This window comes from Notolepis coatsorum (assembly GCF_963971535.1).
Source record: "Notolepis coatsorum genome assembly, chromosome: 2".
In the NCBI taxonomy this organism is placed as follows: domain Eukaryota; kingdom Metazoa; phylum Chordata; class Actinopteri; order Aulopiformes; family Paralepididae; genus Notolepis; species Notolepis coatsorum.
Genome location: NC_140166.1, coordinates 216,315,217 through 216,459,395, shown reverse-complemented (window position 1 = coordinate 216,459,395; position 144,179 = coordinate 216,315,217). Strand labels below are relative to the sequence as shown.

At 42.3% G+C, this 144,179-nt stretch overlaps 1 protein-coding gene across 2 annotated transcripts; it reads left to right on the top strand.

The window, feature by feature from the left end:
• Nucleotides 1-42,328: 42,328 nt before the first annotated feature.
• Nucleotides 42,329-104,218, top strand: LOC311248963 (uncharacterized protein). 2 transcript variants are annotated; one of them, XM_084338210.1, is made up of 4 exons: nt 42,329-42,961; nt 77,676-77,817; nt 99,934-100,036; nt 100,649-100,735. In XM_084338210.1, the coding sequence occupies exons 1-4, from the start codon at nt 42,581-42,583 to the stop codon at nt 100,650-100,652; spliced, it is 630 nt and encodes a 209-aa protein (XP_084194336.1). In that variant the 5' UTR covers nt 42,329-42,580; the 3' UTR covers nt 100,653-100,735. The 2 variants fall into 2 exon arrangements, with proteins under 2 accessions (XP_084194336.1, XP_084194335.1); XM_084338209.1 differs by lacking the exon at nt 99,934-100,036 and having other exon boundaries at nt 100,649-104,218.
• The last annotated feature ends 39,961 nt before the right edge of the window (nt 104,219-144,179 follow it).

Sequence of the window (144,179 nt, the reverse complement as noted above, 5' to 3'; positions counted from 1 at the left end):
CCCCCCCCCCCCCCCACATGCTGCTTTGACACCCGGATCAATAAAGGATCATCTTATCTTAGTAGTACAGTACGTACAGTACACATCTTAGCGTAACATCTCCACAGAGTCGGGCGTGAGCGGACCAGACAGCATGTCCGCAATCGCACCACATTTCCTACATTTCTCACGGCAGTTTACTAGATTTAATGCAGGTCGATGTCAACCAACAAGCAGCCTTTTGTGGGACACCGGTGCAACACTGTGGAGTCTGGTCCACTCAGGCCTGACTCTGTGGAGACGGCTTTGGCTCAGGGGTAGAGCGGGTCGTCCAATGATCGAAGGGTTGGTGGTTCGAATCCCGCTCAAGCCCATGTCCATCCCATTGCCGTTGTGTCCTTGGGCAAGACACTTAACCTACTTGCCTCGTATGAATGTGTATGCATGTGAATGAATGTTGGTGGTGGTCGGAGGGGCCGTAGGCGATGATTATTCGCCACGCTTCCGTGAGTCTGTTGAGATATATGTTCTCATATGTTGAAAATGGGATCATATGTTATGGTTGTTATGTTTTGTAGTGAGTAGCCTAGACATTCATATGCATGTGTTGTATTGGAAATGTGGTGCAACTCTATTCTAAGTATTGTGTTTTGTTCTTGTACTTGCAGTACGTAAAGACATGACGGTATGACGCAGTGGCGGGAAGCCGAGCACGTATATCTAGCTGTCAGCTGTCATCAGTCAGCTGTCAGTGCGCACAGGGGTGAAAATGGTGTGTCACAGCTGGGAGTGTTTGTGGTGTTTGTAATGGAGGAGAAGTTTGGTTCACTTATTGTAAATAAACTATTCACATAAAAGAAACAAAACGGATCAGGCGTTCTTTGTGTGGATAAATACATATGATAAGATAAGAGTCATGATGACAAAGAAACAGAACCCTCTACATTGAACAACACTGATGACGAAGAAACGGAACCCTCTACATTGAACATGGAGAGCGAAGGAACAGGAAACTCTACAGGTTATGGGCCCAGGCGTGGTGGTACCGCAGAAGGACGATGGCAGAGATTCGTTTTCGACGGAGATGAAAACAATTACGAGCTTTGGGAAGTGAAGTTTCTCGGCCACATGAGAATGATGGGACTAAAAGACACGATACTCTGCACCAGTGAGGACGGTCCAGATGACAACAAGAACGAAGAATGCTACGCAGAGCTAATACAATTCCTGGATGACAAAAGTCTATCGTTGGTTATGAGAGAGGCGACAGATGACGGTAACAAAGCACTCTAAATACGTTTATAGCAGCGGAAAACGTTTATTTTGTACATTATCTAACGTTAACACGAACCTAAACTAACGTTACAACTAACCTAAAGTTAGTTTAGGTTCGTGTTAACGTTAGATAATGTACAAAATAAACGTTTTCCGCTGCTATAAACGTCGCACTTTTATTTTGAAAACCCCAGAAAGGAAGTCATTATATTTGCTTTACACATCCTGTTCTGCGTTAGCTCCGGTTAGCTCCGAGCGTCCAGTAGGTAGTAGTATATTATCAATACCAGCCATTGGATTACTGTTTTCTAAATTGGGGAGGCTTTTAATCGTCAAGGTAAGAGGATTTTAAGTCATGGTATCCATAAACTTCAATCGGTTCAGATCCTTTGAAGGAATGAGAATATCAACAAACCTGTCGGGAACGTCAGGGTACTGTCCCGCCTCACTTCCAGTGATGAAGCTAAGCTATGCTAACGGAGCGTCTGTTCCCTAAGCTAAATGCACGCACAGAGACAAAAAAGGTATGTTGTGAGGTTTTGTCCGCTGCTCATGTGTATCTTCTTGTCTAACTCCAGGGAAGATGTTAAATAAGCTAATTTCCCAAAATGTTGGCGTTATCCTTTAATAGAGCTCGTGAATGGATAAACAACGTTATTTAACATTGCAGAATGGGTACAATTACAATGCGGCTCAATACAAACAATTGTTAAGGGGCCCAGGGGGTGTAGACTGTTGTAGTTTGAGCTAATTTACACCATGCTCCAAAAAAAAAATCTGCCGAGCGATGTGGAGTGGGGAGCGCTCGATTCAAGGTGAGCGGTGAGCGCGCGGAGAGCGACTTGGGGGCGGGGTCAACATGAGCGATTAGCGGAGCGGAACAAGCAGTCTAGAGCGAAGAGCGGATTTCATGCCCGCGCCGATCTGCTCACGTGGCCTGTCCCCTATACAGCACTTGGTACAGATTTAACATTTTGTCAGTGTTGGTACAACCCCACATTGTACCAACACTGACGAAATGTTAAACCTGTACCAAGTGCCATTTCTGCAGTTCAGCTGAGACAATAACGCCCCCCACGGAAACAAGACTTACAGATGTGTTCCATAGACACACAGGAATTGTGTAAAATTGCCCAAATAGTGAAAAATTGTGGACCTTTAAACACTTTTTAACACTACACCATAATTTACCTATTTTATTATATTTAATATTCCTAAAAGATTTGCACTACCTCATTTTTGCATCTTGTACATTTTAGTTTTGCATATTGTATATTTTGTATAGTGTTTGGTCTTTATTCTTTTTACTTGTTTTACTGTATGAAGCACATTCGCAGGAGGCTCATACATAACCAATCATTTCACGGTAATGTACATGTACCTTATATGTGACAAATGAAACAAATCTTGAAACTTGAACTTGAGAATTACAAGATTTTAGTCATCATGATGATGGCAAGGTGATAGAAAATGAGAGATTAGGTCAAAAACCACTGGAATCAGCCCTCTGGTTGATTTGGGTAATAATACCCACTTGGTCTGACACGCTGCACGGCCGTACCTGTGTGTCCACGGGTCTGTCTGTGGTCAGGATGTCTGTGGGTCTGTCTGTGGTCAGGATGTCTGTGGGTCTGTCTGTGGTCAGGATGTCTGTGGGTCTGTCTGTGGTCAGGATGTCTGTGGGTCTGTCTGTGCTGCTCCGCTTGGTGCTGCTGCTCTCCTCTACCTCTGCCTCTGCCTCGTCAGAGTCGGAGTCAGAGTCCTTGAGCCTCTTCACCAGAGCTCGGTCCAACATCTCCCTGGAAGAGTGTAGAGGAATATAACACGAGTAAGGAAGTATTCAGACTAAATGTAGACGTAGTTAACAAGGTTTATTTAGCTTACAACCCATGAGCATTGGCTTGAGAGACCCGGTGAAACCCCTGGCCGTGGGGTCTCATAAACGGGCTCTCAGAGACGAGGGAAGCGCTGATCTATAGTCAGAGAAGATGGGCTGTTCCCAGGTGAAGGAGGGGGGGGGGGGGGGGGGTTAGGCTGGAGGGGGTTGAAGGTGAGAGACAAAAGGTGAATGGATGAGGATGGGAATGGGAGGGGCGTTTGAACATGACTGGGAGATTGTTTGAGGGGGGGAGAGGATCATTATTCCACAAGAGGAACAGGCTCACCGTTATAATGCACTGTTTTCTCACAAGCAAAGATTCAAGATTTAGTTTACTGTAATTTCTTGTGTATTTCCATACATAAAAAAACAAAACACTGTTCCTCCAGCCCAGAGCAGTGCAACAAGGTTAAAATAGAAACTAAAATGTGTATGCATGTATAATATTCAATCTAAAATATCCTAAATGAACTTGTCTCAAACCCCGCCGTCTTTTCTTCATCCTTCCAATCACCACCACCGCTTTCCTCTGACAAAGGGAAGCAACAGTTGTGATTAGAGGATGGGGGGGGGGGGGGGGGGGGTCACAAAGACAAGTGCTTCTTTCCAGCAGGGGAGGGGGAGAGAGAGTGCAGGCGAGTCAAAACTCAACTTATTGTTGATTGGTTATAGTTTATTATAGTTTATTATTATTGATTGGTTATTGTTTATTATTGTTAATTGGTTATTTTGATCTGAATGTTTCTTCCATTTCATTGGTTGTTTTATTCATTTAATTTTTAAAATCTGTATCTCCTTTCATGTAGCACTTTGAGATTGTTACAAATATAAAGTGCGTTACAAATAGAATGTATTATTATTATAGTTGATTATTGTTGATTGGTTATTGTTTATTATAGTTGATTGGTCATTGTTTAGTATTGTTGATTGGTTATCGTTTATTATTAATAATAATAATAATAATACACTTTATTCGTATAGCTCTTTTCATACAATAATTGCAGTCTGCTTCACAGCAGTAAAATAGTTTTTATTATTTTTATTATTGTTGATTGGTTATTGTGATTAGGGTCGTTGCCTGTGATTGGTTATTGTGATTATGGTCGTTGCCTGTGCTTAGCGCCACTTAAACGGGAACTATCTTATAAATGGCCTTTCCCGGTGTTTAACATTGTTTTCTAGCTATGTGGGTTTATATTAATGGGGTCTATGTCTCTAATTCTCATTTTGGCGCATGCTTCCAATTCACATCTCACTTATATCTATATCTATTATAGAATATAGATATAGCTCTGCAAACATCGTGACGCACAGTGAAAATGCCTATCTTTTAAAGCGTGGCCCATTGACTACAGGGATAGGGATAATAGCTGGCGCTGAATGAGTTAACACTTTAATCGCCGATGACGTGTTTAGACGTCATTCCTCGCCATGCTCATTCTGCCGAAGACGCCGTAACTCGTCTTTGATATCAATAATTCAAAAATCTGTGATCGAAATCATATTTCTCCTCCGGAGACATGAGATGTACTGGTGAGCTCCACTCAACTGTCTAACGGTTCAAGAGCGCCATCTGGTGGCCAATCGGCAGATCGGCCAAGAGGGAGGGGCGCGCCAAACAGGAAGTGCTCATCCATATTTCGTCCGGGCACTCGCGATCGGTAGCCGGACTCCATCTCAACACACTGGATAATCAATCGCTCGCCCTAACTCAATAAACAACGTTATTTGGACGTATATAGTATTATACAACCTGGAAATGGTTCATCTATATCAACATCCCATAATCGAAAACTGTCTACTCCAAGCTGATCGTCCAACGGCGCGAGGAACATACGGTAAGATTCAGCGTTATTTTCTAACGTGTTCCATATAAACTGCTCCGATGACCATATGACCCACACTAGACGAATGATATAACGTTGCCCACGGAATTATAAACGACCCCCCGCCCATCCGGTCAATATCAGATGATACGTAGTAACTTCTAGAAGTACCTCCAGTTGAAATTTTTCATCTGGCACCGATCGCTACCAAACTGTATTTGATCATCAATATAGTGCATTTGGGGCTATAAATCAAGTTCTGGAGAAAGCTGCAGAAAACGATAAAAACATACTTATACTTTAGACCGTATTTTAGTATGAATATGTGAATGAAAAAGTATAACATTGATACACCCTGAACAATACATATAGGACATTGAATGGGCCATAATAATGTCAATTTAGCAATATAATTTAAAAAGTTATAGCCCTGCAAAGAAGGGGAACTTCTCCATAGACAAATAGAGCTGGCTAGGGATGGTAAATTATGAATTTAACCATGGCGATCAAAGTGTTAATGTTGTGTTGTCGTTTGTTGAAGTTGAAAATAAATAAAAATATTGATAAAAAAAAGAAAGATAGATAGATACCAGTTTCCTCTCCGTGCGTTCAGTAGAACGCTATCTGGCTGAAAGATAGCCTAGCTTAGCACAATGACTGGAAGCGGACAGTGCGGACATGTGACCTCCTCCAGCTCGGGTTCATCCGTCTCAACCTGGTTGTCAAAGCAGTAGTTCAGCATCTGCTCCAAGGCACTGGTCAGCAGGATGTCCATGTCCGGGTTCAGCTCCAGCTCCTGGCTGTAGTTCTTCACCGGCAGGATGCAGGACAAGCGGAGGCCCAGAGAAACACTAAGCTCCCGGGCCTGAAAGACAACGGGCACCTTTACCAACTCCTCCATTCTACATTTAATATGTATATATACACTTTAAACACTCACTTTAAACACTACACCATATTTTATCTACTTGGCAATAAAGACCTTTCTGATTCTGACACAACACCCTCACGCTCACTTTAAACACTCACTTTAAACACTCACCCATTTTTTATGCAGAATGCACGACAAGGGGAGGCCCAGAGAAACACTCAGCTCCTGGGCCTGAAAGACAACGGCCGCAACCCTTTATTAACTCATCCATTCCAACCCACTGTATCGTTATTTTTATTCTAATTAGTGTATATACACGACCACATTGTGCACAATTGTACAGCCCTGGCCTATTTTATAATTCTATTCTATCCGTTTTAATTTAGTTTATATTCCATTTAATTTTATTCTACCTTTTTTTATTCTACCGTAATTGTCTGTCCATTAATGTCGCACAAAATTCCTTGTATGCGTAAACTACTTCAATAAAGACCTTTCTGATTCTGACACAACACCCTCACGCAAACGCTCACTTTAAACACTCACCTTTAACATTCACTTTAGACACTTTTTTAAAAACACCATATTTTATCTATTTATTCCTAAAATATTTGCACTACCTCTTCTATCTCATTTTTGCATTTTGTTTCTTTGCATTTTGTATATTTTGTATTTTATTTAACCAGGCAGGTCAATTAAGAACAAATTCTTATTTTCAATGATGGCCTGGCAAGAGGACAAAAGGTCCACTCGAAGGGTAACAGGCAAAGGGGACAAATAAAATAAATAGAAGAGAGACAGATGGTACATACATCACAGAGGGGAAATAATTAAAACACAACCACATACAATTACAAGGTATGTAATACATGAAATTAGTTTAAAAAAAAACTGGGTGACAGTTGCAGGTGTGTGTAAGCAACTCTGCAATAGAGTCCTTAAAAGTAGTGAGGGGGATCAATGTATATTTATAAGACCAATGTATAGTGTTTGGTCTTTACTCTTTTTTACTGTATGAAGCACAATCTTAGGAGGCTCATACAGAAGCAAGCATTTCACTATAATGTACATTATACAGCTGCCAGGGTTCTCACCCGCACCAAACCCTGGCAGCACATCACCCCCACCCTCATCCACCTGCACTGGCTCCCCATCAAATCCCACATCACCTACCTCCTGCTCACTTACAAGTCCCTCCATGCTCTGGCACCTCAGTACCTCATTGACCTCCTCCACCCCCTCACTCAGTCACGGCCCCTGCGATCCTCAGACACTGGTCAGTTCTCCATTCCCCGAACCAGACTGCAGACCTTTGGGGACAGAGCTTTCAGCGTGGCAGCTCCCATCCTCTGGAACTCCCTCCCCGCAGGACTCCACAACGCCCCAACTCTGGCCTCATTAAAAAAGAATCCTCAAAACCCACCTCTTGAACTTGGCCTTTAACCCCTAATTTCCCACTTTGAATGTTGTGTCTGTCCACCATGTTTGTTATTTGTAAAGAGACCTTGGGTCTTATGAAAGGTGCTATATAAAACGAAGTTATTATTATTATGTACCCTATGTGACAAATAAAACAAAAGTTGAAACTTAAACCTTGTGGTTTTTAGTCTGTTGATATGGCCTATGTAAATTAAAGTATCATTCTGTTTACAATGTGGGTTAAAGGACCAGTCTAACTGTGACCTCTCACCAGTACCCGTCTCCAACTACTCCTGTGTGTAAAGGTGTATAAACTATGAAGTGTAGGTTCTGGCAGATCTCAGCCTACCTTTAACCCGTTAAGCCCAATTTCCTGAAAATCCGCCTAAAAAATACATACGTAAATGGAAGATTGCTCCACTTCTACAAGGTCCATTTGCATGTTCTTGGTATCTAGGGACATTTATGGACCTGGAGGAATGTATTCCCAGTGTCAGAAATATTGTGTCCGTTACTAGGCTTGAGTAAATTGTGATGAAACAAAGGAGAATATAAATTATGATATTTATTTGCATCTTTGACAGTGCTAAAAATGGCCAGACATGAAAACTGCCACTGAGCTCATTCAGCACCTTCTTGAGATCACGTGTACAAAAGATCTAAGGAAATTAATAAAGGGAATATGATTAAACAGAAGGTTTTGTAGACCGAACAGAACAATGCAAAACAGAATGCAGAACATAACAATGCAGAACAGAAAAATGTAGAACAGAACAGAACAATGCAGAACAGAACAATGCAAAACAGAACAAAACAGGTGAATTTCAGGCTTCCATCCTGTTTGAATTCTCTGGTGTGATTTCAGATTACTCAGATGACTAAAGCTCTTCCCACACTAGTCACAGGAATAGGCCTTCTCTCCTGTGTGAATTATCTGGTGTCTTTGCAGACTCCTCCATTGACTAAAGCATTTTCCACACTGGTCACAGGAGTAGGGCTTCCATCCTGTGTGAGTTCTCTGGTGTGATTGCAGTCGCTGTTGCGCAGTAAAGCTCTTTCCACACTGGTCACAGGAGTAGGGCTTCTCTCCCGTGTGAGTTCTCTGGTGTGATTGCAGACTCTGTTGCTGAGTAAAGCCCTGTCCACACTGGTCACAGGAGTAGGGCTTCTCTCCTGTGTGAATTCTCTGGTGTGTTTTCAGATTCTCTTGTCGACTAAAGCCCTGTCCACACTGGTCACAGGAGTAGGGCTTCTCTCTTGTGTGAATTCTCTGGTGTGTTTTCAGATTGTGTTGATGACTAAAGCCCTGTCCACACTGATCACAGGAGTAGGGCTTCTCTCTTGTGTGAATTCTCTGGTGTGATTGCAGATGAACTAGCTGCCTAAAGCTCTTCCCACACTGGCCACAGGAGTAGGGCTTCTCTCCTGTGTGAATTCTCTGGTGTGATTGCAGCTTTTCTAGCCGACTAAATCTTGTTCCACACTGGTCACAGGAGTAGGGCTTCTCTCCTGTGTGAATTCTCTGGTGTGTTTTCAGACTATCTTGTCGACTAAAGCCCTGTCCACACTGGTCACAGGAGTAGGGCTTCTCTCCTGTGTGAATTCTCTGGTGTGTTTTCAGACTATCTTGTCGACTAAAGCCCTGTCCACACTGGTCACAGGAGTAGGGCTTCTCTCCTGTGTGAATTCTCTGGTGTGTTTTGAGATTCGTCTTTGAACTGAAGCTTTTTCCACACTGGTCACAGCAGAGACCTTTTCTTCCATCCAAGCCTCTTGGTTTCCTCCCAGGCCTGACAGGACAGCTATCTGGATGGAGATAGTGATGGAGAAGAGTGTCAGAGGAAGGAGAGAAAGATAATTGGTGATTTTATTCAGCTTTAGTTTCTATGTAAGAGGTTTATAATTGGTTTTATAGTTTAAGAACAGTGTAAGTAAGTAAAGTTTATTTATATGTTTCTATGTAAGAGGTTTATAATTGGTTTTATAGTTTAAGAACAGTGTAAGTAAGTAAGTAAGTAAGTAAGTAAGTAAGTAACGTTTATTTATATAGCACTTTTCACAGAGACAACCCACAAAGTGCTTTACATACAGCAGACATTAAATTAAATATAAAATATAAAAATAAAAAGCAAGAACCATTCAAGAGATAAGAGACAGAACAAAAACACAATGCATTACAGAGAAAGAAAACAAAAACAAGACATATTTTATACCTGGAGGAGAAGCTCAAACATTACCCAAAGGCCTGTTTAAACAGTAATGTTTTTAGCTGATTTTTTAAAATGTCAACAGACGCTGCAGCTCTTGCAGGCCACGAGGAAGGGCATTCCAGAGTCTAGGCGCTACAGATTGAAAGGCTCTGTCACCTATGGTGATCAACCTGGTGCGCGGAATGACCAACAGATCCTGGTCAACTGTCCTCAGGGTCCTGCTGGGCACATATGGTTCCAGCAGGTCGCTTAAATATTCTGGTGCCTGGCCGCGTTTTCCTTAATGCCAAGCATGCAGTGCAAAAATGCTTCCGCATTCGTCACCGCACGCCAGTGCGGTAAAGCGCCCTTCTTTTCAGACAAATGCTACCGTGCGTGCACCGGCGGCGGCGTGCTCGCTCAGGTGCGTGCGTGCGCCGGCGTGCTCGCGCGAGGTGCCCGCGCATGAGATCCCGCCTTGGTTCGACACGAGCGGAGCTCAATATATATAAGTCACCGCCCCTTATTCAGTATCTAGCAATAGCTCAATTGGCAAGGCCACATGGCTGTGGATCCTATGGCTCGTTTGCTGGCGAGTTCGAATCCCATCGAAAATATTTTTTAACGTGATTTTTTTTTAACGTGTATTCTTTCGCCGGTTAAGGTTAGGCATGGTTAAGGTTAAGGTTAAGGTTAGGCATTGTTTCGGAGTTGGTTAAGGTTAGAACGGTTAAGTTTAGGCGCTGTTAAGGAGCTGGTTAAGGTTAGAGTTTGTCAAAGAGAATGGCAATATAATTTCTATGGTTAAGGTTAGGCATGGTTAAGGTTAAGGTTAAGGTTAGGCATTGTTTCGGAGTTGGTTAAGGTTAGAACGGTTAAGTTTAGGCGTTGTTAAGGAGCTGGTTAAGGTTAGAGTTTGTCAAAGAGAATGGCAATAGACAGCCTATTTCCGCGCGACCTGGGCGCTGGGCGGCGGAAAATGAAAGGCGCATTACTGCACGCCACTACGGTAAATTTTTGCACTGCTTGCTTGGCATAAAGCTACACGCTGCCTGGCCATGCAAAGCTCTAAAAGTGAGCACCAGGACCTTGAAATTAATTCTAAGATGTATAGGAAGCCAGTGCAAGGAGGCTAGAATTGGAGTGATGTGACACCTTCTGCTTGATCTGGTTAGCAGTCTTGCAGCAGTATTTTGGATGAACTGGAGGCGGTCTATGGATGATTTATTGAGGCAGGTGAGAACCGAATTGCAGTAGTCTAGACGAGAAGAAACGAAGGCATGGATGATCAACTCTAGGTCAGAATGGGAAACAATCGACCTGAGCTTAGCAATATTCCTGAGATGGAAAAAACAGGTGTGGGTCACCGACTTGATATGAGTGTCGAGGTGCATGGCCTGATCAAAGTTTACCCCAAGGTTCCTGTAACTGAGGGGTACAATTCCCTGACTGTATTGATAAGTATGGTATCATTAAACCACTACCGCTTTATGTACTTTAATTACTGGCCATACAGTACATGATATATAAATATGATGAACACTTCCCACAATGAATCGGTTCCACACAAAGTGGTAATTAAGTATTTATTGCAGCAAAAGGTACATAATATACTTCTCTATTTTACTTTGGATGCGCTTATAAGGCAAAGGAATGTGCGTAGGCAAATCAATAATGAATGTCCATTCTCTGGTTACGCAGGAGGTAATTATACAACCTGAATCTTAGGGAATTATATCTATGGTACACTAGTAATATATAGCGGGAGATACTGGAAGGGTCCCCCCGGTTGTAAGCCAGCAGGGGTAGAGGATCTGTCGGTAGTAGAGAGTCTGGTCAACGATGACTAAGGAGACTCCAAGTACAGGAGACGGTGCAATAGTCTCTTGATCCACAGACGAATACAGCTGTTCTCCGTAGACTGTAGCTCCACAGTGAAGAAAGCTAGCCGGCCTCAGGCTCTCTGAGGCGCAGACTCGACGTGGCTCCTCACAGGGTAAATCCCACACGTGTAGGCGTCGGCGATTCTCCGCTCCATAAATCACAGGACCAAAACAAATATAATCCAGCCGCAAAGGGCTATGTAGTCGTCGGGTAGATTAATCCAGTGCACATGTCCACACGGTTCTCATCTAGGTCTCCTCGGGTGAAAGCGCCATGAAAGCAGCCCAGCCTGGATAAGCACTCTAGCTGGTACGAGGAAGCGTTGGTGATGCTGGTCACTGTAGAACTTTAGCTGCACGATACACTATACACAAATAGACTATTACTGACTTAATAGAAATATGTCGCACTCGACGGTATAGCGCCAAACTCTGACAATTCAGTTATTAATTCGCACGCGGTCTCAATGCTCTTATTTGGGGCCAAACAGGCCATACTTCACCGCACGGAGTATCGTGGGTGAGGCTTCAACTTATTGGGTAACTCTACTTCTGTATTCACCTGCGACATATTTATATGCACAGCGAACAATCTAGTGCCAACCTCATTTCGGTCTCGTATTCCTGGGCAAGGCCGGGCATGTACAGACATGTCCTGACGGTGGCCTTGAACCTGACTCCGGAGGCATGGCCCCGGCGCCTGTGGACCGCTGTCCAATAGGAGAACGAAATACCATGGTCTGTACTAGGCTAAAGGGATATTCCGTGTATATGTACAAGGAATATACAAGGGATATCAAACGATATACAAATACTATGCAATATATATCAATCAATAAATATATATTCGGTTTAATCTGATCCTTTGTAACAGTTCCTTTGGCCTCATTTAGCTGGAGGAAGTTGCTAGCTAACCAGACCTTAAAACAATAAAAGTAGAATTAAAATCATCAGGGCAATCAGGGTTAAAAGAGCAATAAAGCTGGATATCATCCGCATAAAGGTGGTAGGAGATGCCTTTAAAAGCGTTAATAATGTGTCCTAATGGGAGCAAATACAGTGAAAATACAATCGGACCAAGTACCGAGCCCTGGGGGACCCCACAGGAAAGGGTAACAGATAGGGGTGTAACGGTACACAAAATCCACGGTTCGGTACATACCTATTTTTTTTCGGTACAGTGGGGGGGGGGGGGGGGGGGGGATACCAGTGCATACATTAAATTCTTTTTTATTTAATTATATAATTATATAAATTATACTTTTTTTTATTTATTTTTTATACAGCTACTGTTTTATATATACTGTTTTTTAGTAATAACTAGAAAGTAATGGTATTTATTCAACAACAGGTGATTGATTAATGATACTAATACAAATCTATACAATGAGTATGGGGCTGCAGCGCTGCAGATATACCCTACTCCAATGATCCACACGGACAATATTCGTTGCTGCACTCAGTGCACTTGCTTCCAGAAGGCTCCGTTGAAGTAGCACAGAGGATCTGTTGTGATTTTTGCACAATAAATATTCAACATTCTCTTTTGAGACTCCGCCTCAGACTCTTATCATTTGGCACTAAAAGCTAAACATTGTCACCGATATGGCTGTCCGCAACATGTCATTAATTGTGTATCACTAGTGACGACGACGTGAGCTAGGTTAGCTAGCATGAGCTACTGGGAGATGGAAAGACTAACTTTACTGGTGAAAATGTGATTTACGTTGGAATACTCCTTTGCCAACTTGCTGTACTTTGCTTGCAGGTCTGCAGCCATTATTGCTGGATTATGAATAGCCCCAACTTTAGCCAAGGTAACGTTATGGCTAAACCTTTAACATTAGTTAACGCTAGCTTTCGGTTAGCTGTTCAATGCTAATAACACCACCAAGCGAACCCATCAGAGCTCCCCGTCAACAGCGCTCTGTCGGGAGGATGGCATTTAAGAAAGTATCTGCTGTTAAAATGACAAACAGCATTGACACTTTAATTCACGGTCGGTTAAACACACGTTTGTTTTATAATGCTCACAGCAGACCGCAGTGTTGTTGATAAATTACGTGGGGCCGGGGGGATTTAAGTTCCGCAAAAAAAAGGTTCCGCACCGTTGCAATCGTACGGTGCACAGCCCGTACTGTACCGGAGGACCACATTGATGCGGTACAGTACGTATCCGCGTACCGTTACACCCCTAGTAACAGACTCAGACACATGGGGGCCTACTCCGACTGAGAAACATCTACCTGAGAGATAGGACTTAAACCACTCATGTGCACTCCCTGTGACACCCACCCAATCTCCGAGCCTATTTAGCAGAATGTTGTGATCCGCAACACTAAGATCCAGTAGCACTAAAATGGAGCATCTACCAGAGTCGGCGGACATCATTAGATCATTGGATACTTTTAAAAGTGCAGTCTCCGTGGAGTGTTGCTTACGAAAACCCGACTGGAATTTGTCAAGAATGTGGTGTTCATTTAAAATGGATATAAGCTGGTTGGCAAATTTTCTAAAATCTAACTGATAATTTGGAGATGGGCCGATAGTTACTTAGTAACGAGGCGTCCAGACTTGGCTTTTTTAAAAGCGGCTGAACGATTGCCTGTTTGAAGTAGGCGGGGACCTGGCCAGAGACCAAAGAGAAATGTATGATGGAAAGCAGACCGGAACCAATAGTGCTGAAAACATCCTTTAACAGAGAGGTTGGGATGGTGTCTAATGGGCTAGAGGAGGTTTTTGTGCTTCTCACTAGCTCTGTTAGGTCGTGGAGGGAAATGGGTGAGAAGGAATTCAGAGTAGACTGACTGTTAGGGGATAACGGTTGGATTGAGGTGGAGGGTGTAATACCTGCCCTGACATTGGCAACCTTATTTACAAAAAATAGGAGAAAATCATGACAGTCCTCAGCAGATAAAACAGGTGTGACAGGGGTTTGTGGACTGACAATGATATTAATAGGTGTCGAATAGGACTTTGGGGTTTAGTTTGCTAGATGAAATTAAGTTTGTGAAATAGGCAGCTCTTGCATCCATAATCATACTGTTAAAATAAATTAAAAGTTGCTTAAAATGAAGACGGTGTACATTAAGCTGAGTGGACTTCCACTTTCGCTCAATACACCGGCAATTTCGTCTAAGACGATGAATATCCTCATTGAGCCAGGGAGAGGAATTTAAAGTGCGAACAGAGCAGGATTTCAGAGGAGCAACTACATCTAAAATGTCTGAGCAGTGCCGGTTAAAAGCATGAACTAAAGTATCAATGTTGCCATTAACATTCAGAGATGGCACCGCACTGCTCTCAAAGGCTGTGGAAAATGTATCTGCCGAGAGGTCATTTAGCATGCGCAAGCGTTTAACTCGCTTAGTGGAAATAGTGTCCGTTTTAAAAACTAAATTAAAAAGTATGCATTTGTGATCACTTAAAATAATTTCCTCATAAACAATGTTATCTATGTCTAATCCAAGAGTAAAAACAAGATCAAGTGTGTTACCTTTGTTGTGTGTGGGGCCTGAGACATGTTGGACAAAATTGAAGGATTCAGTGATACAAATAAAATTGGTGGCAAAATTGTCATTACAGTTATTAATATGGAAATTAAAATCCCCTAATAAAACGATTTTTTCCAGTTTGATGATGGAGGTTAAAAAATCGCTAAAATCGGTCAAAAAATAACTGTTAAAGCCAGGGGGTCGATACATTTAAATACAATAAAATGGGTTGGTGTGCCCAACATTGGTGATTAAAAGTTCAAAGGAGCTGTGTGTAGTACTGGAGTGCACAACCCTGGAGGAGACACAGTTCTTGTGCACCAGTGCTACGCCGCCTCCTACACGACTGGTGGTGGCATTTGACCGGGGGGGTCTGGGGGCACAGGTAAAAGAGAAGTTTGGCGAACACAGTTCATTTAAAAAGACATATTCCTCTGACCTTTGCCATGTTTCTGAGAGACAGAAAATGTCCAAATCTTTGGCCGTAATGAAATCATTTAGGATGAAAGATTTGTTAGGTATAGAACGGGAATTTAACGAGGCCATTTTGATAGCCTTAGGTCCTAGTTTACAGGGTGGTTGTGACAGTGGGCACAGATGACAGGCATTCGCGCCCCGGCGAAACATGCCACCAGACTCCCGTGGACTATGCTGTGACCAGTGATTTATGATGACTGGGATGGGGAAGAGCTGTCAAGAGGGTTCACAAAAAACATAATACCATGGTCGGATGGGAGTGTTGGGACGGTTATTAGCTACTTTGAGAGTGTTGGATGAGCAGTGATCAGCAGGACCCACAGTGGGATGCTCAACATAATGACCAAGTAAGGATTCTAGTGCAGGGTCATGCTGAGGTAAGTATCTATCCAGAGTCATCTACAGTTAGACTTAAACCACTTTGTTTCAAGCACCAGTTAGTCAACAGTTTCTGGAGCAGGAGTGGTTATCATGGCTATGGTTAAGGTCAGTTTAATTTAGTACAGGATAGGATTTGAACGATTCCGGTTCCGATTCCGATTCTCCATATCGATTCCTGTTCTGAACGATTCTCGATTCCGATTCTTTGAGGTGCAGGTCACCGCTTATTTCGCAGGAGATTAAAAAAAAATTAAATACAAAAAAAATTTCATACTATTCACATTTTCAGTTGACTTGATACAGTTTAATTTGGTTGCTGTACTGTAACTAGGGTATTAATTAACAAAGTTTTTTTATTTTTATTTTTTAAGAATCGAAATGCAGATATGTTACTTCCGGTTCCAGAACCGGAAGTTAGGAACCGGTTCCTAATTAGAACCGGTTTTCGGTGCCCAACCCTAGTCCAGGACTAAAGCCCCTTTAGTCTCAGGTTATGACGGATTTAAGTGTCACCTTATGGATAAAATCTTACATCACGCTATGGGAAAATTGCATATATCTGTAACAATATATATCACGATATAGTATGTTTTCTGTAAATTGGATGAAACATTTGTCTACAAAATAACCACATAATCCATGACTACTTTTCAGGGGGGGGATCGATACGTAGTAGTATCGCGATAATTTGCGTGGCGATGCTGTATCGATACAGGGAGCCAAGTATCGATATTTAATTATTTATAATTAAAAAAAATATTATTTTTTTAAGGAAGTTGCATTGTTCATTTCAATACCTGTAATAGTACAGTAGTCCACACACATGTGTGCATTCAGTTCAGTTGGGATATGACTGTAATACAAACAGTTCAGTTTGTCAGGTACATGCAACACAGATTACAGTGTTTACATCTGTCTGCTTGAGAAAATACCATGTTCTGCAATAAAAATGATTGAAGTGAGATGAACAGACTGAACTTTTATTTTATTAGATAAAACATGTTGACAGTTTTACTTTGCAGTTGAAAAAAGGTAATAAATCGCAATATATCGCAATATTAATATCGCAATACGCAGCATATCGCGATATATTTAGTATCGTAACACGCTGTAGCGTCCCCGATCATGTTCGAGTTGCACCAAACGTTCCATATTCTCCCGAACACGGAATTTCAGTCCAGATTAGGGCAAATTCTGCAATATTCCACGTTTTACAGTTGATTCCATTTTTATTGGTCAATTCCGTCCGAGATTCCATGAACGCGGATTTCATATGGCTCTAACAGAGTGACAGTTACCATCTTCCTGGACTCTTAGTTTGAAACAGCCCTGTGCAATATTACACCTACTGTAGACCTCAGTATATTTTTACTGTATTTATTTACTGTATATTTTATTCCACTTTTATTCTATTTTATTCTACTCTTATCTTAGGCAATTTGATTCGATTTGTTTTGTTTTTCGTGACCTGTTCTGTCTAAATGTTTAAATGTTTAGCGATTTGCAGTGTCAAATTTCCCTCGGGATAATAAAAGTATTTCTATTCTATTCTATTCTATAGAACTGGCTTGCCGAGTATTTAAACCCCACCCGCCCGGCTCAGATCGGCTCCTAAAACACACCAGCTAATTTCCAATGAGATGCAATAGCTTCGGATGGCAGTAGAGGGCGGTGTTGACCGTCTGCCAGCTCAGACAGGCTCTGAATTGTATACCAGAGGCTGCAGCTATGAATTATGAATAGATATAGCGAATAAACTAAATAACGATCCCAAAAACAAGTAAACTCATTTCTGGCGCTGACCACATTGGCGGGGAATAACGAGTATACTCGTTTCCGGCGCAGATTGTGTTAACACATTGGACGCCAAAAACTAGTATACTCGTTATTGCCCGCCATGCGTTGTGCGCCAGAAACTCGTTTTTGGGATCAATATTTCATTTTTTCGCCATGGCATTCATAATTCATCCAGCCTCCCTCCGGGACTGCAGCTGGACCCTGTCTGATATTGCAACGCCTCAATACCGCCGCATGGTGGATGTCGGGCGAGTTACACTCCAAGCCAAACCGGAAGTGGCACTCGGTGCATTGAGGAAATTCCTCCGGCAGTAATATCTTGTAACGTGGGTCTAGATACACACTCCAGTGCATGGGATCGCTTTCTAAACGCAATAATCAATATGCCGTTTATCGAGTCATACAAAGGGGAAATGGATCTAGCAGATCGACGTCAAATAATTTGAATATTTTTCCTCCAGTCTCATCGGCGAACAGTAAGAGGAATATAACGTTATTTTCAGCCCGATTGTTTATTCATTTCACCAACATATCAACCCATACTAAATAAAGCCATTACTGACGATCAAGGAATTATAAACGACCCCCCCCCCTTTCCTTCATGCATGATGAAGCATAATGTATACCGATCATATACATTTGAATTTTTTAATATAGCGTGTATAGGAAAGAAACGCCAATCAATAATCTATCATATGCGTCAGGGCCTATAACTCACGTTTTAGGAATTACTGCAGAAAACCTTAAAAACATACTTATATTCTCGACGGTATTAACACAACAATGTATGAATGAAAGAATATAAGGTTCCCACATCCGGAACGATAGATACCCGATATTGAATGGGCCATAGTAATGTCAATATAGCTATAATATTAAAAAAGTTATAGCCCTGCAAAGAAGGTAAACATCTCCATAGGGTTACAGCACTGGCAGACTGGGCATAAGGATGGGCATACTGCGTGGCAGACAATGTGTTAACATGGCACTACATGGCACTACATGGCACTACAGGGTACTACATGGTACCACAGGGCACTACAGGGTACTACAGGGTACTACGGGGTACTACATGGCACTACGGGGTACTATAGGGTACTACATGGCACTACAGGGTACTACATGGTACTACATGGCACTACAGGGTACTACATGTCTGCTCCTTTGCAGCACCACAAACATGGGAACTCTCTAACTCTTCCCCCCCCCCCCCCCTCTTTGCATTCATCTAAAAATGTTTGGACCTTATGGTGTTCTTGTTCTGTTCTTGACTTATTGTTATGTTTTCTTCTTGACTTGTTTAAAGAAGACGTGTACGGCCCATGGGGACATTAACGTGTGTTGTCGGGCCCTATAAATAAATTTGATTTGATTTGATTTAAGAGGTTAACCCAAATTAGCCCAAATTAAAAAGACATTAGCAACTTCAGAGGCCAGAGGGTGGGACATATAAACACATTTACTATCAAATAGCATTGTGAGGCGGAACAACAGGACCTTGTGCTTAACATTTTTTAAATAAACATTTACAGGCTTTTTCTTTTTTAAATGGCTAAAAGTGATTTTGTAATTTTGCAACCGTGGGTCTCACAGGGTACTTTTAACCCTGTGAGGCCCAAATAAAAAAGACATTAGCAACTTCAGAGGCCAGAGGGTGAGGCCTATAAACGCATGAAGGGTGCCATGACTGAAAAGAAAAGGTTGAGAAACACTGGTATATGGTGTGGCTCTTTGTGGTACTAGGGGTGGGACAATACATCGATCCAGATCGATATATCGATCTATTATCAATAATCAAATAGGATCGACGCAACGTAAAAAGATCGATTCATATTGCGATACTCTTATTTTGAAAATCCCCGCGAGTCATATCCGCCGGCGCCCAGTATTGTGAAACTCCGTGTAGACATTACAGCAGTGTTTGCGTCTGCTGTAAAGCACTCAGAGTGTCTATTTTGCGAGCCGATATAAGTCTGTGCAGTTTTTTCCCCGCAATGGGTCAAATGCATATAACAGGCGTTGCATCGTCGCCATTCCTTTATGCCAACGTCGCGTTAAATATCTAAATGAACGTCGCGTTGGCTGCTTAAAAGCTAAGCAGCTAACCGTGAGAGAGAACAGGAGAGGAGAGAGGGGACTTGGAAGGAGGAGGGGTGGGGGCTGTGGGGGACTGTGTGTGTGTGTGTGTCTGTGTGTGTCTGTGTGTGTGTTAAAGCTCAATATATAAAAACAAAAGTGAACAGGAGGTCTATTTGTATTAAAAACAATAGATTGTTTTTCATTTAAATGTCTGGAAGAGCTCAAAAATAAATACATCAATTGATATTTCCGTAGCCTTTTTTTAGTTGATCTAAATGTGACTGATTGTGTTAAATGGGCACATAATATCGCCTCATATCGATCGCAGGCACCTGAATTGAATCGTATCGTATCGTATCGTGGCAGACTTTGTGATATCGGCAAATATCGTATCGTTGTCCAAAGAATCGATATCGTATCGTATCGTGATGAAACTGGTGATTCCCACCCCTATGTGGTACCACAGTAATTTTTGTGGCTCTTAGTCTCTGACTGGTTGGCCACCCCTGCCCTATGGTAACACCGAGGTCCCCGGATGAATAATGAATAAAAATATTTAAAAAAAAGGAAAAACAATCAAATAACGTATATATATATACACATGGTTGGCGTTCAAAGGATGGCGCCCAATAACGTATATAAACGTTGTTGGCGGGGAATGAGTTAATGGTGACAGATATAGGGATGGGTACCGAATTCGGTACTTTTGAGGTACCGAACCGAAACACGTCGGTACTACCGAGTATCGAATCAAGTGAGAAACCAAAAAAATAAATAAAAAAAATATATAAATTTTTTTTTTTTACTTTTTTCTTTTCATGTCAACGTTCACACGCACAATATATGCTTACCTAGGATTTGACTTGATTCAACAACAAAGCAGTCGGAGCAATGACAAGCCGAAAACTGTCGAAATTGTAGTTATTTGAAGTTTGGATTTTTTTTTACGACTGAGGTAGGTAAATTAAATTTCTTGAGACTAAAGTACCGAAAAAAGGTACCGTTGGGTACCGGTATCGATTCACAGGTACCGGTACCGGTATCGGTTCAAATGTGAAAGGTACCCATCCCTAGACAGATATGATACTCACCATTGTGTCCTGTATGATAGGGTGGGTTGGCCTTCTCTTGCAGAAAGGTGCAAAAAACACTGGTATTTATTTAGATTTTTTTTTATTCTTTTAGATTTTTTATAATTTTTTTTATTATTATTACTCTTTTGTGTTTCATTTTCTGTGAATATTGCTTTTATTATGTACTGTTTACATTTGTACAATCGTCATTTCTGTAAATGAGGGAAACTTCATAAGCTTAAGATTTTTAAATAAAGGTTGAAATTAAATATCTGCAACCCTGTTAAATGTGCTGTTGCCTGTCTTGGCTAGGGCGCTCTTGTAAAAAAAAATATATATATATATAGCTCAATGTGAATTATTTTTTTAAATAAAGAGAGAATTTAGAGCCTTACCTCCTTCTTCATTCCTGGTGTCAAGTCCTGGTGTTTTAATGTAGTCCACCAAGTAGACAGATAGTTTCTTTAGTCCAAACAGAGAGAGGTGACTGCAAGACACCATCTCCTCCACTGTACTGGATATCAGTCGGACTGTGCCCTAAAAATACCAGATAAAAAACAGTAACAATAAGAGTCTTGCAAAGTACAACATTCACTCTCCCCAGAGTAATTGTAGATTGACAGGTTTGGCTGAGCATTGTTTTTTTATGTTAGACATGTCTTGTCACTGGTACTTGATGATGAGTGTCACCTTAAAGGGATAGTTCAGAGTTTTGGACATCAAGTGGTATGAAATACTATAGTAGTATAGTTGATGCAGTGCCCTTAGTTTACACACCGAGTCTCGTGGTCGGAGTTCTGACCTGGCAGAAGTTTTAATCACCCACAGCAGAAAACGGCATGCCTCAAGAGTGACCCAGCATTTAGTGACTACGTCACACTGAGACTAGGGGGGCTTTCTCATTAGGAGCGGGTGCTCCGCTCCGTCCTCGCTCCATCTTTGAGTGCAAACTCCCCCCCCTCCCTCTCCCCCCTCTGGTTTGCGTACACACTGCAGTCTTGGTTCGCTCCCAGCCAGGCACAATTGAGGAGAGCAACTCTCTATAAGTCTATAGTCTATATATTTCTGAATTAACCAAAACAGTTACACGGGACATTTTCGCTGTACCTCGGGAAGTAATGTACCAGCTAAACCTACACGATGGGATACAGGCGGGGATTTGGATACTTTTCCTACACTAAAAACATTATGGCCATGCCGCGCGCTAACCACATAGATTACAGACAGATAGACAAAACATTAGGGCTGCAACTAACGATTATTTTGGTAATCGACTAATCTGTCGATAATTTTTTCGATTAGTCGACTAATCTAACGATTCTTTTTGTCATTCGATTAGTCGACTAATCTAACGATTATTTTGGTCACACCCTCAATCTCTGCTTCCTGTGGGCATGGCTCCTTCTCCAATGCATGTTTTACCTCACATGCTGCTAGCGTAGCTTAGTCAACTAGCCTGTTTCCCACTGCTAGGACTGCCCCTTCAGCTAGCAAGGAGCCGCCCTGTCGGCTAACCTCTTGGCTTCTACAGCTAGTACAGCCCCGTCTGATAGCGTAGCCTAGCTGCAGCTAACCAGGCTTCCACAGCTAGTCCAGCCCTATTTGCTAGCCTAGCCCCTGCTAGCTTACTCCAGATCGCCCATGTAGCCTCTGTAGCTGGTGCCTTGGCTCTTCCTGCTAGTATACCCTCTACGGCTAGCACATCCCCCACTGCTAGCAGACCCTCTGCAGCTGGTACTGCTCTTGGACTTAGCTTAGCCCCTGCTAGCTTACTCCAGATTGCCTATGTAGCCTCTACCACCAGCATGTCTCCCACTGCTAGGACTGCCCCTTCAGCTAGCAAGGTCAGTCTCCCCGCTGCTAGGACTGCCCCTTCAGCTAGCAAGGTCAGTCTCCCCGCTGCTAGGACTGCCCCTTCAGCTAGCAAGGTCAGTCTCCCCGCTGCTAGGACTGCCTCTTCAGCTAGCAAGGTTAGTCTCCCCACTGCTAGGACTGCCCCTTCAGCTAGCAAGGTCAGTCTCCCCACTGCTAGGACTGCCCCTTCAGCTAGCAAGGTCAGTCTCCCCGCTGCTAGGACTGCCCCTTCAGCTAGCAAGGTCAGTCTCCCCACTGCTAGGACTGCCCCTTCAGCTAGCAAGGTCAGTCTCCCCACTGCTAGGACTGCCCCTTCAGCTAGCAAGGTCAGTCTCCCCGCTGCTAGAACTGCCCCTTCAGCTAGCAAGGTCAGTCTCCCCGCTGCTAGGACTGCCCCTTCAGCTAGCAAGGTCAGTTTCCCTGGAGCCGCCCCGTCGGCTAACCCCACAGTCTCGTCCGCTAGAGCCCCTGCTGCTAGCCTCTTAGTCCTGTCCGCTAGAGCTCCCGCTGCTAGCGTTTCGGTCCCGTCTGCTAGGGTTCCTACGCCTAGTCCCTCAGTTCTGCACGCTAGAGTTCCTACTGCTAGCGCTTTAGCCCCACCGGCTGGTGTAGCCCTAGCAGCCAGCACAGGTCCTGCAGCTAGCATTACCCAGGTAGCTAACTGAAGGTGCTTTCTCACTCACCATCGGGGTCGAATCAGCTCCGTACCATCTCATACCGTCTTTGGGTGCGAACTCCCCCCCCCCCCCCTCTCCCCCCTCTAGTTTGTGTACACACTTCAGTCTTGGTTCACTCCGGGTTCTGTTTAGGGTTTGCGTTTTGAGCGTGTACGCTTGCCGTAGGGGGCGATGATGTCATGCTCGAAAATGTAAACACAGGAAGTGTTAACACGGCGGTGGAGACTGGATGCTGATATAAAATAAACAAATAACCAATAAATATGAAGTTATATTTGAACCTCTGTTGTCAAGCCTCGTCAATATAACCCACCCCCTTTTCTCACGAATGGATGGTGTTGTAGAGTCCGCTTTTGAGCGTTTCCCAGGGCTAACGCTAAGCTAACGACTAACGCTAGTTAGCTTAGCCTATTACTAGTAACATTGCTCGCATCAATTATATTGAATGTCATTGATCTACCGGTCGATCACGGCCGACTGGTTGGGCACCACTGGTCTATAGAAATAAATGCATTCGAACAAGAAAGTATAGTAGACGCAAGTTAGCTTAGCCTGTTCGGAAGCTAACATTATCCCATCGCTCGTGGCAATTATATTGCATGTCATTGATCTACTGGTCGACCACAGCCGACTGGTTGGGCACCACTCGTCTAATAGAAATAAATGCATTCGAACAAGAAACCAATGTATAGACATAGCAATGGCAAACAAAATTGCCAGGCCTAATGCGAGCCAGGGAAGTGCTTTGTAACGTGGCTTCATGTTTTCATCCACTGAGCTGTGACCAGATGCTTGTTTGGTTGAGGTCTGAACTCGCAAATTGCCCATAAATATCGTTTTTGTGGGTATTGTCCAGTTGTTGCCGTGTGGTTTTATCTGCCCAAAATTCAAGCAAGCATGAAAGCATTACAGTAACGACGTTGTGTGTGTCACGCCCCCCGCTCCCACTAGCGCGCACCCGAGACCACCTATTTCACCGGTCCAGGTTCAGCGCCCCCGGGGACGAATCAGCGGGGGACGGGGGGGAGCATTCTCACTCAGACGGACACACCCTTTTCTGGTGCGACCCGACGCTGATTTGACCCCGAATGGTGAGTGAGAAAGGGCCCTGAGTCTCTACTGCCAGTTTAGCCCCTGCTAGTGTGGCTCTAGCTGCTCCTGTTCCTCCGGCTCCCGGGGAGACCCCGACGTCTGGTCCGGGTCGCGCCCCTGCTCCTGTCCCCGGGGAGTCTCCTGCCTCCGGCTCGTCGTCTGGTCCTGGCTCGTCGTCTGGTCCCGGCTCCTCGTCTGCCTCCGGCTCGTCGTCTGGTCCAGCCCTGCGCCGTGGTCTACGCCGTGGTCGACGCCGAGGTCTGCACCGAGGTCGATCTGCACCTGGAGGGTCGTCTGGTCCAGCCCTGCGCCGTGGTCTACGCCAGGAGGGGCTCCCGTCCGGGGTCCTGCGCCCGGTCCCAGGACCTGCGCCTGGAGTGTCCCCCATCCGGGGTCCTGCTCCGGGGTCGTCGCCTCCGCCCCTCTTCTCCGGGCCCCCTGGTTTGGTCCCGAGGTCTCCACCTGGAGTGGGCCCCGTCCGGGGTCCTGCTCTGGGGTCGTCGCCTCCACCCTTCATCTCCGGGCCCCCTGGTTCGGTCCCGGGGTCTGCACCTGGAGGGGTCCCCGTCTGGGGTCCTGCTCTGGAGTTGTCGCCCGCGCCCCTTTGTTCCGGGCCTCCTCACCGGGCCCCTGTCCCAGTGCCCGGGCCTCCGCCGTTGGGCTCCTGTCCCCGTCTCCAGCCCCCCTCTCCGGGCCTCTGTCCCTGTCTCCGGGTCCCTGCCCCCGTCTCCAGCCCCCCTCACCGGGTCCCTGTCCCCGTCCCCAGCCCCTGTCTCTAGCCCGCCTCTCCGGGCCTCTGTCTCTGTCCCCCTCTCCGGTGCCCCTGGTTCCGTGCCCTGTGCACCCTTCTCCGGGCTCCCCTCTGGTCCTGTTCCCCGGTCCCCCTGCTGCTGGGCCCCTCCTGGGTTCTTTTTTCCGCCCCCCCCCCCCCCCGGCTCCTGTTTCCCGTGTCCTCGTCCCCAGTTTTTTCCGGGGTTTCGGCCCTTCGCCCTGCCTGTTCCGGGTCGATGTTGTGAGTCGTCTGGGAGGGGGGGGGGTCCTGTCAGGATCTGAACTTTTTGGACATTTATTCCCTGGCACCATCGTGTGCTCATCGGCGGTACTACGCCGTTCTGGAGAATCTGTTGTTGTCCTCATGTATTTTCATTCTGTCACAATGTTTAATCCCTGCCTGGCTCAAGACCTGGCTGCCTATTATTAGTTATCACTAATGCACTGCCTATGTTCTTGTTCCCTGTGTGTATTCATATGTTTATTCCTGTCTAGTCTCCTTCCCTTGTATTCATGTGTCTAGCCTGTTCACCGGTTGAAAAAACCCTCAGCTCGGAACTAGGCAAAATCTGCATATGGCTCGCTGATAACAAACTATCATTACACATGGGCAAAACAGAGTCCATTCTCTTCGGTTCAAATAACAAACTCAGCAAGACAGACGGCTTCTCAGTTACAGTGGGTGACAATATTGTCACAAGGAAAGAAGAAATTACCTACCTGGGCCCTCATTTATCAACGTTGCGTACGCACAGATATGTGCGTAAGCCGTGCGTACGATCATTTCTAAGCAAAGTGTGGGACTTATCAAATTGAACTTGTGCTTGACTTTGTGCGTATATATACACGCACAGCTCGGAGCATGCGTAGCTGGCGCCCGGTGGTAGAATATTGAATATTACAACGCGGATATAAGCTTCCGCATTAGTTTCAATACTGGCGTGTTCGTTATGGCCAGTAATTCATTATAGTTCATTGTAAAATAGCAACAGTAGTGTAATTATGGTCAAAACCCTATAAATAGCATTTGGAATAATAGGTATTTCTCCGAATTAATGCAGCATGGTTTATGACTGACCGCACTGACTGCGCTCCGCTTAACTCAACTCGAATTATTTTGCGCACAGACCGCAGAAACACGGGAACGTTTTGATTATATTTAAAAGGCTTTGCCATAACGTTAAACGAAACAAGTGGAATTTCGAAGCTGTAAGCAGAATACAAGTCATATGAACACCCACGATAGTGTTCTTCCCCCTTCCTACTGTATAAGAAAGAATAAAAAACACATTGCAATGAGAACAGAGGTTATTTGTTGAGTGTATGTGTATTACAAAACCCTTGCAATAAATGTGTCGAAAAGCATACATGCTCTGGATACAGAGCATATCGTGTGGGTGATATGACTTGTATTCTGCTTACAGAATTTCACTTATTTAGTTTTACAATGTCAAAGCCTTTTAAATATAAATCAAAACTTTCCCGTATTTCTGCAATCTATGCGCAAAATAATAACGAGTTGAGTTCTAACAAAGAACGTATTACATGCTGGGTGGGCTGATAGAGTAAACTATGATATGCATATGATATGATATAAGGTAGGGCTGGGCGATATGGCCTAAATATGATATCACGATATTTTCTGACCTTTCGGCGATACACGATACACATCACAATGTTTTTCTTTTTTCCCCCAAACAATTCATTAGTAGGCTTACCAAGACAGTATTTGAGTTTGCAAGCTAACATTAAAGACAAAATAAAATACCCATGCATTTAGCATTTTTATATTATATATTAGATTTAGATTATTGGATTATTAGATTTAAGATAACCGTATGATTTCTGTGCAAAATGTGATGATATATGATTTAATGCAAATGTATGCATATTTAAGTAGATAATGCATAATTTGCATATTTAAACATACCATTTCAAAAAGCTTGTAATACAAAAGTCTCGTCTTAATATAAGTAATCAACTGGGGAAGTGTCATCATAGTGATATCTATTAGTTAATTGTATTTACCCTAGTAAAAAAAACTGTAGTGGCGTCTGTTTCATTATGTTCTCAAGTCTGTTACATAGCTGTCCACGTTTTCATCCAATCCTTGGTTCCTGATAAAGAATCTGTATCTTTCCACTGTTTCATTACCTTTGGATCGCAGGCCTCGTCAAACTGCTTGATCATTGAAGCCACTGTTGTCTTCGCCGACGGACTCGGCAGAGTTGCCCACAGTTCTCTGCCCTTTCCTCCGAGGAGATCTTTAAACAGCTTGACTTTTGTCGTCTCTTCGGCGTCGGGCATGGTAAGGTCTACATACAATGTGAACTCCTCCTTCCAACTTCTCCATGACTTCGCCAAGTTGTTGGAGTCCAGAACCAGGTGTCCAGGGGGTTTTAGTTCTTCTTCCATCACCAAGTTGTTGGAGTCCAGAACCAGATGTCCAGGGGGTTTTAGTTCTTCTTCCATCACCAAGTTGTTGGAGTCCAGAACCAGATGTCCAGAGGGTTCTAGTTCTTCTTCCATCACCAAGTTGTTGGAGTCCAGAACCAGATGTCCAGGGGGTTCTAGTTCTTCTTCAATCGCCGACAGCTAGCAGGAGTTTTGTCCCCGAGGTACGTGTTAGCCTGCTAGCAACACATCGCCAGCTAAACTCTTTACTTCTCTAGCTACCGCGTCAATTACTTTCCCAACCTGTACCCAGCTGTCACCATGTTTCATTGTGTTCTGTCTGTATCCCGACTGTACACAATGGACGGTTAAAGCAGTGTTGCTTACTTGTACAGTTTCTTTCTTCACAGTGAACGTTGTTCTGCATCAAGTCTCTACTGTTGCTTCCACCAGCAGTGAGTTCCGGTGTTACCTCCAAAACAGTCCTACGTGCAACAACGGTACTTAAATACAGCGATCCTATTGTTACAGCGTCACTGCGCCAATATGGTTGATTGATTGATTGATTGAAAACGTTATTAACAGATTGCAGAATGGGTACCATACAGTACAGCTCAATACACACAATTGTTAAGGGGATGCAGACCAGAAAAATACTTTCGTCTTGTTTACATCAGGGTCCAATATTCCAATGTACAGTGTACCCCACTCCTACCCAACCTCCCCCCACCCACCCAACCACCTCCAATGTACATTTCCCCCCCCCCCCACCTACCCAATCCAATGTACAGTTTCTACGTCAAATGTATATACTTTTTATTTCTGGACTCTTTTTGTATCACAAACAGTACTGTATTTGCAAATCTGGTATGTCATAAATGTATAGATGTAGCAGTACTGTCTATCTGTATGTCATGTATGTCATATATGTTACGATGAATTGAAAATGGGGGACCCTGATGTAAACAAGACGAAAGTCTTTCTCTGGTCTGCATCCCCTTAACAATTGTATGTATTGAGCTGTACTGTACTGTACCCATTCTGCAATCTGTTAATAAAGTTTTCAATCAATCAATCAAGTCCCCCATTTTCAATTCATCAGGACATATATGTCATACATGACATACAGATAGACAGTACTGCTACATCTATACATTTATGACATACCAGATTTGCAAATACAGTACTGTTTGTGATACAAAAATAGTCCAGAAAAAACAGTATATACATTTGACGAAAAAACTGTGCATAGGAGGAGGTTGTGTGGGGGGGGGGGGGTTGGGTAGGGAGGGGTTGTGTGGGGGGGAACACAACCTCCTCCTATGCACAGTTTTTTCGTCAAATGTATATACTCCTTTTTGGGGACTATTTTTGTATCACAAACAGTACTGTATTTGCAAATCTGGTATGTCATAAATGTATAGATGTAGCAGTACTGTCTATCTGTATGTCATGTATGACATATATGTCCTGATGAATTGAAAATGGGGGACTTGATTGATTGATTGAAAACTTTATTAACAGATTGCAGAACTGTACAAGAAAAACTGTACATTGGGATATTGACAACCATACTAGGTAATTTACATTGGAGGGGGTTGGGGGGGGGGGGGGGGGAAACACTGTACAAACAAGCAAACTGTACATTGGAATATTGACAACCATACTAGGTACATTTCTGTACATTGGAGGGGGTTGGGTTAGGACATTTACATGAGCCAGTTTCGAATGTTGTACTCATATTTCATAATAACACATACAACCATTGAATGAATGAATTATTTTATTTCGAATGTTTACAAATACAAATAAATAAACATAAACAAATAATTTTTCGAAATGTTTCACAAATAAACAAACGAAAAGGATAGGTTTGAAGCCGAAGACTTATAGAGCAACCTACCACCTAATTCAAAAACAAATTAAAAAAAGTTTAAGTTTGCAAGATAAAACAAACAAACAAACAAAAAATCAACAATCAACAAAAACCATTCCCGAAAAGAACATAAGCCAACATAGGAAAATCAAAACTTGGTAAACAAAGGTAGTCCTGCAAATATACACTTTGACTACTGCTTTGATAGGGTTAACTTATGGCATTTACTCTTGGCTACATAATAATAATAATATTAAAAAAAATAAACCAGTGTGACCCAAGCTAGCAAGCATGCTACACACGAACCAACACACAACGTTTGACTAACTAAATTAATTCGCTAAAATTACTTTTCAGCAGTGTTGGGCAAGTTACTTTTAAAAAGTAACTAGTTACAGTTACTAGTTACGTCTTCCAAAAAGTAACTAAATTACTTACTCAGTTACACATTATAAAAGTAACTAGTTACTTCAGAAAGTAACTATTGCGTTACTTTCAAGATTTTTTTCTTTTTACATAAACAACATACACAAATCTAAACTATTTTAATGTTGCTGTGGGACAAAGTGAGACTAGCCTCCAATCAAATGCCAGGTATGTAGATATTATAATTACTATGTTTATATAGTGGATCATACAAATACAAACACAATAGATGTTTTGGAACTTTTGATATGTATTGCCCCTCAACAGGCCACAACTGGGCAACATTAAATTATGCTTGTTAAGCACTATACCAAAAATAAATAACAAATATATACTGATCGATTGAACATTTTAATTAACAGATTGCAGAATGGGTACAGTACAGTACGGCTCAATACACACAATTGTTAAGGGGATGCAGACCAGAGAAACACTTTCGTCTTGTTTACATCAGGGTCCCCCATTTTCAATTCATGACATTTATAATAATAATAATAATAATTTAGGACCTGCTCCGAGGTCATCAATTGGCACACATGCGATGCATGCATGCAATTCGTATCTGCGATTAACCCATCCCGTCGTCCTTCCCCCCCAAGGGCAGCCGGGAGCAGACAGGCGTCAACGTGAGCCGCGCCAGGGGACCAATCCAAGTGCTCCTGTCCGTCTTCGTCAAGGACGCCACAGCGTTAGCGATCTTGTTGTTGTGCATGTTTTTCCATTGGGTTTATCTTATCGGGGGGGAAACCCTTGCGAGCACGGGGAGAACATGCAAACTCCACACAGAAAGGCCTGGGAGATACCCCACCTGGGTAACTGGCATTATGGAAACCTCGTCCCCAAGCGGGAATGGAACCCTGGACCTTCTTGCTGTGAGGCGACAGTGTTAACCACTACACATACACAACATACAGATATAAGAATCTAATCTAATCATCTAAACTAATCTAATCATGACATTTAAGACATGCATGACATGCAGATATATATATATCTCTCTGAGCACCAGACTGTGCTATTAAACCAGGAAGTGCAGCACTATGTTGATAAGGCTGTCAGCAGTAGAGCCACTACTGCAGTGCCCTGCGCTGCAACACAACAAGAGTGAACAAAAAACGCTCTTGGACTCATGGAAGTCTGTCGTTGACTGCTCGCTTGTGTTGTTCGTTGGATTCGTTTTGGATTATTTGGGCTCGCCAAACAAACTATCAAAACGTACACTACACGGACCCGCGGTCTCATGCTGACTGAGTCGCTTGTGTTGTCGCACTGTGTGTCAGACTCTGGATGCTTTAGACACCCGCCCACCTCTACCTCTGATTGGCTTACCATGACATTTTACTCAACCTCAGCCAATCGTGCACTGCCCACTAACCAGGAAGAACAGTATGCCTCTCGGCGCAGAGATCTGTCTGATGAAAGAAACAGGTTCAATCATAGTAACGCGCCGCATTTTTTGGCAGTAACGGTAACGGCGTTATTAAGATTGGAAGAGTAATCCGTTAGATTACTCGTTACTGAAAAAACTAACGCCGTTAGTAACGCCGTTACTTATAACGCCGTTATTCCCATCACTGCTTTTCAGATATATTTAAAGGAAAACGCCAACATTTTGGGAAATTAGCTTATTTGCCATCTTCTCTGGAGTTAGACAAGAAGATACATACCCTTTTCTTCTCTGTGCGTGCAGTAGGCTTAGGGAACAGCCGCTAACGTTACAACTAACCTAACGTTACTTTAGGTTCGTGTTAACGTTAGATAATGTACAAAATAAACGTATTTCCGGTGGTTTAGACGTCGCTCTTTTATTTTGAAACCCCCCGACCGGAAGTATAGTAGATACTTCGTTATCTGCTTTAGTGTCACTGACTGAGCCCAGAGAGGAGTGGTTCGGCAAAAAATAGTGCTTAGAAAACGTAATTGTCTAATTCAATTATTTTTTATTTCTCCACGTGGTAAATACACAGGTCACAACATGTTTACAGGAACGTTTTGGAGTTGTATTTGGAGTGTATTTCGTGACTGTAGGGAACTTCAGGGTAAAGGACTGCCCCACTTCCAGTGACTGATGCTAAGCTAAGCTAACGGAGCGGCTGTTCCCTAAGCCTACTGCACGCACAGAGAAGAAAAGGGTATGTATCTTCTTGTCTAACTCCAGGGAAGATGGAATTTCCCAAAATGTTGGCGTTTTCCTTTAACATTAGCATGTTCATTTTAGCATATAAATCAGATCAGGTGCATAACCATATCATCCTCATTGTTACCTGTAAAGGGGCGATATGAATGAAGCGTTGTTGGAGTCCAAGTTCGTAGGGATGAGCGATGAGCAATGCGCAACACGCTCCCCTACAGGTTGTATGACGGAAGTGACGTCACCAAATAAACTATGTAGGGTAGTGTAGGCAGGGTATGTAGTCTAGGCCCTACGGTAGATGTAGGGTAGTGTAGGCACTAGGCAGGGTATGTAGTCTAGGCCAGTGGCGGCCGGTATGAACTACACTTGGGTGTTCGCAATCATCTGACCAAGCTGGCCAAGCGAATACTGACTCATAACGTTACCAACATTAAGTCGAGTTAATTGATTCATACTACATTAGTACACGTATGATCATCAAATCAATAATGAACACATATATAGGCCTATCTTGTCATTTTAAACAAGTTACCATTCATTCATTCAGCCATTATGCAATACCCGGCCACAGCGAAATTAACACGCTGTGTTGAGAGAGCGAGAGAGAGAGAGAGAGAGAGAGAGAGAGAGAGAGAGAGAGACAGAGAGAGAGAGAGAGAGAGAGAGAGAGAGAGAGAGAGAGAGAGAGAGAGAGAGAGAGCGAGAGAGAGCGAGAGCGACAGACCGCATTAACTGATTAACTCACTGTAGTTAGTTGAAACGTGGTCCGGAGGGCTTGATAAAGTGTATAATGTCCACTGTCCCACAGTCCCAGTCTCCCAGACTGTTGTTGTCGATGTATATCCCCACTGTCCAGAGTGACTGCATCACAACACAACAGCCTCGAGTAACTAACTTACTAACTTCCTAACCAGAAACTGCCGTCGGCCAATCAGAGAGAGCGTCTCCGAGAAATGCGGCTACGGAAAAATACTGGCGTCGGCCAATCAGAGAGCGTCTCCGAGAAATGCGGCTATGGAAATTATAGACGCTGCTTGCTTAGACCGCTTCAAAACGCGCCCGGCTTCCATCATAATACATCATATTTCAACGCACATCGCGTTACGCACTGATTGGCTGCGACGGATACAGCGATGAAACCAGTGCACGGCGTGCACGCCCACTGTAAGCGCTATTGCGTCTAGCCCGAGAGAAATGCGGCTAGGAGAAATGCGGCTACGGTAACGGAACGTATTCTCTATCAGACAGAGTCACTTCCTGTTCATGAAAACGATTATTTATATTTGATATATTAACGTTATATTGTGCATTGGAAACACAAACATACTTAAAATGAGTAAATATTATTCATTTTAAACATGTTTATATTATTTATAGGGCTATAAAAAAAATGTCTTCTTCTTCTCTCTTTTAACCAGGGTTAACCAGGGGGGGCGGCACCCCAGCGCCCCTAGTGGCGAGCCGCCACTGGTCTAGGCCCTAGGGTAGATGTAGGGTAGTGTGTAGCAGGGTATGTAGTCTAGGCCCTAGGGTAGATGTAGGGTAGTGTGTAGCAGGGTATGTAGTCTAGGCCCTAGGGTAGATGTAGGGTAGTGTGTAGCAGGGTATGTAGTCTAGGCCCTAGGGTAGATGTAGGGTAGTGTGTAGCAGGGTATGTAGTCTAGGCCCTAGGGTAGATGTAGGGTAGTGTGTAGCAGGGTATGTAGTCTAGGCCCTAGGGTAGATGTAGGGTAGTGTGTAGCAGGGTATGTAGTCTAGGCCCTAGGGTAGATGTAGGGTAGTGTCATCCGTCTAGTAATATAAAAACCTTGATGTGTGTGTCAACAGTCATATTGAGTCACGTGAGTCTGTAGTCCAGGGGTCGGCAATAGGCGGCCCGCGGGCCGACATTGGCCCGCCAGCAATAATTTCTGGCCCGTCAGTTTAGTTTGAGAATATGATATTTATTTTACGCACGGGAAATATTCACTTGTGACGCCAGAGTGTCTTTGTGAAGCTGTATCTATCTATTCATCATATCTATGTCTGTCACTATAGCCAATTGAAATGCTAGAAATGGTCACGTGGACTGGGAGAACCAATGGAATGGTCCCACCAGGCCGCGTGTATATTTTCCCAAACGCACTTTCACTTCCGTGTTCGGGATGCGAGCGATTAACGTTAGCAAAAATCTGTTAAAAAAAAAATACGTCTTTGGATAGCTTCTTTGCAACGGGGAAATACCAACTGAGGAGCCAGAAGATGAGCCTACGACCTCCAAGACACATAACGCTTTTTTTTTTTTTTTTTTTTTTTTCTCTCCTTTTTCCTCCGATTTTCTCCCATCCGAATGTTAGTCGTTATGCCAATTCCCAATCCCCTTCCTGGTCGCTGCGCACTTACCCCCCACAGTCGGTCTGGGAGAGTGGAGGCTATCACGTGCTTCCTCCGACACACGTCTAGCCAATCAACCGCTTCTTTTCACCTGGCAGCGCGGACTCTCACTGAGAGCGTGTAACGTGTGGAAGGATCACACTACCGCCCTTAGATCCTATCTGCGCTTAGCAGGCGCCCCGGCCGAACTGTAGGAGTCGCTGTTTACAACGACCCAGACCCACCCCGCCAGCTTCTCCCACCCTCTAATACAGCCAATTGTATTAGTGTGAACGGCCAGCCAAGCTGGTGACAACCCCGGAGCTGTGAGCTGGATTCGAACAGGCGAATCCAGCGTCTCCGGGGTTGGTGACGAACGCAATCTCTGACATAAAGCTTCTTTTAATAAACAGGAGTCATACTTAAAATACGGGTTTATCGCAACAGGTCGGTGATTCTTGCGTGCCGAGGTCCTCTCTGCATAATATGTGGCGACAAGATAGCAAACGAGGCAATGATGACAACTGTGTTCAAGTTGGCAGATAAAGTAGCTGCATTCAACGCCAATCTGGAATTGGAGGTCCGGCGAGTGGATATTTGACATGTTTCAAACATTAGCAGGGATTTTGGAGGACTGAAACAAGCCCAGGCAGTTATGGTGAGTCGTGTTTTCATGCATTCTGATCTGCTGTTCATCACTCGCCGCGGTGATCTGCAACAGCTGATCTGCTGTTCATGAATGAATGAATGAATGAAAACTGTATTAACAGATTGCAAAATGGGTACAATACAGTACGGCTCAATACACACAATTGTTAAGGGGATGGAGACCAGAGAAAGACGTTTGTCTTGTTTACATCAGGGTCCCCCATTTGCGAGTGCATCATGCTCGCTTATGCCTGTATTTTTTTACTGTTGTGAAGCACTTTGAACTGCAACCTCTGTATGAAAAGTGCTATACAAATAAAGTTATTATTATAATTATTATTATTATTATTATTATTATTATTATTATTATTATTATTATTATTATTATTATTATTATTATTATTATTATTATTATGTGTATGCACCCGCCGCGGTGCTGTATTTTTCACTATCATTATATTAAATTAGCCATTGTTTTTGGTCCTGGCCCGCCATTCAATGGCTTGGGGAAAATCTGGCCTGTGGCCAGACCTAATTGCCGACCCCTGCTGTAGTCTGTCTACTGGTGGCGTCTCCCTTGTCCAGCGGGTCTGTGGTGACACACTAGTCACAAAGAATAGATAGATAGATAACCTACATGAACTTATCAAATATAATACCCATATAGATAACCTACATGAACTTATAAAAGATAATAATCATGCAGATAACCTACATGAACTTATAATAATGTAGATAACCTACATGAACTTAGAATAAAATATAATAATCATTCAGATAACCTACATTAACTTATAATCATGCAGATAACCTTCAAGGCCTACCTGCTGGCCTCCTCGTCCATGATCAACGTCGGTCCCCTCTATGATGGATGTTATCTCTCTGCAGCCCAACGCTCTTTGCTCCCCAGAGACCGCTGGCTCTGTGCTGTTCCCCCCGAGCCCCTGCTGCCACTTTCGGGACCGGGACTGTCTGCCGTCGCCCCCTCGCCTGGCCCTGCTCCCCTTGGGCCGACGCGGGACCCCCCGCATCATCGCTGTATTCCACGGGCCCGCAGGCCGAGCGGTGGTGTGTGTTTTGATGTCCTTCGGCGGCTGGAGCGTGCCCTACCGCCGGCTAGCCCAGAGCTAAACTTCCACTTAGCCCTGTTGAATGCTAGGTCGATAGCCAACAAAACGTTCATTATAAACGACTTCTTCACCTCCCGTGGCCTGGATTTTGATTGATTGATTGATTGATTGATTGATTGATTGATTGAAAACTTTATTAACAGATTGCAGAATGGGTACATTTACATTTACATGTAGTCATTTAGCTGACGCTTTTATCCAAAGCGACTTACAAGTTCTGTACGACAAGCCATCAGGAAGGGCACAACTCTATCAGCTGAGTAACAATGTTCATCAAAGTGTTGAGTGCTACAGTGTAGGTTAGTTTATTAGGACAAGTGCATGACAGTAAGGTTAGTTAGGGTTAGATAATTTTATTTTTTTTATTTATTTTTTTTATTTAGATAATGGTTGAAGAAGTGCGTCTTTAGTCGACAGCGAAAGATTGGACGTGTTTCGGTACAGTACAGTACAGCTCAATACATACAATTGTTAAGGGGATGCAGACCAGAGAAATACTTTCGTCTTGTTTACATCAGGGTCCCCCATTTTCAATTCATCATAACATATATGACATACAGATAGACAGTACTGCTACATCTATACATTTATGACATACCAGATTTGCAAATACAGTACTGTTTGTGATACGAAAAGAGTCCAGAAAAAAAGTATATACATTTGACGTAGAAACTGTACATTGGAGGAGGTTGGGTAGGTGGGGGTGGGGGGGGGGGGGGGGGGGGTACTGTACATTGGAGGTGGTTGGGGGGAGGTTGGGTAGGAGTGGGGGGGGGGGGGGGGGGGGGTTGGTTAGGAGGGGTGGGTGGGGGACACTGTACAACTGTACAAGCAAAACTGTACATTGGAATATTGACAAGACCATACTTGGTAATTTTTACTGTACATTGGAGGGGGTTGTGTTAGGACATTTACAGGGGCCAGTTTCGAATTGCAGTCTCCCGTAGGTGTTTTTTGAGAGTGTTTTTGAAAGTGGGTAGTGATTCACATTCCTTTACAGCTTTGGGTAGGGCGTTCCACATTGATGTGGCATAATTGCGAAACGTGTTTAGTCCCTTGTTTGAGCCGAATCTGGGTTTAACATGATTTGTGGAGCTCCCTCTGGTGTTGTGATCGTGGTATTCACTGACCTTTGGGAAGTATTTTGACATGTACTTGGGTACCTTGGTCGTGTAGTGTATCTTGTAGACCAGGCCCATTGCAAGTTGCTGTACTCTGTCGTCTACTCTAAGCCATCCTAGGTTGTCAAAGTGGGCAGGGGTGAGGTGGGTTCTAGGAGTCAGGTCAAGCAGTAGTCTGACCAGTTTGTTTTGAGATGTTTGTAATTTTGTTTTTAGCGCCTTTGAGGTGCTTTGGTACCATGATGTGCAGGCATAGTCGTAGTACCCTTGAATGAGTGCTCCTGCCAGAGTCTTCAGGGTATTCTTGTTTACCAGTGAGGAGATCCGGTACAAGAATCGAGTTCGTTGGTTGACTTTTTTTATTACATTGGATGCCATTTAGTCACAGGAAAGATTTGCCTCTAGGATGGAACCCAGGTATATCTTCTTTCCTTGTGACAATATTGTCACCCACTGTAACTGAGAAGCCGTCGGTCTTGCTGAGTTTGTTATTTGAACCGAAGAGAATGGACTCTGTTTTGCCCATGTGTAATGATAGTTTGTTATCAGCGAGCCATATGCAGATTTTGCCTAGTTCTGAGCTGAGGGTTTTTTCAACCTGTAACTTGTAAATTAACTTTCATGTTCATTACCGAGACGTGGCTCCAAGTTGGCGAGCTACTGCCGTTCTCCGAACTTCTCCCCCCCGACTGCACTTTCTTCAACACCCCTCGCTCCTCGGGCAGAGGGGGTGGAATAGGCTCGGTGTTCAAATCCACTCTCCACTGCCGCCTCTCACAGCCGGCAGCGAAGTACGCTAGTTTCGAAGTTCAATCTTTTGAACTAAACTTGTTATCCGTCTGACACTGCTGCCCACTTTTCTGATGCCTTCTCCAGCTCCCCAATATGTGTCTTAAATGCAAACAGTGTCCCAAATATCGATGACTATCTCTCCATGTTCAACGAGTCATGCACCGATATTTTAAATACTGTAGCACCTTTTAAAACTAAACGCATAAAACCCCTCCTCCCCACACCCTGGCTAAATGAATCCACGCATACTCTTAGATGTGCATGTAGACGTGCCGAGAGGAAGTGGAGGAAGGACAGGTTGCATGTCTCCCTCCAAATCCTACACAGCACTCTGTCCATCTACCAAACGGCTGTCAAAATAGCTAAAACAACTTACATTTCTAACCTAGTCACAACAAATTCAAATAAACCCCAGGCCTTGTTCAAAGTCCTAAACTCCCTCATCAACCCCTGTGCCACTCCCTCTGTCGTACCTTCATTAGCTCTATGTGAAGGCTTCCAACACTTCTTCATCAGCAAAGTCTCTGCCCTTAGATCTCTCTCCCCCTTGCCCCCCCCCCAAAAAAAACATGAACACATCAGCCCAGTTTTGGCCTCGCTCCACTGGCTGCCTGTTCGCCTTAGGATCGATTTTAAATTATCCCTAAATGTTTTTAAATCACTAAATGGCACGGCTCCTCCCTATCTGTCCGAGCTCCTGCACCGCCACACCCCCCACGATCCCTCAGATCAGCTGACCAGCTGCTATTGGTGGTGCCTAGAACTAGGCTCAAGACTAGGGGAGACAGAGCTTTCTCCACCGCAGTGCCTAGATTGTGGAACAGCCTACCCCTCAGCGTACGGACCGCCCAGACCGTGCAGGCTTTTAAATCACTTTTAAAAACCTACCTGTTCTCCTTGGCCTTCCCCCCCACTTAATCACCACTAGACCCCTGGCCCTTCTATCCTCTTTGTTTTACTGTGTCCTACCTGTTTTTATTACTTTCATTGCTTTACTATGTTTTTAATCTTATATCTTGCATCATATTATTTCGTTTTTATTACCTTCATTGCTTTACTATGTTTTTAATCTTATATCTTGCATCACATTATTTTATTTTTATCAACCTGCCTGTGAAGCACTTTGGTGCCAGCTGCCGCTGCCTGGAAATGTGCTATATAAATAAAATTTACTTGACTTGACATTAACTTATAATCATGTAGATAACCTACATGAACTTATAATAATCATGGGATACACAGGTGTGAGACAACATGGGATTTATAGGGGATTATTATAAATGTACAGGTAATTAGAGATACTCTGCCTATACATAATTTGATAATTTTTCTCCAAACTCCTGAGAACTGAATAGCGACATCCACATTTATACACATTTAAGTCTACATAACACAATTCAAGAAGAGAAGGAATAAAACAGACTTTAATGGAACAAAAAAAATACTTAATTGATACATTTTCTTTTACAAATCTTATTTGCACGCCAAAGATGCAGGCGTTATCGTTTCTCTCGACTATAAACCCACAACGTTATAGGATGTGGGACTTAACACGTTGGTCTGTGAGACTCTGCGTTGGTCTCGTTTCAACGAGTGTTGTACCTGCTCACCACCACACAGGCAAAACACAGAGTTCGCTTGGATACCTTGCCACCTTGCCACCTTGCCATCATACCAAAATGACGCCCCTGCGCCCTACCCTCTCCTTCCTAGACGTGGCTACTCTACCCTCCCTTCCCATGGTGCACTTTGTGGCTGCTACACTCCTCTACATTGGGAATAAGTCGAAGCGCCGCTGCTAGACTGGTAAGTTGCTTGGGTCATGCTTTGTGGACAGTTTTATTAAGGTTTGATTTGTCTTGGATTATTACCCAGCAAGACATCAAACTTTTGTAGATTGTTTCGCTTTAGAGCTCTACTAACCTAGATGGATCCCTTCTTCACAGAGGTGAAAAATAAGCTCAAAGAAAATAAATAACGTCTAACAAAAATTATTATCTTGTATTACAAGTTCATGTAGGTTATCTACATGATTACTATATTTTATTATAAGTTCATGTAGGTTATCTATATGATAATTATCTTTTATTATAAGTTCATGTAGGTTATCTCTACATGATTACTATCTTTTATTATAAGTTCATGTAGGTTATCTACATGATCATTATCTTGTATTATAAGTTCATGTAGGTTATCTACATGATTACTATATTTTATTATACGTTCATGTAGGTTATCTACATGATCATTCTCTTTTATTATAAGTTCATGTATCTACACACAACTGCCAGGAGCCAATGAGGCGATTGAATGTTATCATTTCAGAGTAGTGAACGTGTCACCTGAGCTGCTGGCAGCAGGGGGCGCCACTGGACCAGGTTTGCTTACAGCCACCGCTGGTTTCCTCCTCACCACCAGTGATGCCAGAGCCCCTCCGCTGCCCAGCGTCCCCACACTCCTCTCTCAGCTCTCTAGCTTGGCCTTCTTCACGGGTCCAGCCGCGGGCCCCTGTGGACAGAAGAGACGCCTCGTCAAGCTATTTAGATATTTAGCTTGGGGTGGTGAATGGGGGGGGGGGTGATGCGTTTTGGGGTGGTTGGACAGGAGAGGTGAGGGTGTGGGGTCTTTGGATACAATGGAGGGTGGGGGCGTCTTTTGTCTTCTTGTTGGTGGTAGGAGATGATGAGTTTCATTTTCTCACACAGACCAGAGAAGGAATTTCGTCTTGTTTACATCAGGGTCCCCCATTTTCAATTCATCATAACATATATGACACACACGACACAGATAGACAGTACTGCTACATCTATACATTTATGGGTGGGGTTGGGTGGGTGGGGGGGACTGTACATTGGAGGTGGTTGGGTGGGGGGGGGGGGGGGGGGCACTGTACACTGTACAAGCAAAACTGTTCATTGGAATATTGACAAAGCCATACTTGGTCATTTACTGTACATTGGAGGGGGTTGGGACATTTGCAGGGGCCAGTTTCGAATTGCAGTCTCCCGTAGGTGTTCTTTGAGAGTGGTTTTGAAAGTGGGTAGTGATTCACATTCCTTTACAGCTTTGGGTAGGGGATTCCACATTGATGTGGCATAATTGCGAAACGTGTTTAGTCCCTTGTTTGAGCCGAATCTGGGTTTCACATGATTTGTGGAGCTCCCTCTGGTGTTGTGATCGTGGTATTCACTGACCTTTGGGAAGTATTTTGACATGTACATGGGTACCGTACCTTGGTCGTGTAGTGTATCTTGTAGACCAGGCCCATTGCAAGTTGCTGTACTCTGTCGTCTACTCTAAGCCATCCTAGGTTGTCAAAGTGGGCAGGGGTGAGGTGGGTTCTAGGAGTCAGGTCAAGCAGTAGTCTGACCAGTTTGTTTTGAGATGTTTGTAATTTTGTTTTTAGCGCCTTTGAGGTGCTTTGGTACCATGAAGTGCAAGCATAGTCGTAGTACCCTTGAATGAGTGCTCCTGCCAGAGTCTTCAGGGTATTCTTGTTTACCAGAGAGGAGATCCGGTACAAGAATCGAGTTCGTTGGTTGACTTTTTTTTATTACCTTGGATGCCATTTTGTCACAGGAAAGATTTGCCACTAGGATGGAACCTAGGTATGTAATTTCGTCTTTCCTTTTGTGACAATATTGTCACCCACTGTAACTGAGAAGCCGTCGGTCTTGCTGAGTTTGTTATTCAGGTCTGGCCAGTCAGACCAAGACACCACACACACACACACACACACACACACACACACACACACACACACACACACACACACACACACACACACACACACACACACACACACACACACACACACACACACACACACACACACACACACACACACACACACAGTACTATATACCTGTATGCCATGTATGTCATGATGTCATGTATGTTGTGTATGTCATCATAAATGTCACTATGAATTGAAAATGGGGGACCCTGATGTAAACAAGACAAAGGTCTTTCTCTGGTCTGCATCCCCTTAACAATTGTGTGTATTGAGCCCGCCGTACTGTACATCTCATAAACACATACAGTACAAGGAATGTGTATTCGCACACATGTATATGCTTACACATGGCTATTGAAACATTTGCATGTTCACATTATATTAGAGAATATAGAATATCAGGCTATATATAAATGACCTTATTATAGCCATGTTGCATATCTGTGGATCGGGACAAATCTAATCTTTCCACTGGATTTAGTATCACAAAAACCGCGAATGAAATCTGTAAATAGACCGCGCAGGCAAACTGATCGCTGATTATAGGCTGATAGAGTGTATGCGCGTTCACGAGGTGGATGCGCGTCCACGCCAGGTGTATGCGCGTTCACCCGAGGGGGGTAGGTCCATAGGTCAGAATGTGGCGAGACCTATTGAGATAGGTAGGCAGTGGCACAAATACCGGAACTCACTGCTGGTGGAAGCAACAGTAGAGACTTGATGCAGAACAACGTTCACTGTGAAGAAAGAAACTGTACAAGTAAGCAACACTGCTTTAACCCTCCATTGTGTACAGTCGGGATACAGACAGAACACAATGAAACATGGTGACAGCTGGGTACAGGTCGGGAAAGTAATTGACGCGGTAGCTAGAGAAGTAAAGAGTTTAGCTGGCTAGTTGTTGCTAGCAGGCTAACACGTACCTCGTGGAGAAAACTCCTGCTAGCTGTCGGCGATGGAAGAAGAACTAGAACCCCCTGGACATCTGGTTCTGGACTCCAACAACTTGGTGATGGAAGAAGAACTAAAACCCCCTGGACATCTGGTTCTGGACTCCAACAACTTGGTGATGGAAGAAGAACTAAAACCCCCTGGACATCTGGTTCTGAACTCCAACAACTTGGCGAAGTCATGGAGAAGTTGGAAGGAGGAGTTCACATTGTATGTAGACCTTACCATGCCCGACGCCGAAGAGACGACAAAAGTCAAGCTGTTTAAAGATCTCCTCGGAGGAAAGGGCAGAGAACTGTGGGCAATTCTGCCGAGTCCGTCGGCGAAGACAACAGTGGCTTCAATGATCAAGCAGTTTGACGAGGCCTGCGATCCAAAGGTTAAGGTAATGAAACAGTGGAAAGATACAGATTCTTTATCAGGAACCAAGGATTGGATGAAAACGTGGACAGCTATGTAACAGACCCTGATCAGGGGGACCCTGATGTAAACAAGACGAAAGTCTTTCTCTGGTCTGCATCCCCTTAACAATTGTGTGTATTGAGCTGTACTGTATTGTACCCATTCTGCAATCTGTTAATAAAGTTTTCAATCAATCAATCAAAGAACATAATGAAACAGACGCCACTATAGTTTTTTTTTACTAGGGTAAATAAAATTAACTAATAGATATCACTATGACACTTCCCCAGTTGATTACTTATATTAAGACAATACTTTTGTATTACAAGTTTTCTGAAATGGTATGTTTAAATAAGCAAATTATGCATTATCTACTTAAATATGCGCACATTTGCATTAAATCATATCATCACATTTTGCACAGAAATCATACGGTTATATCCTATAACCATAGTTATATGAGTATAGCGAGCGCTCTGCACTCTAGTGCAGGGGTGGCCAACCCGCGGCTCGCGAGCCGCATGCGGCTCTTTTCCCGTCAATGTGCGGCTCTTCCATCCATAAAAAAAATAAAATAAAAAAATAAAATTTTTTAATTTTTTTTTTGTCTTTTTTTTTTTTTTTTTTACTTTTTTTTTTTATGTCACTCATTCCATAAGGACGTAGAATAAACATTTACAATTTTTTTTTAAATGGTCCATTTGCATGTTCTTGGTATCTGAATCTAGGGACATATATGGATCAGTGTCAGAAATAGTGTGTCTGTTACTAGGCTTGAGTAAATTGTAATGAACCAAAGGAGAATATCAATTCTATTTAAATTTTTTTTTATCTTTGACTGTAAATAACACCATGCTAAAATTGACCAGACCTGAAAAATCTAAGCAAATGAATAAAGGGAAGATGATTAAACAGAAGGTTTTGTAGATACAGTACTGAATTCTGCCATCTTTTTTATAATGTAAATTTCTCCACCATTTTTCATCATATTGCAACACCGTTTTTTGCAAGACGTTCACAGAAAGGTAGAGAAACTAACTGCGTTCTGTTTTATGGCAATAACGTTCAGGTTTGTGGGAGATAATCCCAAAAAATAAGAGAAATTAAAAAGTAAATCCAGAAGTCAGATGATTGACAGGGGCTGGTGTGAGCTGGGTAGGGTAGTTTTTCGAAATTTGAAAGCCCTGAGTCTCTTCCTTCAAAAGACTACACTCACTTTTGGCTGTGCCACTTCCTCCTGTCAATATGCGCCGGTTTCCGACTCAATGCCCTGAGATTTCTATAATCTTATATTTCACTAATAACAGTTAAAATAATTGGTAAACAAACATAATGCTGAAAATATACACTTTTACTGTATATCTCGGGCTTAAGAGGTTAACCCTGTGAGGCCCAAATTAAAAAGAAATTAGCAACTTCAGAGGCCAGAGGGTGGGACATATAAACACATTTACTATCAAATAGCATTGTGAGGCTGAACAACAGGACCAATTGACTATACATGTGCTTAAAGGGGAACTATCTTATAAATGGCTTTTTTCAGTGTTTACCATTGTTTCTTAGCTATGTGGACTTATATTAATAGGATATATGTCTCTAATTCTCATATTGGCGAATTCTTCCAATTCTCCTCTCACAATATTCACCCTCACTGAACTGAGTCATCTGAAAATGTGCATATCTGTGATGTCAGAGATTTCTCAGCTCCATAATAATGTGGCAGTTGATGTGGCAGTTGGCACCAGGGCCCTGTTTCTTGTACCTGGATAACGGAGTTAGCCGGATAACTTTAGCTGGATAACTGGGTTAGCCGGACTTTCCGATTTCATGTACCTGGATTTTCCAAATCACCATGACAACATATCCAAAAGTTTGAGCCTGGTCGAAAGCAGAGTTCAAGTTCAAGTTAGCCTGAACTATCGCCACGCCCCCGCAAAGAAGTGACAGCCCGTTTCCTGAAACTATTCCCACAGTCTACGATCTGCATTATACCATTCTGAATTACGTTTTTGTGCTCCATTCTTCCAGAGGGGGCTTTTGAAATGTAAAATAGACCCAAAATGCTGATATTAAATTCACTTTGTCCTAAATAATGCACGTTATATATACCGTGGCGACGGTGGCGCTCGCTCGTGCGATGTACACATGATGTGGTTATTTTAATTGTAACTGGGATTAAGATGTCTGATGAGATGCGCTGTTTGACGGATTTGAGAAATTGAATGAGCCGTTGACGTCACATTAATGAATGAGGATAAAGAGATAAACTTCATTCAAAACAAAGGATATTCTAAACACGGGTGTCTCGTTCATTAATGTATAAACAATGAATTTATCCCATCTGGCCCAGTGGCCCAGCGGTAGTGCTCAAGCCTGCCAATTCAGCGACCGGGGTTCAAATCCCCGTGTTTCCAATATGATTTTTTTGAATATAATATTAATGATTATACGCCAAAGTAGCCTGGTTTTAAGTTAAAATATTATAAATCTACATGCATTGAGGATGTCATTCTTTATATAGCTCTCAACGTGCACCAAATTGAATTATTCCTATATTGCAAAAAGAAGGACCCCGGTCTTGAACCCGGGTCGTCCGTGTGGAAGTCAAAAGAACAACCCGTTGGACCACATTGGAGATAAGTTAAACATTGACTATACATCAATCAATGGGCAAGAAAGCCGTCTCGTAATTCTGTATAACAGTTAACTAGTTATTTTCGCTAGCAAGATCTCATTTGATTATTCAATCCAGCAGGCAAGTTTAAAGAAATATAATCTGATTGATTGAGGTAATGAGGGACTTAGAATTAGCCTATAGATAACGCATTTAACTTGTCGGCGAGGCGATTGAGCCTATTGCAATCTGTCAATAAAGTCTTAAATCAATTAATCAATCAATGCCGTTGAGAATCAGGGTCTCTGCCATCGATACGTGCTGGCTTTCCACCTAAAACGGGAGCGCGCATCTAGCCTGACTTGAGCCTGACTCTCAAGTCTGGCTTGAGTTAACGAGACTGAATCCTCCTTTGTGAAACAGGAAAATCCCGGCTTTGAACATCGGGTTAACTGAAGCTGGATAATGGACATGTTGATCGACTTAGTTGAACCACGTACATGAAACAGGGCCCAGGCCACACAGTGGTTGGAGCCCAGCCTCAAAACGGCTTAAGATCTTGAGGTAGAAAAATGCGGTTTTTAGTACTTGATTAGAAATACAAAACAATGAATTTTTTTTGAAAAAAACCTAGGTGTTCCATAGACTCACAGGAATTGTGTAAAAGTGCCCAAATAGTGAAAGAAATAGTAAAATAGTTCCCCTTTAACATTTTTTAAATAAACATTATTTTTTTAAATGGCTAAAAGTGATTTTGTAATTTTGCAACGTGGGTCTCACAGGGTACTTTTAACCCTGTGAGGCCCAAATAAAAAAGACATTAGCAACTTCAGAGGCCAGAGGGTGAGACCTATAAACACATGAAGGGTGCCGTGACTGAAAAAAAAGGTTGAGAAACGCTGGTATATGGTGTGGCTCTTTGTGGTACCACAGTAATTTTTTTGTGGCTCTTAGTCTCTGACTGGTTGGCCACCCCTGCTCTAGTGGAACATAGCTGTCAACATTGGCATTGGAAAAAACAGGACATTTCGCCCCGCCCCCTCCCAATGTAGTCTCTTCCCCCTCGTTAAATTAAATTAATCAGATACCTGGTTGAAAGTGAAATGCTGTGAATATCCCTGCATTAAATGAATGGAAGTGTAAGACAAATTCAGTATAAATTGACTTTATGTAGTAGTATAGCATTAACTTGTTCATATTTATTGAAATCTTACAATGCATACATAAATGTTATGATGAATTGAAAATGGGGGAAGAAGTCCTTCTATGGTCTGCATCCCCTTAACAATTGTGTATTGCGCCAGAATGTATTGTACCCATTCTGCAATCTGTTAACACTTTGCATGCCACGCCCGAGATTTCTCGGGTTTACCCACCGCGGGTTGAATGCAAGGACGCGAGAAGTGGCGGTGCGACGGGTGCTCCAGCACCCCCTGCTGGCGGGGAGGGTAACTGCAACTGCAAGGTGGTTTTGGCCTTTATTCCATTGGAATACCGACGCTACTCAATGTCATAGAGCGGAACGGCACTGCAGATTTACCCTATTCTTGGAATTCATTGCCAGATCCATAGGGGCGCTGTCTCGATAATGCAGTGTTATTAAAACAGCGTGTAGCCACGCATGAACCGGTTGGGATTCGAATAGACGCGGCCTGGAAGCGTCAACGCGGAACTGGAAATCCGTTGGTAAAATAAATAGCGGCCTGGAATAGTTTTTGTTTTGGGACAATTCGCAGTAAAGGAATATATCTGTCGGCGATGTTGTATGCGGGAACGAATTGCAGAGAGGGAGGACTGTCTGAAGTGGAGAGTGTGTTTACTTGTGTCTCAGAAAAGAAATGTCTCATCTGATTTCTTTAATAATAATAACCTGGACTTGCTGCAGCATATGCATCCGGATATTCTGGACTCACTGGACATTCATGTTGTCATGAAGGCGTTTATTTCCACCACTCCTGAACGCAAGACCACCTTCTGTGTTTTACCGTCTTCGGAATAGGTAATGTGTGTGTTATTATTATTATCGCTCCTGCAGCTATTGTTGTTGCGACAGTGACACAGAGGGCGCAACAGCCAGATGGGGTAAGCTGGGCTGTGATGTGTGCATCAGAACGCTCAGAGCGTGGAGTTGGGCAGCTGTTTTGATTGAAAAGTTTGATTGAAAAGTTTATTAACAGATTGCAGAATGGGTACAGTACAGCTCAATACATACAATTGTTAAGGGGATGCAGACCAGAGAAAGACTTTCGTCTTGTTTACATCAGGGTCCCCCATTTTCAATTCATCATAGTATCCTAGTGAACGAGAGTGTTGGTTATGACTGACAGACATGTGGAGCTGTTTGCAGATAGCGAGCATTTTGACGTGTTGCGTGGTGGCGATGTCTCGCAGACAATACAACTACAAGTATAATTATATAATATATATATTTTATATAAAAAAAAAATTAATCAAAAACGATCGATATCTCAGCACCCCCACTCCCCACGGACTTCTCGCGCCCCTGGTTGAATGCCCACGCCCGAGAATATTCGTTTTATTCGTTTTTTATTTTTTATTAGCAATCTGAAATTATATTGCATCAAGCGAGTCTGCCGTTAGACATTCAGCTGCCTCAGCCGCTCAGATGTGAAAAAGCGCCCCCTATCGTCTCCCAGATGGTAATTCACCCTTTGTTTTGGATTGAACTCAATGCAAATTAATGAGAAAAAAAAAACGGAATCCACGTTTTACTTCTCACTCAAGCAAACGCCATCTACCAGCTTCATGTTGGACTCTCGGAGCAGCGGGGAATAATGGTTTTACAGTATACACTAGGCTTGGGCGGTATCATTTTCTTCATACCGTCATACCTTGATGACCTAATACCCCGGTATACGGTATATGACGGTATGACTTTCATCTTCATCAGCGGGGGGGGGGGGGTGCGGCGGAGCTAACAATATACTCGTTATTATCACCGTACATAACGCTTGCTTATATTGAAACACGTTGAGATTAGGGCCGTTCTTTCAACCTGAAAACAAATCACAGAAGGTAGCCCACTGCCGCCTACCGGCACCATCCAGGTATCGACGTGAGCTAACGGTAGCTAGTTAGCCGGCAGCCCGGCACCATCGTATCAACGTGAGCCAGTTGCATTATGATAAAAAAAAATTCAACACTCACTCACCCCGTCTCGTTGTGCTGGATGAAGTCACTGGGCGACTCGTGGCGGCGAGGGTATTGCTTAAATCCGAACAGACTCCAGTCCTTTAATTGTCCAAATGCGACAAGTGTGTGCAAGTTTAGCTCTTGTTTGACAAAACGTTAGCCATCTGTGGTCAGGGAGCTCATCGTGGGCTGGAGTGACGGTGGTTAACTTCGACGCTTCATCGTTCAATGGTAACGTATTATTATTGCTTTAGCAGTCTGCTCAGAGATAGAGGAAATGCATACAGGTTAGTGTGACGCACCTCTGTGTTCTTTTCACGTGACTCACAATAGCCAATGCTGCCGCCATCTTGCTCAGCTCAGCTCTGTGCGGGAAATACGGACCGCCTCCCCTGCCCTCTGCTGGCCGTGCTGTATGTGTGTGTGCACTACAAACAATGCAGTCCCCGTCGAAACTCTGTTTCAGTGTAAATAGAAACTGAACCCCAACTGTGATTTTGACGGTATTGATTTTCAATACCGTCGGTATCTCTAAATACCCCGGTATACCGTCATACCGCCCAAGCCTAGTATACACGGTTGATCAATAAACATATCGATTTTTTCGAATGGCGATCGGGAATTGGAATAAACCATTTGGATACCATCTGATCTCAGGTAAGGAATCTATGTTATCAGTATTAGGATAATCAGACTTGTTTTCACAGAGATAAAAGCTTTTATGTGATTGTGTGTTATTGCTGTTTGACTGTGCTCGCCGTCAGGAAATAGGAGACTCGATTTTCGGCTCGCCGCAAGAGCGTGCATGGTTACACATATACTATTGATAATCTAGCGTTTATTTGAAAACGATTCATGACATGGCCGAACAATGACAACGTTCTAGAATATTCCAGTAAAAGGCGATTATCATGGAATGTGTTGTTTTTTTCCGTGAAATCGAGTGATTTTCAAAATGCTAGAAAACGGAAATGAAGGGATAAAAAAACTATCTGCCATGCCAATGTTGACTGGAAAATGAGTCTTTGATAAACGACGGGCAGATTAGACACATAGCCATAATTTAAAACATAGATTAGGCGATATTAACGTTAACATTGGAGTGGATGTGGGCATTCAAGGGACTAATAAGAAATTACACTTGGGCAGTGAAAGTGTTAAAGTTAGCAATCAATCAATGTATTACCATAGTGTCTTTATACCTTCATCACTGTACATATTAATACTACAACTCAAGAAGAATCAAGAGGTTTATTTGTCACATACATAGGGCTGTCTTAAATACTTCGAAGCTTCGTTCGATGGCACAAGCTTCGAACATTAAAAAAATAATTGAAGTTAAAAAAAAAAAAAAAAAAAAAAAAAAGAGGGAGTTCCACAAATCACGTTCAACACAGATTCGGCTCAAACAAGGGACTAAACACGTTTCGCAATTATGCCACAATAATGTGGAACGCCCTACCCACAACAGGAATGTGAATCCCTGCCCTCCTTCAAAACCACTCTCTCAATGTGGACTCTAATGCAACACTAACCCATCCAGTCTGCATTCATTGAGCACCTACTCAAAGAGCACCTGCAGAGGCTGCAATTAGAAACTGGCCGCAGTAAATGTCAAAATCCCCAACACCCTCCAATGTACAGTTTCTTCCCCTTCGGATGTATATTTTTTATGATCTCTTTTCTTACACAGTACCGTATTATTTGTATGTGTAGTGTATTTTTGAGGGTTATTAGATAAATAACACCAATTATTATAGCATACCTTTATTACTATGTGTAAGGCCAAACAGACCCAGAACAATTTGTTTATTGAGAACACACGGCCCCCAGCTGTCTCACCCAGAACAACCACTCAAACAGGTTAAACTGGTCATCCCTGCACCTCGAGTGAGCCAAATGCAAACGATTTAATCAGACATGCAGACACCAAGCACACACACGCACACATTGCCCCACACTGATTTGATCACACACACAGACATCAGAGACACAGACAGACAGAGACACAGACAGACAGAGACACAGACAGACACACAGAAACTCTAGACCAGGGGTAGGCAACCCTAGGCACGCGTGCCTGCATAGGCATGCAGGGGCATTTGCATAGGCACAGGGGGCAGCACAAAAAAAAATAAAAAAAAAAATGTAATTTTTTTTTTTTTGCTTTGAAATATTATAGTGAACTATTTTGCACTGTTGTCGCATTTATCTTGTTGAAATCCTCCCACAGGTTCTTTTTACTTCCACATATTTAATTGAGACCCTTTATTTGTTTATTATTTCAATTTAGCTGGAAATACATTGCTACATCATTCAGTAACATTTGCAGAGCCTTATAACAAAAACATTATTACGGTCACCATTGTGACCAGTGGGATTAATCAACAAATTATATTATTTATTTTTCTATTTCATTGAACATTGCACATGTTAAAAGCCATTTTTTTACTCAAAATGTGAGTATTACCAAGTCAACTTGTGTTCTTAAAACAATGACAATAAACATAGTTTTATTAGGTTGAAATAATGTGGTTGTGTACTTATTTTTCTGTTAACTTATTATGGATTGAAAACTGAAAACCTTAATGCACAGTAACTGAACTCAATATTTTTAAGTTCTGGTAACTAATAATTTTTTTTTTACAGTGTAGTCTTGCGATCAATCAAAACTTATTTACACGATATACCTCACATTCACCCTCCATTCACATCCTGGTATTCTCCTGGTGTTCTCCATTAGGTCTGTAGGTGGAGCTATGACAGCACACGTACAGTACACACACCGATGGTGTGTGATGTGTCCAAAAATGAATGGGCAAATGTGAGTGAAATGGTCGCACTGTATGCAGCTGTTTGTCTGCATTGCATTCCCCCCCCCCCCAACTCAGATTTAGGGTTGATACAACCATCATAATAATATTGTTAATAATAACAATAACAATACTGATGTAATAATGTAAAAATTATCATTAAAAATACCTGATTATGAGAAAAAAAAATTACGATGCATGGAATATTGTTGAGGCACACTAGTTACAACTATATTTCAAACAGGCACTCCATGTCAAAAAGGTTGCTGACCCCTGCTCTAGACTAAAGCCAATTACCATTTGAGGTGGATCCCTGATTCGCCCCAGTCAAATGACCATTGTTATCTGAACCTGTTTATCAAAGGAACCTTTGTAATATGTGTGACTTGGACCAGCTGATGAAAATAGGAGTCAACATTTTAGATATAACAACCATGATTGACCATTATTATTATTATTTTATTTGTTGCCATGCAACTGTTTGTTTCAACTTCTGGTAGCCTTTTGCTGTAAAATGAATTGTTTTAATAATAATAAAAAAATGTTATCTTACATTTGTTGTTGATTATAAAGTCTAATTCAGACACATTTAAAACATTGCTGCTGTTGCTGCTGAAGAAATCATATTTATTTATATTTATATAAAGTTATTTAAAATAATAATAAAGCAATGTCGATTCTGTTAATTAATTGTATTTTTTTTCTTGCAAAAAAAAAAAAACCAATAAGAGTATCGATAAAGTACCGAACCGTTAAGCAGTATCGATAAGAGTAGTAGTATCGATAAAATCCTAACGATACCCATCCCTATAGTGAAAAGTACAGAAATACAAACTGGCATTTTCTGTGGCAGCGTAGTCATTTTGGGTGATCACAAGTGCGTCACACTAGGTCCGGAAGTCAAGAAAAACACAGTTGTACGCTGGACTCCGATGCATTAGCATTAAGCGACATGTAAATGAACAGCCAATAAATGTGAAGTTAAATTTGAACCTCGGTTGTTGAGCTTCGTCAATATAACATACACCTAGTTAACATGGGGCGGGCTGCTTTGAGCGAACAATACACACTCGCAATCAAATCAACTGCTCAACTGTTAGCTATTACTACTGTGTAGTAGGGCTGCACGATTTTGCGAAATAATCTAATTGCGATTTTTCTGACATATATTGCGATTGCGATTTAAATGTGCGATTATAATAATAATTATTTTTAAGCAGCCCCACAGAGGTTTATTGTAAAATGCGGCTTGCATCTGGCCTACGCGGTGGGTCTGTTCGGGACACCGAGCTTGAAAATTGTTCTTTTTACCTGGGAATCGATACCGGTACCCAACGGTACCTTTTTTTCTGTACTTTACTCTCCCTCTCTGAAGTCTAAACTTCACAACACAAAATATAAAACCCCTTACCTCCCTCTCCCAAACGGTTCCTACAACAATAACAACAACTTGCAAAGGAGATCTTGTATCTCAATGGGACTTCCTGGTAAAAAAAATATATATATATATTCTAATAATTTGAATTTTTTTTTTCTTTTTTTTTGGCGAATTACATCATTTCAAATCGCGATTTCGATTCAAAATCGATTAATCGTTCAGCCCTACTGTGTAGTTCTTTCACATACAGGGCTAACGTTAGCTAGCAAGGAGCCTGCTATCAAGCTAGAACGCTAACTAGCAGCTGACTACTGTATACAGTTCCAATAGACTAACATTACACCTCTGTGATTTTAATGTGTCCTTACCTTAGACTCGAGGGTTGTACTAGGGTTGGATACAGTTCCCTGTTGGTCAGTCTGTGTCTGTTCTCAATCTTCTTCTGCTTTTTTTAACGTTATCCTCTTCAAATATCGCAGTATATTTGCAAGTGCTCCCTTGACTGAGAGAATGGCCAGTATCGCAGGAACTTTTATTAAACATTCTGATATTTTTGTGGGTCTCTTGCCACTGTCAACTACTAAGCGAGCACTCGGAAGACCGAAGACGCTCACCGTTTGTCCGGGACAAGTAATATTGACGTACAGAGATTGAGAGTTTCCAGTGTGACACTGTGAGACAGGCACTTGCAGGGGAGGAAACTAACTTTTTGGCTTACCAGCCAACTGGCGAGTATATGATTTTTTTTACCCGTCAAACAGATTTTTTACCAGCCATAAATAAATCGCTAATTGTGATAATTACTTCTTTGTATGTCTTCGTCTAAATTGATTTTCAATCATAGTAATAATCACACCGTGTCTCTACTCTTTAAAATATTTATTACCATAAAACATTAATAAGTGTCTCTACTCTTCATAGGGCTGTCTTAAATACTTCGAAGCTTCGTTCGATGGGCATGGGATTCGAATATGAAAATAAAATTCGATTATTAAAAAAAATATATATGATTTAAATTTTTTTTTGCAAAATCAACTCTGCCTCTATTTGTTAACTACAACAAGCAATTCTGTTTGTTATTTAAGATGAGGTCGGACTCGGCACTGACAGATTTGTGTTCATTGTGCTGCTTTTATAAAGCCTCAAATGACGGCTTACAATATTTCATGAAAGCAAAGTGTTTTGTTTGTCTAAGATTTATAAAGGTTTAAACTTTACAGCACTGACAAAGTTGAACAAAGCGTTGTACAAGTCCCACAACAACAACAAAAAAGTAAAATAAAAATAAATTTGAAAAACATATTTAAATCTTTTTTTTCTCGAAGCTTCGAATTAAAATCGAATCTCGGCCCCGAAGCTTCAAATTCCAAAAAAAAAAAAAACAAAGGTCAGCCCTAGTTAGGGTTATATTTTTTTATATATTTTTTAATTTCAGATAATGGTTGAAGCCATACATACAGTGAAATGCTGATTGATTGTGCAAAATACAATAAAAATAGGCATAGAAAAAAGAATAGGTAACACAAGATATGCATGATAAAAAAAAAGACATGCCAAGTTCCTGAAAAACTGGTTCCTATGTACACTACAATACAATTGTAACTCTTAATGTATCTAAACTATACAATACCTCCTTCCTTTAAAGTGACATTTTGTTTAAAGTGATCTGTACTGCACATACATCTGATTAGTATTGTATATTACTATTGCACTTTACTGTTACATTTGCACTCTGGTTGGATGCCAAATGTCTTCGTTGTACTGTATAATGACAATACATTTTAATCTAATCTAATTAGACTGTTTTATCACTCTGGAATGGATGGGGGATACCACTTCATTCCCTGTGGGGGTCTCTTGCATCGGCCAGGGACCTGTTGTAGGTATAGGTTACAGACCTCGCATTTCTCAACACCTTCTGAGAAGGAGTGTATTTGTGAACATTTTTCATAGCCTCTATGCCTCGCCGATTGGTCATGCTGACTGACGTCGCTTTTTCCTCCGTGTGCGACATTGAAATCAGCGCGGCATAATTTACAAAAAGCATAGTGTTGAAACGTTGCTTTTCGTGAGGTACGGGAACGTCTCCTCCCACTTTAGGCCGTATGGTGAAGGCTGTATCGTTTCATCCCGTTCGAATTACACAATTTTCACTCTGGGTGAAAGTTCGATTGGTGTAGATTTAGGAACAAAAAGTTCTCCATTGACAAAATAGCACATTTTGCGCAATCATTTTCCTCGGGACTAGATCTTTCCTCGCAAATGGATATTTGGTCACCGCAGAGTTTTATCTGACGCAATTGGTGCGAGTTCGGTCACGTAACTTGCACTAGACCAATAGCAGCTCTCCTTGTTGCCAAGTTACAGACAACAAGAGATTTGTGTAAACAGTAGTAAAGTAGAGCGGTGGCTTAAGTTGCCAGGAGAGAATCGTATCCTTGCAGATGCATACAAACATTGTTTAGAGATCGAGTTTGCCAATGTTCCCGGGGATTCTGGTTTTCACGCTACTTGCTATAGGCGTTTTATCGACAAAAAACGCTTGGATGCAGCTGCGAAACGGGCTAACAGGTGGACGCGGGCAAATACTGCGGCATGGTCATGCTGGACCTACAAAAGGCCTTCGACACTGTCAATCACACCATTCTGATTGACAAGCTAAAAGCAATAGGTTTTGATAGTTTATCAGTGAGCTGGATGCAATCCTACCTGGAGGGGAGAGAACAGATGGTGCAGGTAACCGGTACCCTATCCCCCCCCCCCCCCTCACAGTGAGCTGTGGTGTTCCACAAGGAAGCATACTAGGACCGCTACTGTTCCTAATTTATGCAAATGACATGTCGTCAGCTTGTGACTGCATCTTGTTCCTGTTTGCGGACGACTCAGCCCTGCTGGTCTCTGACAAGAACAAGTTACAGGTTGAAAAAACCCTCAGCTCAGAACTAGGCAAAATCTGCATATGTCTTGCTGATAACAAACTATCATTACACATGGGCAAAACAGAGTCCATTCTCTTCGGTTCAAATAACAAACTCAGCAAGACCGACGGCTTCTCAGTTACAGTGGGTGACAATATTGTCACAAGGAAAGAAGAAATTACCTACCTGGGTTCCATCCTAGAGGCAAATCTTTCCTGTGACAAAATGGCATCCAATGTAATAAAAAGAGTCAACCAACGAACTCTATTCTTGTACCGGATCTCCTCACTGGTAAACAAGAATACCCTGAAGACTCTGGCAGGAGCACTCATTCAAGGGTACTACGACTATGCTTGCACCTCATGGTACCAAAGCACCTCAAAGGCGCTAAAAACAAAATTATAAACATCTCAAAACAAACTGGTCAGACTACTGCTTGACCTTACTCCTAGAACCCACCTCACCCCTGCCCACTTTGACAACCTAGGATGGCTTAGAGTAGACGACAGAGAATTACGCAACTTGCAATGGGCCTGGTCTACAAGATACACTACACGACCAAGGTACCCATGTACATGTCAAAATACTTCCCAAAGGTCAGTGAATACCACAATCACAACACCAGAGCGAGCTCCACAAATCATGTTAAACCCAGATTCGGCTCAAACAAGGGACTAAACACGTTTCGCAATTATGCCACATCAATGTGGAACGCCCTACCCACAGCTGTAAAGGAATGTGAATCACTACCCACTTTCAAAACCACTCAAGAAACACCTACGGAAGTCTGCAATTCGAAACTGGCCCCTGTAAATGTCCTAACACAACCCCCTCCAATGTACAGTAAATGACCAAGTATGGTTTTGTCAATATTCCAATGTACAGTTTTGCTTGTACAGTTGTACAGTGTGTCCCCCACCCACCCACCCCTCCTACCCAACCCAACCCCCCACCCCACCAACCACCTCCAATGTACATCCAATGAAAGTCCTCTGAACAAACTTCGATCCAGGACAGGCTTATGTAATGGGAAATATTTAAAGGACAAACGATGAGCTGTTTACATTAATGATTCTGAGTCATTATTAATAATAGGAAAGTTTATTTCACCGTGGCCACAATGAAAGGACAGTTTACAGACAGAGACACATGTTAATACAGTAGCCTCTGGCCATAAATGACCAAGAGTGCTGTTCACACGTATATTAAATACACAATTGAAATGACGTCCCCTAGACACCCAGATAGGTAAACAAAGTCTTGTCCAAAGGAGAACCAGCCTTGGCTAGGCGGTGTTGTTCGTTATGTGGAATGCTAAACAATCCTTGCTAGGAGAGAAGAAGATTTAAAGGGACAGTAGTGTCTGCCCCATCTGAGCACATTATATAGCTGGTCAGAGTGCACCAGTCAAGCTGTGTAATGACATGATAATATATTCCACGACACTTACCAGCTTTTGTTGGACCTGTACTACCAGGCATTTGCAAGACAAGGGACAAATATGTGACTGTGAAGGGCAACGCAAGAGGGTGTACTCCCTGTAACAGGTTGTGTGATATCGCACCTCAATTGCCACACAGTCTTTGTCTTGGATATGCAAAAGCAGGCTGGTGTCTTGCTTCACCTGGGCAGCTCTCAGCAACAGGCATTTAAATAAAATTGGGAAATGACATGAGTGTGTGTTGGGACTGAGAATTTCTTTGATTGTATTTTGATAATGTGAGGAAAATGTTATCTATGTCAATCTGTGTTAAATCTCTGCAGACCTTGTGGAGACTGTGGCTTCACCCCCCCCCCCCCACACACACACACAAGGATACAGGACACAGGCATGCACCCCTCCCCCAGTATTATGTGTGTGTGTGGGGCGGGGGTTAACAGAAGCTAACATACTTTAAACATCACTATGAGATTTAGTAGTAAAACTACATACAGTATCTGAAGAAAACTAGAATGCTAGTTATGTCAACTATAAAAACTAGGGATGTCCCGATCACGTTTTTTGCTCCCGATCCGATCCCGATCATGTGATTTTGAGTATCTACCGATACCGATATTTCCAGATCCGATCAAAAAATAAAATAAAAAATAAAATAATTTTTTATTTATTTATTTTTTTTATTCAACAAACATGACCATGTTCACGTCTTAAACTCATACTGAGGCCTTAGTTTTGGTTTTAAATTGCATATCATCATTCATTTATTTATTGTCACACAGAGCAGAAGAATTTTGCCAAAACAAACCAATAGTATCCAGCTGCAGAACGGCAGATCAGCCACTCTCTCAGACCCAAACGCATTTAAGTTGATTTAATTATACATCAAATGATTTATGAAGTTAACTTTTCACCTGGATAATGTCAACATTCAGGGTGAATGTAATGTGAGAAAATTGGGGGAAAAAAAGAAAAAATTATTTGCGTCTGAGAATGTGGCCGGTCTGCCGTTCTGCAGCTGGATACTATTGGTTTGTTTTGGCAAAATTCTTTTGCTCTGTGTGACAATAAATAAATGAATGATGATATGCAATTTAAAACCAAAACTAAGGCCTCAGTATGAGTTTAAGACGTGAACATGGTCATGTTTGTTGAAGTAAAAAAAACAAAATTGCTGATATTTTTTTTATTGCCGATCCCGATCTTCAGAAAATCACGTGATCGGATCGGGACATCCCTAATAAAAACACAGCTAAACTGTATCTCAGCACAGCATCAAATAGTGTATTTTTCACATTAGTGTAGCTAGGCTTTTTTTCATACCTGCAGACAATGTTTCAGCCATAGATAGATGGTCCCTCTTGCGTTTGCCCTTCACAGTCACATATTTGTCCCTTGTCTTGCAAATGATGCACAAGACTGGAAGTACAGGTCCGACAAAAGCTGGTAAGCCTGTCCTGGTTTGAAGTTTCTTCAGAGGACTTTCACTTGTAGAGCCATAAGTTCTGGCTCTGCTTTCACATCTTGAGCTGCAGAACACATAGCCCGTTTCGAAGCTGCATCCAAGCGTTTTTTGTCCATAAAACGCCTATAGCAAGTAGCGTGAAAACCAGCATCCCCGGGAACATTGGCAAACTCTATCTCTAAACAATGTTTGTATGCATCATTCTGCAATGATACGATTCTCTCCTGGCAACTTAAGCCACCGCTCGACGGAGTTTCTATCTATCCCACCGTGTCTGTGTAAAATTGTACACTTTCTTTCTGAACGGATGTGAGGTGCATATAACATTGTTTTGAAACCTTTTTGCGAACTTTAGAAGGTGTTTTTTCTCTATTTTCGTCGTCTTCTGTACTCGTCGATGAGTACTGCCTTTCAGTTGCTTCCATTACTACTGTTTACACAAATCTCTTGTTGTCTGTAACTTGGCAACAAGGAGAGCTGCTATTGGTCTAGTGCAAGATACGTGACCGAACTCGCACCAATTGCGTCAGATAAAACTCTGCAGTGACCAAATATCCGTTTGCGAGGAAAGATCTAGTCCCGACTTTACGAAAATGATTGCGCAAAATGTGCTATTTTGTCAATGGAGACCTTTTTGTTCCTAAATCTACACCAATCGAACTTTCACCCAAAGTGAAAATTGTGTAATTCGCCGAGGTGGGAACGAGAATCGCTTTCTAGCCACTTCTCAGCTTTCACCATACGGCCTACTTGGCGAGATATTTGCAGCTCTTCTTGGCTTTCTTAGCTGGTGGAACCGCACAATCCTCTCTCAAGACCATCATAGAATGTAATACATTTCTATCCGGATTCCGGTTGCTGTTTTTCTTCTTCTTCGGGTCGCAACCGTCTTCTGGTCTGACTTCCTGTGCTAACGTTCTAATCTACACTGCTGCCACCTGTCGTCACGGAGGGGAATTGAAGCCATTTTGTAAAAATATATATATTTTTTTAACAGGAAAAATACGGGAACGGGATGACGGCGGGAAGGAAGGTTGAAATACCATACAATCCCGGGAAAAACAGGATGGTTGACAGCTATGTAGTGGAACCCTATCCCTTATCAATCTAATACCGAATAAATTTCTTCACATGTACACACCCATCCTCCTGGCCACACCCACATCCGCTCCTCTACATAAGCGGGGACGTGGCCATACTAACAGCTCCTTCCCAAGTCTTTCACCACGGTAGCGAGTAACACCCCTGCACAAAAAGGGCAGTAAATTAGACCCAGGCAACTACCGCACTGTTTCTATCCTTACCTCCATCTCGAAAGTCATGGAAACAATTGCATACGAACAGGTCGAAAAGTACCTAAAATCTAATCTACGAATTCCAATCTGGCTTCAGATCATCCCACTCCACTGACGCATGCCTTCTCTATTTAAACGACCACATCAAACAAGAGGTGGACGCGGGCAAATACTGCGGCATGGTCAAAAACCTACAAAAGGCCTTCAACACTGTCAATCACACCATTCTGATTGACAAGCTAAAAGCAATTGGTTTTGATAGTCTATCAGTGAGCTGGATGCAATCCTACCTGGAGGGGAGAGAACAGATGGTGGAGGTAAACGGTACCCTATCCCCCCCCCCTCACAGTGAGCTGTGGTGTTCCACAAGGAAGCATACTAGGACCGCTACTGTTCCTAATTTATGCAAATGACATGTCGTCAGCTTGTGACTGCAACTTGTTCCTCTTTGCGGACGACTCAGCCCTGCTGGTCTCTGACAAGAACAAGTTACAGGTTGAAAAAACCCTCAGCTTGGAACTAGGCAAAATCTGCATATGGCTCGCTGATAACAAACTATCATTACACATGGGCAAAACAGAGTCCATTCTCTTCGGTTCAAATAACAAACTCAGCAAGACAGACGGCTTCTCAGTTACAGTGGGTGACAATATTGTCACAAGGAAAGAAGAAATTACCTACCTGGGTTCCATCCTAGAGGCAAATCTTTCCTGTGACAAAATGGCATCCAATGTAATAAAAAAAGTCAACCAACGAACTCGATTCTTGTACCGGATCTCCTCACTGGTAAACAAGAATACCCTGAAGACTCTGGCAGGAGCACTCATTCAAGGGTACTACGACTATGCTTGCACCTCATGGTACCAAAGCACCTCAAAGGGTTGACCTTACTCCTAGAACCCACCTCACCCCTGCCCACTTTGACAACCTAGGATGGCTTAGAGTAGACAACAGAGTACAGCAACTTGCAATGGGCCTGGTCTACAAGATACACTACACGACCAAGGTACCCATGTACATGTCAAAATACTTCCCAAAGGTCAGTGAATACCACGATCACAACACCAGAGGGAGCTCCACAAATCATGTTAAACCCAGATTCTGCTCAAACAAGGGACTAAACACGTTTCACAATTATGCCACATCAATGTGGAACGCCCTACCCAAAGCTGTAAAGGAATGTGAATCACTACCCACTTTCAAAAACACTCTCAAAGAACACCTACGGGAGACTGCAATTCGAAACTGGCCCCTATAAATGTCCTAACCCAACCCCCTCCAATGTACAGTAAATGACCAAGTATGGTTTTGTCAATATTCCAATGTGCAGTTTTGCTTGTACAGTTGTACAGTGTCCCCCAACCACCCACCCCTCCTACCCAACCCCCCCCCCCCCCACCCCACCCACCCAACCACCTCCAATGTACAGTCCCCCCCCCAACCCCACCCCACCTACCCAACCTCCTCCAATGTACAGTTGCTACGTCAAATGTGATCTGATATCTGCTTGGAGAATGGCATTCTGTCTTAAACTCGAAAGCGCGTTCCCGTTCAGGTCATTTGCATACAAAACAACGCCTCCAGCGCTCCTTATAAGGCAACTAGTGACGCAGGTGTGTGCAAATGGAATGGCGGAAGTGCTTTGCGAGTCTTGCGAGCCGCGTGATTACGAAACCTAGCATCAGTCAGTGCCAATCAGAGAGCGTCTCCGAGAAATGCAGCTAGGTTTCGTAATCACTTTTGCGCGGCATCAAAACTAGATTAGATTAATGTATTGGCATCATATACAGCTGGCGGTACACCTGCCGCAGCGCGCGCGCACACACACACACACGCGCGCGCAGTACTGTATATGAATGAATTAATGAAATATAATATATATAGCCTACGGCAGGCGTAATGAATGAACGCAGTATGGCTTATTATTCCATAATTAAGCCTATAGGCTACTGTTCATTCGTAGGCGCACACAAGACTTGTTATGAAATATTAATGCAGTCTATTTCCACCGATTAGCTTTAGTTCTTATTTATTTATCCACTGTCATTTCAGTGTTGGTGTATAGGCTATATAGTGTATTTCAATATAAGTTTAATTTATTAATGATATATTCGAAGGAATGCAGGTTTATAGCTATATCAACCCCCTCCAATGTACAGTAAATGACCAAGTATGGTTTTGTCAATATTTAAATGTACAGTTTTGCTTGTACAGTGTAAGTCTATCCCCCACCCACCCATCCTACCCAACCTCCTCCAACAGTTTCTATGTCAAATATACTCTCTTTTCTGGACTCTTTTTGTATCACAAACAGTACTGTATTTGCAAATCTGGTACGTCATAAATGTATAGATGTAGCAGTACTGTCTATCTGTATGTCGTATATGTTATGATGAATGGAAAATGGGGGACCCTGATGTAAACAAGATGAAAGTCTTTCTCTGGTCTACATCCCCTTAACAATTGTATGTATTGAGCTGTACTGTACTGTACCCATTCTGCAATCTGTTAACCCATTCTCCGCCGATGACGTGTTAACACGTCATTCTCCGCCATGCGTAATCTGCCAATGACGCCGTAAGGCGTCTTTGAGATCAATATTTCATATGTTCTTCATGGTATTCATATTTCACCCACGGAGTCTTGGGTGATGCTGTGGGACTCGGCACAACTCTGCAACGCTTCAATACCGCCACCTGGTGGCCGATCGGCGAGTTGCCAAACAGGAAGTTGCCCAAACCGGAAGTGGTCCGTCCCCTATTTTCGTCCGGCCACTCGGTGATCGTCCCGGGGCTCAATATAGACACTGTCGATATGAATCTTTGCCATAACTCAATAATCAACATGATTTGGACGTGTATTAGTAATATACAAACCGGAAATGGATCGCATCGATCAACATCCCATAATAGCGATATTTTTGCTCCACTCTCATCCCCCAACGCTACGAGGAGACTGGGGTGAGTTTCAGCGTTTTTCTTTACCATTTTCGACGATACAAACTGCTCTGATCAATATATCACCCATACTACATGAATCATTTAACGTCGGTCATTGAATTATAAACGACCCCCCCCCCCCGCCCCCCCCCCCTCCGTTCACCCGCAGATGACCAGTCATGACGTTTAGGACCATGTACAGTTGAAATTTTTAATATAACGTTGATCGGTATCAAACTGCATTCGATCATCTAATATATGCATTTAGGCCTATATCTCACGTTCTATGAAATACTGCAGAAAACGATAAAAACATATTTATACTCTAAACGGTATTTTAGTATGAATGTGTGAATGAAAAAATAAAACGTTCCTACATCCTGAACGATAGATAATTGATGTTGAATGGGCCATAGTAATGTCAATTTAGCAATACAATTTAAAAAGTTATAGCCCTGCAAAGAAGGTGAACATCTCCATAGACAAATAGCGCTGGCGGAGGATGGTTTAGGATGGATATAAGCCCGGCAGAGAATGGGTTAATAAAGTTTTCAATCAATCAAACCGAAGGCGAAGACCACAGGGTCCTCAGTGAGTCAGTGCAGAGCGCTCGCTATACTCATATAACTATGGTTATAGAATAACCGCATGTTATATATCGTATAGCTTACGCTCTGCACTCTAGTGGAACACAGGAGCTGAGCAGAGCGGAAGCTCGACAAATGTACCCGCTGAGGCCCCCCACAACCATCAGAACCGGGGAGGACCCGAGCCCCCGGACCCCCCTAGAGGGGGACGGGAGGGAATCGGATCTGACTGTGCGAAGAGGGTTTAGCAACTCAACGCACAGGGTGAGCAGATCGTGGGACTTACCTTCACACAGAAGGACCCGCGACTACTCGGGCGCGCATCCCACATGCCACTAGGGAACGAACGGGAAGGGAAAAAAACCTGTTACAGCCCCTAACATCACAGGGTCAAGGGTCAAGAACCCAACCCCGTGGCAAGGCCATAGCAGCAGAGCGCGGAGGAGGACCCAGCCCCAGGAACAGCCTGAGGGTCAGGACCCCCTGGAAAGGGGGCCTGGTGAGGCCAACGATGCCGTAGCATCGAGACCCCACCAGACGTCACTAGTGACACCACCCCCCACATCGCCAGCGTATCGGACAGGGCCCAATCCAAGAGCAGGCCCCCATACAGCACGCCGCCCTGAAGCACTCTACAGAGGCTACACCCCCACAACACTGTGGGGTAGGGGTGGACGGCATAAAGGGTATACGGTATAAACGGTATGAATTTGCGCTACGGTATGGATTTTGACTATACCTTGTAACCGGTAGAGCAGCTCTAAAATAGCAATGACGTCATGTAACCACAGCCAGGGCGCGACTATTTCACTCGTATTTGCCCCTAAAAATAGATAGAATTAGTCATAGATATATGTGCGAACTGGAAAAAGTTATTTAGGAGCACAGAGGCTTCGCGCAGTGGGCGTGTCAACTAGAGGATGACATCTTTTCGGGATTCCCATGGGATGGGAGTCAATTTAACTTTTACTCCCGGTCCTGCCCAATCACGGGATTCAAAGTCAACAGGAGCAGAAGGGAGTGGGAACTATGACAACAAAATCAACAGGATTTGGACGGGAGTGATACATCGGTGCATCACTAATGTAAATGTTTGGTGGTTTTATATTTAACTAAGGCAGACATCAGGGCTGTACACCGTGCTATGAAAAAATCGGTCTGTACTCTGTGCAATGAATGAATTTACTGCACTAGCACTGTGCAGGCGCCCCGACTGAACTGTAGGGGTCGCTGTCCACAACGCCCAGGACCCACCCACGGCTTCCCTCCCCCTAACTCAGCCAAACGAGTTAGTATAGCGATCAGCCCAAGCCAAGGCAATGCTGACTCTCCGGGAGTCGAGACCGCAGCCTCTTGCATTGGTGACAAGCACAATCTCCGCTACGCCACCTGACCGCCCCCTGTTCATATCGATACTCTTATTTCGAAAATCCTGTGGCAGGTCTCATTTCCGCCCAAGCGCAGCTCCAGCCATAATATCTATGGCTCCGGCAGCTAACAACGTTCGGTTCATATCAATACTCTTATTTCCTCCCAAGCGCAGCTCCGGCAGCATAGCGTGCTATGTTATCTTTAGAGTGCGCATTTTGCGACCAGTCCCTGCCTGTTTTTCCCTGCAACGCTTCCAATGCATCTTACATGCTTTGCATCCTCACCAAAACTAACTAGTTAGCTGCTACTGGTTGGCCAGATAATGTTGATATTTAAACATAACAAATATAATACATAATAAATGTATACATGATCATGCAACATAAAAAAAATTAGGAACTGTTTGGGAGAGGGAGGTAGGGAGGGGTTTTAGATTGTGAGTTCCTAATACAATTAGCAGTATTAGGGGGTGGGAAGCTGGTGGGTGGGGATCGGACGTTGTGGACAGCGACTCCTACAGGTCGGTTGGTGCGCCTGCGCAGCAGATTCAGGAAGCGACGGGGCGGCGTGTCCCTCCCACGCAGACCCTCGCCGCTGAGAGATCGCGCTGTGCAGGTGAAAAGATGCGACGGCTGCTTCCTCGAGTACCGGAGGGCAGGGCTCCAGACTAACTTTTTTCACCACCGTCCCAGAACCGTCCCGAAATACAATTTTAACCGTCCCAAAGTGAATGTAACCGTCCCAAAAATCAAATGTTGTTTCTTTACTTTGGTTTTGTCGTCTATAGTTGTTATTGTCATAAGAAACACCATTCAGAGAAGGGGAGAATAAATTGATTTAGTCAAAAGGCTCCCAGGTGGAAAGATTTCACAAGAATAATTATGATTAAAAATAAATAAATAAATATATATAAAAAAAAGTGTTTAACAAGGTGCTAGTATAGGGATATTTGGTCACGGTGCTGTTATAGTCAACCAATTGGCGCCATGTTGATTATTCCTTCCATAGGAAAATATATTTAAATGCATTTGTATTTTATTTAGTTTTAGTTTTTTTTGTTATTACAAATGTGTGTGTTTATGGTTGAAAATGTTAGAGATAAATAAAGATCAAATCAAATCTAACTGAATAAGTTATCTTTCTTCTAACAAGAAAGAAAAACGTAGTTTAGCTTTAAACTATATAATGTCATTGCGTCCAGAGATTCCACCTTTGATAACTAAAGTAATGACACTTGACTAGTAATGAAACATGTCCCTTAGATCGCGCTGTCCTCCTGGTCGATATTGATAACTGCTGCTAAAATAAAATAAAATAAGTCCAGAGTCGAGACTCTGTGCTGCTTCCAACGAATCCCAATAGCATGCAGCTGCAGAGCCGCAGAGCCAGGGGCACTTTTAGGTCTGGTCACAGGCCCGCTCAACAGCGCCCCCCACCCAACGGCTGAATTGCCAATGGCTGAATTGGAGTATTGCACTGTGCAATACTCCAATTCCGTGGTTTGATGCAGTGGACAGCATAATCGGCCAAAACCAACCAGTGATCCCTCCGTTGTTTAATAAATTCACTACCCACATTAATGTGGCCGGTTAGCTCATCCAAAGCAAGGGAGCTCGACGTGTTTGTTCAATCACAACCCATCGCACTATTACTACTTCCAGTAACGCAGCCTGACGTTAGTCCATCAACTAGCCTGCCAATGGATAAGTAAAGTTTTAGCATCCATATTCTCATGACTTTTCAGTGTCTGATCCGTCTGCGATCCATTGTGTTTTTAACACGCAGCGTAAGTGACCAAAACCGCGCAGCTTATCAATGTGACTAGTTGTGTTCAGCGGGACTATAGCGATCAAGTATATTATGCATATTACCTTTTACGTTGTTCGATATGTTTTACAGGGCTGCAACGATTAGTCGACATTAGGCCTGCCACGATAACACATTTTGCTGGGCGATTAATTGCCCCCGAAAATATCGCGATAAGCGATATTATTGCGACCGGTTAGAGAATTTTTTTGAGAAATTTATTTCCCAAAACTTTTATTTTGAAGCCCACCGCTCCGTCTTTTCCGGTGTTTAAGACTTTTATTTTGAAGCCCACCGACCGGACCGGAAGTATTGTTGTGATTATCCTAGCCGACAACTTGTCTCGTCCGGTTGTGTTTTTTAGTTTTAACGTTAGCTACTAACGTTAGATGCAGCTACTACAGGCAATCAACGATGAGGAGGAAGCGTCAAAGCAGTATTATAATAGAATAGCTGTGGTGCGTAGGCACTGCAGCACGACTCGAAAACGACCTGTTATAATAAATTAATTCATGTTTAACTTGTCCCCGTCTCCAGTCCTTTGACTAGCCCCACCCGTTCATTGTAAACAATGATGCATGTAATTGTATTAACGTTATTCTGTGTTATTCTAACGTTACACTACAAATAACGCTACTTGGTTAAAAGGAGCAACACTATTGAGAAATGTAGTTAAGCTATGTGGTGTTGCCCCACGGAGCTCCTGTGCTGTGCTGTAGTAAAGCCAGCGGCCCGCCTCCCAACACGGACAGTGACTGACAAGGGGCACTGGTTCCGCCTCATTAAAACAAACGCGCAAATAGCAATTAATCGCGTCCGTCAAAATCATTGCATTCATTTAAATTATCGCGGCAATTAATCGATTTATTGCTTATCGCGGCAGGCCTAGTCGACATAAACGACGACGTCGATCATAAAAATTCGTCGACGCAGAATTTTTGCGTCGATTAGAATATACATATATATATATATTTTTTTTTTAATTTAAAAAAATTTAAATGTGCACTACCTATCTTTGTGAAAGTGGCTTCTCAGCTCTGGTCCAGCTGAAGACAAAGCAGAGGAACAGATTGGACATTGGGCATAACAAAAAATATTGTTTGTTTCCGGTTGCCAACCGACCCTGCCAATTTAGGTGCAACCCAATATATTTTATGAGTTTTTAAGTTTTTTTTTTTAATAAAGTTTCATAGAAATCTTAGTCAAACCTTTAGTATTATGGATATTAAACATGCTGGCAGAGTACATGCATTCATGTTGTTGTGAACATTTTAATTAAATAAAGAAATTCCCTATAAAATAAAATAAAAAAATAAAATAAAATAAATTCCCTTAACTGACAACCAACAGGAAACAAACAATATTTTTTTTTATGCCTTGAGCATGACCTCAGAGTTGCTTTGTCTACCATCACCCCAGATGTTGAGGCTCTTGTCAGGAGCAAACAACATCCCCAGTTATCCCATTAGTTCCCTGGGATGTTAAGCTAAGAAGTCTGCTATATATATTTTCTTTTGTTATTTAAACACTTCCACTTTAATATGTATTATTTAATTTATTTATCTTGTTATGAGTGATTGTTGTATTGTTCAAATACATTTTAATTTAAAGTTGCTTAACACATTCTCTGCCACGCTTATATCCATAAATGTTTGATCACTGCCAGCACTGTAAGTCTATGGAGATGTTTACCTTCTTTGCAGGGCTATAACTTTTTAAATTGTATTGCTAAATTGACATTACTATGGCCCATTCAACATCGATTATCTATCGTTCAGGATGTAGGAACGTTTTACTTTTTCATTCACACATTAATACGAAAATACCGTCTAGAGTACAAATATGTTTTTATCGTTTTCTGCTGTATTTCCCAGAACGTGAGATATAGGCATAAATGCATATATTAGATCATCAAATGTACATGGTCCTAAACGTTATGACTGATCATGCGCGGGTGAACGGAGGGGGGGGGGGGGGGGGTCGTTTATAATACCGTGATCGTCGTTAAAGGTCAACCTCCACGTTGTATTTTTGTTCAATAAACAATGTGGACTAGGCCAACAGTGACTTTCATGAAGAATTGTAAAAAAAAGTATTGAAATTGACCCAGTTTTAGCGTTTTTATCAAAACATTTTGTCTGCCCAACACAATCAACATGCACTTGCATATTTTAATCAATGGTTTATAACGTGCACGTGTAATGTCGTCACAACAGGTATTGGTCACCAGGGGTATCACCAGGGGGCGCTGAGAGTCACACAGCTAGTGGCAGGCAGAGAGCCTTGCTACCATAGATATATGCTTGCTACTACTAGCCGAATGGAAATGTATCTGTTTCACCTCACTATTGCTCCGTGATTATAGCCATCCATCCATCTCTAAAGCTAACCACGTTACCATATTTGTAATAATGTAAATCATTGTGTCGTTGTACACATTGTGTTTATAACGTTAGTAGATAACATAGCTTAGCTTGGTAGCTATTGTGCTAACAACATATCCCGACATCCGGCTCGCTGGTCGGCATGAACGGCCGACCCAAAATGGTTCTCTCCTCTCTGTACACCCCGACCCGACCCCACGGGTGCCCTGCCGGGGGGCCCATGGACGCGACGGCGGCGGCAGCCGCAGGGCGCCCGAGCCCGCAAAGGCTAGTGTTACACGATAGCTATGAGCTAACTAGCGCTGCGGGCTCCGGCGCCCTGCGGCCGCCGCTGTTGTCGAGTCCACAAGCTTCACTCGGTGCATCAGTCACGAAAGGGGCTATGATGAGCTTGGCAAGCCAGAGTAAAACACAGTTTTCATTCAATCAATCAATAACAACATTAACCAGACTCTCGTTGTGTCTATTATGCTAACGCTAACGTTACCTCATTGTGTCTATTCTACACAGATAGCCTCTCGTGTCTATCTGCTAACGTTAGCATTAGGCTAACTAACGTTACGTCCCTAACCCCCAACAACAAGCGTAACTAATCAGCAATCTTTTTGTCAGACTAAACTCTCCGCTCGGTGGCAAATTGTGTTGATGTCGGTTTTGTTTCATCAATAAATGAGGCAGAATACACAGTGACTGTATCCTTTTTTATTGCACTCGTTTCTTGCTGCAAACATACAAAAGATATCCTACGCGAGACATTAAAGATGGCGGCGCGGACATTCTGTTTTCGTTCAGACTCCCCAAACAGTGACGTCACGCGTCTCTCTTCTGACCAATCAGTGGTCTGCAGTTTTTCACGTGTCATTTCTGGAGCTCTCATGCTGATCACCAGCAGCCCCGCCTCCCCACACGGAGACAAACTGAGTACTTTATTTTAGTGGAAAAGCAACATTAGATTCGGCTCATTAATATGCAAGCCACACCTGTTGTGACGTCGGCGTTTTGATAAGCTTTTTTGATTCGCGCGTGCATGTTATTCGTGCGTGGACCTTTTTAACTCTTTCAGAGTGGCATTTCCGGTGTCAAATGGAAATAAATAAATAATGAAATTATATACCAATGATGTAAACTACCCATAATTGATCAGTAGGGTTTAACCTAGAGGTTGGCCTTTAAATGATTTATGTAGTATGGGTGATATATAGATCAGGGCCCTATTCCCCGTACCTGGTTCAACTAAGTCGATCAAAAGTCCCATTATCCAGATTCAATGAACCCGATGTTTGAATCCGGGATGTTCCTGTTCCTCGAAGGTGGATTCAGTCTCGTTCATTTGAACCAGACTTTAGACTCAGGATAATTGCGCGCGGCCGCCTCAGCTGAAAAGACAGCAGGTGTCGATCGCAGAAATCCTGATTTTCTAACGGCATTGATTGATTGATTGATTTAAAACTTTATTAACAGATTGCAGAATGGGTACAATGCAGTACGGCTTAATAGCCTCGCCGACAAGTTAAATGCATAATCTATAGGCTAATTTTAAGTCCCTCATTACCCCAATCAATCAGATTATATTTCTTTAAACGTGCCTGCTGGCAGTAGGCTTATGGAATGAATAATCAAATGAGATCTTGCTAGCGAAAATAATTAGTTCAACTCTTTCAGAATAAGGATAAAAACAAGCCCAAATAGTATATCTAATTGATACAAATTATATTATGAGGATATCTGTACTGTATGTGCTTAGGTATTATGTACTATATAAATACATGGTTTCCAAAGAGAGGCTTGGAGGGAGGCTTGCAGTTACACTATTAATCAGGTTTTAATCTGTTTCGGACCTAATCCATACATGCATTGAATTGATTACCCTTTGGTTTATACCAGTGACACCTCATGTTCATCATCAGATAACAGTGCTTGAAAAGATAAATGCATTTTCTCAAATTCATTCATCAAAAACGTCAAAGGCTCATTCAATTTATCAAGTCACGTCACGTCATCAAATCCATCAAACAGCGCATCTCCTCATATATTTTAATCCCAGTTACAATATCACAATAACGTGTGACACTGTCACAGTGACAGTGATACAATTAAATACTCCACAGATTCAGATTCCTCATAATTCATATCCACAATCCGCGCATAGACTCTTCAGCTTGAATGAAACGCATCCGGGTTAGTGCACTGCAACCCTGCCCAAGCCCGACGGGGCCCGACCCAACGGGTTCGGGCTGGGTAGGGCTTTATTTTTAAATAAATAATTCGGGCTCGGCCGGGCACCGCCGTTTTTTATTTGTTTAAATTTTTTTATTGTGCTTTTTATTTTAGATTTTTTTCATATAACTAGGGTTATAGGATAACCTTCGTTTTCCTTAAGATTCGTTTTCTCTTTTGCGCAAGCTGTCATAAGATAAACATTTGGATGTAATTACCGCAGCGCGCAGGGAGAACTCAGGGGAGAACTCAAGGGAGAACAGTGATGACCAAATGAACCGGACCGAAGTGGCATTGGTTGTGTTGGAACATAGCCAGTTGGCGAACGTTTTAATTTGTTCTTGGATGTATGTAGCCGGTTGGCGAAGTTTTGTTAACGTTGTTCAACGCGTTGCTGACGTCAACAGCGAAGTGGTGAGTCTGATGTTTATTATTTGCTGGGTGCTGCTGCCCTGTTTTGTTGTGCTTTCATTATGTTGCTCTGCTCGAAATCTGATTTCTGTTTTCTGTTTGTTTGTATAGTGACTGAGTAGGCTATTGTGTAGTGTGTGTGTGTGTGTGTGTGTGTGTGTGTGTGTGTCAAAGAAGATTCTATAGCCTTCAATACGTTTTACGAGGCTGTCTAATAAGCGAGCACTGGGACGGCATTCTAATAAGAGCGAAACAGGCTATGTAAATGCTTCTTAGTTTTCAGCGTGATATGTGTTATTTAGGCAGACCTATTGGACATTTTCGTTTTTGTTTATTTATTAAGTTAATATATAAAGTGTTAGAATATTTAAAAAAAAAAAATTATATTGGACTATATAATAGAATTTGCGAATCAGGCTATAGAATGGTTTATTAGTTTTCAGCGTGATATGTGTTATTTAGTTAGACCTATTGGACATTTTCGTTTTTGTTTATTTATTAAGTTCATATAAAACCGTGTTTTGAATATTTAAAACAAATACAAAAAAAAATAATTATAATAATACTTCACGCGGGCTAGGGCTTAAAATATTATTTACAGTCGGGCTTATTTTCGGGCAGGGCCTGAAGTTCACGGGCTCGGGCTGGGCACAGGCTTTATTTCAAGGCCCTTGCAGACCACTAATCCGGGTGCTCCGTTAAGCAAATACACAGCGAAGAATATTAAACTAATCAGAGCCAAACACCCGTTTCATTCATTAAAATATCCCTGCAGGATTCACATTTGCAATGATCCGTTTAGTCCGTTATTAAAATAACTGTGTCGCGAGCGCCGTATCCGTATAAATATGACGTGCATTATATAGGACAAAGTAAATTCATAGGCTGAATATGATTTATTATCAGCATTTTAGGTAGACCTATTATTTTACATTTCAAACGAAGCACAAAAACATAATTCAGAATGGCATAATGGGATCTAGACTGTGAGAAATATTTCAGGAAGCGAGCTGGCATTTCTTTGCGGGGGCGTGGCCATGGTTCATCCAGCTAACTGAACTTAACCCTGCCCTCGACCAGGTTCAAACTTTCTGATCTGTTACCATGGCGATTTAGAAAATCCGACGTCGGGGAATGGAAATGTCTGGCTTAAGTCAAGCTATGCTGAAAATTATCCGGCTAACTCAGTTAGCCAGGTACGGGGAACGGGGCCCAGAACAGTTTGTATGGATAATAATAAACAAACAGGCTGAAACTCACGTCAGTCTCCTCTTAGCGTTGGGCGATGATACTGGAGCAAACAGATCCCAGTTATATGATGGGGATCGAGTCGATCCATTCCCGGTTTGTATAATAATAATAATAACAGCCCAAATCATGTAGATTATTGAGTTATGGCAACGATCCATATCCACGGTGTGTGTCTTGAGTCCCGCGACGATAAACGAGTGGCCGGATGGAATTAGGGGACGGACCGAGCTGCAACGGGCATATCCGGTTTGGCAACTCGCCGATCAGCCACCAGGTGGCAGTATTGAAGCGTTGCAGAGTTGTGCTGAGTCCTGCAGCATCTGAAAAGGCTCCGTGAGTGAAATATGAATACCATGGCGAAAATATGAAATATGATCAGAATAACGTCGTACGCCGTGATCTGGCAGAATTCGCATGAACTTGAAACCCGTCTTAAGCCGTTTCTGGCGGAGAAAGTGTTAAGATCCAAATTCAAATGTTTCATGAGTCATTATTTTAATTTGCTATGGGATCATCATGTTATGTTAAGTTAACGGTTAAGGCAGAGGACTGGACAACAGGGTGACATTCACAGGTGTGCAGACTTGAGCATGTGAGGTAAAACATGCATTGGAGAAGGAGCCATGCCCACAGGAAGCAGAGATTGAGGGTGTGACAAAAATAATCGTTAGATTAGTCGACTAATCGAATGACAAAAATAATCGTTAGATTAGTCGACTAATCGAAAAAATAATCGACAGATTAGTCGATTACCAAAATAATCGTTAGTTGCAGTCCTAATGTTTTGTCTATCTGTCTGTAATCTATGTGGTTAGCGTGCGGCATGGCCATAATGTTTTTAGTGTAGGAAAAGTATCCAAATCCCCGCCTGTATCCGATCGTGTAGGTTTAGCTGGTACATTATTTCCTGAGGTAGAGCGAAAATGTCCCGTGTAACTGTTTTGGTTAATTCAGAAATATATAGACTATAGACTCTCTCCTCAATTGTGCCTGGCTGGGAGCGAACCAAGAGTGCAGTGTGTACGCAAACCAGAGGGGGGAGAGGGAGGGGGAGTTTGCACTCAAAGACGGAGCGAGGACGGAGCGGAGCACCCGCTCCTAATGAGAAAGCCCCCCTATAGATGGCAGGCCGAGTCTGTCTAAAGTGAACTTGATTGATCCATGTTGGGAGACTACACAATTCTTTGTGTGTGATATCTAGTTATTATGTTGAGTCAAAATACGTTTGTTGGCCAGCCGTCTGGTGGTCATCGGTTATCGTAATCTTACATTTAAATTAAATGTTTGCTCATGCATATCTTTGGACACCTCTAGCTGATAAACCAATCAGGATACAGAAACGGGAAATAGGGACCCCAAAATTGTCAACAAGAACGGAGAATGGATCTGACTGGAACGCTAGCTGGATTATACATTGCAACATGAGACAGTAAATACTATTGTAATAAAACGTTCAAAACTATGTTCAATTTGTGTATTGTTTTGTTACTATAAGATTGTATTTCGCACTGTATTAAGCCATACCGACGTCACAGATGAGCTTTAGATGGTTAACGTGATATTAACGTTAGATCTATCCGACCTAAATACTATTGTAATAAAACGTTCAAAACTATGTTCAACTTGTGTTTTGTTTCTTACTATAAGATTGTATTTTGCACTGTATTAAGCCATACCGACATCAGGTGAGCTTGCTAGCCATTAGATGGATAACGTGATATTAACGTTAGATCTAACCGACCACAATTTGATTCGAAATGTATTACCTCACTTTGTTGGTCTCTCACGAAAGTCTTTCTCTGGTCTGCATCCCCTTAACAATTGTGTGTATTGAGCCGTACTGTATTGTACCCATTCTGCAATCTGTTAACCGTTTTCAATCAATGTCAGACGTCCTCTCTATAAAAAAAAACGATTGAATTGCTCAGAATTTTAAATTATGTCCCCAATAGGACATAATAATATTAATATTATTCCCCAGTATGACACAATAAACACAGAATGAATGCTACCAAAGAGAATGCTATATGCAATTTGCTAATATACATAACATAGCCCGCAGGAAGGCAAAGTTGACAAACACCACAAAAGGTTTGTACCAAAATGCAATTTATTTTAAACATAATGATACATGATTAATGTATTTTTTTACTGGACTGGCCCTGTAATTTGCCCTTCAGGTGAAAACTAGCAATATGGGTGTAAGAAAATGTGTATTAATCCTGTAACATGAGTCAAGGTCAGATCTAGCCTGGAATAGAGAACAGAATGTTGATTTTTTGATGTTCAAGTTTCTTTATTAGTTGTCATACAGAAGTACAGAATACTTTTATATAAAATGCTTCTTTCTGTTTTGCTCCAGAGATTGTGCTAGATAAAAATAGATAAGTATAAAATAGAAGTCAAGTACGTAGACAAGTGTTCAAACAGTTCAATATATACATACAATGTACAATGCAGAGTAGAAAAGTAACTGAGTTACAATACAATATACTATACAGTACAATGCAGAAATGGGATGAGGTACAATTTAGGTACAATTTACAGTAAGGTGTAATGAGGTATGGGTTGTAGTGCAAATTCTTTGCCAATAAATATAAAGTGTGTTTAGGTGTTCTAAAGTGGGTGCTGCAGTGAGTTGTTTGTTTAAAGTGAGTGTGTGCGTGTGGATGTGTGTGCTGTGAGTGCATTTGATGGTTGTTACATAGTGTTATTGTCATTTGTATGTGTGTAACTAGTACAGTGGAGGGGTGTCCAGTCCAGGGCCCAGAGAGTAGAGAGCTGTGTGAGTCGTCCCCGGACAGCTTATGTGAGAGGATGACCATCCTTGTTCAAAAGTTGAGCTCTTGCAGATTAGCCTGGCCCCACTTCTATTCAGAACAATATATATATATATATATATATATATATATATATATATATATATATATATATATATATATATATATATAAGGGGACTGCACATTGTTTATTCACTGTGCTGTTTACCATGGCCTCTCATTCAATCATGATATTCATTGTTTTGGGAAATACAGGTCCTGCAGTTGCCACTCTGATAATGGTTCTTGATATAGAGCAGGGCCAGTCACCTCAAGAGCTCAATCTTTGAGCTTGCATGATTACTATATAACCCTCAGGCTAGGGTTAGATTAGGCCTAGAATATATCTGTCGTGTGGTCCAGGGTTGAGCATCTGGGGAAACAGAAAAACAATCAATACATTTTGGAACATTGTTACTACAATAGATAACGTTATTCATCATATTAACAGATTGCAGAATGGGTACAGTACAGCTCAATACACACAATTGTTAATGGGATGCAGACCAGAGAAAGACTTTCATCTTGTTTACATCAGGGTCCTCCATTTTCAATTCATCATAACATATTACATACATGACATACAGATAGACAGTAAACAACAGCACAGGGACCATCCAATATCAAACTATTGTTAAGGGGATGCAGACCAGAGAAAGACGTTTGTCTTGTTTACATCAGGGCCCCCCATTTGTAATTCATAGTGACAACAGCATCTAAAACAATATATTTATATGTATATTTATATATTGGAAGAGTATATTTATGAGACAGTATATTTTGTACATATGTAACGGTTGTGACAACGTCACCTCAAACTTCTAACGTCACAGGCAACAACACAGACCGCTATACCATAGTGTAACACACAGCAAGAATGTGAAACAAGTTACTATTATTAGTATTGGGTTAGAGTTGTTTGATTTACACTAACGTAATGTTAGATTTCTATCTGAGAAAGTTAAAATGCTAACGTAACGTTAGTCTATGTGAGCTGGCTACAACATTTTCCAATGTGTAATCGGAAGTCAAAACGGACTGCATATAAACTGCTGATGACTCATAACTTCCTATCACGTTTGAATAATGCTGTAAAGTTAAGTAAAAATGCATTTCAATAGTAATGTATATGAATTGAGAGCTTACCGATGCAGAGCTAAATCCACTGTTGACAACAGACGAGTCGCAACATTTACTTCCTAGTTCTGGAGCTTGAGGAATGTCATTGGGAGAAATCAAGTCACCTGACGTTGTAACACGTTTTGATTGGTTCCGCAGCAACGCCCCTTTTCACAAACGTAGGTAGTTTTTTGCTTATCAACACATTAATTTTCATAAAGATATGACCCAAAAACCATTGCCAACCAACGGAAATGTGTTATTATAGTATATTATGTAGTTCATATTACAATAACATATACTCTCTAAAACCAGATCAATCATTTCACTAACGGAAGCCTCTAGCAACCTTCGGCCCACCGTCTACTAGTCTCAGTGTGACGTAGTCACTAAATGCTGGGTCACTCTTGAGGCATGCTGTTTTCGGCTGTGGGTGATTAAAACTTCTGCCAGGTCAGAACTCCGACCACGAGACTCGGTGTGTAAACTAAGGGCACTGCATCAACTATACTACTATAGTATTTCATACCACTTGATGTCCAAAACTCTGAACTATCCCTTTAAGGTGACACTCATCATCAAGTACCAGTGACGAGACATGTCTAACATAAAAAAAACAACGCTCAGCCAAACCTGTCAATCTACAATTACTCTGGGGAGAGTGAATGTTGTACTTTGCAAGACTCTTATTGTTACTGTTTTTTATCTGGTATTTTTAGGCCACAGTCCCACTGATATCCAGTACAGTGGAGGAGATGGCGTCTTGCAGTCACCGCTCTCTGTTGGGACTAAAGGATATATCTGTCTACTTGGTGGACGACATTAAAACACCAGGACTTGACACCAGGAATGAAGGAGGAGGTAAGGCTCTAAATTCTCTCTTTATTAAAAAAATTATTCACATTGAGATATATATATTTTTTAAAAGAGCGCCCTAGCCAAGGCAGGCAACAGCACAATTAACAGGGTTGCAGATATTTAATTTCAACCTTTATTTAAAAATCTTAAGCTTATGAAGTTTCCCTCATTTACAGAAATGATGATTGTACAAATGTAAACAGTACATAATAAAAGCAATATTCACAGAGAATGAAACACCCTCTGGCCTCTGAAGTTGCTAATGTCTTTTTAATTTGGGCCTCACAGGGTTAACCTCTTAACACATTGTCTGCCACGCAGTATGCCCATCCTTATGCCCAGTCTGCCAGTGCTGTAACCCTATGGAGATGTTTACCTTCTTTGCAGGGCTATAACTTTTTAAATATTATAGCTATATCGACATTACTATGGCCCATTCAACATCGGGTATCTATCGTTCCGGATGTGGGAACGTTATATTTTTTCATTCATACATTGTTGTGTTAATACAGTCGAGAATATAAGTATGTTTTTAAGGTTTTCAGCAGTAATTCCTAAAACGTGAGTTATAGGCCCTGACGCATATGATAGATTATTGATGACGCTATATTAAAAAATTCAAATGTATATGATCGGTATACATTATGCTTCATCATGCATGAAGGAAAGGGGGGCGGGGTCGTTTATAATTCCTTGATCGTCAGTAACGGCTTTATTTAGTATGGGTTGATATGTTGATCAGATGGATTGCCGTGAAATGAATAAACAATCGTGCTGAAAATAACGTTATATTCCTCTTACCGTTCGCCGATGAGACTGGAGGAAAAATATTCCAATTATTTGACGTCGATCTGCTAGATCAGGGGTGCCCAACCTTTTTTGAACCAAGATCAACTTTTTTATTTACCACCTAGCCCGAGAGCTACCAGCCAAAATTGTATATTGTAAGCCGTCATTTGAGGCTTTATAAAAGCAGCATAATGAACACAAATCTGTCAGTGCCGAGTCCGACCTCATCTTAAATAACAAACAGCATTGCTTGTTGTAGTTAACAAGGAGAGGAAGAGTTGATTTAGCAAATTATTATTATTATTTTTTTAATCGAATTTTATTAATCAAGATCTACTTGAAATCAGCCCGCGATCTACCTGTCGATCGCGATCGACTGGTTGGGCACCACTGTGCTAGATCCATTTCCCGTTTGTATCACGCAATAAACGGCATATTGATTATTGCGTTTCGAAAGCGATCCAATGCACTCGAGTGTGTATCTAGACCCACGTTACAAGATATTCAGGCATGCAGTGGTGGTCAAACGCGGTTAAACGCCATTTAGGCTACGTCACTGAGACAGAAGTGCGCGCAATGATGTGCACGCGCGCACACAAAAATGACTCGTCGCGCCGTATACCCCGGCCGGCACTTATCACCTAGACTTTGCATAATAATAGGATACCGACAACCTAAATACAAGCCCTGTAGGTGGGGGGTTGCTTGATCTCCCGACTGGAAGGATGAGACGAGTTGTGCTTCAGTCTGAAGGAAACTGTCCTTCAGTAAACTAACTCTAAGTTACATTGTTAATTTAGTTTGTATTTACTTTTCTAGTTTAAGTTAATTCAATTAAAGAAATTGTAACTACAATTACATTTAAAAAAAATGTATGCATAATAATCATCTGTTCTGTGCGCAACCGAGGGAACATGTATGCGCGTGCGTGCGTGCGTGCGTGCGCGCAGCGTTTGGCCTTGGCCCATATTACGACTGCACCACTGAAGATATTACTGCCGGAGGAATTTCCTCGATGCACCGAGCGCCACTTCCGGTTTGGCTTGGAGTGTAACTCGCCCGACATCCACCATGCGGCGGTATTGAGGTGTTGCAATATCAGACAGGGTCCAGCTGCAGTCCCGGAGGGAGGCTGGATGAATTATGAATGCCATGGCGAAAAAAATAAATATTGATCCCAAAAACGAGTTAACTCGTTTCTGGCGCACAACGCATGGCGGGCAATAACGAGTATACTAGTTTTTTACGTCCAATGTGTTAACACAATCTGCGCCGGAAACGAGTATACTCGTTATTGCCCGCCAATGCGTTCAGCGCCAGAAACGAGTTTACTCGTTTTTGGGATCGTTATTTAGTTTATTCGCTATATCTATTCATAATTCATAGCTGCAGCCTCTGGTATACAATTCAGAGCCTGTCTGAGCTTGCAGACGGTCAACACCGCCCTCTACTGCCATCCGGAGCTATTGCATCTCATTGGAAATGAGCTGGTGTGTTTTAGGAGCCGATCTGAGCCGGGCGGGTGGGGTTTAAATAGAGCCATATGAAATCCGTTTTATTTTTTTCCAAATTCCATTTAATTTTTTTCCAAATTCCGTTTTTTCCGTTTTAATATTTCAGAATTCTGTATTTTGCTTTGTACGCTCATTTTACCATCAGAAATAGTGTCTAATAAGTGGGAATGAATAAATGTCCACAATTTAATAAGATATAACAGTCCATTTAATAGGGCTGTCTTAAATACTTTGAAGCTTCGAAGCTTCGTTCGATGGGCATGGGATTCGAATATGAAAATCAAATTTGATTATTAAAAAAAAAAAAAAAATGATATATATTTTTGCAAAATCAACTCTGCCTCTCTTTGTTAACTACAACAAGCAATGCTGTTTGTTATTTAAGATGAGGTCGGACTCGGCACTGACAGATTTGTGTTCATTGTGCTGCTTTTATAAAGCCTCAAATGACGGCTTACAATATTTCATGAAAGCAAAGTGTTTTGTTTGTCTAAGATTTTAAAAGGTTTAAACTTTACAGCACTGACAAAGTTGAACAAAGTGCTGTACAAGTCCCACAACATAAAAAAAAAAGTAAAAAAAAAAAAAAAAATTATTTTTTATTTTATTTTTTTATAGTGGATTCCATTTTTATTGCTCAATTCCGCGATTCCGTCCGCGATTCCGTGATCGCGGATTCCATATGGCTCTAGGTTTAAATACTCAGGCAAGCCAGTTCTATAGAATAGAATAGAAATACTTTTATTATCCCGAGGGAAATTTGACACTGCAAATCGCTAAACATTTAAACATTTAGACAGAACAGGTCACGAATAAGAATAACAAATCAAATCAAATTGCCTAAGATAAGAGTAGAATAAAATAGAATAAAAATGGAATAAAATATACAGTAAAAATATACTGAGGTCTACAGTAGGTGTAATATTGCACAGTGCTGTTTCAAACTAAGAGTCCAGGAAGATGGTAACTGTCACTCTGTTAGAGCCATATGAAACCTGCGTTCACGGAATCGCGGATGGAATTGCGCAATTGACCAATAAAAATGGAGTCAACTGTAAAACGTGGAATATTGCTGAATTTGCCCTAATCTGGACTGAAATTCCATGTTCGGGAGAATATGGAACGTTTGGTGCAACGCGAACATGATCGGGGACGCTACAGCGTGTTACACACAACACGGAGAAATATCCAAGCGTCTGGCTGCTTCGGTGCGTCGTTAACGTTAACGTCGGAAGAAATTCCGCACTAAGCCCTAAATTCAGAGCAGAGCAGTATCCTAATGACTTTTATGCTTCAGTCGATAAGGTGTTTTGCAAATTCTGTCAACATACCGTGGGGACTGGACCCGCAAAAACACGTGCGAAGATCACTTCAAAAGCCATGTTAGGAACAAGGACCGTGCTTCCCAAAACACACCAGCTCTCTAATGATGATCTCTGGTGATCACAATAGATACATGATAGATGCTAGAGGGCGAGGCTAATCACTGACACTATTGTGATTTAAATAGCTATGTAACGTTACAGTACATAGGACTATAGATGGAAATGATAGCTTCTTGCTAAATCTGGTGCACCCATCTATTTGCAAATGATTGTCAGTAGGCCTACACACTGTCCTTTATAAATGAAATAAACTAAAGGTGCATAAATTATGCATTACTATATTCCATCACAATAGAATAGATATAGCTAGGCTACTGACATTGTGATAAAAGTAGCTAGCTGTATCTTGTTTACACTTGAAATGTGTATTTTTATTTTGTCACAATATTATATAAAAATATTGTGTAAAATTGAACTGTGTTTCTGAGTTGCAGCACTTAAAAACATTAAATAGACTTATATCTTATTAAATTGTGGACATTTATTCATTCCCACTTATTAGACACTATTTCTGATGGTAAAATGGGCGTAAAAGGCAAAATACAGAATTCTGAAATATTAAAATGGAAAAAAATGAATTTGGGAAAAAATCTAATGGAATTTGGAAAATAATAAAATGGATTTGATATGGCTCTACACTCTGTGCTCAGTGATGCAGTGAGGCACAGTAATGCACTCATGCATTGTATAGTCTGATGGCTGTTGGAATGAAGGACTTCCTGTGCCGTACAGTGCTGCATTTAGGTAGTGTGAGCCTGGCACTGAACATGCTCCTCCTGTCAGCCAAGTCTGTGTATAGTGGGTGGGAGGGGTTTTCCCTGATGGCCTGGAGCTTAGCAAGGCTCCTCCTCTCCGCCACCCCGCTACGACGGTCATTTCATGTATACACGACCAGATATAATAATGATAATCTAGCGTTGATTTCAGGATGATTGATAATCAGCCGAAAAATTACAACGTGATGACTGGATTACAGTCAAATGTAATTTTCTCGTCTTTTTCCTGGAATTACTCAAAAGCACCCAAACCATACTCTATTCAAAACGGTATAAAACGGAAATGTACGGATGAAAAAACAATCTTTTTTGTGCATGTTGACTGGAAGCAACTCACTGAGGCGTTATTAGACCGATTGATATAATATAAGATATATTTTAAGCACTTGCAAATGTCAATCTAAAACTATATCCATTGAATAAAGACCTGGCGATGAAGGGGGATCAGTGCCCCATGCTGCTGGCGGTCAATGTGTTAAGCCCGAGATGTACAGTAAATCATCTGACTTCTGGATTAACTTTTTTATTTCTCTTATTTTTTTGGGATTATCTCCCACAAACCTGAACGTTATTGCCATAAACCAGAACGCAGTTATATAGCATACTTGGCTATCACGTCTCGCTCTGCCAATGAGATATCCTCTTATCTCCACGCACATATTGTGCACACGAAACAAACAAATGCACCCACTTGCACGTGACCAAGCCACTCCCATGCGTCTCCCTATATGACGCCGGAAATGGTCACGCTCCACCTTCCTCATTTCGTTTCCAACACGGAAGTAGCAGTGCACTCCGTGAACTAGTTGTTATGAAAACGTAGGGAGAAATGACACAATCTTGGGTATTCGCCAGAAGTCCACCAGCCCCCGAACCTTCTCGGCACATCCTAACAGCGCAACAGGCCTGTCCTGGGTTTTCCTTTGTCGTGACAGCGGACTGAGGGATGTCGTGCGACGGTTAGCAGTCGAGCTAAGTCATGCACAGGTAGGGCCTGCACTATCAGGCATTGATACTAGCATGGGTAATACTGCTTGTTGTCTCGTGAGACGACCGAGTGATGTATTGGCGCGGGGGGGCGGGATATTTGGGAAAACATTTCCGAGTATCCTAGCACGCAGCTAATGCTAATGCTACAATGTTGGGGCGCCGTTCCCTGCCGAGGGCTGTCTTTACTGTCTTCCCTCCTCTTAGCCATTCATGCTGACGGTCAATCTGTGTCTAATGTTGGGGGTTTAACGGGGGCTTGTTTAGCATTTACATGGGTGGATGGGCTGAGGCTCAGGGCAGGTGTGCTTTTTGTGAATATATGAATTGAAAATGGGGGTCCCTGGCGTGGACAGGACTAACGTTTTCCCTGGTCTGCATCCCCTTAAAAATTGTGTGTATTGGGCTAGCCCATTCTGCACTATGTTAATAGAGTTTTTCATTCATTCATTTATCCCTTCATGGGTGCACACCGCAGTGGAGGTTGTTGCATGCCTACTAGTGAGGCGGTGCTTCACTAGTAGTAGACTTTGGTCTGCAGCCACCACTGGTGTTCCGTGCTTAGTGAAGCAGGTGGCATCAGTCCTTTGCCCTGACATGGTGGAACGGTGTCCCGCCCGGCCGACGCCATGAGGCGAGTCGGCCCGGCAGGTGGCTGATGGGCTGATGAAGCCTATACCGCCGCGGTACAGAATTAGCGGCAACTGGCAACATTGCTCAATTTGCTGTTTTTCTGTAAAAAATGGTGTCTGGTGGTGGGGCCTTAGGGCCAGCCGACGTCAAAACATCGCGCAAGGTTTTGAGGCAGGCCTGTACATTGCGACATATATGTCGCACGTGCGACACTGACGTCAGTCTGTGCGATGAATGAATTGACTTCAGTAGCACTGGTGCGATGGCCCGTGGAGCAAGCAAAAAAAAATAAAGTGTGACGGTAAATTGAATGGACCACAGCGCCACGCTATCCACTTGGTACTTGTAGTCTCGTGCGATTAAAAACAATGTCCCGTCTCGCGTAGAGTCCATAATCAAACACCAAATCCCATAATCCCTAGCGAACAATATCCCCGCGACTAAGTTGCGAGCTCAATGTACACTGACTGGGTGACTTCGACAAGATGAAGCGCTTTTTTAAGGTATTAAATCCAACAAAAGAAGTACAAGATCAAAACCCCAAACGAGCCCGAGAGGGACCACCGTTAATAGAAACGAGACAAAAGGAGAAGATTAACAAGATGTACAGATATAACGCAGAGTGGGAAAATGATTTTCCGTGGATATTTTTTAATGAGGAAGCACAGCTATTATTATTCTGTCACTGGTGCCGGGAGACTCCGGAAAAGATCCGATCAGAGAATCCCTTGACTCGCGGGTAACAATATCCTAAAAAGGGATAACATTAATAAACACAATACGTCCCATCGACACATTCTTGCCCGGGATGCCTTCAACGCTAAACAAACTCCTGAGCGCGGGCCGGCACCCTCTTGCACTCGCTGAGTAAACAGACGACCAGAGCGGATGATGCTGATCTCCGTGAGGTAAAGTTTAAGATGAATGTGGCATATTGCATCGCCAAGGAAGAAATGCTGTTCACTAAATTTAAGCCGCTAATTTTACTCTGTAAAAAGAACTCCATCGTATGGCTACTTAAATTCCCCTCCGGGATCAATAAAGTATTAATTATCTATCAATCAATCTATCTATCTATCTAATAACGAGACAATATGCAAATAAGGTAATAATAATAATAATTAATTTAATTTATAAAGCCCTTTTCATTCATGCAGAGTTCCTTGTACTTAGTTCTGATTAATGCAATAGTGTGTGTGTGTGTGTGTGTGTGTGTGTGTGTGTGTGGATCTGAAAAAGTGGCCAGCAGACATGATGCTGGAACTGTGACACGTGTGCAGTGCACACACACACACACACGCACGCACACACACACACACACACGAATAATTATAATAATAATAATAATAATAATAATAATAATAATAATAATAATAATAATAATAATAATAATAATAATACATTTATTTATTTGGTTCCACAAATATGTACAGGTGTTTGTATGCATTATATCTATTTGTTATGTTGGTTTCTAGGTGTTTCTAGGTTGGTTTCTAGCTTTCCCTGTAATCTGAGTCCACACCAGCGCTGCCTGGTCTCGGACTGCTTCATATCGGTTATATGGTTATGTCCTTGTTCTTTTTGTTTTACATTATGGGCAAATAAAGAAAGAATTTGTCTAAAAGCATTTCTTGTTAAAGTTTGGATTTTGTGTGCCCTGTATGCAAGATTCATGTCCCTTGCCAGTCACATACCTATTTAAGTAATGAACTGCACTACTTGTGGTTGTTTTTAGAGATTTTAGAGACGTTTTATACTCGTGCTACAAGATTTTGGCCTGTGCTACAAAACTATCAACCTCTGTAGCACCAGTGCTATGTGCAAAAAAAGTTAACGTACAGCCCTGTTTTGAGGTCATTCAGCTTTTGACCTAGCCGCAAGCTATAACCGCAGGGAGGGCTAGGATGCTGTCAAAGGTTGTTCACAGGCATTTTTGGTTGGAGCAACCTCCCCTTAACACATCCCACGCCGGAAACAGCTTACGATGTGTTTCAAGTTCATGCGAATTCTGCCAATCCACGGCGTACGACGTTATTGAGATCATATTACTACATACTACATAAAGCATTTACTGACGATCACGGAATTATAAACGACCCCCCCCGTTCATCCGCGCATGATCAGTCATAACGTTTAGGATCATGTACAGTTGAAATTTTTTATATCGCGTGTATCGCCAACAAACGGCATTTTATAATCTATATATGCGTTTATGCCTATATCTCACGTTCTAGGAATTACTGCAGAAAACGATCAAAACATTTATATTCTAGACGGTATTTTCGTATGAATCTATGAATGAAAAAGTAAAACGTTCCTACATCCTGAACGATAGATAATCGATGTTGAATGGGCCATAGTAATGTCAATTTAGCAATACAATTAAAAAAGTTATAGCCCTGCAAAGAAGGTGAACATCTCCATAGGCTTACAGTGCTGGCAGAGAGTGGTATAAGATGCTCAAATTGCGTGGCAGGGAATGTGTTAAGGGTGGACCTTGGTCTGTCCACGGAGGCGCGGGCGGTATTTGACCTGGGCTCCGCGCTGCCCCACACCGCGCAGCCAGAGGTGAGAGCATGGCCTCGCCAGCGGCTGCGGCGAGGCCCCCGCCTGAGATACCCTGGACACAAAGAAAACAGGTGATCACAAGGCCGACAGCCTCGGCGACCGAGGGATCGGCTACATTAGATGAGCACGCCCACAACCGCATTACTATCACTCCGCCATGCAAGTTTTTAGAAGTGAAAGCAAGATTGCTGACACGCCGGACAGTAAACGTTACGAAATGATATGGTGATAGGGTCATAAAGACTAAATGAAAAACGATTCTGTCACGGCGAATGTGTTAGGTTCTTAAACAATGTTGGATGATGTAATTTATGGGTCATGAGTCATTGTGGAACAAAATAAAAATCGTGCAAATTGATTCATTGATTAATTGCAAATTATACAGTTTTTAAACATTTTCTCACAGTAGTGTATATATATATATATATGTGTGTGTGTGTGTTTGGCTAAAGTGGATAGAAAACACAGTACTGTGCAAAAGTCTTAGGCACCCAATAGTTTTTATATAAATTGTCTTAGATGTAAAAAAAAAATTATTAGTGTGTCAGTAGACTACTCTTAGTACATTTTCATTTAATTATTTTTTAAAGCATCTTCATGGTACCTGATATCGCCGGCGCGATAGAATGACGTCGTTGTTTGACGTGATCTGCCTGGGAAATGTAGTCAATTTCCGTTTTTTTTTCGATGTAGCATTATGACGTGGCCTTGAAACTACACGCTACTTTTTATTATAGTAGTAAATAACTGAACCAGGATCATTTCAATTCGATGCTAAATAAACCTTTACGCATGCGTAAAATGTGCCAGATTAAATTTTACAGGCGTTACATTTTTATCAATATCTTGGCCATTTATTGTGCTAGAATCAAACCGAAAAAACTGAGGAAGTGCTGAAGGAGGCGGAAGTTGACTGCCAGAAAAGAACAGTAGAAGAAGAATGTAAGTCAGCGATACATTGTTTATAGGGATGCCCCGATCGATCGGCCACCGATCGTTATCGGCCGATACTCAGTATAAATATGCGAGTATATATTCGCCGATCGCGGAAACCGATCAAGCGAAGCTCTCACTCGCTGTCTGTCTCAGACACACACGACCTGCAAACTGCCTCTGCTCCTCCTCCCTAGCCCCGCCCGCCTGTACGTTAATGCCAAGCAAGCAGTGCAAAAATGCTTCCGCATTCGTCACCGCACGCTAGTGCGGTAAAGCGCCCTTCTTTTCAGACAAATGCTACCGTGCGTGCACCGGCGGCGGCGTGCTCGCTCAGGTGCGTGCGTGCGCCGGCGTGCTCGCGCGAGGTGCCCGCGCATGCGCATGAGATCCGACACGAGCGGAGCTCAATATATATAAGTCACCGCCCCTTATTCAGTATCTAGCAATAGCTCAATTGGCAAGGACACATGGCTGTGGATCCTATGGCTTGTTTGCTGGCGAGTTCGAATCCCATCGAAAATATTTTTTAACGTGATTTTTTTTTAACGTGTATTCTTTCGCCGGTTAAGGTTAGGCATGGTTAAGGTTAAGGTTAGGCATTGTTTCGGAGTTGGTTAAGGTTAGAACGGTTAAGTTTAGGCGCTGTTAAGGAGCTGGTTAAGGTTAGAGTTTGTCAAAGAGAATGGCAATATAATTTCTATGGTTAAGGTTAGGCATGGTTAAGGTTAAGGTTAAGGTTAGGCATTGTTTCGGAGTTGGTTAAGGTTAGAACGGTTAAGTTTAGGCGTTGTTAAGGAGCTGGTTAAGGTTAGAGTTTGTCAAAGAGAATGGCAATAGACAGCCTATTTCCGCGCGACCTGGGCGCTGGGCGGCGGAAAATGAAAGGCGCATTACTGCATGCCACTACGGTAAATTTTTGCACTGCTTGCTTGGCATAAAGCTACACGCGCCCCGCCCGCCCCGTGTAGAGTTTGTAAACAAAGAGGACTGAGAGGCGGCTCCTCTGCTCGAGTCTGTAGTGCATTCGACCTGCGCTAACGTTAGCTACCTAGCTATCGTTACTGTTTAAACAAAATTACCCAGTCAACTATTCACGTTTAGTAGGCATTGTCTAACGGTATTTAGCCGGCTAGCTACCGATAGCTCCTGATATCAACAAATGATCCAGAAAGTCTAGTAGTCCATGTTCATACCTCTGTTAGCTTGCGTTAGCTTGCGTTAGCTGACGTTAGTTTACTGTTCAAAACGAAATGTCCCATTGAACTAAAGTTCTGTCTTAACGTCATCTAGCCGGCTAGCAGTAGCTACAGATAGCTCTTGATATCAATGTCTTATAACATTGATTTAATGCATATTCGAGCTGAGGGCTTGCTGAATGTGAAATGACCAAAGCACAGTAATGTTACCAATAGGGTCCTGCTACAGCGCCGGAGAATCCTTTTTGGAGCTGGAGGCTACTAGAGTACACACAGACAGTGGAGCTGTTTGCAGATAGCGAGCATTTTGACTTGTTGCGTGGTGGCGATGTCTCGCAGATAATACAAGTACAAGTCTAATTATATAATATATATATTTTATAAAAAAAAAAAAAAAAAATTATATAAAATAATCTTTAATTTCTTTTTAATCAAAAACAATCGGTATCGGATCGGTATCGGCCGATATGGCTCACGGTGATCGGTATCGGTGGCAAAAAACGTGATCGGGGCATCCCTAATTGTTTACAAGATCATTTCTGCAGAACACACGTTTTTCCAGCCAGAAAAACTTTAGCTTTAGTAGTTCGACTTATAATAGTAGTAGTAGTAGTAGTAGTAGTAGTAGTAGTAGTAGTAGTAGTAGTAGTAGTAGTAGTAGTAGTAGCAGTAGCAGTAGAAGTAGAAGAATCTTCAGATGTCATCTTTTGTAGATGACAACAACAGGAGGTAAAGGCACTTATTTTGGAGATTTATTGCTTATGTTTAGTCAGTCACACTCTTACTGTACACACACACACACACACACCCACACACACACACACACATGTGTGTAGTGTATATATTTTTTTGGATACACCTCAGGCATCCTGCACTCTATATGACTGCACTCTAGTCATATGTGTACTGTATATATGTATATTGAATATCCCACTTTACTTATTTTTTACTTTTTTACTGTAAAACTTACTTTTACTGACTTTTTGTAAAAAGAAAAGCATGCTGGTGATAATTTCCAGTTGAGAATCAAAATTCCGTCTGTGTTTATTACCTGTGTATGGAGAAAATAATGATTTGTAAATTGAATTCTGTTCTGTTCTCTTTTGTTTATGTAAATATGCTACCTAGGGTGCATTTCCACTGTTGTATATGCTTGATTGAATATGTTTGCATTGGTTCATAGTAGTGTTGTCAAAAATATCGAAGTATCGATACATATCGATACTGAATATTTAAAACGGCTTCGATACTCATTTCCCGAAATACCGATACTTTCTGCAGTATCGGTACCTGCTGGCGAGTGTTCTACAGCAAGTTGTTGACAACGCTGTTCAGAACGCGCTTGCCCCTCCGGCTCCTCCGAGTCCAGCCCTCCCCCTCACAGAGCCGCCTTCAGTTAGTAAATAAACATTTTAGCAGTGCCAGCTAGGGTGACCAGGTGTCCCCCTTTTGGTTGTACTGTCCCACCATTTGACCAAATGTCCCGCGTCCCTCATATTGAGAGGATGTCCCTCTTTTCGAAGCCAAAAAAAAACATGCGTCTAAAAGCCCCTCCCTACAGACAGTAAACGTAGCAACCCGCCTCTTGTCCACACACATTGCTCTGATTGGTTATAGTACTTTAGCGCGCTGCTTGCCTGCTTGTGACGTGACTGAGTCGTGACTCGTGACGCTACCTCATATCGCAGATCTGATTGGTTATAGTAATTTAGCGCACTGCTCTGCTCGTGAGAGTTGAACTTGTGACGCTACCTCATAGCGCAAATCTGATTGGTCAATAAAAACACAACAACATTACAAGCGAACTAGTTCAAGATGGAAAGCAGTAAAAAGAAACGGACCTGCAGTTACAACCAAGACTGGCAAACGACACATGACTGGGTGAGGCAGATGGCAGGCAATCCGCAGCAGGCTTTCTGTGTTTTGTGTCATAGTTCGTTTTCAATTGCGCATGGAGGAGAATACGACTTGAAGCGCCACAGTGGACGTGAGTCTCACTTGAAAGTGGTTCACCAAAAAGAAACATCCAGATCTATGGATACGTTTCTTTTTAAACCAAACAATGATAGCCAGACGGACAAGGTCACTGCAGCTGAGATAACAAGTGTCTATCACACAGTACAACACTCCCATTCATACAGGTCAGCCGACTGTGGTATGAAACTAGCTCCTGTCATTTTGCCAGACTCAGTTATTCTAATAAAAAAATTTACATTATCTATCTGTCCCACTTTGTCCCACTTTGTCCCACCAAAATCTTACTGTTGTCCCACTTTGTCCCACCAAAATCTTACTGTTGTCCCACTTTTGGACCAGCTAACGTTAGCTACTGCTAGCAGTTAGCTCCGTTAGCTTAGCTGGCCACTGTTATAAATACTGCATGGAAACGGAGTAACGTTAACGTTTAAACGTTATGTCGAGGTCATACAATACTACAGTCGACATAAGGTTAACGTTACCCCGTTTCCATCAAGTGTTTAAATAGCAGCAATCTTGTTGAAAATGTAACGTTACTAAAATGCTCCGAGCATAGCCTCTCTCTCTCTCTCTCTCTCTCTCTCTCTCTCTCTCTCTCTCTCTCTCTCTCTCTCTCTCTCTCTCTCTCTCTCTCTCTCTCTCTCTGTCTCTCTCTCTATCTACCGCTACCTCTCTGTCTGTCTGTCTGTCTGTCTGTCTGTCTCTGTCTGTCTCTCTATCTACCGCTCTATCTACCGCTCTCTCTCTCTCTCTCTCTCGCTCGCTCGCTCGCTCGCTCTCGTTATCTTTAAATAAAAATCGAAACTGTTACTAACTGTAATATAAACAGTTCAGTTTGTCAGGTACATGCAACACAGATTACAGTGTTTACATCTGTCTGCTTGAGAAAATACCATGTTCTGCATTTGCAATAAAAATGATTGAAGTGAGATGAACAGTTATTTTTAAATGTGTGATCTAAAGATAAACAAAGGGTTTTAAAAGAGTTATATTTATCTTCTCTTATAGTACCAGACTCGAAGCTGAGGAGAATCAACCAGCAACAAAAGCTAAATTTGTTTATAAAAAAAATAATATATATATATATATATATATATATATATATATATATATATATATTTTTTTTTTGGTATCGAAATGGTATCGAAGTATCGATACTTTTCAAGGTATCGTATCGAAGTCGAAATTCCAGTATCGTGACAACACTAGTTCATAGCAAAAATAACACATTTTCTCAATCCGATTTTGTGTTTTGTGTTGTACATTATGCAGTATACAGTATATACAGTATTATACAATATGAAAACTAACTGTCCGGTCATAATATGTGAGGCTGTGCTGAAAAAAAGGATACCAAACATACCATGGTAAAACATTTTAAAATGGGAATTATACAATTTAAATCAAAATTAGCTAAAACATTGAAAATATCCCACAACTCTGAAGAGTTAAATTAATAATGGAAACATATTTTGCAGGGACTTATTATAATCATCATATTGGCGTGACTGTATGCATCAAAGGGTTAAATCAAGCATTTTTAAGTGCTTTAGATTTAGTGGAAATGTCAAAATATTGCGATATATATCGTGTATCGTGATATGGCCAAAAAATATCGCGATATCATTTAGAGGCCATATCGCCCAGCCCTAGTTGCAGCTCCAGTGTTGGTGCCATGTACAGGAGTTCAGTCGTAGGTGAAGAGGTATTCAGTACATGGTTCTGACTCTGGGTCTGTAGTAAGAAACATGAGCATCACGTTCTGTTCAATGTTGCTTCCAAATAAAAAGAGAAAATGCCTTTCATTTGTATTTAGTTTAAACTCTGGATTATTCAAATGTAGTCATGGATTATGTGGTTATTTTGTAGACAAATGTTTCATCCAATTTACAGAAAACATACTATATCGTGATATATATTGTTACAGATATATGCAATTTCCCATAGCGTGATGTAAGATTTTATCCATAAGGTGACACATAAATCTGTCATAACCTGAGACTAAAGGGGCTTTAGTCCTGGACTAAATTAAACTGACCTTAACCATAGCCATGATAACCACTCCTGCTCCAGAAACTGTTGACTAACTGGTGCTTGAAACAAAGTGGTTTAAGTCTAACTGTAGATGACTCTGGATTGATACTTACCTCAGCATGACCCTGCACTAGAATCCTTACTTGGTCATTATGTTGAGCATCCCACTGTGGGTCCTGCTGATCACTGCTCATCCAACACTCTCAAAGTAGCTAATAACCGTCTCAACTTAATTGTCTCAACACTCCCATCCGACCATGGTATTATGTTTTTTGTGAACCCTCTTGACAGCTCTTCCCCTTCTAAGGCTGTCCCCGAAGCCTGTTTTTGGGATTCGAACTTCGTCAGGGTTTTACGAACGAACGTTCGAACCTTCGTTTTTAACACTTTGGCTGCCAGGAGCCGTGTTAAAGCGTCATTTCCGGCCATGCTCAAGTTGCCGGAGGACGCTTTACAGCGTCCTTATATCAATATTTCAAAAATCTGCGATCGGATTCATATGTCCCCTCCGCTGGCCTGAGATCCACCAGGAGGACCCACTGAGCTCTCTGGCGGTTCAGGAGCGCCATCTGGTGGCCGATCGGCGCAATCGCTTAACAGGAAGTGGCATAGAGGTTGTGCTGGACGGCCGTATTACTTCCGGGCACTCGCTATAGGTCCCGGCATTCTAGCTCGTCACAATACACGGCGATCGATTGCCAATAACTCGATAAACAACATGATTTGGACGTATATACCAGGGGTGGCCAACCCGCGGCTCGCGAGCCGCATGCGGCTCTTTTCCCGTCAATGTGCGGCTCTTCCATCCATAAAAAAAATAAAATAAAAAAATAAAATTTTTTAATTTTTTTTTTGTCTTTTTTTTTTTTTTTTTTTACTTTTTTTTTTTATGTCACTCATTCCATAAGGACGTAGAATAAACATTTACAAAATTTTTTTAAATGGTCCATTTGCATGTTCTTGGTATCTGAATCTAGGGACATATATGGATCAGTGTCAGAAATAGTGTGTCTGTTACTAGGCTTGAGTAAATTGTAATGAACCAAAGGAGAATATCAATTCTATTTAAATTTTTTTTTATCTTTGACTGTAAATAACACCATGCTAAAATTGACCAGACCTGAAAAATCTAAGCAAATGAATAAAGGGAAGATGATTAAACAGAAGGTTTTGTAGATACAGTACTGAATTCTGCCATCTTTTTTATAATGTAAATTTCTCCACCATTTTTCATCATATTGCAACACCGTTTTTTGCAAGACGTTCACAGAAAGGTAGAGAAACTAACTGCGTTCTGTTTTATGGCAATAACGTTCAGGTTTGTGGGAGATAATCCCAAAAAATAAGAGAAATTAAAAAGTAAATCCAGAAGTCAGATGATTGACAGGGGCTGGTGTGAGCTGGGTAGGGTAGTTTTTCGAAATTTGAAAGCCCTGAGTCTCTTCCTTCAAAAGACTACACTCACTTTTGGCTGTGCCACTTCCTCCTGTCAATATGCGCCGGTTTCCGACTCAATGCCCTGAGATTTCTATAATCTTATATTTCACTAATAACAGTTAAAATAATTGGTAAACAAACATAATGCTGAAAATATACACTTTTACTGTATATCTCGGGCTTAAGAGGTTAACCCTGTGAGGCCCAAATTAAAAAGAAATTAGCAACTTCAGAGGCCAGAGGGTGGGACATATAAACACATTTACTATCAAATAGCATTGTGAGGCTGAACAACAGGACCAATTGACTATACATGTGCTTAAAGGGGAACTATCTTATAAATGGCTTTTTTCAGTGTTTACCATTGTTTCTTAGCTATGTGGACTTATATTAATAGGATATATGTCTCTAATTCTCATATTGGCGAATTCTTCCAATTCTCCTCTCACAATATTCACCCTCACTGAACTGAGTCATCTGAAAATGTGCATATCTGTGATGTCAGAGATTTCTCAGCTGCATAATAATGTGGCAGTTGATGTGGCAGTTGGCACCAGGGCCCTGTTTCTTGTACCTGGATAACGGAGTTAGCCGGATAACTTTAGCTGGATAACTGGGTTAGCCGGACTTTCCGATTTCATGTACCTGGATTTTCCAAATCACCATGACAACATATCCAAAAGTTTGAGCCTGGTCGAAAGCAGAGTTCAAGTTCAAGTTAGCCTGAACTATCGCCACGCCCCCGCAAAGAAGTGACAGCCCGTTTCCTGAAACTATTCCCACAGTCTACGATCTGCATTATACCATTCTGAATTACGTTTTTGTGCTCCATTCTTCCAGAGGGGGCTTTTGAAATGTAAAATAGACCCAAAATGCTGATATTAAATTCACTTTGTCCTAAATAATGCACGTTATATATACCGTGGCGACGGTGGCGCTCGCTCGTGCGATGTACACATGATGTGGTTATTTTAATTGTAACTGGGATTAAGATGTCTGATGAGATGCGCTGTTTGACGGATTTGAGAAATTGAATGAGCCGTTGACGTCACATTAATGAATGAGGATAAAGAGATAAACTTCATTCAAAACAAAGGATATTCTAAACACGGGTGTCTCGTTCATTAATGTATAAACAATGAATTTATCCCATCTGGCCCAGTGGCCCAGCGGTAGTGCTCAAGCCTGCCAATTCAGCGACCGGGGTTCAAATCCCCGTGTTTCCAATATGATTTTTTTGAATATAATATTAATGATTATACGCCAAAGTAGCCTGGTTTTAAGTTAAAATATTATAAATCTACATGCATTGAGGATGTCATTCTTTATATAGCTCTCAACGTGCACCAAATTGAATTATTCCTATATTGCAAAAAGAAGGACCCCGGTCTTGAACCCGGGTCGTCCGTGTGGAAGTCAAAAGAACAACCCGTTGGACCACATTGGAGATAAGTTAAACATTGACTATACATCAATCAATGGGCAAGAAAGCCGTCTCGTAATTCTGTATAACAGTTAACTAGTTATTTTCGCTAGCAAGATCTCATTTGATTATTCAATCCAGCAGGCAAGTTTAAAGAAATATAATCTGATTGATTGAGGTAATGAGGGACTTAGAATTAGCCTATAGATAACGCATTTAACTTGTCGGCGAGGCGATTGAGCCTATTGCAATCTGTCAATAAAGTCTTAAATCAATTAATCAATCAATGCCGTTGAGAATCAGGGTCTCTGCCATCGATACGTGCTGGCTTTCCACCTAAAACGGGAGCGCGCATCTAGCCTGACTTGAGCCTGACTCTCAAGTCTGGCTTGAGTTAACGAGACTGAATCCTCCTTTGTGAAACAGGAAAATCCCGGCTTTGAACATCGGGTTAACTGAAGCTGGATAATGGACATGTTGATCGACTTAGTTGAACCACGTACATGAAACAGGGCCCAGGCCACACAGTGGTTGGAGCCCAGCCTCAAAACGGCTTAAGATCTTGAGGTAGAAAAATGCGGTTTTTAGTACTTGATTAGAAATACAAAACAATGAATTTTTTTTGAAAAAAACCTAGGTGTTCCATAGACTCACAGGAATTGTGTAAAAGTGCCCAAATAGTGAAAGAAATAGTAAAATAGTTCCCCTTTAACATTTTTTAAATAAACATTATTTTTTTAAATGGCTAAAAGTGATTTTGTAATTTTGCAACGTGGGTCTCACAGGGTACTTTTAACCCTGTGAGGCCCAAATAAAAAAGACATTAGCAACTTCAGAGGCCAGAGGGTGAGACCTATAAACACATGAAGGGTGCCGTGACTGAAAAAAAAGGTTGAGAAACGCTGGTATATGGTGTGGCTCTTTGTGGTACCACAGTAATTTTTTTGTGGCTCTTAGTCTCTGACTGGTTGGCCACCCCTGGTATATACCATTATACAAGCTGGAGATGGACCGGGTAAATCTACATCCCATAATGATAACATTTCTACTCTACGATGATCGCCCAACGGCGCGCGGAGACTGGGGTGAGTTTTAGCGTGTAACGTTACCGTATTCGATACTAACTGCTATTATCAACATTTGACCCACATTAGATGATTGGTATAGCGCTGCCCACGGAATTATAAACGCCCCCTAGCCCATCCGGTCAACATCAGATGATGTGTAGTAACTTCTAGAAGTACGTCTAGTTGGAATTTTTTATATCGCGCTGATTGCCATAAAACTATTGCATCATCAATATAATGCATTTGGGGCTATAGATCACGTTCTGGAGAAATCTGCAGAAAGAGATGAAAACATACTTATACTCATATTCATACTTTACTATGAATATGTGAATGAAAAAGTTTAACGTTGCTACACAATGAACAATACATATAGGACTTTGAATGGGCCCTAATAATGGCAATGTAGCAATAGAATTTAAAAAGTTATAGCCATGCAAAGAAGGGGTACTCCATAGACAAATAGAGCCGGCAACCTATGGTATATCATGAATTTAACCCATGGCAACCAAAGTGTTAATAAAAAAATAAAATAAAAAAATGCAAAGTTTAAATTTTTTTTTTATTTATTTTTTTTATATATCCTCAAACTAAATCCTCAATTTGAATAAAGTGATTAATCTGATTAAATGAGTCTTTTTTTTATTAAATCAACTTTCTTTAATGAATATAATGTTTTTTTTTAATACTATAATATTAGTGTAGCCTAATCTTTATCTGCAACTGTGAAGAAAAACCACATTGGTTCAAACAGAATGAATAGACACATAAAAGAAACATTAAATTTTTTGTATTAAAAATAAAAAATTCACATTTTGATTTAGAATTCGAATGTTAACATAACGAACGAACGTTTGAACATTTGGGCTCAGCCTTACCCCCTTCCCCATCCCAGTCATCATAAATCACTGGTCACGGCGTAGTCCACGGGAGTCTGGTGGCAGGTTTCGCCGGGGCGCGAATGCCTGTCATCTGTGCCCATTGTCACAACCACCCTGTAAACTAGGACCTAAGGCTATCAAAATGGCCTTGTTAAATTCCCGTTCTATACCTAACAAATCTTTCATCCTAAATGATTTCATTACGGCCAAAGATTTTGACATTTTCTGTCTCTCAGAAACATGGTAAAGGTCAGAGGAATATGTCTTTTTAAATTAACTGTGTCCGCCAAACTTCTCTTTTACCTGTGCCCCCAGACCCCCCCGGTCAAATGCCACCACCAGTCGTGTAGGAGGCGGCGTAGCACTGGTGCACAAGAACTGTGTCTCCTCCAGGGTTGTGCACTCCAGTACTACACACAGCTCCTTTGAACTTTTAATCACCAATGTTGGGCACACCGACCCATTTTATTGTATTTAAATGTATCGACCCCCTGGCTTTAATAGTTCTTTTTTGACAGATTTTAGCAATTTTTTAACCTCCATCATCAAACTGGAAAAAATCATTTTATTAGGGGATTTTAATTTCCATATTAATAACTGTAATGACAATTTTGCCACCAATTTTATTTGTATCACTGAATCCTTCAATTTTGTCCAACATGTCTCAGGCCCCACACACAACAAAGGTAACACACTTGATCTTGTTTTTACTCTTGGATTAGACATAGATAACATTGTTTATGAGGAAATGATTTTAAGTGATCACAAATGCATACTTTTTAATTTAGTTTTTAAAACGGACACTATTTCCACTAAGCGAGTTAAACTCTTGCGCATGCTAAATGACCTCTCGGCAGATACATTTTCCACAGCCTTTGAGAGCAGTGCGGTGCCATCTCTGAACGTTAATGGCAACATTGTTACTTTAGTATCATGCTTTTAACCGGCACTGCTCAGACATTTTAGATGTAGTTGCTCCTCTGAAATCCTGCTCTGTTCGCACTTTAAATTCCTCTCCCTGGCTCAATGAGGATATTCATCGTCTTAGACGAAATTGCCGGTGTATTGAGTGAAAGTGGAAGTCCACTCAGCTTAATGTACGCCGTCTTCATTTTAAGCAACTTTTAATTGATTTTAACAGTATGGTTAAGGATGCGAGAGCTGCCTATTTCACAAACTTAATTTCATCTAGCAAACTAAACCCCAAAGTCCTATTCGACACCATTAATATCATTGTCAGTCCACAAACCCCTGACACACCTGTTTTATCTGCTGAGGACGGTCATGATTTTCTCCTATTTTTTGTAAATAAGGTTGCCAATGTCAGGGCAGGTATTACACCCTCCACCTCAATCCAACCGTTATCCCCTAACAGTCAGTCTACTCTGAATTCCTTCTCACCCATTTCCCTCCACGACCTAACAGCTAGTGAGAAGCACAAAAACCTCCTCTAGCCCATTAGACACCATCCCAACCTCTCTGTTAAAGGATGTTTTCAGCACTATTGGTCCCAGTCTGCTTTCCATCATAAATTTCTCTTTGGTCTCTGGCCAGGTCCCCACCTACTTCAAACAGGCAATCGTTCAGCCGCTTTTCAAAAAGCCAAGTCTGGACGCCTTGTTACTAAGTAACTATCGGCCCATCTCCAAATTATCATTTATGTCCAAGATTTTAGAAAAAATTGTTGCCAACCAGAACCAGCTTATATCCATTTTAAATGAACACCACATTCCAGTCGGGTTTTTGTAAGCAACACTCCACAGAGACTGCACTTTTAAAAGTATCCAATGATCTAATGATGTCCGCCGACTCTGGTAGATGCTCCATTTTAGTGCTACTGGATCTTAGTGTTGCATTTGACACTGTGGATCACAACATTCTGCTAAATAGGCTCAGAGATTGGGTGGGTCACAGGGAGTGCACATGAGTGGTTTAAGTCCTATCTCTCAGGTAGATGTTTCTCAGTCGGAGTAGGCCCCCATGTGTCTGAGTCTGTTACCCTTTCCTGTGGGGTCCCCCAGGGCTCGGTACTTGGTCCGATTTTATTTTCACTGTATTTGCTCCCATTAGGACACATTATTAACGCTTTTAAAGGCATCTCCTACCACCTTTATGCGGATGATATCCAGCTGTATTGCTCTTTTAACCCTGATTGCCCTGATGATTTTAATTCTACTTTTATTGTTTTAAATGAGTGTCTGTCGGCCATTAAGGCCTGGTTAGCTAGCAACTTCCTCCAGCTAAATGAGGCCAAAACCGAGGTGCTCATCGTGGCCTCTGATGGCGTTGCATCTAGGGTGGCTGGTTGCCTTGGGTCCCTAGAAACTAATGTGAGCCCCAACCTCAGGAACCTTGGGGTAAACTTTGATCAGGCCATGCACCTCGACACTCATATCAAGTCGGTGACCCACACCTGTTTTTTCCATCTCAGGAATATTGCTAAGCTCAGGTCGATTGTTTCCCATTCTGACCTAGAGTTGATCATCCATGCCTTCGTTTCTTCTCGTCTAGAGTAGACTACTGCAATTCGGTTCTCACCTGCCTCAATAAATCATCCATAGACCGCCTCCAGTTCATCCAAAATACTGCTGCAAGACTACTAACCAGATCAAGCAGAAGGTGTCACATCACTCCAATTCTATACATCTTCCTATACATCTTAGAATTAATTTCAAGGTCCTGGTGCTCACTTTTAGAGCTTTGCACGGCCAGGCAACAGAATATTTAAGCGACCTGCTGGAACCATATGTGCCCAGCAGGACCCTGAGGACAGCTGACCAGGATCTGTTGGTCATTCCGCGCACCAGGTTGATCACCAAAGGTGACAGAGCCTTTCAATCTGTAGCGCCTAGACTCTGGAATGCCCTTCCTCGTGGCCTAAGAGCTGCAGCGTCTGTTGAAATTTTTTAAAATCAGCTAAAAACATTACTGTTTAAACAGGCCTTTGGGTAATGTTTGAGCTTCTCCTCCAGGTATTTTGTTTTTGTTGTTTTCTTTCTCTGTGATGCATTGTGTTTTTGTTATATTATATATTATATTTTATTTAATTTCTGCTTCATGCACTTTGTGAGTTGTCTCTGTGAAAAGTGCTATATAAATAAACTTTACTTACACTGTTCTTAAACTATAAAACCAATTATAAACCTCTTACATAGAAACTAAAGCTGAATAAAATCACCAATTATCTTTCTCCTTCCTCCGACACTCTTCTCCATCACTATCTCCATCCAGATAGCTGTCCTGTCAGGCCTGGGAGGAAACCAAGAGGCTTGGATGGAAGAAAAGGTCTCTGCTGTGACCAGTGTGGAAAAAGCTTCAGTTCAAAGACGAATCTCAAAATACACAAGAGAATTCACACAGGAGAGCAGCCCTACTCCTGTGACGAGTGTGGAACGCGCTTTGCTCTGCAACATAATCTGCGAAGACACCAGAGAATTCACACAGGAGAGAAGCCCTACTCCTGTGACCTGTGTGGGGAGAGCTTTAGTACGCGCAATCATCTGAAAACACACCGGAGAATTCACACAGGAGAGAAGCCCTACTCCTGTGACCAGTGTGGACAGGGCTTTAAGCGACTTGATACTCTGAAAACACACCAGAGAATTCACACAGGAGAGAAGCCCTACTCCTGTGACCAGTGTGGACAGGGCTTTTGTCAACTGTCTGATCTGAAATCACACCAGAGATTTCACAGAGGATGGAAGCCCTACTCCTGTGACCAGTGTGGCAAGAGATTTAGTCAATGGAGGAGTCTTCAAAAACACCAGATAATTCACACAGGAGAGAAGCCCTACTCCTGTGACCAGTGTGGAAAGAGCTTTACTGTGCAACAGAATCTGCAATCACATCAGAGAATTCACACAGGAGAGAATAGGGCTGGGCGATAAAACGATAACGATAACTATTGCGATAACTTATTTCCTCGAAATAAACATGAAACGTGGTCGCAAAGTTTCGATATATCGATTTTCCAATCTTGGATATGAGCACACACACTAACAACCAATCAGTGAAGGAGATGGCCGACAGCGGAAGGAGACCCGGTAGAGAGGTAGGACTCAAGTAGTAAACAAGGCTGGCTAGGATAATTAGCTTGCATGGCGCTATTTTATAGTTTACGTGCCGAGTGGGTGTGTGGCGTGAATTCTGAGGCCACGGTTATAGTAGTGTGGGGTATACGGTGGACGTCGTTGCAATGTATTGGGGCGGAACAGAGTATTTTAGGGTCATATTTAGTGCATTGGAAACAAGGCTGGCTAGGATAATTAGCTTGCACGGCGCTATTTTATAGTTTACGTGCCGAGTGGGTGTGTGGCGTGAATTCTGAGGCCACGGTTATAGTAGTGTGGGGTTGTTATGTACCATGAGCCTGATCAGTCCTGTGTCACTGGGCATGCAGGTGAGGGCTACTAATTAGCTAATTGCTGCTGATTGGTTACCTGCTGGGAGGTTAAAACCAGCCTTTCAGACACACATGCAGTCTGTCTGTGGCTGGAGGAAGAGTTGTCATGTTCTTCTATCCTTTGTTCTTTAGTTTGTACCAGTAATTCCTTGTTAGAGTAGCATTTTGAGTTTAAACACAGGTTTTGGTGTCGGTTTGCACATAGGTTGCGTGCCTTTGAGCCAGGGTCGTAACAGGGGTATACGGTGGACGTCGTTGCAATGTATTGGGGCGGAACAGAGTATTTTAGGGTCATATTTAGTGCATTGGAAACAAGGCTGGCTAGGATCATTAGCTTGCACGGCGCTATTTTATAGTTTACGTGCCGAGTGGGTGTGTGGCGTGAATTCTGAGGCCACGGTTATAGTAGTGTGGGGTATGCGGTGGACGTCGTTGCAATGTATTGGGGCGGAACAGAGTTTTTTAGGGTCATATTTAGTACATTGTCATGGAATACACCGCTTGCTCAGTTGCTCTGGCTAACTGCTAACGTGCACAGACTGATGACAACATCAACTCGAGACATTCGCAGCAGCAAAACAAGTCTATTAATAGCCCGTCCATCTGCGCCGGGCATAAGAAGTTAATTAAACTTGACAGACATTATATCGACGATATATCGATATCGAGTTATATGAAAATAATTTTATAATTTTATCGGGATAACGTTTTTGGCCATATCGCTCAGCCCTAGGAGAGAAGCCCTATTCCTGTGACTAGTGTGGGAAGAGCTTTAGTCATCTGAGTAATCTGAAATCACACCAGAGAATTCAAACGGGATGGAAGCCTGAAATTCACCTGTTTTGTTCTGTTCTGCATTGTTATGTTCTGCATTCTTCTATTTTGCATTATTCTGTTTTGCATTGTTCTCTTCTGCTCTGTGTTCGGTCTACAAAACCTTCTGTTTAATCATCTTCCCTTTATTAATTTCCTTTGATTTGTTGTACACGTGATCTCAAGAAGGTGCTGAATGAGCTGTGTCACGTACGTGGGTTGTTCATTATCATTATTGCCATATTTCTAACACCATATAAACATCAGGTTAGTATATGTATGAAAAAGCATGTGCATATCGGTGTGTGGAGTGAAGTTGTGGAATAATTTACCCGAATACATCAAAATGAGTAAACATGTGGCACAATTTAAAAAGCAGCTAAAAAAATACACATTAGAAAAATACAGAAATGAGTAGTGAGAATAAACAAAGTTATGGTATATTGTGTATGTAGTGATGTACTATATTCACTGCTGTCAAGTGAATCATGTTTTTTATTGTAAACTTTTAATATAAGTAAAAATAATATTCTATATTGTAATATACTAAATTATGTAAATTCTAGTCAAATTAATGGAAGAACAAATACAAATGTAAGGGGGTAGGATCAATAAGCTAAGCTTCCCTCTACTCCTTTTTTTGGACATGTCTGCTAACCAAACACATTGCTCTTTTGTTTATAAATCCTGTTTTTTTCTTTGTTCTTTTTAAATGGTTTTTTCCTTTAAGGATTTTTTTAAATTTGTTGTTAAGATTGTTTGGTCTGACGGATCGAGACACTGTGAGTTGTTTGAAGAAATAAGAAGAATAACATGTCCAAGAAATAAACTATTCATTCATTCATTCATTCATTCATTCATTCATTCATTCATTCATGTAATATTATGTTGGTTATATGTGTGTGTCTTGGTACTGTTGTGCTAAATCCCTTTTTCTTTTTTCCCTTTGCCAGGTGCCGCCCGTCCCTCTGCTGGAGAGTGCTGATTGCCAAATGAGAAACAGCTGACGGCAATCACCTCAACTAGGGACGGGTGGATAAAGCCTGGCATGTGACACACATCCGGGCGCCTCATTCTGTCATGTGCCAGTGACCAGAGTGGAGTGAGGTTGCCGTTGGTTGCCACTATTGTGTGGAGCGATTCTTATGCTTACTTGTCACTTTGTGTGACTTACCTATTGTGTGGGAGTATCATATTGTTGGCCTCTGTGCTTTCTGTCACTATTGTGTGGATACTATAGTGTGTACTCCTTATGCCATTTACCACTGTGTGTGGGCAACTGTAATATTGTATTGGCCTTATTTGTCGCTACTGTGTGGATTAGCCATTGTATCAGTGTATATATTATTGTTGTTGGCCTCTGTGCCTAATTGCCACTGTTCCACTGGAACTATATATACATTGTGTTGGCCTTAGTGCTGGGTGATATCCCAGTGCCAACCTGGTTGGCTGGTGTCTGTAGACACAGCCCATACTAGCGTTTATTATTAGATTCACCCTGTTTGTTCTCCCTTACCCTTTTCCCCTGTCTGTCTGTTGTGGGTTTAATTCCCCTCTTTTTACTATAATAAATATAATTTACCTTTGGAAAATGCTTTGTTTATTTCTTGCCTGCCGGGACCAGTGCTTAAAGCACCTGACTGGACGGGCTGACATACAGCCCGCTCCAGGTATATTCTATATGGTCTTCAGACCTTTGTATGTGACAAGCTCAGTGGCAGTTTTCATGTCTGGCCATTTTTAGCACTGTCAAAGCATAATTTATATTCTCCTTTGTTTCATCACAATTTACTCAAGCCTAGTAACAGACACAATATTTCTGACACTGGGAATACATTCCTCCAGGTCCATAAATGTCCCTAGATACCAAGAACATGCAAATGGACCTTGTAGAAGTGGAGCAATCTTCCATTTACTTAGGTAACGGAACGTAGGCCAAATGCGTCCACATTTTTATAGGATTCTATCACATTTTCATAACAATAGCACCCTGCGCCGTTTTCATTGAGGTTTCTTACAAATTAACGATGCTTTATCTTGTCCTTTATATGCCGATTATCATTAGAATCTTAAATTATACCATATGTCCCCCTTTAGACAACATATGTAACGCTACCAGCGCACTTTTGTTAAGATAATTAGTTTACCATTCGTGGTCGCTATACCGAGGTCGCAGTAATAGTTTACCGCTGTTCAGATCACGTCGAAGAATAGACACATCCCTGTGACCTGCGACCTGTGCTAACGTTCTTGGGAAATGCAGTGTTGTAGTTTTCAACATTTTCAGCTTTTAATTTTAAACCAAAGTGTTGTCTAATCGTCACCTTGAGAGCTACTTCCGTATACAGCGTCGCCCCAAACCCATTCTAGAGATTCCCACTTTTTGCTGGGAGTGGGGCGTGGCCGTATTTGGTCCCAGACAATAAGAGTGGCTGCGATTGGTCACCGTGACGGTTATGTATTTTTAGGCGGATTTTCAGGAAATGGGGCTTAATAGGTTAAAGGTAGGCTGAGATCTGCCAGAACCTACACTTCATAGTTTATACACCTTTACACACAGGAGTAGTTGGAGACAGGTACTGGTGAGAGGTCACAGTTAGACTGGTCCTTTAACCCACATTGTAAACAGCATAGATATCTATATAGAACACTAGATAGCTTACCCGCGCTGCCGGCCAATGTAGAGCGACGTCGTCGTAGGGCGGCCATCTTGCTCGAGGCAGCTCAGCTACTGATAACGTTAGGTTATGTATATAACCAAGTTCTGTTAATACTAGTGACGCTCAGCGTCATATTGCATATATCTCGCTTCAGCGTATATACACTGAATAAATTTCAAAATGTACCTTTAAATGCCAGCATTCATCTGGCCACACCCCCATCCGCTTACCTACATAAGCAGGGGTGGTGCCACACACTCATCTCCTTCCCAACAAATTTCACCACAATGAAAAATCAAGGGCCGCAGCGGCGTCTAGACGCTGAGCGTCACTAGTATTAACAGAACTTGGTTATATACATAACCTAACGTTCTGTGTCATCCTAGCTCCCGCTCAGCGTCATATTGCATAGCAGGAGCTGAGCGGGAGCTAGAAGCTCGACAAATGTACCCCGCTGAGGCCCCCCACAACCATCAGATCAGGGAGGACCGAGCCCCCCCGACCCCCCCTAATGGAGGGCACCCCCCCTATTGGGGGCTTCACGGGAGGGCGACGGACCCGACCGTGCGAAGAGGCACTCAAGCAACTCAACGCACAGGGTGAGCAGACCGTGGCTTGACCCCACGACTACACACACGCACAACCCGCATGCCACCCGGGAACGAACGGAGGGAACAACCTCGTTACTGCCCCCAGAATCACGGGGTCAAGGGCAAACCCAACCCCGTGGCAAGGCCGTAGCAGCGGAGCGCGAAGGAAGACCCAGACCCACCAAAGGGACTGGACCCCCTGGAACGGGGGCCCGGAGAAGTCCATGATGCCAGCATCAAGACCCCACCAGGTGTGCACTTAGTGACCCCGCCCCCCACATCGCCAGCGTATTCGGACAAAGGCCCCTCAGCCGAGCGGGCCCTGTCCCCCCAATAGTACACCGCCTGGCACACTGACCCTGCAGAACAGGCAGTCAGCATGGCTGTAAGCACACAAAAAAGGTTAACCAACGGAAGCCGGCAGCGCACCGGGGAAAAACCAGGCAACAGGCTGTTAACCCTAGCCTGGAGACTGCGGACGAGACAGGCGCCAGGGGGGACAGCTGAACACAGCCGCCCCGGCGGAAGGGGCGTATGCTGGCGTTGTTGCATGACCAAGCCTCCATTTAAAAAAAAACCCACCCAGAGGGGTTGAGGCAGAGAAGGCTGACACGATTGGCAGACGTCATGAACGTGCAGGGGCACCCTCAACCGGTGAACCCGGGAGTTGACACTGCTCCAACACACCAGGGAATCAACCACCTTGGTGTTACCCAATGCGGTGGTTGTTCCTATAACCCCTCAAGAAAAAAACTCCAAAACACACCTGCGGGTATACACCGGCTATACCGCAGTACAAGTGTTTCAGTTTTCAAATAAGGGTTAACCCAGGCCTACGGGTCGACGAAACATGACTTTGGACCGGGCCCGGCGATACAGGAAGCACAGGGTCACCAGAGGAGGTCAAAGACCACCCCAACAGGCCCCTCTTCGCCATGCGTGAGAGAGGAGCGAAAAAAGGATGGAGAACCAGCCCCAAGCACACCGTACTTGGTATTCCCAGGCGGTCTCCCAACCAAGTACTAACCAGGACCAACCTGTGTAGCGGCCGAGATCTGACGAGATCGAGCGTGTACAGGTTGGCATGGCCGTAAGCCATTACGACAGTGCTGAGTAAAAAAATTACCCAACCAGGGTCTCCATAGCGCTTAACCCTGTGACACCCGGACCGACCTGGCATTTTTCCCCCTGAAAAAAGCCCAAGTCCCTCAGGGTACCAGAACAGCAGATCTGCATCCCCGGTCAACTGATCCGGACCAGCGTGACCAGAACCAGTCCCGTGCCCTAACCAACTGACCATGATGAACTATTCAACATTATCATGAAGATGAAGGACACTCGCACAGCCGGTGCTGATGGAATATGCAGCAAAATCCTAATAGCCATAGCCAATATTATAGTCAGACCACTCGCTCACTGTATTAATTTGTCCTTACTACATGGTGTAGTGCCAAAAAACATCAAAATTGGGAGAATAATACCCATATATAAATCAGGTGACAAAAATAGTATTAATAATTACCGTCCAATATCCGTATTACCAGCTCTATCCAAAGTCTATGAGAGAGTTGTGTACAATAGATTAAGCGAATACACCACCAAGCTAGATATACTCACCAATTCACAATACGGCTTCAGGAAAAAAAGAACTACAAACATGGCAATATTAGACCTAATAGAAAAAATACATGATGCCATTGATCAGGGTGATTGTGGGGTGGGCGTTTTCCTGGATCTATCAAAGGCTTTTGACACCATTGACTTCACCATTCTACTTGGGAAACTACATCATTATGGCATAAGGGGTCTGGCTCTCAACTGGTTCAGTAGCTATTTACATGGTAGGCAACAGTACGTCGATATAAAAAATCACAAATCAATAAAAATGGACATCAAATATGGGGTCCCCCAGGGGTCAATTCTAGGGCCTTTACTATTTATTCTCTATATAAATGACTTTATCAACTCATCTGTACTTCTGCACAAAGTTATATTAGCTGATGACACTAATTTGTTTCTGTCACATAAAAATCCACTCGAGCTACAAGATCTACTCAATACAGAACTACAAAAAGTGGACACCTGGTTCAAATGCAACAAATTATCACTAAATCTCAGCAAAACAAATTTTATTATCTTCCACTCAAATCGGATGCACACACATCACATGTGCATAAAAATAAATGGCAAGGAGCTGTCAAGAGTGGCATCCACAAAATTCCTGGGGGTCATCATCGATGAGTCACTCAACTTCAAATGCCACATAAAATACCTACAAACAAAACTGTCCAAATATGTTGGCTTATTCTGCAAAATACGTCATTTTCTTCCCTTGCCTGCCCTTCTCACTTTATACAAAACCCTGTTTGAACCCCTCATTAATTACTGTAACGTCATATGGTGCAACACATACCCCAGCCATCTCAAAAAACTAGAAAGCCTACAAAAGAGGGTACTATGAGTGCTGTCATGGTTCGGGTATAGAGCGCCCTCAAAGCCTCTTTTCCATCGCTTTGGTCTCCTGAGGCTCGCTGAATTTAACATTCATCAAAACGCATCAATTATGTATCAAGTTGTCAACAACATGAATCACAGACTGTCTGAGCTTGTCCCAGTCTGCCAACCACTGCACATCCACAACACAAGAAACAAGCATCTTATATCTGGCAAGAGGAGAAGGCTAAATTGTGCTAGCCTAAGCATAGCATGCAGGGGTCCACAGATCTGGAACAAGCTTGATGAAAATCTAAAAATGACTAATACCTTTAAAACCTTTAAAAAATCACTGAAAGAGGAACTGCTAAAATTATATCTCTAATTAAAATTATAACTTAGGAATAAAATTGTCTGTATTATGTATCTCTGTTATATGTTAGTTAGTAGGTAGGTGTGTAAACCTACCCACGTTGTATTGTTTTGATTTGTTTTGTTTTTTTGTTATTGTCTTGTTGTTTATATTCTGTTTGTATCTGTGATCAGGCTCCCTCCAAAAGCTTTAAATAGCTTCTTGGGAGACCTGGCACATGCACACAATTTGCGACATTGTTATCACATGAGGATACTCGCATGTAAAATGTATCGTGTGTGTGTGAATAAATTCATTCATTCATTCATTCAGGTGGCGCACGGAGATTACGTTCGTCACCAACACCGGGAGACACTAGGATTCGCCTGTTCGAATCCAGCTCCCGGCATTGCTATCAGCTTGGCTGTCCTCTCACGCTGATACAATTGGCTGTATCAGGGGGTGGGAAGCTGAAGGGTGGGTCCTGGGCGTTGTGGACAGCGACCCCTACAGTTCGGTCGGGGCGCCTGCTCAGCGAGGGTTGGATCTGAGGAGAGATAGTGTGGCCTCCCACACGCTACACTCTCCCCGGTGAGAACCTGCGCGGCCAGGTTGGCCTGCCCCAGGCTGCACATGCGTCGGAGGAAAGCATGTGACAGTCTCCGGTCTCCCGGACCAACAGTAGGGGAAAGTACGCAACAACCAGGAAGGGTGGGATGGGAGAAAAATCGGGAAAAAGGAGGGGAAGAAAGATAATAAAAAAAAAAAAAAACACACGCCGACATGCCTACTCCAGGAGAAGGGGCAGATATGCGCGTTGATCTTAAACATGAAAAGAAGGCGCCACCCAGACGTTCGGGGCGAACCGTGCCCGGTGGCCCACCCCCAGGGCGTGAGACCCCTCTACATATGTTCAGATCCATTCCGTCATCATCCCCCAGATATGAACGAGAATCCGTCGACAACCAAAACAGGTCGTCGGAAGAGGAAAAACCTCCATCCCAGTTGCTTTATAAAAACGCCGTTTTAACCCCAAGCAACCAAGGCGTGCCAGTCAATTGCCTGATTACAGAACACCCTGAGCTAGCACTATGCGTGCGTCGGCACACAACCACATCAACGAACAGGCTATTTAGACCTGTCATTGAATCCCCAAGGCGCCCAGGGGAACGACAAGAGGGGTGTGACACTTCCTAACTCCAACTCTTTTTAAAAGAAAAGAAGGAAGCACCAACAGTATGTATCCCAGTCTACACGGCCGGGGTAAAAATTTTTTACATTTTTACATTCCACCACCCTCCCATAGAGAGGGAGACGGAAATCCCCAGAGAGACTTCCCACGCGAGCTGTACAGATTGAAAAGAATATATTGCACCTTGAGCCATGTAAAAGTTTGGTTTTAGGGCTCTCCGGGGAGGAGGCACTGAACCCATACACACTCAATAATCGAATTGAATCGAATACACACAATAGAGTAGGACTCCTTCTTGAGGTTCCACTCACCTTATCAATCTGAGGAGGAGGCTCTGTACTCTGAGGAGGCTCCCTCACATGGAAGGAGAGTCCCAACTCACAGAAGGCCCGAATAGGAGCTTCGTGAGGAGGAGCCCTGACCACCCCCCGTTTTAAACAGATCCATCATATGGACCTGAACAGCACACGGAAGTCCTACCAACAGAGACGCGCACAGTGACATACTCTATGGCGGGGGAATTTCTGCGGTGCACACGCCCAATATTCCAGGGCGTGGGACCAGGAAACTCCCCCCCCCCCCCCCCCTCACCCTGTAACGTGCCGAACCGCAACGTGACAGGAACCTTGAAGGACAGGTGGGTTTACCCCTGACCAACAGAAACAAGGGGGAGGAAAGGTTACCAGTTCACCCCTTTACGACCCCACACCCATGATACGATGTAATGACAAAAAGAGAGTATGACACAGTCATAGTCAGCTCCATGAAGCGTCTAACAGCTTCACACAGCGCATGTGCTAACCTGCTATCTGATTTTTACTAAGGAAAAAACACAGAACAGAGAGGGCTCTCCAAGAGCCCCGGTACCAAACTTACACATGTGCTTCTGTGGCCAGCCCAACCCAGTTGTAGGTCACATGACACACACAACCCATCATCACCTACAAAAAATGGCAAAAACACTCAACAGAGGAACGCCGTTTTTCATAATGAGAGAATACATAATTCTCTATTAGTATCGGCCACAGGCCTTGCTAAGCACACACGAAAAGCAACCAAACAATCTTTTCTTTTAGGAAAATAAAGTTTCTCAAGCAGTTGTAGCACAACCTCAGCAATCAAGCTAAGGGTTACATCAATGTACAATGTTAAAGGTGAGTGTTTAAAGTGAGTGTGAGGGTGTTGTGTCAGAATCAGAAAGGTCTTTATTGAAGTAGTTTATACATACAAGGGATTTGATTTGGTCATTTGGTGCGACATTAATGGACAGACTATTACGGTAGAATAAAATAAAAGGTAGAATAAAATTAAATGGAATATAAACTAAATTAAAACAGATAGAATAGAATTATAAAATAGGCCAGGGCTGTACAATTGTGCACAATGTGGTCGAGTATATACACTAATTAGAATAAAAATAACGATACAGTGGGATGCAATGGAAGTGCACCGAATGTAGAATGGATGAGTTAGTAAAGGCGCCCGTTGTCTTTCAGGCCCAGGATCTGAGTGTTTCTCTGGGCCTCCCCTTGCATTCTGCATAAAAGGGTTTAAGTTTTGTTTTAATTGTCACATTATTGGTACATGTACATTATAGTGAAATGCTTGGTTCTGTATGAGCCAAGAGTATTCTGTACTTCTGTATGACAACTATTAAAGAAACTTGAAACTTGAGCCTCCTGAGATTGTGCTTCATACAGTAAAAAAAAGAAGAAAAAAAAGACCAACAATATACAAAATATACAAAACTAAAATGTACAAAATGCAAAAATGAGGTAGAAGAGGTAGTGCAAATATTTTAGGAATTAATAGATAGAATATGGTGTAGTGTTTTAAAAGGTGTTTAAAGTGTCTAAAGTGAGTGAATGTTTAAGGTGAGTGTTTAAAGTGAGCGTGAGGGTGTTGTGTCAGAATCAGAAAGGTCTTTATTGCCAAGTAGATAAAATATGGTGTAGTGTTTAAAGTGAGCGTTTAAAGTGTATATATACATATATTAAATGTAGAATGGAGGAGTTTGTAAAGGCGCCCGTTGTCTTTCAGGCCCGGGAGCTGAGTGTTTCTCTGGGCCTCCGCTTGTCCTGCATCCTGCCGGTGAAGAACTACAGCCAGGAGCTGGAGCTGAACCCGGACATGGACATCCTGCTGACCAGTGCCTTGGAGCAGATGCTGAACTACGCAGACAACTGCTTTGACAACCAGGTTGAGACGGATGAACCCGAGCTGGAGGAGGTCACATGTCCATGTCCGCTTCCAGTCATTGTGCTAAGCTAGGCTATCTTTCAGCCAGATAGCGTTCTACTGAACGCACAGAGAGGAAATCTATTCTCAAACTTGGGTCTCCTCTCCTCTCTCTGTCTGCACGAGAAGCGAGCCGCAGCGACTCAGCGAGCCACACACTCACAGAAAATACACATACGGGTACTTCAGGGAGGGGCCTGTCTGTGGCTCTGTGTGATCTCTCCGTTTGAGAGAACAAAACGAAAGTCTGGGTACAATTTACGAAAGTCGATGCCGACAACGCACGTTGCCACAAGTGCAATAAAACATTTGCAAGTATGGGTGGCAATACAAGCAATTTGTTAAAACATCTGTTATCAAAACATAACATTAGTCTGCAGAAATGCGCAGTTTTTTACTGCTTTGCTTGCAGTGTTCCATCTCCATACACGTCCACTGCAGGTAGGCCAAGATAATACAGAGTTAGCTAGGCTAATAACGAATTATTATGAATAGGCTAATAAATAAAATATAATTGTTTAGCTACAAATATATTTGAAAGATGACAACTTTTTATAGATCGCCATTCGTCAGGCTGAGGCTGCAGCCACCATGTCCCAGCCCACCCCTCCTCCCTCTATACCACCGGTCCCAGCCAAGCCAATTCCCTTCACCCTAGCAGCTAGGAAGATGACAGAGGATAGGGTGAACAGGGCTGTGACCCAGTTTGTTGTCAAAGGCCTGCACCCCTTCTGGAGTTCAAGGGCTTTATGTAACTACTAATCATTCAGTGTATATAGTTTTTTTTATCTTACATTTGTTGTTTATTATAAAAAGTCTATAATTCAGACACATTTAAAACATTGTTGCTGCTGTTGCTGAAGAAATTATATTTATTTATTATATTTATTTATAATTTATTTATAAAGTTATATAAAAGAACATTGCTGCTGCTGTTGCTGAAGAAATAATATTTATTTATGGTGGCAGTGGTCGGAAGGCCAGCAAGCAATGCGTTGCAGTAGTCGAGGTGGGAGATGACTTGATTGGACGAGGAGTTGGGTGGCTTCTTTTGTCAGGAAGGGGCGGATCCTTCTGACGTTGCTCAGGAGGAATCTACAGGTTCTGGTTGTCGATGCGATGTAAGCGGAGAAGTTCAGCTGGTCGTCGAGGACAACACCAAGGTTCTTGGCATTCGGGGACGCGGTCACAGCTGCATTCTCGACTGTGATGGAAAGGTCGGTCAGGGGGGAGGAGCAATTCTGTTTTGCTTAGGTTCAGTTTGAGGTGGTTGGTCGTCATCCAGGCGGAGATGTCGGACAGACAGGCCGAGATCCGCTCGGAGACATGGATATCTGAGGGAGGAAAGGAGAGGAAGAGTTAAGTATCATCGGCATAGCAATGATACGAGAAGGCATGAGAGGTGATAATGTTACCCAGAGATTTATTGTAGAGGGAGAAGAGAAGGGGTCCTAGGACCGAGCCCTGGGGGACACCCGTCCGCAGGGGGGCGGTTGGCCGACAGGGTCCCTCTCCATGACACTTGGTAGGAGCGGTCATTGAGGTATGATGTCAGCCATGTCAGAGCAGAGCCAGCCACTCCCATTCCTGCGAGGGACGCGAGGAGGATCTGATGGTTGACTGTGTCGAAGGCTACAGATAGGTCTAGGAGAATCAGGACAGAGGAGAGGCCTTTTGCTAAGTGAAGTGACTCTGTGACTGCAATGAGGGCCGTTTCTGTGGAGTGGCCAGTCCTGAAGCCTGACTCATTAGGGTCTACAGGAGGAGGTCATTCTGTAAGCAGTAAGTTGGTTGGATACAGCACGTTCAAGTGTTTTAGAAAGGAAGGAGAGAAGAGAGACGGGACGATAGTTGCCTATGACGGTGGGGTTCATGGTTGGTTTTTTATGAGCAGTGTGACTGGCTTGTTTTAGGAAGGTGGGGACCACCCCCGAGTTGAGGGAGGAGTTGATGGTTGCAGTTAGGAATGGGAGGATGTCTGGTGCTATGGTCTGGAGGAGTGGGGAGGGTAACTGATCCAGCTGGCATGTAGTTGGACGGTTCGACGTTACCAGTGTCAGGGTCTCAGCTTCTGTAATGGGAGAGAAAGATGACGAGTGAAGGATGAGGTTCTCGATTCAGTATTTGCAATGGGTGGGGGTTGGGAGAAGGAGCTGCAGATGTTCTCCACTTTTTCCTCAAAGAAGATTGCAAAGTCTTCTGCAGAGAGAAATGAGGGGGGGGGGAGTGAGGAGGGAGGACAGGGTAGCATGCAGTTTGCGAAGGTTCTTGGCAGAGGCCTCGATCCTATGGTGAAAGAAAGAAGCTTTGGCAGTAGTAATGGTTTTGGAGAATGTTAACAAGAGGTTGCGATATGTGGCGATGTCAGCAGTGAGGTGTGACTTTCTATACGTCCGCTCAGCCGCTCTCAGGATCTGTCTTTGTTCTCTCACTGCATCCGTCAGCCATGGACTGGGTGGGGAACGGCGGGCAGGTTTCTCAACGAGGGGACAGAGCTTGTCGAAGGAGGTTGAGAGGGTTGAGATGAGGGTGGATGTTGCCGTATCTGGGGTGAGAGCAGAGAAGGTGTCACTCAAAGGTAGAGTGGACATTTCTTTTTAACAAGGCTTTTGCCTGAATTTTATTTTTCTTTTATTTTTACTTCTATTCATTTTACTATTATTTTTATTTTATTTTACTCTTAGGTTCTTCCATTTCACTTGTTAGTCTTTTTAATTGTTTTTATTTATTTTAAATTGTTTTATTCATTTAACTTTTGTCTATATCTCCTGTAGCACTCTGAGATTCTCACGAATGGAGAGCGCGGTACAAATTGAATCCATTATTATTATTATTATTATTAGTATGTCAGAGGAGAGGGTGGAGGGGGATAGGGAGGGCAGGTTGCATCTGACTGAGATGGTTTGAGTTGGAGTGAAGGGCTTTTGGTTAAGCATGAGAGTTAGTGAGAAGGATATGAAGGAATGGTCAGATACATGTAGGGGAGTTACCGTGGTGTTAATGATGCTGGAGTTACGGGAAAATATGAGATCCAAGGAGTTGCCTGCTTTGTGGGTGGGAGGCATGACAGTGGGAGTCAGGTCAAACGATTGTAGGAGGTAGACCACTGTGTCTGACTGAGACGAGTCGGGCAGGTTGAAGTCACCCATTAGAAGGAGGGGGGTACCATCTTCTGGTAAGGAGCTTAGAAGCATGTCCAGCTCATCTGGGAAGTGATCGAGCGGACCTGGAGGGCGATAGAGTGTAACAATAATGAGATTGAAAGGATCGGTGACAGATACTGCATGATATTCGCGAGAGGAGAGTGACAGCGCTGGGAGTGGTGTTAAGTTTGTAGCCCATGAAGGAGATGTCATGAGGCCAGTGCCTCCACCCCGTCTATAAAGGTTGAGGTGTGCGAGTGGAGTTATAGTTTGTAGATAAGGCTGCAGGTGTTGATGAGTTATTTCAGGTTATCCAGGTCTCAGTTAGAGCCAGGAGCTATAGGTTTTGACTATGGGCGTAGGCAGTAATGAAGTCTGCTTTCTTGATGGCTGATTGACAATTCCATAAGCCTCCTCGTATTGTGACAGGTATATTAGTGGCTGTGGGGGGTAGGAGAGATTAGTCTGGTTGCTACCAAACTGTCGTGGGTGGGTTGAATCTGTTCTGGAGGAGCAGATTGTGCATATAGGTATGAGGCACATTTTGGTGTCAGAGTAGCAGGGAGAAAGGTGATGTAGGGTAGAGAAATAGCAAAGTGGGAGGGAAAGAAAATGTTTTCAGAGTGGAGTGATAGATAGGATAATGGTATACTTAGCACTAGATGGGTCGGTTCCCTCGGCGGAGAACTCCAGGAAAACTCCACGTCTTTGTCCGTCTTGGTTCGCGCCGCTTCACTGACGCTATCACACTATAACATGTGTATCAGATCTGTTACAGGACTAATATAACATTTGTATGAAGTCGGCAGGGGTCTGTTACATATGTTACAGGACTAATAGAACATGTATCAGGTCTGTAGGAGTCTGCTTACACCCGCCAATACCCATGCTGATTGGTCCTTGTGATTGATTGATTGATTGATTGATTGATTGAAAATTGTATTAACAGATTGCAGAATGGGTACAATACAGTACGGCTCAATACACACAATTGTTAAGAGATGCAGACCAGAGAAAGACTTTCGTCTTGTTTACATCAGGGTCCCCCATTTTCAATTCATAACATTTATGACATACATGACATACAGATATACAGTACTGCTACATCCAGACATTTATGACATACAAGATATACAAATATACTGTACAGTACTGTTACAGACAGGACTAATAGAACATGTGTATCAGGTCTGTAGGGGTCTGCTTACATCTGTTACAGACAGGACTAATAGAACATGTGTATCAGGTCTGTAGGGGTCTGCTTACATCTGTTACAGACGGGACGAATAGACTACACTACCATACATATACCCTAGTGAAATATGGATGTCTTATGATCCTGTTATTTCACAAGTACAATGCATTCATATATAAGGAATCATGAATGTGACACGAATGTGTCTGGTTACGGAAGTTAATCGTTGTAATATTATTGTTGCAGTGTTGTATGGCGGCCCTACTGAGGTGGTAATCGAGTACATGTAAGGGAAACACTGTAGTACACAGTACACTGTAGTATGCAATGTGTACCATGCCTAAAGTAGCCACGGAGCCCATGCAGTACTACAGTATGCCACAGGGAGGCAGCAATCTGACACCGCAAGGCAAAAATGTTTGATCATATTGAGCCAGTGGTTCTCAGCCTGTTTCGTCTTCGACCGCCTTCTTTGTGTCAAGGACCCCTCAGCTAATACACATCAGGCTGCGCACCCCCATTTGATACGATTTTGTTTAAGATTTGTCTGAGAAGATTGTTGTTGTTGTTGTTAGATATGATTAAGACCAGAAGCTGTGTTTACTGTAGTTGAGGAGAGAACAAAGGAGGAAGTGATGATGACTATGATCAGAATAGTCACTCTTAACCCTTTCACTACCGGAATGGTGAACTTTGACACAAAATAATGTTTTTTCGTTCCACTTTTCAGGCTATTTAACTGGATTAATGGAGGCTTTAGACTACAAATATTATATTATTTCACAACTGAAAATGCATCTATACCAAAGATTATAAACATCTTCATGCAAAGTCTTCACCTGCTAACCCCCCCAGGTTGGAGGTCATGTTTTGCTTCATTTGTCGGACCTTTGTTTGTGATCCACATGTTTTAGTATTTAATACGTTAGTATGTAGTTAGTAAGTATATAATCATTTCACAGCTCTTCATCCTCACTTATTGGCCCAATGACATGTTCAACCTATTAGTGGCATCACACATGCAACTCGATCTATTAGTGACATCACACATGCAACTCGACCTATTAATAATAATAATAAACTTTATTTGTATAGCACCTTTCATACAAGAATTGCAGCTCAAAGTGCATCACAACAGAAAAAAGACGGGCACAAAATGAGCACATATAGTGCAGACATATAAAATCACAGTTCTTCACATTAGGATCTAACATCCCAATAGGCCACCTTGTTTATGGTTTGATTCTATTGCAGTTTAAAAATAGACAATAATAAAAAGAGTAAAATAGAATAGACGGAGTAAATAGTGTAGTGTAATAAATAGTAGAATAGAGTAGACAGAGTAAAATGATGCAATACAATAGTTCTGAATTTAACAGTTTAAAACCATCTTTACCTTCCCTGTTTGATATCCACAGTTTAAAACCTGACTGTCTTCCTTCCAGTTTGATACCCACTTTGACCCTTCGAACCTCAGGGCGCAGTTCCCTCTCTCAGGGCGCAGTTCAGGCCTGCTTGATACCCACACAGTTTAATAACTGACCATTTAGAACCTGTAGTAAAAGTAATAAAAGAGTAAAATAGATTGGACAGTGTAAAATAGTGAAATTTGAATGGACAGAGTAAAATAGTTCAATCTACAGTACAATCAGTAGCGGAGTGTATTAAAAGGCTAAGGTGAAGAAGTACATTTTTAGCTTATTTCTTTTATATTTAGAGATCCAGCTTCCCTAATGTCCATAGTAGGGTGTTCCATAAATTAGTTTGCGAAGGCTGCGTCCCCGATTTTCTTTAGGCTGTGGTTTGGAACCTTCAATAGACCAGTATAGATGATCGTAATATTCTAGAAGGCACATAGTTGACTAGAGAATTTGCAATGTAACTTGTTCCTGTTCCACTTAGTGCTTTGTATATAAGGAGGAGGACCTTGAAATCGATTCTAAATGTTACCGGAAGCCAGTGCAGGCTAGCTAATACTTGACTCTCCTCTTGGTTCTAGTTAGTAGCCTATAGGTGCCGAGTTTTTTAATAAGTTTGAGTCGTTCTGTTTTTTTTTTGGGAGGCCGGTGAGGAGTGCATTACAGTAGTCAATTAATGACATCGCACATGCAACTCTGCAACTCAACCTATTAGTAACATCAAGTTTCAAGTTTCTTTATTAGTTGACACACATGCAACTCGACCTATTAATGACATCACACATGTAACTCAACCTATTAGTGACATCATGGGCTACAGGGGAAGAATGTGAAAAAGACACTGGTAACAAGTTCTGCACAAATACATAGATAGATAGATACTTTTCTACAACAGTGTTAGTGGTAATGAGGAGCGACAGTGGCTCAGGAGGTAGAGCAGTCATCCGTTAATCCGGAGGTTCCCGGTTCGATTCCCGCTCCTCCCGGGCAGCGAGTCGAAGTGTCCTTGAGCAAGACACTTATAACCCCTAACTGCTCCGGATGAGCAGGTCATCACCTTGCATGGTCGCCTCCGCCGTCGGTGTGTGAATGTGAGGAACACAATTGTAAAGCCCTTTGGATAAGAGCTGTTACATAAATGCACCATTTACCATTTCATTGTTTTGCTACAGCAGATAACAATCTGTGCCATCGAAGTCATGTCCCCGAGAGGAGTTAAAGGAAAACTCCAACATTTTGGGAAATTAGCTTATTTGCCATCTACCCTGGAGTTAGACAAGAAGATACATACCTTTTTCTTCTCTGTGCATGCAGTAGGAGTAGGAAGACGCGCACCGTTAAGCCTAGCTTAGCGTCAGTCACTGGAAGTAGGTTCCTCCATTAGCCTAGTTCCCAACGTCTTCCTACTCCTACTGCATGCACAGAAAAGAAAAGGGTATGCATCTTCTTGTCTAACTCCAGGGTTCCCAAAATGTTGGAGTGTTAAGATACATACCTTTTTCTTCTCTGTGCATGCAGTAGGAGTAGGAAGACGTGCACCGTTAGCCTAGCTTAGCGTCAGTCACTGGAAGTAGGTGCCTCCATTAGCCTAGTTCCCAACGTCTTCCTACTCCTACTGCATGCACAGAGAAGAAAAAGGTTTGTATCTTCTTGTCTAACTCCAGGGTAGATGGCAAATAAGCAAATTTCCCAAAATGTTGGAGTCTTCCTTTAACCATAAAAAAAAATTGTCGGGAGGGGGGGGGGGGGGGGGGTGTCATTCTTTCACACGTACACTGCCCTGTTTTCAGGGGCGGGCAGACAGTGGCCGGAGGCCCCCGTGAGAGTGACGGTGATGTGCCCTAAGTGCCTGCAGGATCCTCCTAATAACGCCGTCTGTCTCTCATGGTCTCTCGCTCAACCCGTGGTTTCTGACCAAATTCCAACAACAACAACAAAAAGAAAAACTGGACTCTTCTAACTTCTATCCTCCAGAGAGATTAGCCGGATCACCGGATCCATCAGTCAGATTGCAGTTGGAGGACGAAGAGGAGACGTGGGCTTAGTATCCGCGTATGACTAAGGGTGGGTGGAGAGGTAATACCCCCCGGGGACAGTTGTGGGGTAATTAGAAAGGGAGGTGGAGGGCATTTATCTAATTACCACCAGTTAAATAATGTTTTAAGAAACCTGACGAGGAAAAAAGAGTCAAGCAGCTTTTCTTCATTTTGTCAGAAGTATAATGACTCGAAGGCCGTCTCTGATGCTCCACCCTTGAGTGCACACTTGGATTGAACTCCATATACAGGGCTGTGTGACACACTGAGTGCACTGTCATAATTAATTAGTCCATAGTGCTGATAATTCAACCGATTACCCTCCTCCTCTCTGCATTTAGCTTATTATAGCTCTCTCTCTGTGTCTCTGTCTCTCTCTCCCTCTCTGTCTCTCTCCCTCTCTGTCTCTTTCTCTGTCTCTCTCTGTCCCTCTCTCTCTGTCCCTCTCTCTGTCTGTCTCTGTCTGTCTCTCTCTCTCTCTCGCTCTCTCTCTCTCTCTCTCTCTCTCTCTCTCTCTCTCTCTCTCTCTCTCTCTCTCTCTCTCTCTCTCTCTCTCTCTCTCTCTCTCATATCCACGTCTCAGTGCCTCTCTGTCTGCCGAGAGAAGGGAGACAACAGAGATGTGTGCAAATACACGTCATCGCTCATCCAGAATCCTTTCTCCGCAGAGTCACCTAGTTTAATGGATACAGAGTATCACAATGGCAGTCATTATTACTGGGATGCAGTGGCACAGAGCCGTCCACCTGTAGGGGGAGACTTGCCTCTTTTCAGCAGGAGTTGAGTAGTATAGTTGTGTCTTGTCGGCCTGGGAGATATACTGTATTTAAGGTATACTGTCATGGATACATGCAAAGGTATAAGGAGAGTTTTTGCAATACTGTTGTCAACAACATACTTTAACTTTTTTTTTGTCTATAATAGGTATATACAGTATATATAAATATTGTACATTGCAGCAGCATTATAAGAATTGGTGATGGAAATCAGATGAGGAAAGACCATTTTGAATAAATTGGCACTATAACAATTGTATTAGATAGACAGAGAGACAGATAGATTATATCCATACATGTAAGATGTAAACATTATATATATAGGTGTACAATGTAAAATATATAGGTGTACGGTGTAAAATGTAAACAGATTATATAGGTGTATGATGTCAAATGTAAACAGATTATATTATATAGGTGTACGATGTAAAATGTAAACAGATTATATTATATAGGTGTACGATGTAAAATTTAAACAGATTATATATATATAGGTGTATAATGTAAAATTTAAACAGATTAGGTGTAAAATGGAAACATAATATATATCTATAATTGTAAAATGTAAACAGATTATATATATATATATATTTGACCATCGAAACGTGTATAGACATATACACTGGTAATCGCGATGGCGATGCGCTCACTTGGAATTCTTCTTCTTGGAATACCTTCTGGCTAAGGTAAGGTACATTCTATGTCTATTTTACCGAATCTGAAACGTGTTTTTCTAACGATCACAGTTCTGTGTTTCACCGGACGAAAAACATGCTCGGCAAACACGATCACAGTTTTGAGTTAAAATTTGTTCTACCCTCTGAGCTACGTGTTCTACCCTCTGAGCTACGTGTTCTACCCTCTGAGCTACATGTTCTACCCTCTGAGCTACGTGTTCTACCCTCTGAGCTACGTGTTCTACCCTCTGAGCTACGTGTTCTACCCTCTGAGCTACGTGTTCTACCCTCTGAGCTACGTGTTCTACCCTCTGAGCTACATGTTCTACCCTCTGAGATACGTGTTCTACCCTCTGAGCCACACCCACGTGTTCTACCCTCTGAGCTACGTGTTCTACCCTCTGAGATACGTGTTCTACCCTCTGAGCTACGTGTTCTACCCTCGTAGCTACGTGTTCTACCCTCTGAGCTACGTGTTCTACCCTCTGAGCTACGTGTTCTACCCTCTGAGCTACGTGTTCTACCCTCTGAGCCACACCCACGTGTTCTACCCTCTGAGCCACACCCACGTGTTCTACCCTCTGAGCTACGTGTTCTACCCTCTGAGCTACGTGTTCTACCCTCTGAGCTACGTGTTCTACCCTCGTAGCTACACCTGCACATGTTCTACCCTCTGAGCTACATGTTCTACCCTCTGAGCTACGTGTTCTACCCTCTGAGCTACACCCACATGGGCGGGTGTGGATGAGGCAGGATGGCGTATCTGTCCTGATGACGCAAGTGATCAAACGTGATCTTCGCTACAAGCAGCCATGACAGGTCAGCTGCCGCGCCGAGATCTGAAAGGATAAAGATCAAGCAAACGGCAGTAAGATCATTAGTGACTTTGAGGAGAGCCGTGTTGGAGAGTCGTGTTGGCGCAGTGAAGGGTTCTAAACCTGGAACAAAAAAAAATATATATATATATATATATATATGTATTATTCATGACATATTTCAGCTGAGAGAAGATTACTTTCTCTAAGACCTTAGATAAAAAGGATTGTTTTTCTTTTATTTTTTTCTTCTTCTTTATTTTTCTTTTATTTTACAAACATTGGATAAAATATTAAAGGACCATACCAGTTTTTGACATGTGTGTTCCAAGACATTCGTCTTGCGATAAAAAAAATCACTGTAGGCCTACTGTTCTTTTTTCATATTCTTTTATTATTATTATTATTTTATGCCGATTCACCACTGTCATAGGCATCCATTGTGGAGGGTATCTTTAACCGCTCTAGCCATATTTAAAAATATTGCCTAAAAGTACATACCCAAGTAAATGGAAGATTTCTCCACTTCTACAAGGTCCATTTGCATGTTCACAATCAAAGCGGGCATGGCCACCCGCATTTCACTGTATGCCCTGATGTATGTGACAAATAAACCTCTTGAATCTTGAATCCTAAATTACCCATCAGATGGACGGACGTACCAGTCGATATACTGGGAATTCACTCTGCTACTTCGGGACCTAAGTCATGGAAAGAAATTCACAAACCTATTTGGATAGACTTTTATCTTCAGGTGCAAAACGAGCACACAGCAGGGAATAAAACAAGTTCAACTGTTTTAAAAACACCCCTGGAACCTGGAGAAAATAGCCAAATGTGGGAAAACTGCAAAGATTGAGATTCTGCAGGAGCTGGGATGATCTGGACCAAGGGGAGGGATGGGATGTAGACCTAATGCTAAGGCCCAGCCTACTGTATAACAATAACCCTGTTTATATGCTGAGTCGTCTGTGACGCCAACTCCATGTTTGAGGCGTCAAAGTGAGACGGTGCAGCTCAACTGCCACACTGAGATCAGAAAAGGAAAGCGATCAAGCAGCAGCAGCAGCAGCGAGATCATTAGTGGCTGAGGCCAGCAGCCTCAGCACCAGGGAGCGCTTTTAAAACACTCGCTGAAACTTCTACAAAATGTTATTATTTACAACAGATATCAGCTGAGTGGAGATCGCTTCCTCAAGCACTTCAGATAAAAAGGATAGTTTTGAAACGGATCTATAATTATTAGGGCTGCCCTTGACAAAAGAATGATTCTTAGTCAACCAAAACAGTCATAGGACTTAAGAATTATATACAATTATTATAGGATTTCTGGGGAGGAGGCTTCACACCATGACATGCACCATCCCACTGTATTCCTATCCCTCTCTCTATCCCATCGGTTCCATCTTCCAGAGGCTACTCCACTGGGAGGAGGTGTCTTGTCTTCCAGAGGCTACTCCACTGGGAGGAGGTGTCTTGTCTTCCAGAGGCTACTCCACTGGGAGGAGGTGTCTTGTCTTTCAGAGGCTACTCCACTGGGAGGAGGTGTCTTGTCTTCCAGAGGCTACTCCACTGGGAGGAGGTGTCTTGTCTTCCAGAGGCTACTCCACTGGGAGGAGGTGTCTTGTCTTTCAGAGGCTACTCCACTGGGAGGAGGTGTCTTGTCTTTCAGAGGCTACTCCACTGGGAGGAGGTGTCTTGTCTTCCAGAGGCTACTCCACTGGGAGGAGGTGTCTTGTCTTCCAGAGGCTACTCCACTGGGAGGAGGTGTCTTGTCTTCCAGAGGCTACTCCACTGGGAGGAGGTGTCTTGTCTTCCAGAGGCTACTCCACTGGGAGGAGGTGTCTTGTCTTTCAGAGGCTACTCCACCGGGCGGAGGTGTCTTGTCTTCCAGAGGCTACTCCACTGGGAGGAGGTGTCTTGTCTTCCAGAGGCTACTCCACCGGGAGGAGGTGTCTTGTCTTTCAGAGGCTACTCCACTGGGAGGAGGTGTCTTGTCTTCCAGAGAACTCACACAAGGATGTATGACCTCACAAAGCCAGAGCCCCATTCATTGTCTATGGAGCAGACACATCCCAGTGACATCACAGATTGGAGAGTTCTCTGGCTTTAGAAGAAAGTAGTGCATGTTCACAAACACTCTCAGGCAGAACATCTGAATTCTTAAAATGGGTGTCATTCCCCTTTAAGGAGAGACTTGCTCACATTCACAAATCAAAACCCTGACATCAGGGTTGATTTCTCCATACTGTAGCTCATCGATCCTTTGTCAAATCGTCATAAAACGTATGTCAACTAGACAATATGCAGAAAAATAGCCCTGCCCCCATTCCCCTTCTGTTCTGTTCTGTTCTGTTCTGTTCTGTTCTGTTCTGTTCTGTTCTGTTCTGTTCTGTTCTGTTCTGTTCTGTAATAAATCCCCACTTCCTTCTTCCTGCTTGACACAGGTCTTTGGTGTGAACACAACACACAGCATTTAGTGAAGGCTTTTAAAAAGTCTTACAGTGCGATGGGTTCACATATTTTTTAGTAAGGTTTGCATCAGTGGGAATTGAACATCTAACCCTGGCAGTGTAAGTGCCAAGCTCTACCCTCAGATCTCCACGCTCTACCCTCAGAGCTCCATGTTCTACCCTCAGAGCTCCACGCTCTACCCTCAGAGCTCCATGTTCTACCCTCAGAGCTCCATGTTCTACCCTCAGAGCTCCATGCTCTACCCTCAGAGCTCCATGTTCTACCCTCAGAGCTCCAAGCTCTACCCTCAGAGCTCCATGTTCTACCCTCAGAGCTCCATGTTCTACCCTCAGAGCTCCAAGCTCTACCCTCAGAGCTCCATGTTCTACCCTCAGAGCTCCATGTTCTACCCTCAGAGCTCCATGTTCTACCCTCAGAGCTCCATGTTCTACCCTCAGAGCTCCATGTTCTACCCTCAGAGCTCCATGTTCTACCCTCAGAGCTCCATGTTCTACCCTCAGAGCTCCACGTTCTACCCTCAGAGCTCCATGTTCTACCCTCAGAGCTCCATGTTCTACCCTCAGAGCTCCATGTTCTACCCTCAGAGCTCCATGTTCTACCCTCAGAGCTCCATGTTCTACCCTCAGAGCTCCATGTTCTACCCTCAGAGCTCCACGTTCTACCCTCAGAGCTCCACGTTCTACCCTCAGAGCTCCATGTTCTACCCTCAGAGCTCCATGCTCTACCCTCAGAGCTCCATGTTCTACCCTCAGAGCTCCATGCTCTACCCTCAGAGCTCCATGTTCTACCCTCAGAGCTCCATGTTCTACCCTCAGAGCTCCATGTTCTACCCTCAGAGCTCCATGTTCTACCCTCAGAGCTCCATGTTCTACCCTCAGAGCTCCATGTTCTACCCTCAGAGCTCCATGTTCTACCCTCAGAGCTCCACGTTCTACCCTCAGAGCTCCATGTTCTACCCTCAGAGCTCCATGCTCTACCCTCAGAGCTCCATGCTCTTCTAATTTGGGGTGGTGTTGCACGAAGTAGAGGAGTCATAAGATGCACTCCAGCCTTTTCTGCCTCAGGGCTAAAAGAACAACCTGGAACCCTGTTACCATCCAGCTATAAGAACACGTACACAGGCAAATAAAGGATACGTGGTTTTTATATAGATTGTGCTGTTTAGACTCGTTTACGTCTTGTTTCTTAAAATAGAGCCATGGTGCAGTTTAATGCAAAATACCTTGAGCAATATAAACACACTCTATAACCTGTAGCCTACTTGTTTTAACTATTCATCCCAAATCTGAACGTGAACTTCATGGGTTTGTGATGGATTATTTGTTAGTGGGTATTTCAAAGTAGCCTACCTACATATTTGGTTGATTGATTGATTGAAACGTTTATTAACAGATTGCAGAATGGGTACAGTACAGTACAGCTCAATACATACAATTTTCCATTGAACTCCTTAATATGTACCTGGGTCTTCCCCTACTCAAAGCGGGGCAGTAGAATTAATGTACTGAGCACAAGGTGCCTATTTTGGGAATAACGTTCCCCTGTATTGTGAGTGAGAGCACCCGGTGCCTAATGTGAATCTATTGCATATGAACCACATGAAGATATAACCCTGTATTTGATACTTGACCAGGCCCTATATAATGGAGACGTAGATGAGAGCACGGTGTGTGTGTCTGTTACTGAGCCCTTGTTCTGTGACATTAAAATAATCTGAATCTGAATCTCTCCCTCTCTCTGTCTCTCTCTCTGTCTCTCTGTCTCCTTCTCTCTCTGACTCTGTCTCTCTCTCTCCCTCTCTCTCTTTCTCCATCTCTTTGTCTCTCTCTCTCTCTCTCTCTCTCTCTCTCTCTCTCTCTCTCTCTCTCTCTCTCTCTCTCTCTCTCTCTTTCCCCCTCCCTCTCTATGTCTGTATCCTTCCCATCTCTGTATCTGTTCTTGCCAAATCGTTACACCCTCTCCGTCTCAAATCGTTACACCCTCTCCTCTCCGCCTCTCTTCATCCGCTTGCCACGTCCCTGACATTACACCTCATCCCCACACAGCATAATGTACGGACACGAGGTAATCCCGTTAATCCCGCCTCGCTCCTGAGCTAATCTCTGCCATGTTATGACAACGCTGGGTGTAGAAAGGGAGTTGAATCCACATTAGCGATGACTGAACAGGCCCCTTGTGTGGAAACCTCACGCCTACGAGGGGTTTTCTGAGTGGTATTAAATAAGCGGAGGGGTCACATGGGCACGATTTATGTTACAGGGCGTGTTTTGTGAGTTAATTAGATCTAATCTGACTTTCGTCGTGCAGTTTGATAGTCGGGAGGAATGGGTTTAAAAGCTTCCAACCTTCCTCAGTAGTATTGTAATGTACAATAAACACCCACTTTACCTGTCCATAAATAATACAGAGAGAAGGACCTGCTAGCCCACACGCGTCCCTCTCTCTCTCTCTCTCTCTCTCTCTCTCTCTCTCTCTCTCTCTCTCTCTCTCTCTCTCTCTCTCTCTCTCTCTCTCTCTCTCTCTCAATTCAATCTCTCTCTCTGTCTCTCTCTCCGTCTCTCTGTCTCCGTCTCCTTTCTCTCTGTCTCTCTCTCTATCCCTCTCTGTCTCTCTCTCTGTCTCTCTCTCTCTGTGTCTCTCTCTTTCTCTGTCTCTCTCTTTCTCCGCCTCTGTCTCTCTCCCTCTCTCTCTCTCTTTCTCTCTGTGTCTCTCTCTCTTTCTCTGTCTCTCTTTCTCCGCCTCTGTCTCTCTCCCTATCTCTCTCTCCCTCTCCCTCATTCCCTCCCTCCCTCCCTCCCTCCCTCTATGGACACAATAAACACCCACTTTTCCCGTCCATAAATAATACAGAGAGAAGGACCTGCTAGCCCACACGCGTCTAACTGAAGACGTATGATGTATGGCAGGGATGCCTGTGTGTGTGTGTCTGTCTCTGCGTGCGTCAATCTTCACAGAGGAGCTGGGGTTTGATGTGCCCTGTCTGTGTGTGTACAGGCACACACTCTCACACGCACGCACACACACACACACATCAGCTCCTCTGTGAAGATTGACGCCACGTTGTTGTTTTTACAAAAGCTCCTCTGTTGCCATGACGTTTTTAAATGTCTTTTATTGTTTTTCATATTGATCTTCACACTCCAAGGAAAGACGAGGAAACTTTCATTCTCTCCCAGAAGATAATGGCCTCAAACGAGACTTGCTGGCGGGGTGGGACAGGGACGTCTCTAATCCCTAAATGATCATCCTTTCCACCCCGTCTGGCCTTTTACCTTTTTTGTTTTGCCACTATCACCGCCTTTGCATCTCCTCTCCATCTAACTCCTCTCAAGTTCAAGTTTCAAGTTTTGTTTTATTTGTCACATATAATAAGATACATGTACATTATAGTGAAATGCTTGGTCCTGTATGAGCCTCCTGAGATTGTGCTTCAATCAATCAATCGGATTTATTTATAGAGCACATTTAAACATGACACATGCCAACCAGTGCTGTACAGAGGGTAGATACACATAGATACATCTAGAGACAACATATAGACAACAATCACATCTCAGTTTTACGGGAGGACACACAAGCAAACAGGGCATGAGTCAGTGAACATCGGGAAAAGCTAATAAGTAGAAGTGGGTTTTAAGTCTAGACTTGAAGGCATCTGTCGAGGGGCAAGCCTTATGGAGGTGGGGATGCTGTTCCACAGTTCAGGGGCTGCGACAGCAAAGGCACGGCCCCCCCTGAGCTTAAGGTTAGACCTCTGGACTGGCAGGAGCCTCTGATCGGCTGACCTGAGGGACCTGGTGTTGGAATAGGGGGATAGGAGGTCTGAGATGTACAGTAGGAGGGGGCTGACCATTAAGGGCTTTAAAAACAAACAGGAAAACCTTAAAATGTATTCTGTAGCGTACTGGAAGCCAATGAAGGGAGGCAAGGATAGGGGTGATGTGGTCTCTCTTACGGGTTCCGGTCAACAGCCTGGCAGCGGTGTTTTGTACTAGCTGTAGGCGGGACAGGGAAGACTGGTTGATGCCTATATAGAGAGAGTTGCAGTAGTCTAATCTAGATGAGATGAAAGCGTGGATAACTCTCTGAAGGTCTGCAGGGGAGAGAAGGGCTTTGAGCTTAGCAATGGTGCGTAGTTAGAAAAAACATGCCTTCACCACTGAATTAACTTGTCTGTCAAACTTAAATTGTGGATAAAAAATTACACCTAGGTTCTTGACATAGGGCTTTATTGAACTCAGAGGTTCTGTGTAGGATTGTTAGTAACTGTCTAACTGTATATATGGCTGTTTACACTAGTACTGTTTACCTGCATATATAACTGTCTCCACCAGTGACTGTCTAGTTGCATATATATCTGTTTCCACTAGAGGGCGCTCTAGGCGGAACCACCCAGGTGCACCACCTTGTGGCGAGTATAAAAGTAAATGTATCCTCCCACTTCGCTCTCTCCCCCCATGTCTCTCAGTGAGAGAAGACCTGTATGTTACTGCTGCTCTTTCCATGTGAATAAAAGGAACAACGCCAGTTAAGGCTCAAGATAGAAACCATGCCTCTTGACCACATTATTGTCGCCCTATAGTCGAATTCTGTTAACAGGCTTGATCAGGGAGGACAGGTTGCCTAGACTGAAGGTAAGGGTGGTGGTGACAGCGTCTTATTTCACATTTGTTTTCATTTAGTTGTAAAATGTTTTGTGCCATCCAACATTTAATGTCATCAAGGCAGGACATGAGTCTGTTAAGTAAAGACTGGTTGTTGGGTTTCAGAGAGACATAAAGCTGTGTGTCGTCAGCAATGAAAGGATATGTTGTGCTTCTGAATGATTAAACCACCATTGGACGGGTTTCGGCTGTCCTAACTGTGGTGGGCAGTTCGTTCCACCATTGTGGGGCAAGGACTGAGAATAGGCGGCTTCTCCTTGATGACCCTCCCGGAGCTCGGATAGGAGTGGGTCTGAGACGGCCAGAAGATGCAGAGCGTAGGGGTCTTGAGGGTGTGTAGCTAAAGACCATTGACCAGAGGTAGGCAGGAGCGGTTCCCTTTCGAGGGCCTTGAAGCGGATTCGTGTGGCAATGGGGAGCCAGTGCAGGTCCCTAAGAAGTGGGGTGACATGGGCTGACTTCGGTAGGTTTGAGATCAGGCGGGCCGCTGCGTTCTGAATGAGTTGAAGAGGCTTGGTGGCAGTGGCCGGAAGGCCAGCAAGCAGTGCTTTGCAGTAGTCGAGGCGGGAGATGACTGTTGATTGGACGAGGAGTTTGGTGGCTTCTTTTGTCAGGAAGGGGCGGATCCTTCTGACATTGCTCAGTAGGAGGAATCTGCAGGTTCTGGTTGTCGCTGCATCACTGTATCGATATAACATCAGCACGCAAAATATCGTGATATATTGCTGTATCTATATATTTTTCCCACCCCTAGTTCCAGATTAATGGTGTACATGTCTTTTGTATCGAGTTATTTAGTGTCGGTGAACATAGCAGAGCTGCTGAGGAAATAGGAAGCGGACCGTAGGAAGTAGGAAGCAGACCAGAAGGGGTCAGGCCTCCGCTGGGAATTCTAAACATACCACTTTGGCTCAGCGAGGGCAGTTAAATATTTAACGCTACTTAACGCACCACGCTGAGAACCAGTCTGTCAGATCATGTAAAAACCACTCTGTCTCTCTCTCTCTCTCCCTCTCTCTCTGTCTCTCTCTCTCTCTCCCTCTCCCCACTCTCTCTCTCTCCCTCTCTCTCTCTCTCCCTCTCTCTCTCTCTCTCTCTCTCTCCTCTCCCTCTCTCTCTCTCTCTCTCTCTCTCTCTCTCTCTCTCTCTCTCTCTCTCTCTCTCTCTCTCTCTCTCTCTCTCTCTCTATTTCAGTGTGTGTTTTAGAAGGCTGATATCACTTGCCTGAAATAGGTTGCTCTTCCATACTGTAGTCTGTCCATAAAAGAATGTCCAAACACAGAACCCCTCCTGACCTGTATTATAATGCTATAGCCTATATACCATATATATATATATTAATTCTCACCGCATATACCTATTCTCACCTGTCTGTACTTACCTGCACATAGTCCTTTACTATATCTATATCTGTACATATCCTACTCTTACTAGTTACGCTGCTGGCCAGTAGTAGTCATACTGTCTCTATTTATATAATATAACTCTGTACACACATCTGATTAGCACTACACTCAGTAGTACTAATTTGTATATTTTGTACCCAGTGCACTTTACTGTTACATTCGCACTGTGGTTGGATGCTAATCTAATCTAACCTATAGAAGGTTCTCAGAGATGCTTTTTCATGGGCGGACGCAGGGGTCGGTATTTTTGAGCGTGGCTACAGGAATGTAGTGTGAAGAGTGAAGCGTTTATAGAAGAAAAGTGTGTAGAAACGGGAGCTCTCTTGCTCACCACCATCTGTCTTTTGTGTCTCAGCAGATAACCCAGTGTCTAGGTACGTACACCTTCTTTTAGAGCTCTAGTTAACATGGTAACCAACACCGTGAGTAGGCGACTCTGCATGAGGAGGTGACTCACGACATGTCATCTTCCTCTGGGTAAAATAAAACTTTTGTTGGTTTCTACTGTTACTGTACATTCTGTTTCTACAGTTACTGTACATTCTGTTTCTACAGTTACTGTACATTCTGTTTCTAGAGTTAGTGTATATTCTGTTTCTACAGTTACTGTACATTCTGTTTCTACAGTTACTGTACATTCTGTTTCTACAGTTACTGTACATTCTGTTTCTAGAGTTACTGTACATTCTGTTTCTACAGTTACTGTACATTCTGTTTCTAGAGTTAGTGTATATTCTGTTTCTACAGTTACTGTACATTCTGTTTCTACAGTTACTGTACATTCTGTTTCTAGAGTTAGTGTATATTCTGTTTCTACAGTTACTGTACATTCTGTTTCTACAGTTACTGTATATTCTGTTTCTACAGTTACTGTACATTCTGTTTCTACAGTTACTGTACATTCTGTTTCTACTGTTACTGTACATTCTGTTTCTAGAGTTACTGTACATTCTGTTTCTACAGTTACTGTACATTCTGTTTCTAGAGTTAGTGTATATTCTGTTTCTACAGTTACTGTACATTCTGTTTCTACAGTTACTGTACATTCTGTTTCTACAGTTACTGTACATTCTGTTTCTAAAGTTACTGTACATTATGTTTCTAGAGTTACTGTACATTATGTTTCTACAGTCACTGTACATTCTGTTTCTAGAGTATACTGTACATTCTGTTTCTACAGTTACTGTACATTCTGTTTCTAGAGTTACTGTACATTATGTTTCTAGAGTTAGTGTACATTCTGTTTCTACAGTTACTGTACATTCCGTTTCTACAGTTACTGTACATTCTGTTTCTACAGTTACTGTACATTATGTTTCTACAGTTACTGTACATTCTGTTTCTACAGTTACTGTACATTCTGTTTCTAGAGTTACTGTACATTCTGTTTCTACTGTTACTGTACATTCTGTTTCTACAGTTAGTGTACATTCTGTTTCTACAGTTACTGTACATTCTGTTTCTACAGTTACTGTACATTCTGTTTCTAGAGTTAGTGTATATTCTGTTTCTACAGTTACTGTACATTCTGTTTCTACAGTTACTGTACATTCTGTTTCTACAGTTACTGTACATTCTGTTTCTAAAGTTACTGTACATTATGTTTCTAGAGTTACTGTACATTCTGTTTCTACAGTTACTGTACATTCTGTTTCTACAGTTACTGTACATTCTGTTTCTACAGTTACTGTACATTCTGTTTCTAGAGTTACTGTACATTCTGTTTCTAGAGTTAGTGTACATTCTGTTTCTACAGTTACTGTACATTATGTTTCTACAGTTACTGTACATTATGTTTCTACAGTTACTGTACATTCTGTTTCTAAAGTTACTGTACATTATGTTTCTAGAGTTACTGTACATTATGTTTCTAGAGTTACTGTACATTATGTTTCTACAGTCACTGTACATTCTGTTTCTAGAGTTACTGTACATTATGTTTCTAGAGTTACTGTACATTCTGTTTCTACAGTTACTGTACATTCTGTTTCTACAGTTACTGTACATTCTGTTTCTACAGTTACTGTACATTCTGTTTCTACAGTTACTGTACATTCTGTTTCTACAGTTACTGTACATTCAGTTTCTACAGTTACTGTACATTCTGTTTCTACAGTTACTGTACATTCTGTTTCTACAGTTAGTGTACATTCTGTTTCTACAGTTACTGTACATTCTGTTTCTACAGTTACTGTACATTCTGTTTCTAGAGTTAGTGTATATTCTGTTTCTACAGTTACTGTACATTCTGTTTCTACAGTTACTGTATATTATGTTTCTAGAGTTACTGTACATTCTGTTTCTACAGTTACTGTACATTCTGTTTCTACAGTTACTGTACATTCTGTTTCTAGAGTTAGTGTATATTCTGTTTCTACAGTTACTGTACATTCTGTTTCTACAGTTACTGTATATTCTGTTTCTACAGTTACTGTACATTCTGTTTCTACAGTTACTGTACATTCTGTTTCTACTGTTACTGTACATTCTGTTTCTAGAGTTACTGTACATTCTGTTTCTACAGTTACTGTACATTCTGTTTCTACAGTTACTGTACATTCTGTTTCTAGAGTTAGTGTATATTCTGTTTCTACAGTTACTGTACATTCTGTTTCTACAGTTACTGTACATTCTGTTTCTACAGTTACTGTACATTCTGTTTCTAAAGTTACTGTACATTATGTTTCTAGAGTTACTGTACATTATGTTTCTACAGTCACTGTACATTCTGTTTCTAGAGTATACTGTACATTCTGTTTCTACAGTTACTGTACATTCTGTTTCTAGAGTTACTGTACATTATGTTTCTAGAGTTAGTGTACATTCTGTTTCTACAGTTACTGTACATTCCGTTTCTACAGTTACTGTACATTCTGTTTCTACAGTTACTGTACATTATGTTTCTACAGTTACTGTACATTCTGTTTCTACAGTTACTGTACATTCTGTTTCTAGAGTTACTGTACATTCTGTTTCTACTGTTACTGTACATTCTGTTTCTACAGTTAGTGTACATTCTGTTTCTACAGTTACTGTACATTCTGTTTCTACAGTTACTGTACATTCTGTTTCTAGAGTTAGTGTATATTCTGTTTCTACAGTTACTGTACATTCTGTTTCTACAGTTACTGTACATTCTGTTTCTACAGTTACTGTACATTCTGTTTCTAAAGTTACTGTACATTATGTTTCTAGAGTTACTGTACATTCTGTTTCTACAGTTACTGTACATTCTGTTTCTACAGTTACTGTACATTCTGTTTCTACAGTTACTGTACATTCTGTTTCTAGAGTTACTGTACATTCTGTTTCTAGAGTTAGTGTACATTCTGTTTCTACAGTTACTGTACATTATGTTTCTACAGTTACTGTACATTATGTTTCTACAGTTACTGTACATTCTGTTTCTAAAGTTACTGTACATTATGTTTCTAGAGTTACTGTACATTATGTTTCTAGAGTTACTGTACATTATGTTTCTACAGTCACTGTACATTCTGTTTCTAGAGTTACTGTACATTATGTTTCTAGAGTTACTGTACATTCTGTTTCTACAGTTACTGTACATTCTGTTTCTACAGTTACTGTACATTCTGTTTCTACAGTTACTGTACATTCTGTTTCTACAGTTACTGTACATTCTGTTTCTACAGTTACTGTACATTCAGTTTCTACAGTTACTGTACATTCTGTTTCTACAGTTACTGTACATTCTGTTTCTACAGTTAGTGTACATTCTGTTTCTACAGTTACTGTACATTCTGTTTCTACAGTTACTGTACATTCTGTTTCTAGAGTTAGTGTATATTCTGTTTCTACAGTTACTGTACATTCTGTTTCTACAGTTACTGTATATTATGTTTCTAGAGTTACTGTACATTCTGTTTCTACAGTTACTGTACATTCTGTTTCTACAGTTACTGTACATTCTGTTTCTACAGTTACTGTACATTCTGTTTCTACAGTTACTGTACATTCTGTTTCTACAGTTACTGTACATTCAGTTTCTACAGTTACTGTACATTCTGTTTCTACAGTTACTGTACATTCTGTTTCTACAGTTAGTGTACATTCTGTTTCTACAGTTACTGTACATTCTGTTTCTACAGTTACTGTACATTCTGTTTCTAGAGTTACTGTACATTATGTTTCTAGAGTTACTGTACATTCAGTTTCTACAGTTACTGTACATTCTGTTTCTACAGTTACTGTACATTCTGTTTCTACAGTTACTGTACATTATGTTTCTAGAGTTAGTGTATATTCTGTTTCTACAGTTACTGTACATTCTGTTTCTACAGTTACTGTACATTCTGTTTCTACAGTTACTGTACATTCTGTTTCTAGAGTTACTGTACATTCTGTTTCTACAGTTACTGTACATTCAGTTTCTACAGTTACTGTACATTCTGTTTCTACAGTTACTGTACATTCTGTTTCTACAGTTAGTGTACATTCTGTTTCTACAGTTACTGTACATTCTGTTTCTACAGTTACTGTACATTCTGTTTCTAGAGTTAGTGTATATTCTGTTTCTACAGTTACTGTACATTCTGTTTCTACAGTTACTGTATATTATGTTTCTAGAGTTACTGTACATTCTGTTTCTACAGTTACTGTACATTCTGTTTCTACAGTTACTGTACATTCTGTTTCTACAGTTACTGTACATTCTGTTTCTACAGTTACTGTACATTCTGTTTCTACAGTTACTGTACATTCAGTTTCTACAGTTACTGTACATTCTGTTTCTACAGTTACTGTACATTCTGTTTCTACAGTTAGTGTACATTCTGTTTCTACAGTTACTGTACATTCTGTTTCTACAGTTACTGTACATTCTGTTTCTAGAGTTAGTGTATATTCTGTTTCTACAGTTACTGTACATTCTGTTTCTAAAGTTACTGTACATTATGTTTCTAGAGTTACTGTACATTATGTTTCTAGAGTTACTGTACATTATGTTTCTACAGTCACTGTACATTCTGTTTCTAGAGTTACTGTACATTATGTTTCTAGAGTTACTGTACATTCTGTTTCTACAGTTACTGTACATTCTGTTTCTACAGTTACTGTACATTCTGTTTCTACAGTTACTGTACATTCTGTTTCTACAGTTACTGTACATTCAGTTTCTACAGTTACTGTACATTCTGTTTCTACAGTTACTGTACATTCTGTTTCTACAGTTAGTGTACATTCTGTTTCTACAGTTACTGTACATTCTGTTTCTACAGTTACTGTACATTCTGTTTCTAGAGTTAGTGTATATTCTGTTTCTACAGTTACTGTACATTCTGTTTCTACAGTTACTGTATATTCTGTTTCTACAGTTACTGTACATTCTGTTTCTACAGTTACTGTACATTCTGTTTCTACAGTTACTGTACATTCTGTTTCTAAAGTTACTGTACATTATGTTTCTAGAGTTACTGTACATTATGTTTCTAGAGTTAGTGTACATTCTGTTTCTACAGTTACTGTACATTCCGTTTCTACAGTTACTGTACATTCTGTTTCTACAGTTACTGTACATTCTGTTTCTACAGTTACTGTACATTCCGTTTCTACAGTTACTGTACATTCTGTTTCTACAGTTACTGTACATCCCGTTTCTACAGTTACTGTACATTCTGTTTCTACAGTTACTGTACATTCTGTTTCTACAGTTACTGTACATTCTGTTTCTAAAGTTACTGTACATTATGTTTCTAGAGTTACTGTACATTATGTTTCTACAGTCACTGTACATTCTGTTTCTAGAGTATACTGTACATTCTGTTTCTAGAGTTACTGTACATTATGTTTCTAGAGTTACTGTACATTCTGTTTCTACAGTTACTGTACATTCTGTTTCTACAGTTACTGTACATTATGTTTCTACAGTTACTGTACATTCTGTTTCTACAGTTACTGTACATTCTGTTTCTAAAGTTACTGTACATTATGTTTCTAGAGTTACTGTACATTATGTTTCTACAGTCACTGTACATTATGTTTCTAGAGTTAGTGTACATTCTGTTTCTACAGTTACTGTACATTCCGTTTCTACAGTTACTGTACATTCTGTTTCTACAGTTACTGTACATTCTGTTTCTACAGTTACTGTACATTCTGTTTCTACAGTTACTGTACATTCCGTTTCTACAGTTACTGTACATTCTGTTTCTACAGTTACTGTACATCCCGTTTCTACAGTTACTGTACATTCTGTTTCAACAGTTACTGTACATTCTGTTTCAACAGTTACTGTACATTCTGTTTCTACAGTTACTGTACATTCTGTTTCTACAGTTACTGTACATTCCGTTTCTACAGTTACTGTACATTCTGTTTCTACAGTTACTGTACATCCCGTTTCTACAGTTACTGTACATTCTGTTTCTACAGTTACTGTACATTCTGTTTCTACAGTTACTGTACATTCTGTTTCTAAAGTTACTGTACATTATGTTTCTAGAGTTACTGTACATTATGTTTCTACAGTCACTGTACATTCTGTTTCTAGAGTATACTGTACATTCTGTTTCTAGAGTTACTGTACATTATGTTTCTAGAGTTACTGTACATTCTGTTTCTACAGTTACTGTACATTCTGTTTCTACAGTTACTGTACATTATGTTTCTACAGTTACTGTACATTCTGTTTCTACAGTTACTGTACATTCTGTTTCTAAAGTTACTGTACATTATGTTTCTAGAGTTACTGTACATTATGTTTCTACAGTCACTGTACATTATGTTTCTAGAGTCACTGTACATTATGTTTCTAGAGTTAGTGTACATTCTGTTTCTACAGTTACTGTACATTCCGTTTCTACAGTTACTGTACATTCTGTTTCTACAGTTACTGTACATTCTGTTTCTACAGTTACTGTACATTCTGTTTCTACAGTTACTGTACATTCCGTTTCTACAGTTACTGTACATTCTGTTTCTACAGTTACTGTACATCCCGTTTCTACAGTTACTGTACATTCTGTTTCAACAGTTACTGTACATTCTGTTTCAACAGTTACTGTACATTCTGTTTCTACAGTTACTGTACATTCTGTTTCTACAGTTACTGTACATTCCGTTTCTACAGTTATCGATCTTCCTCCTCCTGAGGCTCGTTCCCTCAGCTGTACGGATCTTCCTCCTCCTGAGACTCGTTCCCTATAGCAGCTGTACGGATCTTCCTCCTCCTGAGGCTCGGTCCCTCAGCTGTACGGATCTTCCTCCTCCTGAGACTCGTTCCCTATAGCAGCTGTACGGATCTTCCTCCTCCTGAGACTCGTTCCCTATAGCAGCTGTACGGATCTTCCTCCTCCTGAGACTCGTTCCCTATAGCAGCTGTACGGATCTTCCTCCTCCTGAGACTCGTTCCCTATAGCAGCTGTACGGATCCTCCTCCTCCCGAGGCTCGTTGCCACCGGCCCCCGTGTCGAGGTGTGTGGGTGTTCAGCTGAGTCTGAGGGGTGGGAGGGGGGCTGAGGCCGGGTGTAATCCACTAAAAAGATACAGAATTATAGCCCCAGAATAAGCCTGTTCGACAGAGCTACATTCTGACTGGGAGGTGGATGAGGTGAGACTCACACTGCAGTGGTAGCGGCAGTATAATTACCAATAAGAAGAAGACAAAGGATTGCAGAGGGGTTACGTTTCTTTGAAAGCATTTTCACCGGTCGCCTCGGAAAAGAGAGCGAGGAGGGGGAAAGAAATGAAATCACATTTTCACTTGTGATTCCAAGGAGCCTGCAATTATACTGGAGGGGGGCTTTCAAAATGCCACGTTCAACTATTTATACACACTCCAGGTGATACTGAGGGCTGTAGCCCACAGTGTTAGATGGCACCCTTTGGTTGTATTCTGCAGCAACAGAACAAGGGGGGGGGGGGTGTCTTACACCCAATGAGCTTAAAGGGGAACGTTGCCCATTTTAAGAATTCACTTTATGTTCTTCCTGCTGCCCCACGACAGTTCAGTCAGTATTTGTGAGCATGCCCCACGACAGTTCAGTCAGTATTTGTGAGCATGCGCCACGATAGTTCAGTCTGTATTTGTGAGCATGCGCCATGACAGTTCAGTCTGTATTTGTGAGCATGCGCCATGACAGTTCAGTCTGTATTTGTGAGCATGCGCCATGACAGTTCAGTCTGTATTTGTGAGCATGCGCCATGACAGTTCAGTCTGTATTTGTGAGCATGCCCCACGACAGTTCAGTCAGTATGTGTGAGCATGCACCACGACAGTTCAGTCTGTATTTGTGAGCATGCCCCACAACAGTTCAGTCAGTATTTGTGAGCATGCCCCACGACAGTTCAGTCAGTATTTGTGAGCATGCCCCACGACAGTTCAGTCAGTATTTGTGAGCATGCCCCACGACAGTTCAGTCAGTATTTGTGAGCATGCCCCATGACAGTTCAGTCAGTATTTGTGAGCATGCGCCACGACAGTTCAGTCTATATTTGTGAGCATGTGCCACAACAGTTCAGTCTGTATTTGTGAGCATGCACCACGACAGTTCAGTCTGTATTTGTGAGCATGCGCCATGACAGTTCAGTCTGTATTTGTGAGCATGCACCACGACAGTTCAGTCTGTATTTGTGAGCATGTGCCACGACAGTTCAGTCTGTATTTGTGAGCATGCGCCATGACAGTTCAGTCTGTATTTGTGAGCATGCCCCATAACAGTTCAGTCAGTATTTGTGAGCATGCCCCACGACAGTTCAGTCAGTATTTGTGAGCATGCCCCACGACAGTTAAGTCAGTATTTGTGAGCATGCCCCACGACAGTTCAGTCAGTATTTGTGAGCATGCCCCACAACAGTTCAGTCAGTATTTGTGAGCATGCCCCACGACAGTTCAGTCAGTATTTGTGAGCATGCCCCACGACAGTTCAGTCAGTATTTGTGAGCATGCCCCACGACAGTTCAGTCAGTATGTGTGAGCATGCGCCACGACAGTTCAGTCTGTATTTGTGAGCATGCCCCACAACAGTTCAGTCAGTATTTGTGAGCATGCCCCACGACAGACATGGTATATACTGTACTGTACAGTATTATAGTACATGCTATCTAGAATATCAAGTTGAATTCTCACACCCAAATGAGGTTCATAATCTAGTACCAGTGTTTCCCACAGGATTTTGTGAGAATGTGGTGGGTGAACCTCGGACCCTCTAGGGGGGTCCGGGGGCATGCTCCCCCGAATATTAAATGTTTTTGTACATTTTAAAGTGAAATGCATCAATCTGGGGCACTTTGAGAGCAAAATAAAGAGGCCAGATCTATGATGAACTTTGTGCTCAAAACACAAGATCAACTAGACTAGAGCATACATTTGAGCCATCAAAGAAATTAAGCAAAAGTGGTTACCTGTGTTGAACTGGTTTATTTTTTAGAAAATAAAAAGATATACTGGATTACTATTACGACTACTACCACTACCAATACTACTGATTCATCCCTATTGCAAAACTTTATATTTAAAAATATAAAAAATAAAAAGAAATTGAATTGTTTTAATAATAAAAAAAAAAGTTATGTTCATTATAAAACTGTTACGGGCCGCCACAGTCTAGGTCAGGGCTATTCAACTAAATTGTTCAGGGGGCCACATTGTCAGAAACCCAAGGGGCCAGGGGCCGGACTGCCACGGCGCCTCCCCGTGCTATGAATATATGTACACTTGACACAACACGCAACCACATTTTCACAACTTTTATTTAACTACATTGCAAAAGTAGTATACTTTTCAAAACAAGTGCTTAATTTATGTGCCACATCTGCAACATCTCCTGCAAAAAGTGCTTCATTTATGACTGTGCAACAACTGCAACGTCTCCTCTTCAACATTTCAATATAAAAATTAAATAAACAAGTGCATGTGCATCTGAACATTCTAACATCAACACTTGAGCAAAAAAACACATTTATAGTGCAGCTGAGCTTATGAAAAAGCAAATCACAGCATCTTATTAGCACTTATTGTCCACTCTTAACTCTCAAACATCAGGGGGGGTGGGGGGCAGACAGGCCTAGCCTACATACACACATCTAATGAGAGAGATTGCACTTCTTTGACTGGGCAATGGCAGAGAAAGAGGGTTCATAGGAAGTGAGGGCTACCCGCAAACAGTGATGCAAATGCTCATTTGTCAAGGAGGCACGGTTGCTTGTTTTAATGGCATTCATGTGAGAGAAACTGGATTCACAGGTGTATGTTGACACAAACATTGTTAGCACAGATATTGCCAGCGTTTTTATTTTGGGGAATGTGTTGACATGAATACACTTTATCCAAAATGTTGTGGTGGATTCATTCTCAAGTGCCTGCTTCAGAGCAGATGATGCTTGCATGTCAATTATTTCAAGTTGCAGGAGACCTTCATCAATGTGAAGTGATTAAGGAACTCTTGTCCTTTTGTGGAAATACAGTAGCAGCTACATTGGCAAATGGGTTGCTCACAAAATGCATCAATTATCTGGGCATGTCAAATTCATCAAATCGACTTGCAAAGTTTTCCCTCAATTTATCAATGTCATTAATTGAGTGACTTTTGGCTCAATTGTGCGTGTGAACGTTGACATGAAAAAAAAAAAGTAAAAAAAAAAAAAAAAAAAAAAAAAATTATCATGTAATCTTTTGCGGGCCGGTCAGAATCATCCCGCGGGCCGCCAGTTGAATAGCCCTGGTCTAGGTAATTAATGGGAAACACTGCAGTACTGCTAATAACTAAGGGCGGGATCCACAAAGATGCGCGGTGATTGATTGATTGAAAATTGTATTAACAGGATTGCAGAATGGGTACAATACAGTACGGCTCAATACACACAATTGTTAAGGGGATGCAGACCAGAGAAAGACTTTCGTCTTGTTTACATCAGGGTCCCCCATTTTCAATTCATAATGAATTGTAAGCAAGGGTGCAACTTGCACCGTGGTGCAATCCATTCTTTGTGGATCTAGCCCTAAGTCTGAACCAGAATCTAAACCTCATTTGGGTGTAAGAGCTCACACATCATCGTCTACGGTGCAGTGGGCCTGATTACCTCCAGGGGACGCCACCAAGTGGGAAGGTTCTCCGTTCGGGTTCTAGATTCAGGAGAGAGAGAGAGAGCGGTGCCTGTTGTTCACAGATACCGACCGTCCCGGAGCCACAGTGGGAACACAATGGTGAATCTTTTAAAACGGGTTGATTTTCGCATCACTGTGCCTCTCACTGCATCCGTGAGCAACACCGGGTGACGGTACCAAATATTTTACTGTATATTTCTCTATATTTTTGCCTGTATATTTTAGAAGGTATCAGAATGTATATATATCCCGCGGACCGTATTTTATTCTTTATTCTTATTTTTATTCTTATTTCGTGACTTTTGTTTCCGACTACCTGAATGTTTACCGTTTACCATGAGCGATCTGTAGTGCTGAATTTCCCTCGTGGATAAATAAAGTATTTCTATTCTATTCAAATGTCAACGGAATGCTTCCCATCGAACCGACACGGTAGATCTCCCGCTGGTCCCACGACACGGAGACGCATCCTTCCTTCCTGGACCACACTTACCTCGTGTGCGTGCCCCCCCCCCCCCCCCAGCTCCACGGTTCCCAGCCCTGCCTGACTCCCCCTCCCCCCCTGATCGTTTTTCTATTTTGGCCTTTGATGGACCTGCTGGCGCTCCTGCAAAAGCCTCAGGGAGGACGGGGGGGGGGCTTTGATATGCGATCCCTCCCTTTTAGGCCGGAGCAGGGAATGCTGGGGACTTGGACTAATTAAGCGGGAGATCAATGAGGAGGAACGAGGGGACGGAGGCTGGATGCTCCTCCAGATGTGTCGCTCGTATTGATCGGTGGGAGAGGGAGCCGTTCGTTCGATAGTTATATTCCCATTTCCTGGTCGCCGAGCGAGGCGTCGATGTCGGCCATCTCTGCCTGATTGATCTGTGTGTGACATTTACCAGCTCTCCGCTCAATACGATAACTGACGTCCTCGTCACGTGTGAACAGCTGAGGGAAACCAAATGAGCTCCCATCCACGTGAAGTCTGCCATTATTATTATTATTATTATTATTATTATTATTATTATTATTATTATTATTATTATTATTATTATTATTATTATTATTATTATTATTATTTGGCTCATTATCGATGGATTGCTTCACTCTGCCATTGAGGTGAGCGGTTTGTCTAACTGCGCTTCAATATATACCAATAACGTTAAGTTTTGTGGTTTATTATCCCGAGTAATAACAAGAGATAATAAAAAAATTCATACAGAAGTAATTTGCTTGAAACCCCATAGAGGCCTTTGGGAAGTGTCGTTCGGAAAAATTCCAACGCTCATCGAAAGCTCTCGGCAAAAAAACTACAATTCCCGACGTTCGCAAACTATACAACACCAAAACGAAAACCTATCTAATAACACTTTAACCTATTGGTAAACTAACATATTGATGATAATATACATTATAACTGCTGTTGTGACATGGTTATGATGTTTATACTTTAATACGTTTGAAAAATAAAATGACAAAATTACTTTTGTCATTGGATTTTTTGGATCTAATCAGTGGATTGCATATTTTCGTCAAGGAAGCAGAATATGGCTAACCCTCTCTGCCTCTTGGGACATTTCAATTCGGGCTACCAACTTAAAGTCGTGGACATTTGGATTATCGAAGCTTTTGGGATTGCAATAAGACGATTTTGGATCCGTTTACCGCGCACAGGACCTACCAAAATGATTAAGACACTTGGACACTTGGACTAATGATTCAGTCATTTGGACGGAGTTGTTAAAAACTCACTCCACTCAAATCAATAGAGTTATAATTCACTCTACTCAAAATCAAACTTAAATTGACGTGGCTGGGAAAATGTTGCCAGTCAGTCAGCCAAAACAAATTTCTGGACGACTCCAAGGTTGAACCTGAGAGCTGCTCGAGTCGAAGGCCCTCTTGGAGATAGGAGATAAGGACGGTACATGGCGTTCCTTTCCCCAGCACCACTACCTCCCCCACCCAGGACTTGGCTTGTGCACTCCCCCCCCCCAGTCCCACCCCCCCCCCCCTTCCTCTGCATTGGCCCTGCACTGTCGGCTGCCTCGTGTGAGGGATCACCCCCCCCCCCCCTCTACAGCCCTGTAACAACCCCAACCCACTCCCCCCTCCTTCCGTACATGGCGCTGCCTAGGACGGCTGCCAGTCTGTTTGCGGTGGTGAATACGCATATGTTTGTCTCAAGGCTCTGTACCATTATTACTATCTAAAATGTAATAATTGTGGAATATTACTGTAATGAGCTGTATGTGTATGATCCAAGCGTCCTATGATCCTCATAGGAGCATAACAGAAAAAAGCATTCCATGTGAAGGTATTCTGTATTTTTGCATGTAGTAGTAGTAGTTTATTTCTTTTCAGTCATCATCACACACAGTACAATATACATCATCATTTATCAATATTTGATTATTTACAGTGACTGAA

Coding starts and splice junctions, on each gene's coding strand:
- LOC311248963 (XM_084338209.1), top strand. CDS start 42,581: ATGGAAGAAGAACTAGAACCCCCTGGACATCTGGTTCTGGACTCCAAC. Junction 42,962..77,675: donor CCTGCGATCCAAAGGTTAAG/GTAATGAAACAG, acceptor TGGTATTTTTAG/GCCACAGTCCCACTGATATC. Junction 77,818..100,648: donor CACCAGGAATGAAGGAGGAG/GTAAGGCTCTAA, acceptor ATCTCCATCCAG/ATAGCTGTCCTGTCAGGCCT.